At 45.2% G+C, this 143,000-nt stretch overlaps 2 protein-coding genes, 1 non-coding gene and 1 pseudogene across 12 annotated transcripts in view; 3 read left to right on the forward strand and 1 right to left on the reverse strand.

The window, feature by feature from the left end:
• Positions 1-17,243: 17,243 nt before the first annotated feature.
• On the forward strand, positions 17,244-17,316 carry TRNAR-CCU (transfer RNA arginine (anticodon CCU)). The gene has a single exon. It is a non-coding gene; the product is annotated as a tRNA-Arg (tRNA).
• A 6,333-nt stretch (positions 17,317-23,649) lies between these two features.
• Positions 23,650-24,109, reverse strand: LOC132488192 (large ribosomal subunit protein uL23-like; annotated as a pseudogene).
• Positions 24,110-31,137: 7,028 nt separating this feature from the next.
• On the forward strand, positions 31,138-92,373 carry ZNF592 (zinc finger protein 592). 10 transcript variants are annotated; one of them, XM_060097449.1, is made up of 13 exons: positions 31,138-31,222; positions 45,223-45,333; positions 49,631-49,714; positions 50,174-50,295; positions 59,413-59,536; positions 59,795-62,057; positions 78,361-78,539; positions 84,328-84,504; positions 84,785-84,944; positions 85,058-85,345; positions 85,573-85,685; positions 86,358-86,493; positions 87,715-92,373. In XM_060097449.1, the coding sequence occupies exons 4-13, from the start codon at positions 50,250-50,252 to the stop codon at positions 88,213-88,215; spliced, it is 3,987 nt and encodes a 1,328-aa protein (XP_059953432.1). In that variant the 5' UTR covers positions 31,138-31,222; positions 45,223-45,333; positions 49,631-49,714; positions 50,174-50,249; the 3' UTR covers positions 88,216-92,373. The 10 variants fall into 10 exon arrangements, with proteins under 10 accessions (XP_059953432.1, XP_059953436.1, XP_059953433.1 ...); XM_060097453.1 differs by lacking the exon at positions 59,413-59,536; XM_060097450.1 differs by lacking the exon at positions 50,174-50,295.
• Positions 92,374-101,760: 9,387 nt separating this feature from the next.
• ALPK3 (alpha kinase 3) overlaps positions 101,761-143,000 on the forward strand; it is a 46,983-nt gene continuing 5,743 nt past the window's right edge. The window contains exons 1-9 of the mRNA XM_060095333.1: positions 101,761-101,918; positions 107,066-107,104; positions 110,640-110,761; positions 121,288-121,405; positions 122,013-123,237; positions 137,384-139,475; positions 140,127-140,274; positions 140,650-140,777; positions 140,928-140,963. Coding sequence (XP_059951316.1) covers positions 101,776-101,918; positions 107,066-107,104; positions 110,640-110,761; positions 121,288-121,405; positions 122,013-123,237; positions 137,384-139,475; positions 140,127-140,274; positions 140,650-140,777; positions 140,928-140,963 — 4,051 coding nt within the window. The 5' untranslated portion in view covers positions 101,761-101,775. The remainder of the gene's footprint in view (positions 101,919-107,065; positions 107,105-110,639; positions 110,762-121,287; positions 121,406-122,012; positions 123,238-137,383; positions 139,476-140,126; positions 140,275-140,649; positions 140,778-140,927; positions 140,964-143,000) is intronic.

Raw genomic sequence — 143,000 nt, forward strand, 5'->3', positions numbered from 1 at the left:
ATGCAACCGTGTGATGAGACCACCAGTAGTGCGGGTTGTGAGGTAGTCCCTTCCTCCCCGAAATTGACCTTGCTAACAGGATCTGATTGTCTACTAGACGAAAACCTCCTGGTTTTGTTACCTCGGGCACCATAATGTGACCCTCTTATCGCTGACTTCTGTCTCTATACAGATCTTCCTTGACTTACCTCCCAATAAACCCATGGTAAATTGAAAATACCATAATTCAAAAATGCATTCAATACGCCTAATCTACTGAACATCGTAGCTTGGCCTAGCCTACCTTAAGCAAGCAGAGCACACACTAGCCTACGGTTGGGCAAAATCATCTGACGCAAACCGTTTTTTGTTTTTATTTTTTTGCCGCAGTGTTGGGCATGTGGAACTTCCCGGACCAGGGACCGAACCCATGGCCCCTGCAGTGGAAGTGTGGAGTCTTAACCACTGGACCACTGGGGAAGTCCTACACAAGTGTATTTTATAATAAAGTGTTTAATATCTCATGTAATTTATTGACTACTGTACTGAAAGTGAAAGACAATGGTTGTGTGGCTACAAAAGTGTGTAAGTATACTGGTTGTTTGCCATCTGTGCTCATGTGGCTGACTGGGAGCTGTGGCTTGCTGCTGCTGCCCACCATCAGAAGAGTATCATACTGGGAAAAGAAGTACAGTTTCTAGTGAATGCTTATCACCTTCACACCATGGTTAAAGTAATACAAAAATTGTAAGTCAAACCATTATAAGTCAGGCATGTCTGTATATAAATAGTCTTTGCTTTGACTGGCAGAAGCTCTTAACACACACCTAGGACAAGAAAAACCAGAACTGGTCTCTGGCTATTATTTCTATCTTTTTCAAAATATTGATTATCTCACACCAGGGGAAGCTGAGTGAGGAAATAGCACTGGAACTCTTTGTACTATCCTTGCAATTCTTTAAATTGAAAATTATGTCACAATAAAAAAGTATATTTAAGGATGGTTATAATAAAAAAGACAGTTTTTATTATGAGTTTGGTGGAGGATGGAACACTGGTGGTGGGTATGTAAAATGGTGCAGCCACTTTAGAAAATAGAGCAGTTCCTCAAAAGGTTAAACATATTAACTATATTACTGTAGTTACTATCTTGACCATATTAACCAGCAATTCCACTCCAAGGTATATATCTAAGAGGACTAAGAACATATGTCCACACAAAAACTTGCACATGAATGTTCATGACAGCATAATTCATAATAACCAAAAAGTGCAAATAACCCAAATATTCATCAACTGATGAAGGGATGAACAAAATATGGTATATCCATACAATGGAATATTATTTAGCAACAAAAAGAAATACTACAACACAGATGAACCTTTAAAACATTAGGTTCTTAAAACATTTCTTCTTAATGAGAGAAGCTAGTCACAAAAGACCATGAATTATATGATGCCATTTATGTAAGATGTCCAGAATAGGCAAATCCATAAAGACAGAAAGCAGTGGTTGCCTAGGGCTGGGAGCATTGGGAGAAATGGGAAGTGATATTAATGTATAGGGTTTCTTTTTTGGTGGGGTGTTGAAAATGTTCTAAAATTGATTGTGGTGATAACTGTACAACCCTATGAATATACTAAAAACCACTGAATGACACTTTAAATTGGTAAGCTGTATGGGATGTGAATTATATCACAATAAAGCTGTTACAAAAAAAGAAAAAGAAAAAAGAACCATTGATTTCTTGTTTGTTGTTAAATTCCCAGTGGCAAACGTACAACCTGACAAGTAGTATTGGGCACCCAACAAATATCTGCTGAATTTAAAATACATGTGTGTGTTGGGGGATGAGGTATCCCTAACTGTTGCCCATAGGTAACCCACACTTACTGAGTTGAAATATGAATTCCTGATTTCTCCAAATTAGGAAGGCCTGTGGAGGAAAATACACACAAACTCTGTGAGGGCAGGGACCTTTTCCACCCTTCTATCCCCAGCTTTCTTAACAGTACCTGACTCTTTTCTCCATATGTTTTAAATTATACAAATAATACATGAGTACATTCTCACCATAAAAGATTAAAACATGACAGGCAACCTAGCCACTCCACTGCTGGGTATATACCCAAAAGAATTGACAGCAGGGTCTTGAAGAGGTTTTTGTACACCCATGTTCATAGTAGCATTATTCACAATACCCAAAATGTGGAAGCAACCCAAGTGTCCCTCAATGGATGAATGAATAAACAAATGTGGTATAAACATCCTATGGAATATTATTCAGTCTTAAAAAGGAATGAAGTCCTGACATATGCTACCACATGGATGAACCTTGACGATGTTATGCTAATAGAAATAAGCCAGATACAAAGGGACAAATATTGTCTGATTCCACTTATATGAGGTACCAGGGTAGTCAGATTCATGGAGACAGAAAGAAGAACAGTGGTTAAGGGGTTAGGGAGATGAGATGGGGAGTTACTATTTAAGGGATGCAGAGTTTCAATTTTTCAAGATAGAAAAGTTCTGGAGATTGGTTGCACAGCAATGTGAATGCACTTAACACTGCTAAACTCTACACTTAAAAACAGGTAAGACAGGCTTCCCTGGTGGTGCAGTGATTGAGAGTCCGCCTGCCGATGCAGGGGACGTGGGTTTGTGCCCCGGTCCGGTAAGATCCCACATGTGGTGGAGCAGCTAGGCCCGTGAGCCATGGCCGCTTAGCCTGCGCGTCCGGAGCCTGTGCTCTGCAACGGGAGACGCCACAATAATGAGAGGCCCGCGTACGGCCAAACAAACAAACAAACAAAAAAAACAGGTAAGATGGTACATTTTTTGTTATGTGTATTTGACCACAATTTGAAATAAAAAAGATAAGCATAGGGACTTCCCTGGTGGTGCAGTGGTTAAGAATCCACCTGCCAGTGCAGGGGACACGGGTTTGAGCCCCGGTCCGGGAACATCCCACAGGCCACGGAGCAACTAAGCCCATGCGCCACAACTACTGAGCCTGCATTCTAGAGCGTGTGAGCCACAACTACTGAGCCTGCGTGCCACAACTACTGAAGCCTGCACTCCTAGAGTCCGTGCTCTGCAAAGAGAAGCCACCACAATGAGAAGCCCACGCAGCACAACGAAGAGTAGCCCCCACTCACCACAACTAAAGAAAGCCCATGCAGCAACGAGGACCCAACGCAGCCAACAAATAAATAAATAAATGTTCCTTAAAAAAAAAAAAAAAAAGATAAGCATATATAGAGTAGAATGTGATGGTTCCCTTTGCTCTCCTAGTCTTTCCCCTCTCTAGACTGATCACCACTACACACTTTTTCCTTCTAGTGCTTTTTTCCTATGTACTTAAAATTTACACTCACTTTTTAACATAAATGGGATCACACTGTACATTTCCTTTTAGTTTTTGCTCTCCTTTTTCTTTTCCCCTTCAATGAGTCCTCTAGTCATATGACTGCAATTTTCTCCCAATCTAACAGCACTTTTCCAACATTAGGTCCCTGAACCAGTGATCTATCAAGTTATCTACAGGATATTTGAGTGGGATGAGAAGCTTTTATTCACATCTACTTCATAAATTTTAAATGTCAGATTAATCATGATTTTCTCAAATCATGTAACATCTCAATAGTCGTTTCACTCTTAAAGTTTAGGTTGCTCTATAGTTTGTCTCAGCTAATAATGTTCTGTTGATATGATGCAGTTAATCTAAACTAATGTATTTTTTCATAATATGTGTTATTGTTTATGTGTTAAATTTTAAATTTCATTGTGTTGCATTTTATTTTCAATTCACAAAAGTGGATCATTAATTCAAATCAGTTAGTTGAAAGTTAACTCAGGACGCTGAATACTTTGAAACTGAGAAAAAAGTTGTAACTGAAACATTGCCCAGGAATACAGTGCAAATACATATACTGGGTGAATCTGACTGTGCAGGAGCTGGGTAATCCACAAGTGTAATGAATTATGATGAACAGCTGAAAAAGAAAAGTGCTAATTATGGGACTTCTCTGGTGGCGCAGTGGTTAAGAATCCACCTGCCAATGCAGGGTATGCGGGTTTGATCCCTGGTCTGGAAAGATCCCACATGAGCAGAGCAATTAAACCTGTGCGCCGCAACTGCTGAGCCTGTGCTCTAGAGCCCCTGAGCCACAATTACTGAGCCCTCGTGCCACAACTACTGAAGCCCGCACACCTAGAGCTGGTGCTCTACAACAAGAGAAGCCACCACAATGAGAAGCCCGTGCACCTAAATGAAGTATAGCCCCCATTTGCTGCAACTATAGAAAGCCTGTGTGTAGCAATGAAGACCCAACGCAGCCAAAAAAAAAAAAAAAAAAAAAAAAGACACTCTGTAATGACCTATATGGGAAAAGAATCTAAAAAAGAGTAGAGGGACTTCCTTGGTGGTCTAGTGGGTAAGACTCCATGCTCCCAGTGGAGGGAGCCCAGGTTCAATCCCTGGTAGGGGAACTAGATCCTGCATGCATGCCACAACTAAGAGTCTGCATGCTGCAACCCAGATCCTGCATGTCACAACTAAGACTCAATGCAGCCTAAATTAATTAATTAATTAATTAATATTTTTAAATGTATACATTAAAAAAAATTTTAAGTAAATAAATAAGAGTAGATATATGTATATGTATAACTGATTCACCTTGCTGTACACCTGAAACTAACACAGCATTGTAAATCAACTATACGTCAATAAAAAAAATTTTTTAATAAATAAAATAAACTGGTAGTCTATTTGCCCTTGGTTCCTAGTACACTACATATGTTTCATTACATAGGTTATGAAACTTGGTCAAATAGTGGCATAAAGTCAATGAAGTTTTAGTGCCATTTTTTAAAAAGCACAGTGGCCAATCTGATAATCAAAAATATTTTTTTTCTAGAGGAAGAAAAACCCACAAAGTAATGCTTCCTGGGCTTCCCTAGTGGTGCAGTGGTTGAGAGTCCGCCTGCCGATGCAGGGGACGTGGGTTCGTGCCCTAGTCTGGGAAGATCCCACATGCCACGGAGTGGCTAGGCCCGTGAGCCATGGCCACTGAGCCTGTGCGTCCGGAGCCTGTGCTCTGCAATTGGAGAGGCCACAACAGTGAGAGGCCCGCGTACAGCAAAAAAAATAAAAATAAAAAAATAAAAAATATATAAAGCTATCCTTTAAAGTTACACTTTTTGTAGCCAAAACAGTGACAGGTCACATTCCGGCCAAAAAACTTTTAAAGTCAGTCATAGTGTTAATGATTAATAGCTCAGTAAGAAAGCTAAATAAGATTTTGGCAAAATTCCTTTATCAAAAGATATTGTTGAGGGCTTCCCTGGTGGCACAGTGGTTGAGAGTCCACCTGCCGATGCAGGGGACACGGGTTTGTGCCCCGGTCCGGGAGGATCCCACATGCCACGGAGGGGCTGGGCCCGTGAGCCATGGTCACTGAGCCTGCACGTCTGGAGCGGGTGCTCCGCAACAAGAGAGGCCACAGCAGTGAGAGGCCCGTGTACCGCAAAAAAAAAAAAAACAACCCATATTGTGGAAAAAAAGATACTGTTGGACATTACATAATATCAGTGGCATATGAAGTAGACAAACACATGGTCTGGAGTTGTCTAGGGCTGCTGGAGAAGTCGTCCAACCATGCTAGGTCCTGGAAACCTATCACCCACTTTTCCCTCATTTTCATTGATCTGATGATTAGTTATCTATTTCTGTATAAGAAATTACACCAAAACATAGTGACTTAAAACAAGAAACATTATCTCACAGTTTTTGTGAGTCAGAAATTTGGAGCTCCCTCGTGGTTAAGGCTCAAGGTCTCTCATAAAGTTATAGTCAAGCTGTCCAGAGGGGCTGCAGTCTTATCTGAAGGCTTAACTGAGGGAGGATCTGCTTCCAAGCTCACTCGTGTAGTTGTTGGTAGGTCTTTGTTACTCCTGGGCTGTTGGACTGAAGCCTCAGTTCATACTTGGCTGTTGCTCATAGGTCTCCCTCAGTTTCATGTGCATCTCTCTTTTGGCAGCTTATAACATGGCAGCTAACTTCTATCAGAGTGAATGATCCAAGAGAGAAAAGAACAGGATGAAGCCTAGGATAACCAACTCATCCTGATTTTCCCATAACTGTCTGGGTTTTTGCACTGAAATTTCTGCATCTCAGAAAATCCCTCAGTTCCAGGTAAATCAGGATTGTTGGTTACCCTATCAAGACAAAAGTTGCAGTCTTTTTTATAGCCTAATCTCTGAAATGACATATCATCATTTCTTTCATAGTCTATTCATGAGAAATGAGTCTGGTACAGACTCAGAAGGAGGAGATTAAGTTTCACCTTTTGAAGGGAGGAGTATCAAAGAATTTGTAGGCATATTTCTAAAACCACCACATTTGGAGTCCAGTTTCATGGGAAAAGAAAGTATTAAAGAGAGACTCAACTTACTACCTTACTTCCTATCCAACTTATCCACTTCCATATACATTCCTTCTTCCTCATTTCTTCCTCTATCAGTGAAAGAGGAAGGCCTCTTTCTAAAGCTAATCCCTTGTCTAAAGCTAATCCTTCCACCTGCTCAAAGCTTCTCTCTTCCACCTCCTCAGGACCTTTTCCCCTTAATCATCCTTTCTCTCCCTTAATTTCTTTCCCTCAGTATGCTCTTCTCCCAGCATATTTTTTTTTTTTTTTTTTTTTTTTTGTGGTATGCGGGCCTCTCACTGTTGTGGCCTCTCCCGTTGCGGAGCACAGGCTCCGGACGCGCAGGCTCCGGATGCGCAGGCCCAGCGGTCATGGCTCACGGGCCCAGCCGCTCCGCGGCATATGGGATCCTCCCAGACCGGGGCACGAACCCGTATCCCCTGCATCGGCAGGCGGACTCTCAACCACTGCGCCACCAGGGAGGCCCTCCCAGCATATTTGATCACATTCAAATTTTCTTTCAAAATGTTTATGCTGAGTGCTTTATTGAGGTACAATTTACATACAATAAAATGTATAAATAATATGCATACAGCTTGATTAATTTCAACAAATATACATATCCATTTAACCATCATTTACATCATTCTTCAATTCACTGAAAGCTTGTTCTTGACCCCATCCTGTGGCTAAAAGTCATAAAATAATTGATTGAAACCTTGAGGTCCATTAGGTCCCCTTTTCCAACTTGCCTCCTATCTCTCTGGCTTGTCATTTTCAGCCTCCACCATGGACTCTTTCGCTCACTTCTTTTTTTTTGGCTGCACTGTGCAGTATGCGGGATCTTAGTTCCCTGACCAGGGATCGAATCCGTGCCCCCTGCATTGGGAGCGTGGAGTCTTAACCACTGGACCGCCAGGGAAGTCCCATAGCTCACTCCTTAAATGGTGGAATCCCGCACCATCTTCTCACCCTACACTGCCTCTGAGTGATCTTATCCGTTCTCATGACTTCAACTATCTTCTCTATGCATTCAACTCTCCAATATCTACAACTCTGATCTCCTCCTGGAGGTCAGGCCATTATATCAACTGCCTCTAGACAGCTCCACTTGGATGTCCAGCAGACACCTCAAATTCATTATGTCCAAAAGTCTCCATCCTCACTATTCTCCATAAAACAGCTATTCTCCATAAAAACCTTTCAGTAGATCCTCCTGACTTGTGGGATAAGGTTCTTCCTTTTATGTTCCAAATATCCACAGAGGCACCACCCAATCACAGAAACAAGAAGTCGGATAGTGGGACTTCCCTGGTGGTCCAGTGGCCAAGACTCCATGCTCCCAATGCAGGGGGCCCGTGTTTGATCCCTGCTCAGGGAACTAGATCCCACATGCCTCAACTAAGAGTTTGCATGCTGCAACTAAAGATCCCACATGCCACAACTAAAAGATCCTGCATGCCAATGAAGATCCCTCACCCGGTAACGAAGATCCCGGGTGCCGCAACTAAGACGTGGCGCAGCCAAATACATAAATAAATAAATATTTTTTAAAAAATAAAAAAGATCACAGTTTTCGTTAAAAAAAAAAGAAATTGGATTGTGATTCTTGATTCTTCCCTCTCCCTCAACTCCCAAATCCAATTAGTTACCAACTCTTATTATTCTACTTTCTTAATATCTCTCTTATCCGACCACTTTCTCTATTCCCACTGTCACTAGTTTGGTTCATGCTACTGTCACTTATCCTGATATTGCATTGAACTTCTAATCAGTCTTCCAGCTGCAGTCTTGCTCCATGTCTTGCCTCACTCCAGTCTACTCTCTATACTGCAGCCAGAGTGATTTATCCAAACCATTAATTTGATGATGTTACCTCCTTACGTAAAATCTTTCAGTAGATCCTCCTGACCTGTGGGATAAGGTCAAATTCCTTAGCATGCTACAAAAGGCACTTTGTGATCTGGCCCCTGCCTACCTCTCTGACTGGTTTCATTCCTCTCGCATTTAAGAGCGTGTAGTTCCCTGAACGCTGCATACTCTCACTTTTGTGTAAGTTGCTTCCTCTGCCTGAAAAGACCTCCATCTCACCCCAGCGCTTTTTATTCTTCCTTATCTTTCAAATTCAGCTCATGCATCACCTTCTCTGGGAAGCCTTCACTGCACGTCGCCTACCTGCATACTTACCATCATTTGTGTATTGTGTATTGTGTATTGTGTATCTGTTGCTCTCACCAGACTCTGAGTTTCCTGGGGGAAAGAGCCTTATTACTTATCTTTTTACTCCCCAAAACTTAAATGAAACAAACACATAAAAAAAGTTGTCAAATGAATGAATGAAGGTCTTAAAGCCGATGAGGCCCAGACCTTCCAGAGACAGATGGATCAAGAATAATTCTTTTTTTTAACTGTTAATTTTATATTGGAAATATAGTTGATTAACAATGTTGTGATAGTTTAGGTGTACAGCAAAGTGATTCAGTCATACATATACATGTATCTATTCTTTTTCAAATTCTTTTCCCATTTAGGTTGCTATATAATATTGAGCAGAGTTCCCTGTGCTATATACTAGGTCCTTGTTGGTTATCCATTTTCAATATAACAGTGTGTACATGTCAATCCCAAACTTCCAGTCTATCCCTCCGCCCACCCCCCGACCCAAGAATGATTCTAAGGATAGGATTATCCTCACTCAGATCCACAGAGATAGTGGCCCACAGTGTGTGCTCTAGGCTGAAAATGGATTTATCAAAGTAAAAAGCAGAAGATATAGCCCTAGTCCTTGAAGAGCTTTCAGTATCATTTGCAGCAGCAAAAAAAAAAAAAAAGGTATCTTTATGAAAGAAAACTAGTTAAGGTATAACTGCTAGTTTATACATGCTGTTGAAACTTAGAGAAGAAAAGAATCTTTCAGGCATGCCTTAGTCAAAGGAGATTCCTGAGGGAAGCTGGGCCACAACTGGGCCAGCTTTGCACTGTATTAGAGGAAGCATATACACAGATTAGAAATGGGGTTAGGTATGGGGAGATGGCTAACAACCAGGCTTCATTCCTTGGAGCTTACAATTTTGAAGAAAAGATAGGCTGAGTAAGAAATAATTGGGCTGAAAAGAATTTGTCAGGAAGGAATAGGACCTGGAGAGATTCATATAAACTGGGTGGATCTGGAAAGGCTTAAGGAGGTTTCCCTGCAGTGCTGGGGTGAAACAGTATCTCTTATGAAAATAATTCAGATATTTAGGACAGGTGATCCCACACTAGATAAAGATGTAAAGACTAAAGAATTAACTTTTCCGAATGTGGGACTCTAACATGCTATTTTCTCTGCTCACTGGACTGCCAGTCTTTCCAAACACATAAGTCTTTTGGACCCCATCAATCACAATGGCATGCCTAGTATTTTCCTTTATATCAATATGTAGGCCTGCCTGAAGGAAGCATCTTACAGAGTGTGTCAGGCCCAGCTGACTTGGAATTACAGATCAACCACTCACTAGCTGTGTGATCTTGGGCCAGTCAGTTAACTCTTTTTATCCTCAGTTTTGTTTTTTTTTTTAATCCTCAGTTTTTTGATGTGTAAAATGGGAATAAAAATCATTTTCATCATTCGAAGGTTAAACAAGATAGTACATGTTAGTAAAGCTGTTAGCACAATGGATGACAAATGGTAAGTGGACAATGAATGATAATAATTATTAAAAATAGGAAGTGGGTTCAAACTGATGTCCAAATCCTCAGGCCTGTCATTATATAACTGAGCCCCGGTTAGTCACTTCTATACACATCAAGGGTGTCTACAGCAGAAGCAAAGTTGACTCTATTTTTGAAAACCCTATTAAAAAAAACTATGATCTCACCAGTTTCTCCTTGACCTTCCCAATGAAGGAAGTGGTGGGTGGAAGAAGAAGGATTCTTTATGACCCTGACAGGAAAGGAAGTGGCCCAGGCATATCAGGGCAGGCCAGTGCATAGACCACACTGGAAGCCTAGCTCTTCCCTGGTGCCACCTCCCAAAAGGATCTATCTGGGTTTGCTGCGAGGACCCATCCACACAGCCTCCCCAAGGTCAGGTCAGGGGCTCAAGAGATGAGACTTTCTGCCCACCAACCCAGTGGCTATGGTCATCAGAGACCATGGTTTTAAAAGACGCTGTAGTTTGGGACTTCCCTGGTGGCACAGTGGTTAAGAATCCGCCTGCCAATGCAGGGGACACGGGTTTGAGCCCTGGTCCGGGAAGATCCCACATGCCGCGGAGCAACTAAGCCCGTGCACCACAGCTACTGAGCCTGCGTGCTACAACTACTGAAGCCCGTGTACTTAGAGCCCGTGCTCTGCAACAAGAGAAGCCACTGCAATGAGAAGCCTGCACACTGCAATGAAGAGTAGCCCCCGCTCACTGCAACTAGAGAAAGCCCGTGTGTAGCAACAAAGACCCAACACAGCCATAAATAAATAAATAAAAGATGCAGTAGCTCTGTATAACATGGGGCGTCAGGAAGAAATATCATTCCCCCAAATCAAAGGTGCCTTCTGTGCAGAGAGATTACTAGAGTCACTCAAGTTTCCCTGGAAGATTTTTGGAGTGCTCTCTTTAAGAAGTCCTGGACAGCTGCAAGGGCAGCTGGGAGAATGAAGCGCTGGCTTTCCGGGTTGGTATGTGTGTACAAGGGGTCGGCGGGGGGGCGGGTGTGGAGGGCACCAGTTTCCTGTTTGGCCATTCTACTTTGACTAAAAGGAGAAAGGGGCCTTCCTGTTTGTTTTTTGGTTTTTAGAGAGGAGAGAGCCGTGTTGTGAATGTGGAGGTCCTGTGGGTGAAGGGCCAAGAGTGGGGGCAACTGTAGCCTCTCCCCCTAACTGGGGCTTATACCTCCTCTGTCACTGATGAGTTGCCTTTTGAGCTTTTGCATCTTACAGCTAATGACAGGGGTTGGCTCTTCTTGATAGCTTAGGGATCCTGTGGGAATCTGTTGAGGCAATGAATCACCACTCGAAATGTGGTTTGTGTAAATCTGGATTTGAATATAATGTTCTCTTAATGTAATACATTCAAAGATATGATCATTAGCAATCATTTATACATGCACTGAAATAATAAAAAACATTAACCTAAAGGCTATTCTGAGCCTGTCTTCAAGGTGCTTTACCCTCTACAAACTGTGTGACTCTAGACAAGTTATTTTACTTCTTTGTACCTCAATTTCTTTATCTGTAAGCAAGGATTGTGGTATCTAAAGTTTTTATGAAGATAAAGTTAGCTAAGAATGTAAACCACTAGAACGGTACCTGATAGTTAGTAAATAATGGCTATTATCATTATCAGAATGTCCTTCCACATGGAGGCCTGAGAAACTCCTACTTCTTCCAGACCCTGTTTAAGTGTCATCTGCTGTGTGAAGCCTGCTCAGACCTCCCCTGGGCAGGATTAACACTGCTTCATTAGTTCCACTCCTGAATTTTATACGTACTTTTATTTGTCCTTTGGTACATGGAACATCAATCATGTTCAATTTTCTGAATCAGAAATACAGTATCAAGGCCTGACATAATCTGAAAAGAGAATAATCACTCTAGGAGTAATTCTTGCTTTTATAAAGAAGAGCTAGTTAACCCACTTGAGTCTGTAACTAGTAAAGTTGAACTGAACTGGTGAAGGAATACTTTTGGGGTGGAGTACTTCCTGTGCTGGGCCTGCCTATTCCAGATTTGTCAACATCCTGCCTTCCAGCTCCCACTGTTAAATAGGCTAACCAGAGAAAAATGCATGATACCAGCCTTACCTCTCACCCTGGGGGCCCCAGTCGCACCAAGCTTCTTTCAGTTCCACAAAAAGCTTCTGGGCCTTCCCTACCTCTGCTCTTTCTGCCTGGAGCATTTTCTAGCCCTCCCTTCTCCCTTTTCTTAGCCACTCTTTAGGCAATCTTCATTCCCTCCTCCACTCCAAAGGCCTTCTCTTATCTCTTCAAGATGGGTTAAATTATTCTCCTAAGTAGCCACTCAGCCCCTCATATCTCCCCTATCACAACACTTACTACATTTTATTTTACTTATTTGCCTGGCTTTTCTGCTAAATTGTAGGTTTCACAAGCCAGGGAATATGCCTGTAAAACTAGCCCTAGGTGCAACTGACCCATGGTTGGTGTTTAGTAACTGTTGTTAAGAGGAAAAAAATAAACGAACAAGTGAACAGAAGGAATGAACATTTGGTAGCAGGCACCTGCATCACATTCCCTGCCTTTTTAGCTTCCCAAGCAATTCTGTGCACCATGGAGCTAAAAACAAACAAACAAAAAAAGCCATTTCTCAGGGATAGAAAGAAAATCGACTGGGAGAGCTGTACCTGAAACATTTAAAATTTCAAACTGGAGGCTCTTAGAATATGAGAGTTTTCATCCACTTCTTCATAATTCAGTCCTACCCAATTCAACATGTTTTGAAAAAAAGAAAGAAAAAAAGAAAGAAGAGAAAAATATTTAGACAAAATAATTCAATTTTTTTTAAGCTTGGGCTGCTTGATACATGGTTCACTGAGCACTTGAAATGGGGCCAGTCTGAACTGAGTTGTGTGTTGCAAGTATAAAATACATCCTAGATCTGGAAGACGTAGGATGAAAAAAGAAATGTAAACTATTGGCAATGTTGGTTAGAAGTTATAATGATAATACTTTTGATATATTGAGTTAAATAAAATACATTAAATTTAATTTCACCTATTTCTTTTCACTCTTTTTAATATGGCTATTAGATAATTTAAAATTGCATTTGTGGGCAGGTAGAGGTTAATTTGCAAGCTGGGTCAGGTGGCTACCGCTTTTCTGCTCAGATCTGCTTTTTCAGTCCTTTCCTGGTCTACTAAATGCCCATGAACCCTGGCATTTTCTCCCCTGCCTTTGTTGTGACCTCTGGGGCTGGGACTTTGGTGTGGCAACAGGGTCTGCCCCCTGTGTCCTGACCTTAGGTCCTAGTTTCCCAGTTTGCTCACCAAAGCTCTGTTTCTATCCCTGGCCAGAGCCTGTGACCCGACCATAACACTACACAGTTCCCTTTGGACTATGGTTTGGTTTTGGTTTACTCTGTGTTCATTGCACGTGGGAGTATAGCAAAAAGAAATGAGATCTGTTCCTTAGGCAGATATTTTGAAGTCACCTATCAGAAAACATTCATAGATGAGAATATACCACAAAAGGTCTCAGGTTGATAATTGTAATAAACAATTTGTCAATATGTGCAAACTGTTTTCACCTCCATTCCCTTGAACTAGGAGATTGATGCTCCAATGAAGCAACCATTTGGGTAGAGGGTTGGGTGAATCAACTGACCACGCAATTGTCCTGAGTCTTCAGCTGTAACTTTTTGGACCATGTCAACAAATCCTCTTACTACAGAAAGGTCACCTCAGTTCTCTGGCTTGAATTTTCTCCTACGTAAAGCAAGGTTTTCTCAATAATGCCAACTTCAACAGTCCATACATTTACATATGTGAGTGGGAAGGAGAGTAATTCTAAATAAACACAAATCATTAGTACACACATCTCTCCCAACTCTTTCTTCCTTCCCTCAGTCCCTCCTCCTGAGTAGTGCCAGCTTTTCTGCTTATCTGTGGTATACGAGTAGACAAGCATTGGTGCTTTAGAGCCATAACACCTGGGTTCACATCCTGACTCTGCCCCATACTAGCAGTGTGATTTGGGGCAAGTGACTTCACTTTCTAAGCCTCAGTTTCTTCCTCTATAAATTGGTGATAACGTCGTCTTATGGAAAACATCTGGCTCAGAGGAGCTGTTTATTACCATGTTATGTTTGTATCATACCCCTGCTGACTTTGAGGAGCCCTAGTACAATTGCTGCCTTTGCCTTATTAAAAAATAATAATAATTAGGGAATTCCCCTGCAGTCCAGTGGCTAGGACTCCACGCTTCCACTGCAGGGGGCCCGGGTTCAGTCCCTGGTTGGGGAACTAAGATTCCTGCAAGCTGGGTGGCGTGGTGAATACATACATACATACATACATACATAAAATAATTATGTATACAAAGCTTTCCCGACCTTTAGAAAGAAAAATACACCTCACTGACTTAGTTACTTTCTTTGGTTAATGTCTTACTTTGCCCTTTCATTTCACACTCAGTATTCTTGGAGTGCATGTGCTTTACTGCCCTGCCGTTCTTTCTATCCTTTCTTCTCTGCTATGTGTCATCTGCTGTGACACTACAGTGACCCTCCAGACCCTACTTCAGTAATGACCAGTCAGCTGGCAAATCCAGCGGTCCCCTATCCGTCCCCATTCTCCCCAACTTCACCACCATGACATTTGGCACTCACCACCCCTTCTTTGGATGCTTCCCTCCTCCTGGAGTTCCCAGGACCACCGGAAGTTACCCAACCAGGCAGATCAGTACCCTTACAAAGTTACCAGCTCCTGGCAGTCTAGTCTGCTTCCTCTAGTAGTTTCTGACCATCCCATTTTTAAATGGTATAGCACAATTTTTTCTTCTCTCTCCTCAGACCTCCCACCAGCCGCCGCTCCTCGCCCCTCCCCCACTGGTGACATTCCTTCTCGCTTGCCCGGTGGTTACTTCCAAGCCCGCACCTGCAGCCAGGCAACGCTCAGCGCCACTCCTCCACCTCGCCAGCGGAAGTGGCTTCCTAGCTAAAGCCGGGCCATTCACCTTTGCCAGAAAGCCCTCCCCTCCTGCCATCTGGGTACCCTTAGTGGGAAGGAACAGATCATCAGTGATGTGTCTTTAGCCTCTCCCACTCTACTACATCCTCCCTGTGAGCATTTAGGATATCTTTCATCTTAAAAAACAACACAAACAAACAAAAAAACCTTCCTTGCCCTCACTTCCCCTTCTAGTCTTCTCTCTCCTCTATTTTAACAAAAGTTCTTGAAATCAAGCCCATGCCCTCTGCTTCCTCCTCTTGCTCTCCACTCTGGTTTCTGCCTTACAACTCTGCTGAGGGCTCCCTGCATGTTGTGAACTCTAAGTGCTTTATAAAGATGTAAGATCCCCTTAATCATGAGGGTGGTGATAGTACTGTCTCTGTAAAACAACTGTGGGGTGTGGATGACTTCAGTAAATTAGCCAAGGTCCCAAACCTCTGGCAGGGGTTTGCAGTCAGACCGTTGGGCTCAGTCTATGCTCTTGGCCACCATGCCATACCATACCCCACGCCTCAGACTGTTCTCAGCACTCAGCCCAGTGCCTTGCATGTAGCAGGAGATGGATAAACATGTCTGAATGAATGAACACATCCTGGCCCCATAGTTCAGGTTCTTATTCTCTCACTCTTAGAATAACCAACCCAAGAGCAAAGGGCTCTTAAAAAGTGCATGGGCTTGGGTTTATGCCTATTTTTCTGACAGAAACATAGTTCTCATGTTTTTCATGGGTGCCTATGTCCCCCCAGAAGTTAATAACTTCTTGATTCATTCATTTTTTCTGTCTTCAGTTTCATTTTCCCCAAGCTCCTCCGTTTTACATCCTGTACCTTGCCATTAGATGACTGGATTGTCAATGTTTTGTTCTAATTCTGTTGCTGGTAAAAACATAAGAACAAATAACCTCCCTCCACCTGAAAAGTCTTGAATGCCTCCCTGGCTGACTGCCTCCAAGATAAAAATCAGACACTTTGGCCTAACGGCCAAGACTTTTGGTAAAATCAAGCCCTAACACATTTTACCAGTGCTATCTCCCACTTTTACTTGAATCCTCTGTTCCAAACTGAAGTCTTCTTGTAACTTCAAAATTTCTGTTCTAACCCAGCTTTCAGCAATTCATTCAACAATAATGTATTGCGCTCCAGGTCTAAACCAGGCACTGTGCCTGGACCTGAGGATACAAAGATGAATACAACACAGTCCTTACCCTTGGGAAATTACCAGTCTAATCCGGAAGAGAGATGTGACAACAAAATCCTCAAAATATGGGATGGCAAACAATTCATGGGAATTATTCCTACTTGGAGGTGGGCTGGAGCTGACAGCAAGGAAGACTTTCTGAGTTAAACATGTCTGTACTCTTTCCATGTTTCTTTTACAACAAGCACGCATTAATTTTGTAACCAGGAAAAAGGTAATATTCAGTGAAGATTATGGTTAATTTGATTTTGAGCTTCTGAGTTTCAAAGGAGAATAACCATAACTGTAAAAGAATTCATAAAATTAATGAGGGAAAGACAGTCAAGCAATGGAAAAATGGGCAAAAGCTTTAAAGAGACATTTCCCAAAAGATGAAATATTTATGGTCAATAAATATATGAATACATGTTCAACCTCATTAATCACCAAGAAGTACAAATTGAGACCACAATGAGATTCTCTTCGATATCTATTTGAGAGGTGAAAATTAAGAAATCTGACAAAACCAAGTGTTGAAGAGGATTTGGATCAATAAGATCTTGTATACAATGTTGTTGAAACCATAAATTGGTAAAAATCACTTTGGTTAGCAGTTTGGAATTATCTTGTAAAGCTGAAAGTTCACTTAGTCTTTGACCCAACAAGTCTACTCCTGTATAAATATGCAAGAGAAATTCTTGCACTTGTGCACCAGTGGGTTTTATACGAATATTCTTAGTAGCACTTTTGCAGTAGCAAAAACCTGCAACAATCCAAATGCTCATTATCAGGAAACTGGTTGTATTAGTTTGAAGTCCCCAAAAGCGGAGACTGGGACGAGGGCTTGGGTGCAAGTTGTTCATTTGGGAAGTGATCTCAGGCAGCAGGGGTGAATAAGAGGGTGAGATTGAGGCAAAGTAGCAGGAAACACCAACATAAGGAGTGTGATTCCATGGAGACCTCTGAGAAATATACAAAATGCCTCCCAGGGACTTCCCTGGTGGTCCAGTGGATAAGACTCTGTGTTCCTAATGCAGGGGACCCGGGTTCGATCCCTGGTCAGGGAACTAGATCCCACATGCTGCAACTAAGAGTTCACATGCCGCAACTAAGAATTCACATGCCACAGCTAAAGATCCCGTGTGCCACAACTGAAGATCCTACGTGTCACAACTAAAAGCCCTCATGCAACAACTAAGAGCCCGCATGCTGCAACTAAGATCCCACGCACAGCAACAAAGATCCCGCGTGCTGCAACTAAGACCCAGCACAGTCAAATAAATAAATAAACAAATAAATAAATAAATATTTTTAAAAATCCCATATAAAAAAAAAATGCCTCCCAGAATTGTCCATCTGAAGAAAGGGAGCTTGGGGCATTTATCCCTTGGCTCACACCCCCCATTGGTTGAGGGTTAATGCTCTTTACTTTCAGTCTGTGTTTGGGAGAGGGCTGAGAAGGCTCTTGTGGCTTTTGAGAAGGCCTTAAAGCAGAAATTGGAGAGGCCCACGGCCTAGCACTTGCGGTGGGCATTGTCAGTAAATGGAAGGCCCCACAAAACTGGCTACCACATATTTGGCTAAAACCGGTTGTGGGCCAAAGGGAAGAACACAGGTCACCAAGAGCCTTTGCTGCCAGCAACAAAGTAATATTAGCATATTTACACATCGAAATAGTCGACAGCAGCAACCGTAAATAAACTCAGCTTCAGGCAACAAACCTGAGATAGATCTTAGCAATAAAACATGAAAAGTGAAAAAGAAGTCCCAGGACACACCACTATGTATAAAATATCAACATATAAAGAGCAAGGATTAACTGTGTAGCACAGGGAACTATATTCAATATCTTGTAATAACTTATAATGCAAAAGAATCTGAAGCTATACACCTGAAACTAACACAATATTATAAATCAACTGTAGTTAAATTAAAAAAAAAGTTCCCAGGTTATTATGTAGGGAATGATACTACTTTAATAAACAAAACAACTAAAATTAATAATATATGTTTTGGAAATATGTATGCATGTTCACACACACAAATATATACTTATGTATGTATGTAAATACATAGACATATACAAAATTTTAAAAAATTTATTTATCTTTGGCTGTGTTGGATCTTCGTTGCTGCACGCAGGCTTTCTCTAATTGCGGTGAGCAGGGACTACTCTTTGTTGCGGTGCGCAGGCTTCTCATTGTGGTGGCTTCTCTTGTTGCAGAGCACGGGCTCTAGGCGCACAGGCTTCAGCAGTTGCAGCAAGTGGGCTCAGTAGTTGTGGCACATGGGCTTAGTTGCTCCGCAGCACGTGGGATCTTCCCTGACCAGGGATCCATCCCGTGTCCCCCACATTGGCAAGTGGATTCTTAACCACTGCGCCACCAAGGAAGTCCCTCCACTCTTTTTTAGATTCTATTCCCACGTAGGTCATTATAGAGTATTGAGTTCCCTGTGCTATACAGTAGGTTCTTATTAGTTATATATTATATATATAGTGTTGTATATATGTCAATCCCAATCTCCCATTTTATCCCTCCCGCCTCCCCCCCTTTACCCCTTGGTAACCATAAGTTTGTTTTCTACATCTATGACTCTATTTCTCTTTTGTAAATAGGTTCATTTGTACCATTTTTTTAGAATCCACACACAAGCGATATCATATAATATTTGTCTTTGTCTGACTTACGTCACTCAGTATGACAGTCTCTAGGTCCATCCACGTTGCTGCAAATGGCATTATTTCATTCTTTTTAATAACTGAATAATATTCCATTGTTTATATGTACCACTTCTTCCTTATCCATTCCTCTGTCGATGGACATTTAGGTTGCTTCCATGTCCTGGCTATTGTAAATAGCACTGAAATGAATATTAGGGTAATGTATCTTTTCGAATTATGGTTTTCTCCAGATATATGCCCAGGAGTGGGATTGCTGGATCATACGGTAGCTCTATTTTTAGTTTTTTAAGGAACCTACATACTGTTCTCCATAGTGGCTGTACCAATTTACATTCCCACCAACAGTGTAGGAGGGTTCCCTAAAGAAGCAAGACTTTTTAACTTTACATTTTTATAAAGCTAGGACAATTTTTAAAAATAATTTTTTTGGGGGGGCTTCCCTGGTGGCGCAGTGGTTGGGAGTCTGCCTGCTGATGCAGGGGACGCGGGTTCGTGCCCCGGTCCGGGAGGATCCCGCGTGCCGCGGAGTGGCTGGGCCCGTGAGCCGTGGCCACTGGGCCTGTGCGTCCAGAGCCTGTGCTCCACAACAGGAGAGGCCACAGCGGTGAGAGGCCCGCGTACCGCAAAAAAAAAAAAAAAAAAAAAAAATAATAATTTTTTTGGAATTCCCTGGTGGTCCAGTGGTTAAGACTCCACAGCTATCACTGCTGAGGGCGTGGCTCCGATCCCTGGTTGGGGAACTAAGGTCCTGCAAGCCTCATGGTGCAGCAAAAAAAAAAAATTATTATTTTTAATAAAAAAATTTTTTTTTTGGCTGCATTTGGGTCTTCGTTGCTGTGTGCGGGCTTTCTCTGGTTGTGGCGAGTTGGGGCTACTCTTCGTTGCAGTGCGCAGGCTTCTCATTGTGGTGGCTTCTCTTGTTGCAGAGCACAGGCTCTAGGTGCGTGGGCTTCAGTAGTTGTGGCACGCGGGCTCAGTAGTTGTGGCTCGCAGGCTGTAGAGCGCAGGCTCAGTAGTTGTGGGCTTAGTTGCTCCACGGCATGTGCGATCTTCCCGGACCAGGGCTCGAACCCTTGTCCACTGCATTGGCAGGCGGATCCTTAACCACTGTGCCACCAGGGAAGCCCTAAAATGTTTATTTTTTACATAAAAATATTTTTAAGAGCAAGAAAATGATAAACACAAGATTAAGCAATGGGGTGGTGATCATTCTGTAATGTATAAAAATATCAAATCACTGTGTTGAACACCAGGAACTAACACAGTGCTGTAGGTCAGTTATACTTCAAAAAACCCCCAAAGAAACAAGCAAAAAACTCTAAGAAAAAGAGATCAGATTTATGGTTGCCAGAGGTAAAGGTATGGGGAGGGGGAGGGGGAGGGGAAGGGGGATTCGACGAAGGTGGTCAAAAGGTACAAACTTCCAGTTATAAGTACTAGGGATGTAATGTACAACATGAGTAATATAATGAACACTGCTGTATGTTATATATGAAAGTTGTTAAGAGAGTAATCCGAAGAATTTTCATCACAAGGAAAACAATTTTTTTCTTTTTCTTTTATAATGTATCTATAAGAGATGATAGATGTTCACTAATCTTATTGTGGTAATTACTTCATAATGTATGAAATTCAAATCATTATGCTGTATGCCTAAACTTACACAGTGCTTTATATCAGTTATATCTCAATAAAACAGAAAGAAAAAAAGATTAAGCACTGGATGGGGGGATATATGTAAGTTATCAATTCTAGTTTTTAGGTTGAATAAGTAACAAAAGATGGTCACACATGAACAAAAGAATATAGGGTCCCTGACCCATGGAACATATTTAACCCCATCATGTACACCTGAGCTCCAAGAAATAGAATTATATGGTATGATAAGTACATTTAGAGGTACCTATACAGTAAGATGTACTGATAACACAAAGGTGGGAACTGGAAGATACTCCCTCACACCAGGGAAGGTCACGGAGTCTTGACCAAAAAGGTGGCAGTTAATGAGCTTAAAAGAATAAGAAGATTGCCAACCTTGGGAGGAGGTGGGAAGGTTCTGGAGAACGTTCCAAATGGAAAGAGCAGTATGGACAATGGTACAGAAATGAGAGACAGTGCAGCATTCAATAGACTACAGACAATTAGGGTTGATAGAAAAGGAGAATGAAAGAGGTACATACAAGTGATGGATCCAGAAGATAAGGTCCATGATAAGGAGGTTAGGCCTTATTCCACATGGTAAGCAAATAAGAGCATTGGAGGGTACTTTTTATTTATTATTTAAACAATCTTTTAAAAAATAAAATTATTTATTTATTTTTGGCTGCATTGGGTCTTTGTTGCTGCATGCTGGCTTTCTCTAGTTGCAGGGAGCAGGGGCTACTCTTCGTTGTGGTGCATGGGCTTCTCACTGTGGTGGCTTCTCTTGTTGCGGAGCATGGGCTCTAGGCGCACGGGCTTCAGTAGTTGTGGCACACAGGCTCAGTAGTTGTGGCTAGCGGGATCTAGAGTGCAAGCTCAGTATAAACAATTTTTTTTTTTTTTTTTTTTTTTGTGGTACACGGGCCTCTCACTGTTGTGGCCTCTCCCGTTGCGGAGCACAGGCTCCGGATGTGCAGGCTCAGTGGCCATGGCTCAGGGACCTAGCCGCTCCAGGGCATTTGGGATCTTCCTGGACCGGGGCACGAACCCGTGTCCCCTGTATCGGCAGGCGGACTCTCAACCACTGCGCCACCAGGGAAGCCCCAATTTTTTAACACTAACATGCTTTATTTTAATTTAATTTAATTAATTTATTTTATTTTTGGCTGTGTCAGGTCTTAGTCGCAGAGTGCAGGCTTCTCTCTCTAGTTGTGGTACACAGGCTCCAGAGTGCATGGGCTCTACAGCTGAGGTGCGTGGGCTTGGGCTTAGTTGCCCCGCAGCATGTGGGTTCTTAGTTCCCCGACCAGGGATCGAACCTGTGTCCCCTACCTTGGAAGGCGATTCTTAACCACTGGACAACTAGGGAAGTTCCTGAAGTGTACTTTTTAAAGCAGGGTACCGACATGATTTGTTTCAGAAAGATCCTCACAGCAGAGTGGAGGACTGGTTGGAGTGTGCTGCAGGCAGGAAGATCAGTTAGGATAGTCTGATCTTAGGCCAGGTGAGAGATATCAAAGTCCTGATTTACTCAGGAGCTCTGCTGTTTGTAGGCACGTATGGGCTTTTTTTTAAGAGGTAGAATGGGCAGAATTTTATTTCCATTTTCTCCTGTGCTTTTCTTTATAGCACCTAACACCCTTGACTTATATTTACTTATCTGTTGTCTCTTTCCCCCCACCAGGATGTAAACTAAGTTAATTTTGTTCCTTCCTCAATCCCCAAGGCCTAACAGTTCCTGGAACATAATAGGTACTAAACAATTGCTTGTTGAAGGCATGAAGTTTAGCTGGGAAGGAGACATACAGGGTAATAGCCAATAGGGGAAGAATTTCTAATGCTACACTCTGATTTAGCTCTGTATCTCCTATTAATCTCTTCCAGAGCTCAGACTCTAGCTCAGTATTTGACCAAACAATAAATCATTCCTGAGTCTGGCTCTCATCCTTGTCTCAGCCTGAGTTAAATCTTTCCTGCCCCCTCTACCCATCCTACCTGTTCTCTAACTACCTCCACTTTTTATCCCTACAAACACTGATTTTCCGGGTTCCCTTAAGGCCAGGTTCCTCGGCCATATGTTTAGATGGTTCTCACATTGCTATATGATCACATACCTGCTAGATAATCTGCTTCCAGATCCACTCCTCTCCATCCTTCTCTAGAGGCTGACCTTGAAGGGCAGTGTCATCTGGGGTCACTTGCCCTTAGGCTTCCTCTTGGGTTCAGCCAGTGGGAGGTACCACAGGAAGAGAGAGAGAGAGAGAAAGAGAGAGAGAGAGAGAGAGAGAGAGAGCGAGAGCGCTGTATTCGTCAAAGTTCCTATTGGCCCTCCCTCTCCTTCAGCTGTTGCTCTAACTGAGCACTGGTTCCATCTCTTTGCCCCTTCAGGCCTATGGTTGATAATGGCTTCTCAGCATTAGCCCTGGGGTATTTCATTATCCCTTGTTGGTTTCCCTCAACCCTGCCAGCATCTTTATACACTGTCCCTTCATTAACTTTCTTCAGTTACACACATTGAGCAGGCCATCTGTTTTCTGCTGATCTTGGCTGACACAAAAGTAAAAATGGAGAATTTTATCTTTTTAAAAGAAATTGATATGATTCACAAAGTTCACCCTTTTATTTTTTAATATTTTTTTGGCCACACGGGGATCTGACCAGGGATTGAACTCAGGCCCTAGGCAGTGAAAGCGCAGAGTCCTAACCACTGGACCACCAGGGAATTCCCCAAAGTTCACCCTTTAAAAGTATATAATTCAGTGGTTCTCAGTATAGTTGAGCAAATTATATCTTTTTTCATTTAATATGTAATCAAATGTTTTCTGTTACATACTCAGTGGTAAGTTATACAATGTTGCATGCCATAAGTTACTTATTCATATGTTTCAAACTTTCACTATCACAAATAAGGTTGTAGTAAATATTAGGCATGTGGCCATTCTCTTTTGGGTAGAACTTTCTTTCTTTCTTTCTTTCTTTCTTTCTTTCTTTCTCTCTTTCTTTCTCTCTTCTTCTTCTTCTTTTTTTTTTTTTTAGTGAAAACTTTTGTATTTAGAATTAGCCAGCTGGACTCAGTTTAGGTGATCCCAATTTTGTTGGCAACAAAAGCATCATAGTCAGGAGCCAGGCAAACATATGCCTTCTTTTTTCCATCAAGCCTGGTCAAGTTGTTGACCTTGGCCACGTCAATGTCATAGAGCTTCTTCATAGCCTGTTTAATTTGATACTTATTGGCCTTGCCATCCACAAGGAACACAAGTGTGCTGTCTTCTGTCTTCTTCTTGGCTGACTTGGTGGTGAGGGGGAACTTGATGATGGCCTAGCGGTCAAGCTTGTTTATCCTAGGGTGCTCTTTGCAGGGTATTTGCCTCCTGAGCCTCAGTGCTTTGGGCTGTGGCAAGGTGGGTGACAGCCAAATCTTTTTTTTTTTTCTGGCCGTGGACACATTTCAACTCTGCTTTCTTGGTCTTCAAAGCCTTTGCTTTGGCTTCGGCTTTGGGAGGGGCAGGGGCTTCCTTCTTTGCCTTCGGTGTCATCTTTGTGAAAAGGAGGGAGGACTTTTTCTTAAGGAAAAGTTTCTAGGAGTGGTACTGATGAGTCAAAAGAGAGTCACATCTCTATTAAGGCTCTTTGGAAGTACTGTCAAATTGCTTTTTAAGAGAATTATACCAATTCCCATTGCCACAGCTTTCTCTGAATGGACCAATTGCATCATCTCATTAGCCCCGGAAAGTATATAAGGTATATATATATATATATATATATATATATATACTGTTAATGTAGTAGGTGGTATTACCATGGGGATTTCTGTGATAGCCATGCCAATCCTAAGATATTTAAAGCCATTTTTCAGCTAAGTGGGAATGGAGGGACAGTGATTTTGAGGGGATGGAGTAGAGAGAAGGTAAAGGGATTTACTCCTTAACATCCCTCCTTCTCCATCCTGCCTCTTCATCCTGTTTACATACCAGTTTCTTCCTTTTCAGTGAGCTGTGCTTCTTTAGGGCCTAGAATAGTGCCTGGCACTGTCCTGAATATCAATAAACATTTATAAAGTGGATACATAATGGAAGAAGAATGTTAAGATATATGCGCCCAGAGTTGGTTATACTAGTATATGAGCATTAACCGGTTTTGTTTTAATGAACTCTCTGGAATCAACACTTTCCATTCCCTCCATGTAAACATATTGACTAATGTCCATGCCTGCTAAATGCTTTGGATTAGTGAGTCCATCTCTGGAATATCTACATACTTCTTCCTACCAGTTTTGTTAGATGCCTAATAAGAATCTGTTGTGTTTGATCCCACAATTGCTTATGACAGCTGTTTGCCAGAGTATAATTAATTTAATTAAAATTACATAAACTGATGACACATAAGCATGAAAAAGAAAGAGTTGTTTCTATGAAATGTCAGTTGAATGCTTTGGAAATATTAGATAGAGACCAGTTGAAAATTACTGTCAAACTAGACGTTGGTGAGAGAATTAAGAAGGATTTTTTTTTTTTAAGAGGGAGCCTCTAGTTATATTGCTTTGCAAGAAGCTCTAAGTCCTCAGTCAACTTTATTTTTTTATTTTTTATTTTTGGCCGTGCTGCAGGGCATGTGGGATCTTAGGTCCTGGACCAGGGATCAAACCTGCGGCCCCTGCAGTGGAAGCGCGGAGTCTTAACCATTGGACCTCCAGGGAAGTCCCCCTCAGTCAACTTTTAAAAAACGAATTGGAAAGCATAGAAAATATATCATGGATATGAATTATGTAAGAAAGACAACTCAAGAATTCTAATTGCCACTGTTGCTCACATAAAAGGTTTGACCTCACATCAAAAGTTTCTCAAGTGGGTATTCTTTATAGGTTTGAAATGAAAATGAAATATTAAGGTTTGTATTTGTCACTTTTTATTATTCTCTGCTTTAATGTACTTTTCAAATTAACTGACCAACTACTGGGCGAGGTCCAATTTGTTTGGGCAGGGATAAATCCTTATTCCCCATTCTTTTTTTTTTTTTTCCCCCATAGGGGGTCAGGTAGGAGAATTTGTCCTGGTTCTTCCAGGTGACCTACCTAATTGGTGAATTTGGATCTGCCTGCCCTTATAGAGAGGGCAATCTTCTCTAATCATACATGGTTAAAGTTGCCAGACCTCTGCAAGTTGTAGGTTGCAGTTTTGAGGGAGAATATTTTAATTCAAAGAATAGTAAAAAGCCTATTGGTCATCAACCAGAACATTCTTCAGCTCAGCTTTATTGGTATTAAAGTTGATATTTTCAGCTTTTCACTAGTTCCAAACTTCTAAATAAGGGATAAATTTACTGTCCCTATAGTACTCCAACAGTGTTGGATCAGATGGCTTCTATGTACTGTCACAATCCAGACATATTATTTCCCTTTTATTTTAGTCTATGATTCTGTTCATTCAGATAAATAGTTGTCTCTGGTAGTCTGCAGGCAGTAGTCTAATCTTGTTTGAAGTTCAGTCTGTATCTCAAGCCAGACAAAGGAGAAAACATTTATGCCTCCTGAGAAATATTGAAATCAGGAAATATTTACTGAGAAGGGAAGAGGAACTCAAACATGGCTCCTGCCAATCCTTCTATTCTCTCCCCCACCACATCCTGAGAGAGTCTTGCCTGTCCTGAGGCTTTCTGGGACATGTAAACATGGCAAACTTAAGGTCACTGCCTGTATGGATATTTAAATGAGAACTGCAAACATAAGGAATAATAGTCTAGCCTTTTTTCAATGTCCTTTAAGGCATTTTGGAGCCCTATAATGGGTCATAAGATCAATGACCAGTATTTTAAAAGAAATAAAAATAAGAAAGTTGAAAATATCAGAATGCATTGCATAAAATGGTAATATTTCATGAAATGTTTTGTTTCAGAGGTGTGTGTGTCTGTGTGCACATGTGTATATATTCTGGGTTGAGAGGTGGAATATATTTCTTATGGAGGTTCACAGTCAGAAAAGAGTGCAAAGAATATTATTCAGCCATAAAAAAGAAGGAAATCATGCCATTTTTGAAAACATGGATGGATCTTGAGGACATTATGCTAAGTGAAATAAATCAGACAAAGACAAATACTGTGTGATTTCATTTATATATGCAATCTAAGAAAAAGCTGAACTCATAGCAAGTTGTAAAAAAACAAAAAAGTTTTTGCAAAGCATTGGTTTAAAATGCACATTTCTTTTTCCTTTCATTTTCACTCTTTGCTAATTTGCTCTCTGAAACTTCTGCCTTGTGAATAAAAATTGTAGTAATGAATAACCAGAGAAGCAAGGGCCAGTTCTCTCTCTGTGAAAGAGGAATGCAAAAACTGTTGCCCCTACCGCTTCACTCTGAGTCTATCAGATGCTCAGATATCATTAGGGTAGAAGGGCTAAGATTTAGAATCTCATTAAGGAAGAGGATACAGGAACATTTATTTTAAAATTTATCACCTGCACAGTTCAAGCTCCAGGGTTCTTCCAGCTGTCAAATTACAAAGGGTTCAACTTGGCATTCAGGACTATTGCCCTACTTGTCCAGACTGATTCACCTAGATTTCTTCCACATGAATCTGTGCTCCAACCAAACTGACCTCTTGGTGTTTGCTGAACTTCTCATTCTGTATCATTGTACTGTTCCTTCTGCATAGGGCAGTCTTCTCAATTAGCCCATCTCTGCTTGTCAAAGTCCCATCCATCCTTCAAATATCCATTTCCAATTTCCCTTCCTGATTCCTAATATCTTTCTTCTGAATTCCATAAATATCTTTAAAAAAATACCTTTCATAAAAGTACACTTTAAAATATCATTTTTCCTGATTTCAAGGTAAATATTAATGTACTACTGTAAAAATAAGAAGTCACAGAAGAAAATAAAAATACCATTTAAAAATCTATGTGTGATATTATTTTATATTACGTAGCTCAAAAAGTACTATTGCCTCCATTTTACTGAAGAGGAAAGGGATGATCAGAGAGATGAGGTGACCGGTCCAGGGCAGCACAGAGAGTTGGTAACAGAGGCTGGACTTGAAGCCAAGTCTCCTGATTCCCTCTGTGATTCTCTTTGATGGACACCATGCAGCCTCTGGGCACGGGAGGGGACTCTGGAAATAGCTAGGTCTGGGACTTCCCTGGTGGCGCAGTGGTTAAGAATCCACCTGCCAATGCAGGGGACACAGGTTCAAGCCCTGGTCTGGGAAGATCCCACATGTCACGGAGCAACTAAGCCCGTGCACCACAACTACTGAGCCTGTGCTCTAGAGCCTGTGAGCCACAACTACTGAGCCCGCGTGCCACAACTACTGAAGCCCGCGCGCTCTAGGGCCCGTGCTCCGCAACAAAGAGAAGCCACTGCAAAGAGAAGCCTGCGCACTGCAACAAAGAGTAGCCCCTGCTCGCCACAACTAGAGAAAGCCCGTGCGCAGCAGCAAAGACCCAACGCAGCCAAAAATAAGTAAATAAATAATAATAAAAAAAGAAGAAATAGCTAGGTCTGCTGTCCAGAGCCCTGCTTTATTTTCCTGTTTATACCTGGTAATCCAGAACACTACTAAAAAAGTATATGCGTTAAAAAAATTAAATTGTATTTATTTGTTCTTTATTGGTAAAGCACATGGTATAAAATCCAAAGGGCACAAAAGGGCATATGGTGATAAAAGGTCTCCCTCATGCTCCTGTCCCCCAGCCATCTAGTTTCCCTCCCCAGTCTCATTTGTGTCCATCAGATATGTGCTATGCCTGGATAAGCAAATATATATGTGTGTAAATATTAATTATGTATATAATTTTTATAAAAAATGGAATTATATTCTACCCTGCTCTCCACCTTGCATTTTAAAAAATTTGAAAGGGAGGGGCAATATGGGGGTAGGGGAGTAATAGGTAAAAGCTATTAGGTATAAAATAAGTGACAAGGATATATTGTACAGTATGGGGAATATAGCCAATATTTTATAATAACTATAAATGGAGTATAACCTTTAAAAATTGTGAATCACTATATTGTACACCTGTAACTTGTATAATATTGTACAGCAACTATATTTCAATTAAAAAAAGAATAAGAAGATTCTGGGATTAAAGATATTCAATATGGTGTTATCCAATAAACCCAATGCAAATAAATGTAAAAAAAAAAGTCTATGTGTGATACACATTTATGTATATTTATATATTACAAGCTGGTATCATATCTTTTAAAAAATATTTATTTATTATTTTTTTATTTTTGGCTGTGGCATGTGGACTCCTAGTTGTGGCATGCATGTGGGATCTAGTTCCCTGACCAGGGATTGAACTGGTGCCCCCTGCAGTGGGAGCACAGAGTCTTACCCACTGGACCACCAGGGAAGTCCCGGTATCACATCATCTTATGATGTGCTTTTTAATTACAAGTATATACCATGTCATTAATCTTTCTCTTCAACATGATTTAAAAATTTTTTAAATTTTATATCGGAGTATAGTTGATTTACAATGTTGTGTTCAACATGATTTTTAATGGTTACAAATGAACTATAATTTAACAATCATATAACACTGGGCATTTTGCTTGTTTTCACAGCATGGTACTGTATTTTGGGGGAATATACATGGAGTGGTATCCAGGGAATAGTGACAAATTTCCTAAAAGAGCACAGTGGAGTATATTTTTGGAAATAAGAAATTGGGGCCAGTGATAATTTGAAGAAATGTTAAGTTCTCCCGTGAATCTTTGGAAATGTTGGCAGGTATGCTGGGTTTCCCACTCTAAGTGGAATAGGGGTTTGAGCCAATTGCACTTAAATTGTAAAGGGCAGTGACCCCCCAGCAGAATTATGGTTGACTTTGGGGGTCATCCAGGCAGCTGACCCATGGAAACATGCAGGGCTGAGTATGCATGCCTCCTCACCTCAAAATATTTCTATCTTTGTGTATCCTTTAAATCTAGCAGGAAGAGGTGTGCCTCTTCTCTGATTTCTTCCTCTCCCTTCCTCAGCCCTATTTCCTTTTTCTTTTCTGAGATCACGCATCATTAATTATCCTATATCTTATCTTTTATTCTCCCCTCTCAGCTCCTTTGAGAGCTCTTCCTCAAATAGGATAAAGTAAAAACAGGGCTTCCCTTGTGGCGCAGTGGTTGAGAGTCCGCCTGCCGATGCAGGGGACATGGGTTCGTACCCCGGTCCGGGAGGAGGTCCGGGAGGATCCACATGCCGCGGAGCGTCTGGGCCCGTGAGCCATGGCCGCTGAGCCTGCGCGTCCGGAGCCTGTGCTCCGCAACGGGAGAGGCCACAACGATGAGAGGCCTGCGCACCGCAAATAAATAAATAAATAAAAATAAAAAATCACCTCTCTCCTTTACTCTTACTACCCCTGGAGCTATAGGCTTACTCTTTTCCCCCTCTTCCTGCCAAACTTCTGGAATCATCACCCTTTACTGCCTTCATTGCTTCACTACCCCACACCCCCTACCCAAGTGGTCAACTCAGCTTAGAGCCTGGCCCATAGTAGGCCCTGGCTGAAAATCAGTTGCACCCCTCGAGCAAATTGGCGTCTCTTTCCCGGTTCTTCAGAGGGCATTTCTCCGTGGTTAGCAGTGGGTGCTCACTGCCAGACACCAGGGCCTCATCTCCGTGCTCTCACACCCTCAACCTAGTTGCCACCTTAACGCCGCCAGTTTCCAGGTACTCTGGGTTCTTGTAAGGCCCTGCCCTGGCCACCTGCCCGCCTCTCCGAGTTCTCACCTCGCACAGTCATAGCTTCCCCTGTAACTCAGAGATGTTGCAGTCTACCCCTGGGAGGCACCCGTTGCCAGGCCTCCAACTCTGTTCGCCGCGGGTCTCACGGTCACCCCAGAAACAACATGTCAGAGCGCCCCGCACCTCCAGGCCTGCTTGCAAGTCCCTAGATCCAGCGATGACCGAACATTGGCGCACCTACTAAGTGCCAGGCCCACGCCACCTCTGCTACCTTTCACTTAACAGCCTACTAGGCCCCACTAGGTGCCAGATCTGAGGGAAGAGGACGCCGTGCCGGCTCCAGAGGCGCTCGCTGTCCGCTGGGGCGAGACAGCCGCGTAGGCAGATCGTGGCCCTCTAGTGGGGGACCTCAGCCCTGACCGAAGGCCCCTGCCCTGGAGGCCGTTCAGAGAACGAGAGGCCCAGGTTGCAGGGAGCGGGCGCCGGGCCGGAATCGCGCCGGGTGCACGGCGGGGCAGACGGGTCAGGCGAGGGCGGGGGTTCGGCCTAGGTCTGCGAGGTCTAGGGTCCAGCTCTGCCCGGCACCGCCCCCGCCCCGCCCCGCCCAGCCCAGCCCAGCCCAGCCCAGCCCGCCGCTGTCTCCACCGCCGGGTCGGTGCCGCGCAGCCCGCCTGGGGCGGGAGGCGGTAGGCGGTAGGCGAGAGGCGAGAAGCCGGGCCCAGGCCGGGGCAGCCCCTCAGCCGCACCGCCTTGGGCGGGTGCCCAGGTCCAAGCCGCCTTCCGCCTGCCCCCCCCAACCCCCGCCCGCGGCCCCAGCCAGGTCCCGCCGCCAGGCCGGCTCCCGCCCCCGCTCCGCCCCCGGAGCCGCAGCCCCGCCCGCCACCGCCGTCGCCATGTTGTGGCTCCCGCAGCCGGCGCTGGGGACGCGCGCGGCCGAGCCCGGGGCCTGCAGCCGCCGCCGCCGCCAGGTAAGCGCACCGCGCGGGCCGGGCCGGGCGGGGCTTGTGGGCCGGGGCCGCCGCCGAGGCCGCCCCAGCACGAGCTGGGGCTGAGCAGAGCCAGGGACGAGGCCGAGCCCGCGCCCGTACCGCGGCCCGGCCCTGCAGCCAGGCGGACCCTGCTCGCCGCCTGAGGCGGCAGCCACTTCCCCTGACCGCCGCCTGGCGGGCCCCGGCCGCCACCCCACCCCGCCCCCGGCGGACGGGCAGCCTGCCCCTTCCGCCACCCCGACCCGCCGCTACCCCGCCGGGCGGGCACGCTGCTGTCCTCCCGGCGCGGGACGGGCGGCCGCCCTCGGCGTCGGCCCGCGGCCCCCCGCCCAGGGACGGATAACGGTGCCACTTTCCCCCGCTGGGGCGCCCTGTCAGCCGGACCGTCCCGGTCGCCCGAAGAGCTGGCGTCGTCACGGGACAGACACTTGGGGGATCGACCTTTTTTGGCGCCCCTCAGTCCCTCCCCCCACCTCCGCCCAAGTTCTGACCCTGGGGGAGGTTTTTTCGGGAGCAGACGGGTATTCCTGCTCCAGAGTTGGGGGCCCAGGGGGTGACCAGGCCTGTTGATCAGGGTGGAGATTGTCTTTCTACAGGGGCTCTTCCTGCCAACTCGGGGGGGAAAGGCTCAATGTGACCCGAGGGAGGACGGGGAGCGTCTGCTGGACAGATGGCCTCCTGGCCTTGGATCAGCGCATGTGAGGGGGAGGGGTCCGTACGACCTTAGGTATGTCTGCTTCTGAGAACCCCAGGATTATTCGAGCTGCTCAGGGATTTTTAACTTTTTTATTTTCTTTTTTGAGTAGGCCAGAGGTGGCATTAAAAATCCAGGGTTGGAATGAATCCACGGGCCCACCCAGGGCAGCATGTCTGGCACCCAGGACTAGCCTAGAATAGGACTGGCAGTCAGAGAATGGGACTTGGGGGTAAGATGGTACTTGGCTTAGGGTTGGCCCACTTGCCTTCAGCTCTGTGTTCTGGAGGGCCTGTACAGTGCATCTGTTGGTGTGTACAGTGTGGCTGAGGATACAGGATGTGGACAGATAGATGCCTGGCAGGTGCTTGGTGGGATTTCAGGGGTCTGTTTCCTCAAACTCACAGGTACATTATACAGTGAAAGAGAAGAGGAAGCAAGGTGCTAACACATATTTTGACCATTTTCCAATTTTTCCACTGGTCATGGCTTTGATTCATTTAGTAAAATTTTACTGAGCACTTATTATGTGCTAGGCACTGGACTAGGTGTTGGGAGTACAGTGGGAAACCAGAAAGACATGTTTTAGCTTGAGCTCATAGACCAGTGAGAAGGCCCGATAATAAATAATCTTGAAATTTCATTCAACAACAAATATTTGTCAACCAATATGTGCCAGCCATTGTTAGATGTTGTGAAGAAAGCAAGCAAAAATAACTGCCCTTGTGGAGCTTTCATTCTAAGGGGCCAGACAATAAAATATATAATAAAAATATAGTCTGTTAATACGTGCTAATGAGAAAAAGAAGATAGGGAAGGAGGATATGAGTTATTGGGTAGGGACTGAGTTTATATTTGAGTGGTCTGGAAAGGCCTCCTGAGAAGGTGTCTTTCGAATAAAACTTTGAAGGAAGTGGTAAACTAATCATTTCAAACTGTGCTGAGTACAAGGAAAGAAAGGTGAAGAGAGTGGTAAGAGATATGGGCCTTGATTTGGGTTGGGGGCTCAGGGAAGGCTTCCCTTGAGGAAGTGACATTTAGGCTGAGACCTGAAGGAGGGTGAAGAGTTAACCATGTGTGGAGCAGCAGAGAGCTTGGCAAGTTGGAGGAAGTGAAAGAGGCCTGTATGGCTGGAGGGGGAAAAGGACAGGGGAGATAAGTTTATAGAGAGGTGTGTCAGATCACTGGGGGCCTTGGGGACTGAATGCCTTCCCTCCTTAGTTTGGATTGTATCCCCGGTGTAATTAGGAACCTTTGAAAGGTTTTAAGTGAGTGACACGATGATATTTACATTTTAAAAGGACTCTGGTATGGACAGAGATAAACAGGTAAGGCAAGGCTTTCTGTGTTGAGTGGCCACACTACTTGATCTGCTTCGAAAAGCCTCACGCAGTCTGGGGGAGGATCCTTTTCCTCAGAGAGACTATTTTGCCCAGCTTTTATGAAGGGAAAGGAAAATAGATGAACATTTCTGGAGTGCCTGTTAGGTGGGAGAATCCATTTTAGAGACTTTTGCAAACATTATCATATTTAACTTAATCCTCCCTGCACTCTAAGAGAAAGGGGTTGTCCTGCCCCCTTTACATATACAAGCTCGGAGGAGTTAGATGACTTATCCAAAGCCATATTTGTAACATAATCTGTATTAAAACCTAGATCTTCCTGATTCCAGAGCGCACTGGCTCTGGAGCCAGACTACCGAGTTTGTGTCTTGCTTTTGCCACTTACTAACTGAATGATTTTGAGTTATTTAACCCCTCTGGTGCCTCAGTTTCCTGTTTGGAAAAGCCTCAAGCTTTTCTCAGCTTAAATGCAGAAAAATGTATCTTACCTCCTAGGGTTGTTGTGCTGATCAAATTAACTTAGTACAAATGTTAGCTGTTATTATTACTTAAAATTTTTAAACACCCATGCTGCCTCCGTGCCCTTTTGTCATTTTGGATGAGATTAAGTATATAGACAATTTAATTCTTGAATATTGTGAGACTCTTTTCCTCCAAATAACTTAATGCCAGTGTTCCATGTGATCAGTCCTTCAAGGTTGATCTCTTATTTCAGTCTTGACACGGTGCTAGGGCTTATGGATACAGTGTGAGTTCCTTGCCTCAGGAAGCTCACGGTATCCAGAGGAGGTCAGATAATTAAAAGAATGAGCTACAATGTATTTAACAAATTCTCTAAAGCCTTTGTAGTTAGAGAACTACAGTTGAGGGCCGTAAGAACTAAATGCCTGGGGAAGTAGGGAAGGCTTTAGGGCGAGGTGACTTCTGAACTGGGCTTTAGAGGAAGAACAGAAGTTTTGCAGGCAAGCAAGACTGGGCAAAGGGCAGTCTATGAAGAGAGAGTCATGTGTGAAAGCATGGAGCCATGAGAGACTTGGTTTGTCCAGGGATGAGGCTGGTAAGCTGAGTTGGGCTTGTGAAAGGCAGGTCAAGTTTGGATTTAATTCTGTAAGTCACAGGGACATATCAGAGACTATTGGATGCATCAAATACGTATCACGTGATGGGTGTTGCTGTTAGAGACTGGAGAGAGATGTCATCCTGGGAGGTGACTTTAGTTTGGTGGGATCTCTGTGCTTCAGGATCTTGTTCTCAGTTTCATAAACCTGAAATTCAGTTTGTAGGGCACGCAGAGCTGATTGGATCCAGGGAGACTGATTAACCAAACTTGGAAGAGACTGATGCATAAACTCAGGGTATTAACTAGCCTTGAGAAATGAAACTGCAGAATGACAGATGTTTCCCTCCTCTGGCCATGGCCCTCCCCACCCCCACTCCCTGACTTCTGGCCAGGGCTGGGACAGACTAACAAACTCTTGCTCCTCAATTCCCGTTTGTTTTTCTCAGGCTCCATGAAAACTAACCCTTTTTGTGAACATAATCTTTCCTCAAGCTCTATACAGTATAGTTAACAATGATTAATTGATAGAATGAATGATTCTGTACCATTTGGGTGGGATCCTGTGTTTGTGAAACTTAAGGAAAAGGAGGAATAACTTTTTCAGAGATAAAGTATTGGAAAAGGGGATTACTGGAGAAGGTGTGCAGATACCAAGTGGTGTGGGTAATTTTGTGGCCAAGGGGTGGTTGTGGACAGATGCACTGGAAATTGTTCGGAGAGCAGAGGTCTGTGAACTCTTGGAAGAGGTGGGGCAGAGGTAGTTTCTTTTGGTTGCACTTGAAGGAGAGATTGGTTTAGGATTTTCATCTTCCCTACACATTGGAGACAGAAAAGAAGGTAATAATTCTTGCCCTCTACTCAGCGTGGTCATGGTGAGCTTTCCTGTTGGATTGCAATCTTCATGAGGTTTGAGCTTCGTCTTAACGCTTCCTTCTGCTTCCACAAAACTGGGAAGAGTGGTGGACCCTCTAGAGTTTTGAATCTGTATTTTTCTACAGCAAAAAATAAAATCCAAATAGACCAACCTAGGTTATGGATTAATTATTTTTCTTTTAAAACTCTAAAGAGCATTCATGTAGAAAATTTAGGCAATTCAGATAGGTATACAAATGAAATAAAACTGATAAATCTTATAACCTAGAGCTACTGTTTTAATATTTAGTGTTTTTATTAGACGTTTATCTCCAGCGCTATCTTTATATGCGTTTGTTTTAACTTTTTCTTTTCCTACAAAAATAGGAGCATCCTGAATAGGAGAGAGTTCCTACTGTTGATGCCTGTGAGGTGGAGCAGTTGCATATACCCACAGTCTGTGTATGTTTCCATTTGTGGGCATCTGGTCCATTGTTCTCCCCCTTCATGCTTTAGGAGTATAGGATGGGATATCCATTAGCTTATTAATTTGGGGAAATGTTTTTAGGGATAAAAGTGCTACTTCAACCAACCATTCATTTTTATTTGACAGTGGGAAGTGTTTATGTATGTGTTGAAATGGCACATTGGATCCTTTTTATGACTGAAAGAAAAGTTAATGAACACCTTTTGAGTTTGGTGTCACCACAGAGTCATTCCTCAAATCCATCAGCAGAGAACAGGTGTCCTCTGTTTGCTGTGTGACTTTGGGTAAAGTCACATTTACCCAAATACTCCATTTCAGATTCTAAAGGTATTGTATCAAGAGGTAATGGTGTCCCGCTTCCTCTCATTTACACGCTCCAGGAGATGAAAAGGATGATGATGTCTATTTACGTGATTGATTATAGAAAGACTTATGCTATGTTGAGTGAAGAAAAGGGGTATGTCTGCTGAACAGATGAACTCCTGGCCTCAAGTCAGTGTGTGGGGGGGCGCAGGGAGTCTGTATGACTTGGTTAATGTCCATTTGTGAGCTCCAGAAATATTGCAGACCCCTGACATTTTTTCGAGTAGTTCAGGGGCGGCATTAAGGGTCTTCTGAAAACTAAATCCACAGACTTATCCAGAAAAGCAAGGGCAACACCCTAGGTTTAACTCAGAATAGGTTCACTTCTTCTGCAGAACAGAGTTCATGTCAGATCTTACCTCTTAGTGGTGGGATTAGAGTGGTTTTTACTTTTTTCTTTATATTTTTGCCTGTCATTTGAATTTTCTATAAGTTTATATGTCATTCTTACAAAAACAATGGGTAAATCTGTTTTTAATTTTAGAGGCAAACATTGAATGCTCTAAAGCAAAAACTCAAACTGCCCAGAAATATGTCCCTCTAGAAGAGGTATGATGTTGGAACTAGCTATCCCTCCTCGGTAGGCAAGGAGGCTTGCCTTTGGTAGATGTGCAGTAAAGACAGCTCTCCCCAGCAGGTGAATTAGGCTAGAAACTCTGATCGGTATAGTTCCTGAATTCAGGGAGCCACGGCTGCACCCATCTGGGAGGAGCTGATGAGCACAATGACTAGGCTTCTAGCTTCATTTGTTGGGTGTTTTTTGGGGGCATGCTTCTAAAGAAGTCACTTCTTTTGGGCATGGCCCTGGGCCCTCTCCCACGGACCACAGGGCTCTTAGTCTCCTACACATTGACATGGGGGATGCTAAAGAGAGGGGTTCCTATGTATGAACCTCACATACATTCCTGGAATTTCCCTCCTACTGGAGGTTCAGTCCATCCTGGGAGTGAGGCAGGGAGCTACTTCATCCTTATATCCATCCAGTCATTGGGCATAGGAACGTTTACCCACACTGCCCTTAGCAAGCTGGAGCTGAATGTGAGCCAGTGGAGTGGGTTCTGGCTCCACTTTTATTCCCCTGGTTTGCTGCCGTTCACAGCATTCTACTCCCATCTGTCAATTCAGTTCTGAAGTTAAAGTTGTTCTTTAGCAAGCCAAGGGCAGAGTGAGACCAGAGAGAGAGGTCTTGAAGGTAGGTGACCTTCAAGGTGACCATTGTAACTGCAAGCCTCTCAAGGCTATTCCAGGGCCTGAAAACACCTCTGAGGCAGAGCTTTGGCATTTTTGGAGGAGAAGGGAGTCCAGGGGTGGGCAACAAGCAGCTGTTCAGATTCTTCTGGGGCTTGGCCCAGCCGAGGCTCGGGTGTGTGTGGACAAGGGCTGCTCTCTGCCTTTGCCTTGTTAGACTCTCCAGACCTGAACTGAACTGGCTGAGGTTGTAAAAACTGCTTCACTGTCTGAGACGTCATTAAGGCTATAAATCTTCAGGCCCTGAAAAATACTAGGTGTGTGATTAATACTACTGTTGTTCTTAGTTAGAATGCTTATGTGTATTTAAAATCCTTTGAAAAAAAAATCCTTTGGAGCCGTTTTACAACTGGGCCATCAATGATCAATTATCTACAGTTGTTTATGAAAGGCCCATGCTGGGCGCAACACAGAGCTGGATGCTCTGTGGAGCATAAAAGAATCATGTGAGATGAACTTTGCCCTCAAGGACTTCCCCCACCGAAAGCAGTTGGAGAACAATTTGCTTCCAGACCAGTAGTGTCTTAAGGGGGCTTTTCTTTCTGATGGTGGTGGTTACTTTCACACAAGTAACCCCTCTGAGATGGCTGGGGTTACCTCTGGGGAACATTCTCTGGTACTCAAAATGGATTGAATGACCATTTGGGAGGAGAGAGGTGGTGGCAATGATGTAATCTCATCCTTCATTACTTCACTTGTCTCCCTTTGACATTGCTTTTCTAAGCACCTGTACCCTTTAGGAGAAGGTAGCCACCTACCCACAAACTAGGCACCCCAGTGCCTATCGTTCCAACATTATAGCTGCATTCCTCTGAGTCTGAAGACGTTTGCCTTTCCACTTAGTGTCCCCTTTTAAAATATTTACACCTGGGACTTCCTTGGTGGCACAGTGGTTAAGAATCCGCCTGCAATGCGGGGGACACGGGTTCGAGCCCTGGCCCAGGAAGATCCCACATACTGTGGAACAACTAAGCCTGTGCACTACAACTACTGAGCCTGTGCTCTAGAGCCCACGAGCCACAGATACTGATCCCGAGTGCCACAACTACTGAAGCCCGTGTGCCTAGAGCCTGTGCTCTGCAACAAGAGAAGCCACCGCAATGAGAAGCCTGTGCACTGCAACAAAGAGCAGGCCCCCGCTCGCCGCAACTAGAGAAAGCCCACGCACAGCAACGAAGACTCAGTGCAGCAATAAACAAACAAACAAACAAACAAACAAATAAATAAAATTTTCAAAAACTGTGTAAAGAATTTAAAAAACTGTATAAAGAATAAAAAAATTATTTACACCCCTTGAGAGGTCAGTCTTTTATTTTTATTTTTTTGCAGTACGCGGGCCTCTCACTGTTGTGGCCTCTCCCGTTGCGGAGCACAGGCTCCGGACGCGCAGGCTCAGCGGCCATGGCTCGCGGGCCCAGCCGCTCCGTGGCATGTGGGATCTTCCCGGACCAGGGCACGAACCCATGTCCCCCGCATCGTCAGGCGGACTCTTAACCACTGCGCCACCAGTCATTTAGCAGTTCATCACTAAACTGTAACTTTAATTACCAGGAATTAATTAAGTTAATGGAGAGAAATACTGGGACCCAGGCAGGCACTTGGGGCAAGAGTGTCCGAAGGGACATGTTCCTGCATGACAGGAGAGAAGTGAGGGCAGCAGAAGAAACTTTCATGAATGTTAGTTGCTGCAGGCAGGTACTGCTAACACTGGGGCCACCCCAGTGGTCCTGATGACCAGGGTCTAGGGTACAGCATGGCCTAACGCTGGTACAGGGGGCTTTGAGTGGAGGTGGAATTTGGGCTCAGTCTTAAAGGATTAGGAAGATTGTTTTTCCTTCATTTAAAAAATATGGTATGGCTACCAGGGGGTAAGGGGGTGGGGGGGAGGGATAAACTGGGAGACTGAGATTGACATATACACACTATTATATATAAAATAGATAACTAATAAGGACCTACTGTATAGCACAGGGAACTCTACTCAGTACTCTGTAATGGACTATATGGGAAAAGAATGTAAAAAAGAATGGATATACGTATATGTATAACTCATTCACTTTGCTGTACACTTGAAACTAATGCAACATTGTAAATCCACTATATTCCAATAAAAATTAAAAAAAAAAATTTGGGCATTCCTTGGCCGTCCAGTGGTTAGGACTCCGAGCTTCCACTGCCAGGGCCCAGGTTTGATCCCTGGTCGGGGACCTAGATCCCACAAGCCGTGTGGTGCAGCCTTAAAAAAAAAAAAAAGAACATATACACAATGGAATATTACTCAGCCATAAAAAGAAACGAAATTGAGCTATTTGTAATGAGGGGATGGACCTAGAGTCTGTCATACAGAGTGAAGTAAGTCAGAAAGAGAAAGACAAATACCGTATGCTAACACATATATATGGAATTTAAGGGAAAAAAATGTCATGAAGAACCTAGGGGTAACACGGGAATAAAGACACAGACCTACGAGGGAGGGGGAAGGGTAAGATGTGACAAAGCGAGATAGCGGCATGGACATATATACATACCAAATGTAAAATAGATAGCTAGTGGGAAGCAGCCGAATAGCACAGGGAGATCAGCTCGGTGCTTTGTGACCACCTAGAGCGGTGGGATAGGGAGGGTGGGAGGGAGGGAGACGCAAGAGGGAAGAGATATGGGAACATATGTATATGTATAACTGATTCACTTTGTTATAAAGCAGAAACTAACACACCATTGTAAAGCAATTATACTCCAATAAAGATGTAAAAAAGAAAAAAATATATATATATTCAGTTTAGAAAATTTTGTAACATTCAAGAAGAAAATAAGTCCCTCATAATTTTACTACCTGATGATAGGCGGCAGAGAGGAGTAATCCTTTTACAGTGAAAGTCAGAGCATGTCGCTCCTTTACCCCAGGTCCTCCTATAGCCTTCAATCTAAGAGTGAAAGTCAGTCCTCACAGTGGCCCTCCATTATTTGCTTCCCACCCCCATCTCCTGTGACTGCCTCTGCTCTGGTTTGGGTTCCTTGAATGCCTCAAGCATTTCCCTGCTTCAGGGCTTTTCTACTTGCTCTTCCCTCTGCCTAAAACCTCTTCTCCCCTGTATTCACGTGGCTTGCACTCTCACTTGCTTCAGAATTGAGAATGTAGTCGTTCCATTTTATGATTTCCTATTGAGACAATAGGACAGTTGAACTCCTATTGAGAAAGGCTATATGACTACCTGACATATCATGAATTTGCTTGTTTGTGTCCATTTGTCTCCTAGTGGAATGTCAGCACTGCATGGGGAGGGACTTAGTCTGTTCTATTCACTGTGGTATCTGTAGTGACTAGGATAAGGCCTGGCACCTAGGAGGTGCTCAACTAATATTATCAGTTGAATGAATGAGCATGCATGTATGTGTGTAGTGTGTGTGTTGTGGAAGTCGAGTGGGAAAGGACAGTGTGGCTAGAAGCTGTTGTGGGGGATGGGTATGGATGGTGTGGAGAGTGAGGATGCTTTGGGCAGGAATGGAGGTTGGAGATGTGGTCCAGTCTGTTCCAGGCTGTACAGTCTCATTTCTTACTGGTGCTGTTGAAGGTGAAGGCAGTGATTTGGTGCTTCAAGGCGGGTGAAGAAGCAGCTGCTGAAATTTAAAGTCTAGGCCTAGACGACAGAGGTTCCCAAAAGTCTTGCGCGAGGGTTGGAGCTGATGTGATTGGCTGTAGGAAATTATTGTAAGTTTTTGAGCAGAGTGAACAACCCGTGAAAATGGTGATGGGGAAGATTGGTTTTAGACATATAGGATGACTGTGGGGAGAGACCAGAGGTGGCGAGAAAAGCGGTAACAAGGACAAGAATGGAGACATGGAGCAGAACAGATGACATCTGTGAGACTTAGTAATGGCAGAATTCTCCCCAGCTGCTGTGTGGCCTTGACAAAAGCTTCTAGTGCTCCCGACTTGGTAGAGCTTAAAGTACTGTCCGTGGTTTCAAATGAGTTTTGGAAGCAGGTGGGGAAAGCGGGCACAAGGGAAAGAGGAAGAGTCCTCTCCAGGTTCACTAGGTTGATGGATCTGGTGGGAAGCGGGCCGTCGTATCCTGCACTGGGCCTGCATCTCACCGACTGTAACCCTGGATGGGAGCCTGTCCTTTCTGATCCACTGGAAACTTTCCTGTCCGAGAGTAGCTGTAAGTGCTCTCAGGTTTTCTTCTGGACCTACACATACACCAGGATAGTATCTGAAATCCATTTGTTCGATTATCTTCTTTCAACTCCATTTTCTGTCTCCATAGTTTTATCTATTCCTCAGAACAAATTGTCTTTGACTCACAAATCCATTTGGATTGGATTAATTGACGGGAAATACTTATTTCTAAATGGTTTCTGTTTCATTAGGCCTCTAGCGTGTTTTTAAAAAGGCTTCTGCCAAGATAAGATCAGTGGAGAAGTGATTTTGGTATAATCAGCTTCTTTATTATCTTTTGGTACAAGTTATGTTTTGAGATTGGTGTTCCTGATGTATTAATTCCTAGAATAAATATTTCAGTGCCTGCTCTGTGCCAGGCACTATAGGCACTGGGACTATAACAGGGAACAAAATAAACAAAAATCTTACTTTCGTGGAGCTTGTAATCCAGTGTGTGAGGTCTTATAGATAATAAACAAGTAAAATATAAAGTATGAGAGGTGGTGAAAAGTATTACAGAGAAAAACAACAAAGCTGGGATGGAAGATAGAGAGGTTTGGTGGGGAGGCAGATTTTCTGCTTTAAATAAGGAAGTCTCACTGATAATGGACATTTGAACAGAGTTCTGAAGTAGTAAGAGAGGGAGCCATGCATTTATCTGAGGGAAGAACAGTCAGGGTGGAGAGAAAAACTGGAGTGAGGAGGAGGAAGGTATGGGAGAGGAGGCCAGGGTGGTCCCACTGGGCTTGTAAATCCTAGTGGGGGCCTGAGCCGAAGCTCTGAGTGAGATGGGAAGCCCCAGATGGCTGTGTAGAACCACGATGGACTCTAGCTCTCTTTTTGAAAGGTTTGCCACAGCTGCTGGTGATTGAAGCAGTGGGGCTTCTGCAGGGGCTCTTAGCTTAGAGTGGGCATCAGAGTCTGAATCATCTGGGAACCTTTCCCAGGCCAGCTACTGGGGCATCCAGGACTCCAGGGTCAGCTGGAGCACAGGTGTGACTTCTAAGACTCACTCAGTGCCAGCGCTGTTGTTCCCTAACCATTGGGTGACTGTCACAGCTTCAGATTCTTGAGACCCACTTTCTTTTTTTTTTTTTTTTTAATTTATTTAATTAATTTATTTTTGCTGCATTGGGTCTTTGTTGCTGCGCATGAGCTTTCTCTAGTTGCAGCAGGCAGGGGCTGCTCTTCGTTGCGGCACGTGTGCTTCTCATTGCCGTGGGTTCTCTTGTTGCAGAGCACGGGCTCTAGGCACGTGGGCTTCAGTAGTTGTGGCACGAGGGCTCAGTAGTTGTGGCTCGCGGGCTTAGTTGCTCCGCAGCATGCGGGATCTTCCCGGACCCAGGGCTCAAATCCGTGTCCCCGGCATTGGCAGGCGGATTCTTTACCACCGCGCCACCAGGGAAACCCACTTTATTTCTATTGAGTCAGTCTGCAGGTGGACTTAGAAGTCTGCATCATTAACAAGATTTTGGGCTGATTTTTGAGGCCAGTGGTCCCTGGACTATACTTTGGTCTAAAGACCATGGTTCCCAGCCCCAGACAACATCAGTCCTCTGGGTTGTTTTCTAAAAAATGCTCGGCCCCACCCCTAAAGATTCTGATTTAATTGGCCTGGGGTGGGGTTAGGTATTAGCACTGCTCCCCACGTGTTTCTAATGTGCTTCCAGGGCTAGAATCACTAGTCTGAGGGTTAATAAGCCTTATACTGGGTGTTTGATGGAGAGATTTGAATGGGTAACTGTGAGTAGGAGACTTCAGGCCCTCTGGGAAGCTAAGGCAGGGCCGGTCACGTTGCCAGGAATAACAGGAATCTTTCACAGTAATAAAAACTCTTCAGTTTATGTACTTTATCTCATTTGATTACCTCACCTCTCTGGGCCTTCATTTCCTTGCTTGTAGAGTTAGCAGCTTAAATTTAATCGTTTCCTAGAATCTCTTGGGCTCTTAATCTTTCTGGTGTTGGAAGAACCTCTAATCTAGAACAGTGTTCTAGTACAGTTTTCTAATCTCGGTCTTACAACACCCTAAGGTGTGTCATAATTGTGGCAAGGATTGTAGTGAATGTCTCAATACCAGTTGAAGGAAAATGTGTGCCATATACAGTAGCACCTTGGGAAGATGAGGATGTTGGGAAACTGAAATGATGTTGGGAAACTGAAATGTGAAGTCAGACCTCCTGGTTCAGAGTTCCTGAGTGGAAGGGCAGTCTGGTTGTTGGAGGCAAGCAGGAGCCTCAGCATTAGTCTTGGTTCTGGCGAGTTCCCTGTGAAGTGGCAATAGTGCTATATAAACTGTAAAGTTCCTATAAATCCACGTGTGTGTATGTGGTAGGGTGGCCTGAGAGAAGCAGCCAGCCTGGGTCAATGGAGCCTGATTCTCAGGTTTGCCAGCCCCTCTCTGCAGCCAAACTGTGTTATTGGGCACCAGAGATGGTCTGAATAACCCTAAAGAATCTAGTGTCTGCAGGAACTGAGGTTACCCTGGAATAAATAATCAGGCACACTCATTGGAGCACCTCAGAACTAACTTATTTTGGACATCAGATCTAAGACACTCCCTACCCCATCCCCTGGTTTCTGACTTTATCCTCATCTGGACAGCACAGTGTCTGCTTGTTAGTTTATGTTTTGAAATGTGAAGATCCAAATAAGAAAAGGAAAAAAAGTTTTCTGTATTTCCCTTCTATAGAATTGGAATAATGAGTTTCCTTCCATTCCCTTGTAAGTTTTTCCATTAATATTGTCTATATCTCTATTTAGAATCCAAACTAAATGCTGGTCTGTCAAAGTTAAGACAGAAATGAAGTCAAGCGAGGGAATGCAGAATTAGAGTGAGAGTGAGCGGAATTAGAAAAGAGACTTTTTATTCTGTCATTTGTGGGTACATGCACCTGATGGACTGTTAACTAGTTTCTCCACATGGGCCTATAAAATTGGAATCTTGGGAGATTGTGGCCAAGCATTAGTAGTTTCCAAAGTTCCCAAGGTGATTCTGATGTCCAGTTACAATTGAGGACCACTTAGATTTAAAAAGAAAAAAAAAAGGTCTGCCAGCTTTCCCCATGTCTTCTCTTATTCTCATCCCCTGCTTGGTGCTTGTCGCTTCCCTGCCTCTCCCCTACCTGTGACTTTCCCCCAGCCTACCTGCCCCCTGGTCCCCTTGCTCACTCCTTGATCCTCTGCTTCCTCAGCCCTCCTGAGCACTGGAGGATGAGCTGTGAGGAGGGGTAACCGACCTTCACTTGCCCTGTCTCTGTCCCCTGTGCATGCATCCAATCAGCCTGACGTTTAGGGATTCAGTGGTCTGCAGGGGCACTCTGAAAAATTATGAGGTAAAGCTTGCTGACCACTGAGGTTGGTGGCAGAATACTTAACAAACGTGTATTTGCTATGTTTAAGGCAGTGTTGTAAGAGCTTTACAAATATTAACTCATTTAACCCCTATAACCCCCATTTTACTTACGGGGAAACTGAGACACAGAGGTGAAGAAACCTGGCCAAGGTCACATGGCTAGTAAGTAGTAGAACTGGGCTTTGAACCCACATAGAGTCTGGGCTCTGAACCAGCACACTATGCTAGGCGAAAGGGAGAAGATCTGGGACTGGGGATAGTTCTATCTTTGACTACATTTGAGGCCCGCTTTGAATTAGGTTTGGAGATTCTTCTCGGGGTCTGACCTACACTTTATTATTATTATTATTAACTTACTTTAATTACATTTGCCTTCAGACCTATTAAAAAACATTTTATTTTTCTTCTTTCCTTAGGTGGTGTTTGGAAACTAGACCATGTGCCTATAGTTAGAAGTTATTCCTTTCTCCACAGCTCTACACTCCCAGCAATACTCACCACACCCTTGTTTTGAGAACCTCACTGAGGTATGATGTCTAGGCTGACCTGAGCTGGCCTTGAAGAGCTGAGAGTTTGGACACAAGTGATTTTTTCTTTTTTTGCAATGTTCCTTGGTAGTTATCATTATTTTAAAAAATTGTGGTAAAACATACATAAGAAAATTGACCATTTTAACCATATTTTAAGGGTATCCAAGAATTTTTTATTAGTGTTTTTGTTATTATTTTTATTGAAGTATAGTTGATTTACACCATTTTAACTATTTTCAAGTGTACTGTTCAGTGGCATTAAGGACATTCACATAACCATCACCACCGTCCATCTCTAGAACCTTTTCATCATCCCAAACTGAAACTCTTCACCCATTATATAGCAACCCCTTTTCCTTTCTCCCCTTTATCCCCTGGTAACCACTGTTCTACTTTTTGTCTCTATGAAATTGACTGCTCTAGGTACCTCATATAAGTGGAATCACACGATATTTGTCCTTTTGTATATGGCTTATTTCATTTAGCATAATGCCTTTAAGGTTCATCTATGTTTTAGCATGTATCAGAACTTCATTCCTTTTTAAAGGCTGAATAATATTCCCTTTTATATTTATGTCACATTTTGTTTATCCATTCATCCATTGATGAATACTTGGGTTGTTTTCACCTTTTGGATATTGTGAATAATGTTGCTATGAACATTGATGTACAAATACCTCTTTGAGACCCCTTTAAATTCTTTTGGGTATATACCTAGAAGTGGAAGTGTTATATCCACCATGTGTAATTTTTCTTAGGAACTGCCATGCTGTTTTCCATAGTGGCTATGGTACATTCCCACCAGCGATTCACAAGGATTCCGGTTTCTCCACCACATTCTCACCAGCACCTGCTATTTTCTGTTTTGTTTGATAATAGTCATCCTAATGGGTGTGATCTTGGTGGTTAGCTAGTTGCACCCATAGAGTCCACTATCCAAGAGTCTGGTTCCTAGTGTACTGAAATGTGCTTATGTAGAGAAAATAATATGATAAACTCCCATGTACTCCTCATGCAGTTCCAACAGTTATCATTTCATGGCCAATCTTGTCTCATTTATACATGCCCTCCCTGCTCTCTTCCTCCTGCCCTGTGTTATTTTGAGGCAGATCCCAGATATCACATCATTTTATCTGTGAACATTTCACAGATAATATCTTAAAAAGATAAGGACTTTTAATATTCCATTTTTTTCTGATGGTGGAAGGGCACATAGGGATGTCCTTTGAACACATTATTTTCTATCACTCCCTTGGATCACCAGGGACATATACAGTGGGCACACATGCAGACACCTGGATGTTGGGTCCATTGCCATGCTGGGTTGTTGGTGAAAAGCTGCCTTGGCTGGTGCCCTGCTTTCCTGCAGGAGGCTGGCTGCACTTGGGTCTGAGCAGCCATGGTGAAAGAGCCCACCCAGATCTCTTTTGAGAGGGGAAGGAGAGAAGAGAGAGGAAGAAGGGGATAAAGAAGAACATCTGTGAGGGAGAGAAGAGGGGGGAAGAGAGAAAAGGACGGAGGGGTGGAGAGGGGCATGGAGGAAGGAGTAGGGGGAGAGAGAGGAACGGGAAGGAGAAGAGTATACGTGTGTGTGTGTGTGTGTGTGGGTGTGGGTGTAGGTGTGGAGGTGTGAGAAAAAGAAAAGGGGAGTGAGAGTAGAGTACCTGGGAGAGGCATCCTTTACCAGGCCCTTGACTCACCAGCTCCTAAACTCCTTAGCGACCTAAGGGAACTGAAGAGACACCCCAATACTAATAGTGCATTTGCCCCCCACCCCAGCCTTTTAATTTCGGGATCTTTGGGACTGTGGTTTGCCTGTGGTAGATGAGATTGGTGGCACACCCAGAGCCACCAAACACAGGGGTACCAGAGCTGGGGAAGGAGTGATCTGCGGAATGGCCACTTTTTCTTTTCTGGGGCCCTTTTATTCAGGGAGTGGAGGCTTGGTTCCCAGCAGGTCTGAGGCTACTGGCTTCCTACCTAAATTTGGGGATCCCTACTACCAAGAGATGATGCTTTTACAAAGTTCAGTGGGGGGAAACTCCTCAAGGATGGCATGTGAACAAGAGGAGTCTTGTCTCTCTTTTTTCTGTCTCTGGGTCTTGTTCCCTTTTAACAAAGTGCAGTGTCCCTTAGTGCTGAGATCTGTTTCAAGTAGTGAAAGGAAAAGGGGGTACTGGTTACAAAGTATCAGTTTTTATCTCAGTTCTTAGCTCTGCTTCAACTTTGTTGCCTATACCTAGTTTCCACTTGTATCATCCCAGTCAGTTGTACAGTCTTATAATCCCAATTCCTTTCAGTTCTATCCTCTTTTCTTCCTTTTTATCTTTTCTAAAAATCTAACAGCTTTATTGAGATATAATTCACGTGCCATACAGTTTACCCATTTAAAGTGCGTAATTCAATAGTTTTTGGTATATTCCCAGAGTTGTATCCTCTTGTCTTAAGACTCAAGACCACCTTGTGTTCTCCTCTTCCCTGCGGTTCTCAGAGCTAGCCTTCCCCCTCCACTGGCGTCACACTGATCCAGTCCTCAAGACAGATGACCTTATTGTGGGGACAGTGGCCAGTAGGCACTTTCCACCAATAAAATATATTTAACTTAGTCCTGCAGGGGCCCAGCATTCATAGACAAGTGTGACTTCAGATAGACCCTTTCCCACTGGCAAGGCCCCATCACCACTCAAGGTCTCTGTATTTATAAAAATTTTTAAAAATCTAAATACAAACAATGTAGCAAATTTGCCAGCTGCTTGACTGGTAATAAACTTGCTTAGGAATCTGTGACTATCCTTGAACAATCTTCGTTCTGGACAGATGAGCCTGTCACATCATTCCCCCTTTCTAATGGTGGGTTACCGTCTAGTAAACATAGTGGAGCTTACACACAGAAAATAAATAAATGAGCATTTATATAATGTGTCAGATGCTATAAGGGCTGTGAAGAAAAACGAAGCAGACTAAAGGGACAGAGATTGATGGTGAGGGTGGGGATTGGTATCTTATACACAGTGGTCATAGAAGGCTCCTGACAAAGTGGTGTTTGAATAAAGACCTGAAGGAAGTGAGGAGTGGGCCCACAGAGATCTGAGGGGAAGAACATTCCAAGCAGAGGGGATAGTAAATGCAGAGGCTCTGAGCAGGAGTATGTCCTGCTTGGTTGAGGAGCAGTAAGGAGTCTGGAGCAGACTGGCAACAGAGAGAGGTATAGGAGAGAGAGGGCAGTTAGATCATCCTGGCCAGGTAGGCTGGGATGAAGACTGGATTTTACTCTGCGTGAGGTGGGACGGTGTTGAAGGGTTTTAAGTATAGGAGGAACATGATCTGGTGGATGTTTTAAAAGCAGCACTCTGGCTGCTGTGTTGCGAGTGAGTAGTAGAGGAAAAGAGGAGAGGCACGGAGACCAGTCATCAGGCTTTTGTGGGAATCCAGGAGAGAAAAGAAGATGGTTGGAGGTGGTGAGAAATGGTTGGATTTGGATACATTTTGAAGGTAGAGTTGACGGGATTTGCTTATGGATTGGATGAAGGGTATGAGGGAAAGAGAGGACTCAAAGATGCCAAGGTTTGGCCCAAGCAACTGGAAGGACTGAGGTGTCATTTACTGAAATGAGAAGGAATGTAGGAGGAACTCCAAGAGTTAGATTTTGGACATATTAGATTTGAGATGCCTATCCAAGTAGAAATCCAAGTCTAGAATCGAGGGATACCAATTAATTAATGATTCAGTGAGTGCCTGTCGAGGGGCTTATGAAATAGAAGAAGAGAGAACATTTTACTGGTAAACTACATTAAAGGTAGTTTAAAGGTACTACATTAAAGGTAGAAAATTATGAGGAGAAATAAGTCAAACAAAAGGGAGCACAAGGGAGGATGAGATGACTTCTGACAAGGGCAGTCAGAGAAAGTCCCTCTCCCTTCCTTGCCTGTAGGAAGCCTGTGTCCCCTTGATGAGCCTTTGGTGGCACTCACAGGTATGTGGTTGCGAGGTGTTTTCAGTGGGTTGTGGAGGGGAGGGCACTCAAAAACAGGGTCTGGGCCTTCCCTTTGTGTCCTCAGTGCCTGGCATAAGTCTTGGCATTTGGTAATTATTTGATGGAAGAACTTGCCCTTTCTGAGCCTCAGTTCTTCATGTATAAAATGAAGAGGTTGGACTAGACCAGTGCCCTGGAGTCAACTGGGAAGCTTTTTAAAAAAAATGCAGGGATCCATCCCAGGCCTACTGAATCAGAATTTCCACAGTGGAGCCTGGGATTCTGTGTTTTAAAGTCACTCCCCATGTTATTCTTTTGCAGTCAGTCCAGCAGCAGTCTGCAGACGGGCATTTGGAAGCCACTGGACCAGGTCATTTCTGAGGTCCACTTCAGCTCTAACGTCCTGTGAGTCTTGTTAGAATGCTTGCAATGCAATTCTGTTCTTGGGAAATGGAATTTTTGGTTGGGGTGGAAGGGCTTAGACGGGGAGAAGAGAAAGCTGCCTCTGGGTGACGGACATCTTGGGCAGGGCAGGCAGGGACAGGTGTATCAGCCAGGGTTTGGAGAGGCTTCAAGGAAAGGTTCTGGGGGTGGGTGGGAGCAGTGACAGCCCCCGTAACATTGGGAACCAGCTGTGTTAGGCCCTGGACATAGAGGTAAAGGATATGACCCCAATTTTCGGGAGACTCACAGACTGATGAGAAAACTCAGGATCCCAGCCTACTGTGGGAAGCGCTGCCATAGAGGAAGGGAGGAAGGGAAGGGCAGAGGACTGAGAGAAGGCATCCAGGAGGAGGGGCCCTGGAACAGGAGCTTGGGGATGAGGAGGAGTTCTCGGGCAGATTTATGTTTGGGGCCACTCAGGAGGAACAGCTCAAGCTCTGACACCAGTGACTGAAACGTACCCTGGGAAGTGGCTGGAGAGGTGGACACAGACCAGATGGGAATGGCTTCTGCACGCTGGAAGAAGAGTTTACTTACTGAAGGTGATGGGGATTTTGAACTGGGACGTCTCTGTGATCAGATAAGTGTTTTACAACAACCATTCTGCCAAAATATGCATTGGCAGGACTAAGACCAGATAGAGGAAAAGACAAGTGAAATGCTTTGTTGTTTTGCCTGGGTCTGTTGGGGCACCTGTTTTCTTGTATACTGCTGAGAATCTCTTTGGGCTGTTCTTTGCTAATGATTAGAATGCCAGGTGCCTCATGAAATGAAGCATTGGCCACTGATTGACTCAGAACGTCTGTGACTTGGGATCACTTAGACCTATAAGAAGGCATCAGATGTGTATTCAGGAGGGCAGTAGTATATATGTGGTAGAGAATCTGCTTGCCTACTTTAGGACTTAAGTTTTGTGTAGAAATCCAATAGTTCTAGATTAATTTGCCCAGCTGTTGTGGCCTAGCCTGTTCAAGGTCTCAGAGACCCTTCAAGTTAGTTTAATTTTACATATTAAATCAAGGCCTGCCTAAGATCCTTACATAGGTAATTGGTGACAGCATAGGGGTGAAAGCTAGTTCTCTGTGGTTCACAATTTCTTATTCTTTTAGCTCTACTATTCCCAGTCTGGGGCTTCATTCTGGGTCCAGGAACATGGAACTCTTTTTTTCTGTTTCCTTTGATCCAGCTAAAGTTTCACTGAGCTCCCTTCTCTACCACCCATAGAAGCAGTATCTCTTTCTGATCAATGTTCCAGCCAGAGTCCAGATTGAAGTTCCTGCAAGTCATGGGAGTAGCAGCTTTCTCTTGTGCTTGCTTGCTCATTCTCTCTTTCCCCTTGCCCAGTTTCCATTCCTGGTACAGAAGTTCTCCCACCTGGGAACCAACTCAAGTACTTCTTAGGATCTGCTAAATAATCTCTCTCTCTCTCTCTCTCTCTCTCTCTCTGTGTGTGTGTTTCATACAGTTTGAGTTATTTTTTGCTTTATTATCCCCTGGGATGTTCCTTCTGAAATAGAAAGCTGGGGGAAATTTTATTTATCCATTTTTATTTATTTATTTATTTTTATAAATTTATTTTATTTTTGGCTGCATTAAGTCTTTGTTGCTGCACTCAGGCTTTTCTCTGGTTGTGGCGAGTGGGGGCTACTCTTCGTTGTGGTGCACAGGCTTCTCATGGCGGTGGCTTCTCTTGTTGTGGAGCACAGGCCCTAGGTGTGCAGGCTTCAGTAGTTGTGGTACCTGGGCTCAGCAGTTGTGGCTCGCGGGCTCTAGAGCGCGGGCTCAGTAGTTGTGGCATGTGGGCTTAGTTGCTCTGCGGCATGTGGGATCTTCCTGGACCAGGGCTCGAACCCACGTCCCCTGCATTGGCAGGCAGATTCTTAACCACTGCGCCACCAGGGAAGCCCCTGTTCATCCATTTTTTTTTTTTTTTTTTTCCTTGCGGTATGCGGGCCTCTCACTGTTGTGGCCTCCCCCGTTGCGGAGCACAGGCTCCGGACGCGCAGGCCCAGCGGCCATGGCTCACGGGCCCAGCCGCTCCGCGGCATATGGGATCCTCCCAGACCGGGGCACGAACCCGTATCCCCTGCATCGGCAGGCGGACTCTCAACCACTTGCGCCACCAGGGAGGCCCATGTTCATCCATTTTTAAACTCTTAACTGTTATAACAATAATTGAACACAGTTTATGTCAATATCTACGCCATATGCAGTCATGTGGGGCAGTAGGGTAAAGAGTTCACCTACAGGTTGTAAAACATACATACTGATCCTTCCTTCTAGTCCTCATCCAACAAGATGGCAAATAAAAGGAAACAATTTCGTTGTCTCACAGCCCAGTGTTCCCTAAATCATGTGGTCTTTCATTTTCATCATATAAATCTGTGATGTTATTTGTTTTCTTGTTTCATTAGACAGAATATACTGAATAGAGATCAGACTTTTCTTAAATTTGGAGTGTCTCTGCCCCCTTGATGTCCTGTTATTGCTGAACTTAATATTAAGAAAAACAGGTGGGGCTTCCCTGGTGGCGCAGTTGTTGAGAGTCTGCCTGCCGATGCAGGGGACACGGGTTCGTGCCCCGGTCCGGGAAGGTCCCACGTGCCACGGAGCGGCTGGGCCCGTGAGCCATGGCCACTGAGCCTGCGCGTCCGGAGCCTGTGCTCCGCAACGGGAGAGGCCACAGCAGTGAGAGGCCCGCGTACCGCAAAAAAAAAAAAAAAAAAAAAAAGAAAAACAGGTGACCAAGTTTAACGTTATTTGAAATTCAAAGGCTTCAATGCTGAGGGAAAGAAAGCTCATGGATTTAGTGACAATTCCTTGTTTTTAGTTTCTCAGAGCCTTTTAAAAAAAATTCTGGATTTGAATAAGTGTGGATGTTACTACATTTATATATTTTACCTTTAACAATATCAGTATATTTTCTGACTAATGGATTAAGTTGTTGTTGTTGGTTTTGGTCTATATCTTTTATTTACTTCAAACTTCAAAAATGCTGCCCTCTGCTCTCTAGTGTTTGAGGTTTGATGAACAAACCTATACTTCAATTATGTTTCCCCTTTCCCCTAAATCTTCATCTCTCTAGAATAAAATAGAGTTCTGATTTTTAGGCTGTCATTAGAAAGCTCCTCCATCTGCTCAGTCTCATTTCTCAGGACCTTTTCCAACTCCGGTACATCTTTCTCTCTTTTTTTTTTTTTTTTTTTAAGAAGATGTTGGAGGTAGGAGTTTATTAATTTATTTATTTTTGCTGTGTTGGGTCTTCGTTTCTGTGCGAGGGCTTTCTCTAGTTGTGGCAAGCGGGGGCCACTCTTCATCGTGGTGTATGGACCTCTTACTATCACGGCCTCTCTTGTTGTGGAGCACAGGCTCCAGACGCGCAGGCTCAGTAGTTGTGGCTCACGGGCCTAGTTGCTCCGCGGCATGTGAGATCCTCCCAGACCAGGGCTCGAACCCGTGTCCCCTGCATTAGCAGACAGGTTCTCAACCACTGCGCCACCAGGGAAGCCCTGGTACATCTTTCTTAAAGTGTGGGGAGCCAAAACTGCTCAGCACATCTCTCTGTGGACCCTGAGTGGTCGTGAATAAAGGCAGGATCGCAAGTTTTATTTTGTTTCCAGTGTCCTTTCTGATAATGCCCAGTGTTTTCTGGGCCTTTTGTGATGCAACATGCAACATGGTGTCTTAAGGGAACAGTCTAAGCTGATGCTTCTTTATTGAACAGTTTAGCTTAGAACCCATTATTCTAATCATAACCATATACATTCTAGTATAATTGGAATTGCTTTTCCCTAAACGTTCCTTCACATTTGCTTTCACTAATGCTCCTTTGCCATAATTTCGCCTATTCATACGGCCTCCTTAGAACTTGTCTTTTAATTTCGCATTTTCATTTCTGGAACAGCTTTTAGGCCATTTGCAGTCTTGAAGGTTTCATTTTATTGCTTCAACAAATATTTATTGACTGCCTAATGGAGAATGCAGTGGTGAACGAGACAGATAAGTCTCTTCCCTCATGAATCTTACAGCCTAATGTTTTTCTGCTAGATTATTGGTTCCCAAAGCATTGAGACCTCCTTTTCAAATTAATTTTTTCATGGACTCTCATTCAGTAGTGTTGTTTTTAATGGCTGGTCATTGGGAACACATTTGTGGATATAAAGTTGGGTCCCCAGTGGGTTGGGCACTATCATTCTAGGCAATTTATGAAAGCATCGAGCTCCAGTCCAGAACTGGTCAATGGGTTAAAAAACACCGTCGTTCATGGTTTCCCATAAATGACAATCACATAAAGACAAACATACAAGCAACATGGAATTCAGTTTGTTGTTTTTTGGTGGAATTTTGGCATTCGAAATTCTGCCTACTAGTTCTGCCGTAATCATATTGTTTTTCTCCCCTGAAAGAATTTGAATAGGTTAATTAGGCCTGATGAGGCCCTTTTAAAATTAAGGTGTTCTCCCCTCCCTCTCACCTAGTTGATATGTTTACTTAACTGCTTGGCAAAATTTCCTGGGCAGCTAGTAGACCCTGTAATAAATACTGGGTATTTATATTCACTTTAACTTTTTTTTTAGTTTCCAGATCTTCCCTGAATAGAAACTTACCCTGAGAGGATACAGCATCAGTCTGCCAGTTCACCCCCAAGGGGGTTGTATGTATCATAGCATGGTTCCACCTTCTCACCTTTGAGTGAAATTTGCTCTTGGCCTAGGGCTCACAGGACCGAGGAGCCTGCCTTGCCTGTTGACTAGGCCATTCTAGATCACTGGGTGAGCTCACCGTGCGTGGATATAGCTTGTTCAGATGCTTCAGGGGAAACCCTGCTGAGTGCTCTGCAGGGTGAGCCATGGTTCCTAGGCTGGTATTTGTGGACATGGGGCAGGGGCCATCACCTCTGGGTCCTGAGGACTGCCCCCAGGCAAGGTAGGCAGGCAGCCGTCTGTGGTACGCTCTTTCCAACTTTGGCTGCTTGCAACAGGTTGCAGACACTCGTGTATGCTGAAGCTTTTTATTTTGACTACACCTTTAATTTTAATTAAGTTACTTCATGGATTTTCTAGCTGGCAGTCCCTTGCTGAGTCATGCCAGATGTGCTTAAAGAGTTTTATAGTTATGATTTTTAGAGTCCTCTGTAAGAAGCTCCTCAAATTTTTTTTAATATAAATTTATTTATTTTATTTTATTTATTTATCTTTGACTGTGTTGGGTCTTCGTTGCTGCATGCGGGCTTTCTCTAGTTGCGCGAGTGGGTGCTACTCTTCATTGCAGTGCGTGGGCTTCTCATTGCAGTGGCTTCTCTTGTTGTGGAGCTCAGGCGCTAGGCACGTGGGCTGTAGAGCACAGGCTTGGTAGTTGTGGCGCATGGGCTTAGGTGCTCCGCGGCATGTCGGATCTTCCCGGACCAGGGCTTGAACCCGTGTCCCCTGCATTGGCAGGTGGGTTCTTAACCGCTGTGCCACCAGGGAAGCCCCAAGTGCCTCAAATTTTTTTGGCCTGCCTAATTTCTTCTTTCCATAGGTTAAAAATATAATTTAATAAAATTACTTAAGCAATAAAATTTGAAATAAATCATTTGAATAAATAATTTGAAAATGTAGATAAAAAGGAAAGAAAATAATTTCATTATCTGTTGAGATATTTTTGACATTTTAGAGTATTCCTCTAGGCTTTTTCTTAAGAACTATGTATAGTAAAAAATTTTTTTTGTTTTAAATAGAGATTGTACTGTGTGTACACTTCAGTATCTTTTTTCCTCATTTTAGGAGCATTTCTCATAGTCTTAAATATTGATCTATAATGATGCCTAGTATTTAATTGTGTAAATAGACCATAATTTATTGAACCAACTTCCTATTGTTGGGACTTTAGGTTGTGTCTCATTTTTTGTTATAAATAATTCTGTAATGATTATTTTTGTCACATGCATCTCTATTTCCTTAAGATAAATATCTGGAAGTGGAATTATTATTATTATTATTATTTTTTTTTTTTTTTTTTTTTTCGGTATGCGGGCCCCTCACTGTTGTGGCCTCCCCCGCTGCGGAGCACAGGCTCCGGACGCGCAGGCTCCGGACGCGCAGGCTCAGCGGCCATGGCTCACGGACCCAGCCGCTCCGCGGCATATGGGATCCTCCCAGACCGGGGCACGAACCCGTATCCCCTGCATCGGCAGGCGGACTCTCAACCACTTGCGCCACCAGGGAGGCCCTGGAAGTGGAATTATTGAGCCTTATGTATGTACTGCTAAATTGCTCTTTAGGCAGGTTGTATCAATTTCTATTACTTTCAAAATGCTTATTTTGCCACATCTCTGCCAACACTGGGGATTATTAGTTTTTGAAAACTTTGGTCAGTTTAATAAGCCAAAAATGTTTCTCATTATTTTAATTTGTGTTTCTCTAATTTTTTGTGAGGTTGCAACTTTTGTTATGTATGTATGAATTGTCCATTTGTGGTTGTTCTTTTTTTAAGTGCCCGCTCATCACTTTTGCTTATTTTTCTAATATGTTGATTATCTTTTACTAACTACTTTTTAAGGGCCTTTTACATATTAATAAAGATATTAATGATAGTAATTATTATATGTTGCAAATATTCCTTTTGGTTGTTTGCTTTTTAACTATGTGTTGGCAGGTTTTTGATGAATAGAACTTTTTATTGGTAGTCTTTTTCTTTGCAGTTTCTCCTTTGCTTTTTTCTTCTACTTTTTTTTTTTTTTTTTGGCTGCGTTGGGTTTTCTTTGCTGTGCACTGGCTTTCTCTAGTTGCAGTGAGCAGGGGCTACTCTTTGGTGCGTGGGCTTCTCACTGCGGTGGCTTCTATTATTGCTGAGCATGGGCTCTAGGTGCACAGGCTTCAGTAGTTGTGGCACAAGGGCTTAGTTGCTCCGCGGCATGTGGGATTTTCCCGGACCAGGGATCGAACCTGTGTCCCCTGCATTGGCAGGCGGATTCTTTTTTTTTCTTTTTAACATCTTTATTGGAGTATAATTACTTTACATTGTTGTGTTAGTTTCTGCTGTATAACAAAGTGAGTCAGCTATACGTATACATATATCCCCATATCCCCTCCCTCTTGCATCTCCCTCCCACCCTCCCTATCCCACCCCTCTAGGTGGTCACAAAGCACCGAGCTGGTCTCCCTGTGCTATGTGGTTGCTTCCTGCTAGCTATCTATTTGACATTTGGTAGTGTATATATGTCAATGCCACTCTCTCACTTCGTTGGCAGGCGGATTCTTAATCACTGCGCCACCAAGGAAGTCCCTCTCCTTTGCTTTTATAACAGGGTACATTTTGATTAATTTTTACTTTCTACTTATAAACAATGTGATACTTACTTTAGAGCAGAGTTTAAAGAAATACAGACACTTGGGCACACTGTGAGTTTTTTTTTTTTTTTTTTAATATTTATTTATTTATTTATTTGGCTGCACCGGGTCTTAGTTGCAGCGTGCAGGATCTAGTTCCCTGATCAGGGATCGAACCTGGGCCCCCTGCATTGGGAGCGCAGAGTCTTAACCACTGGACCACCAGGAAAGTCCCCCACTGTAAGTCTTTTAACAGTTATCGATTGCTGCTGATTTTGGTTGTCCTACTAGGGCTAAATAGAAAACAGGATTTGATCTTTGGCTTTTAAAAGTATCAACCTTGGTATTTAAAATTCAAAGGTTATAAAAGTTTTTCCTGCTGCTGATGTTGAGCTGCCACACCATTTATTGGCTCTGATTTTCCTAGCAAAAGATACTTTTTGCTCTGACCTCTGACCATTCTCGGCCAATCCCTGAGATTTCTCTGTGTGGAGAACATCATTACTTTCATGTTGTATCTCTCTGCTTCAAGCCCCTGTGTCTTGGAGTTAAACAACAGTAGGCTTCTCGATAATCCTTGCACACACTGCCAACTACTACCCCTCCTCCCCCACAGGCTTTTCCCAGCACCTTAAGAAGACCAATCTATTCCATCCTTCTCCCTCAATCTATTTTTCCTAGACTGAAGGGGGGTGGGGGGGGAGTTGGAGATAAGTTTATAAAGCAAATACCACATAGGTGTTTCCTTATAGTTGGGATCAGCCTGCATAGTGGTTCACTTGGTATTGGGATGCTGATTGCTTCCACTGATATCCAGTATATTCCCCTCGCTTATGGGCTCCAACAGTTCTATTCCACCAGACAATCATTTGTTGTCCAGAAACTTTACATCTCGTTTCAGCAAGATATTCTGCCAACTCATATTTAGTTAACAGGTATTTCACTTTATTAGTATCTACCATAATTAGATATCTTCCCAATGGGGCGGTCTGTTTCATTTTCCGTGAGAACTCTTAAGAAGGCAGATGTGGTTTTTTGGGGCTTGGTGGGGTGGGACACGAAACCAAACCTGCAAGCCTGTTGATCCCATGGGATGGCAATAGATATATCTCTGCCAGCTGTTCCCCTGTGGTTCTAATTTTTGTTTCTTTTTTCTTTATTTTCCCTTTTTAAAATTATAAAGGCAGTCTACCAGCACACACACACAAAAGTTGTAAAAAAATCACACACCAGTAATCCCACCACCCTGCATAAATTACTTTTCTCTTTTAATCTTGGCTCAAATGCATACTTAGTTTTACATTGTCATAGTTTGACAACATTTTTGTATGTGTTTTTTATTTTAATCTTGACGCTGTAAGTAATTTTTCATGTTGCTACATAGATTTCATAATTGGGATTTTTAATAACTACATAATAGTCTATCAGTTACTTAACCATTCCCTGTCCTTGGACATTTAGATTCTTTGTGTGTATGTGGGTGTCTCCTTTTTGTGTTGTTTTAATAATGCTATACACTTTTGCATATAGCTTTTGGGAATTTTTGTTCTTAGGATAAATTTCTGGCAGTGGGGTTCCCGGACCCAAGGATTTGCCCCTCATCTGGTTCTGTGCAGCTACTGTACTGCTTTCTAAAAGAGTTATGTCAATTTGCATCCACAAAGGCTTTCACTACAAACATGGTGTAGGAAATACTTAAGCAAATAAGGCTCTGGGATGCTGAAGCAGATGCAGGATTTATGGGCTGAACAAGGGAGATAGTGGGGTTTTTTCTTCCTCTTTCCAGCAGGTTTGAGCCAGGCAGCTTCATGTCTTATCTAAGTGTGAGTATTTTAGTAACTTCCTAAGGGAAGGCCTCTTTCATAGGGCCTTGGGTTTCCTCCTTTGCAGTAGTTTTTGTAGCTCTGCTTCTACAGATCATGAAGGGAACGGGCGGATTTTCTTTCCTTTGTGTATTAAGTTAAAATAAAATTTAGGGCTTCTCTAAAACTATTCCCTGGCCAGTTTGGTAACTGTGTGCTTCTTTGAGAGTCACCCTGTCCCTCAGGTTTAGTGATCCATTCACCAACCAATAATAGATTTGGGGTGAAAATTAAGGAATCAAGCAGACACTGACTAGAGAAAAAAACACCTAGGGGATGACATAATCTGCTAGAGTTTGTTTAATCCTGGCAGTGATAAATCATTTTGGATTTGCTTGGATTCATGCAGCAAAAAACCAAGTTATACAAAGTTAATGATTAATTACTAAGAGTAAATTAGGAGAAGTTATAGCCAAGTCTCATATGAATCAGAAGTTTTCTAAAGAACGGAGGTACTGAGCCATGCTTTTTTTTTTTTTTTTTAAAGGGCTGAGTGATTGTTTTTTTGCTAATGCTTATGAACATGGAGTGATGATATTCCCTGAGAAATTGAGGGAGTGTGGTGTGAGTGTACCCTCTTTTTGGCTCTGCAACCAACCAGGAATTTCCAGGTATTAATGTTTAGAGCCTGCCAGGCAGGCTTGTCACTACATGCTAACTTTTCTTTCCACTCCTCCCCAATGTCCCCAGCATTTTGGAAACCTGTTGGGGTAAAACTCAGGTGTGTGACTTCCCATAGCGTGGGGATTTGTGCATGTGCGTGCTGGCTGCATGTGTGTTAGCGAGATGGGTTTGTGAAGAAGATGATGCTGGACAGAGCCCAGTGGGATCCTGGTGATCACTGATTCTGTTCTCTGTTTCTGTTACAGCCCTTGCCAGCATCCAGCCATGGGGGATATGAAAACTCCAGATTTTGATGACCTTCTGGCTGCCTTTGACATCCCAGACCCCACCAGCCTTGATGCCAAGGAGGCCATCCAGACCCCCAGTGAGGAGAATGAGAGTCCCCTCAAACCTCCAGGCATGTGTATGGATGAGAATGTGTCCTTGTCTCACTCAGGATCAGCCTCAGATGTGCCAGCCGTGAGTGTCATCGTCAAGAACACCAGCCGCCAGGAGTCATTTGAAGCGGAGAAAGACCACGTCGCTCCCAGCCTCCTACACAATGGATTCCGGGGCTCGGACCTGCCTCCAGATCCCCACAACCTAGGCCACAACTGTGGGAAGTTTGATTCCACTTTCATGAATGGAGATAGTACCAGGAGTTTCCCCGGCAAGCTAGAACCTTCCAAGTCAGAGCCCTTACCAACTTTTAACCAGTTCAGTCCAATCTCCAGCCCCGAACCCGAGGATGCCATCAAAGATAATGGGTTTGGGATAAAGCCCAAGCACTCTGACAGTTATTTCCCACCCCCTCCTGGGTGTGAGTCTGTGGGGGGCCCGGTCCTGGAGGCTCTGACTAAGTTTCCAGTCCCAGAGCTGCATATGTTTGATCACTTTTGTAAGAAAGAGCCCAAGCCAGAACCCCTGCCCCTGGGGAGTCAGCAGGAGCACGAGCAAGGTGGGCAGAAGGCAGTGGAACCTCACAAGGAGCTGGATACCAGTCGATTCTTTGGGGAAGCTTTGGAGTTCAACAGCCACCCCGGCCACAGTATCGGAGAGCCCAAGGGGCTTGCCTCGGAGCTAGGTACCTGCTCGTCAGTGCCCCCTAGGCAGCGTCTTAAGCCAGCTCATTCCAAGCTGTCCTCTTGTGTTGCAGCCTTGGTGGCCCTGCAGGCTAAACGAGTGGCCAGTGTCACCAAGGAGGATCAGCCTACCCACACAAAGGATCCCTCAGGGCCCACAAAAGAGGGCTCCAAAGGCAGCCCCAAAATGCCCAAGTCACCAAAGAGTCCCCGGAGCCCTCTGGAGGCCACTAGAAAAAGTATCAAGCCATCAGACAGCCCTCGGAGCATCTGCAGTGACAGCAGCAGCAGAGGCTCCCCTTCTGTGGCTGCCAGCTCCCCACCAGCAATTCCCAAAGTCAGAATCAAAACCATTAAGACATCATCAGGGGAAATCAAACGGACTGTCACAAGGATCCTGCCAGACCCTGACGATCCCAGTAAGTCCCCTGCTGGGTCACCTCTAGGAAGTGCCATTGCTGAGGCCCCGAGCGAGGTGCCAGAGGATGAGGTCACTGCCCTGTCTGGGGCGGAGCACTTTCTTGAGGTGGGCACAAATTCAGGGAGCCCCCAGGGTGACAGGAAGGGGGATGAGAGCATGACAAAAGCCAGTGAATCTTCAACTTCCTGCTGCGGCTCTGGGTCCCGGGGCCCAAAGGGGGCTGCCTCGGGCTCACAGATGGGCAAGAAGCAGCAGCAGAGCACAGCACTGCAGGCATCCACCCTGGCCCCTGCCAACCTCCTGCCCAAAGCCGTGCACCTGGCCAACCTGAATCTGGTCCCTCACAGTGTGGCCGCGTCCGTGACGGCCAAGTCCTCAGCACAGAGGCGGAGCCAGCCACAGCTCACGCAGATGTCGGTGCCCCTGGTCCACCAGGTGAAAAAGGCCGCCCCACTGGTTGTGGAGGTCTTCAACAAGGTCCTCCACAGCTCCAACCCCGTGCCCCTCTACGCGCCAAATCTTAGCCCACCTGCGGACAGCAGGATCCACGTGCCGGCCAGTGGGTACTGCTGCCTGGAGTGTGGGGATGCGTTTGCCTTAGAGAAGAGCCTGAGCCAGCACTACGGCCGGCGGAGTGTCCACATCGAGGTGCTGTGCACACTGTGCTCCCAGACGCTGCTCTTCTTCAACAAGTGCAGCCTGCTCCGGCACGCCCGTGACCACAAGAGCAAGGGGCTCGTCATGCAGTGCTCTCAGCTGCTAGTGAAGCCCATCTCTGCGGACCAAATGTTCGTGTCGGCCCCCGCGAACTCCATGGCACCAGCAACCCCGGCTCCCCCCTCCTCCCCCAAACATGGCCTCACTTCAAGCAGTGCCAGCCCCCCACTTCCAGCTTTGCCGCTCTACCCAGACCCTGTGAGGCTCATCCGGCACAGTATCAAGTGTCTCGAATGTCACAAGCAGATGCGAGACTACATGGCTATGGCCGCACATTTCCAGAGGATGACGGAGGAAACCGAGGGGCTGGTAAGCAGACCCTCTCTGTGATAGTTGTCAGGCCCCTGGTTCGCACTGTTCCATGACTGGGCATGGAGAGAGAAGCTCATTGATGTGGGGCAGTGTGGCATCTTAAGAGTCCTAGAAGAGGAATCTGGCTTGCTGGTTAGCAACCCACCTGGATATTTAGTGCTTGGTGTTTATTGGGAAAAGCATCCTGCCCACAACTGAGGGGAGACCCTGAAGATTTAACGAGTGTATTTATGGACACTCCGCTCCCACTCCAGTGGGCTCTCAGGGTCCATTGTTGGGCCGGGGCTAGGGCTCTGCTGGATGGTCCCCTGGTCTCTGGCAGCTGTCAGCACAGTCCTTGCACGTGCCCAAAGAACTTGGGGGCAGAGGTAGGTGCATCACTGCCCTGCGCGTCAGTCTGTACTTCTGAGAACCTTGTCTTTACCAAGTTGTTGTGCCCCACGGTGGACATAGCTGTTTTTGCAGAATCCCTTTGGGGAAGCTGTCGTAGGGCCAATAGCAGGGTTGATGTGGAAGGAGAGTAGACTGACATGTGGGCCCCGAGTCAAAGGCTTTGGGGCCTCTTCCCTTCATCTCTGTTCTCACTACTAAGAAAGCAGCTGCCCTTATCTCTTGTTCCGATTCTTGGTTATGCTTGATGAGAACTTGAGAGAGAGAGAGAGAGAGAGAGAGAGAGAGAGAGAGAGAGAGAGAGAGTGTGTGTGTGTGTGAGAGAGAGAGAGAGAAGAGAGAGAGAGAGAGAGAGAGAGACTTCAGGCATGTCCATGCTGAAAACACCCTTTGGCACCTTGTGTGTCGGTGGTTGTCTGTATTAGCAAGGTACTCTGAAGAAGCAGGCCTCCAGAAGGCTCTTCTCTTCCCTCTCCAAGTGGCTCCCTTAACAACTTAGCCAAGCCCAGCCCCTCACCAAGCCTCCCTAAGCCAGGGCCACAGAGGCCTGGAAGGAAAGCAGACCAGCTCTTTTTACTTCAGTTCACAGTGACCCACGCACCTGTTGGTGTCTTGATGAGCTCTGCCCTTGTTTATCGAGTGTCCCACGTGTGCACAGAGGCTCTGTGTCAAGAGCAGGGTTGCCCGTAGGAGGAAGTCGCACCATTCTTCCAGGAGCTCACGATGGCTCAGCAAGGGCAGGGCTCCCCACCTGAACTGCTAGAGTGTGTGGCAGGCTAAGGGCTGAAAACAGGCTTGTAACATAGTTGCATAGAGTTCCTCAGAGGGACTAATTCCTTGTGGTTCCAGGCATAGGGAGGGTGCCACGTGGACATGACATTTGAACTGGACCTGCAAGGATGAGTTTGGAGGAGGGGGAGGGGCAAGGGGTGTTCCAGGTATAGGGCAAAGGTATGGGAAAGTGCAAAGTGGTTTGAGGAACAGGGAGTTGTTGGGAGTGAGACCAGCCTTGGGAGTGCTGGGCTAGAGACAGGAGGTGGAATTCAGTAGGCAGCCCCTGAAAGGGGCCAGCAAGGTGCCATAAGTCCCTGTTGCCTCTCATCTTCACCTTCTCTGTTTCAGTTTGCATTTTCTTTCCAATGAGTCAGGTGGAGTGTGGGTCCCCCAGGCCCTTTCCTCTGGGGCTTCAGGTATTCCCGCTGTACCAGCATGGTTGACTTGGACAGGATCACCTCTTCTGGGTCATCTGATCAGAACCTTTGCCAGTGAAGGTCTGATACCTGTGCCTGTGGTTTTTTCCCCCCACACTTTTCTTCACTCGCCTTTTAACATCTGAGCAGGCTAAGGTCTGGGTGTAGGATCCCAGGCTGGCACGCTTCTCATCCTGCATCTTCTCTGTCATTCTCCTTCAGTGGGAGCTGGACAAGAGGGCCCCCCAGAGGGAAAGGGAGGGATTGCTGTCAGGCTTCTCTCAGTCCAGCTCTATTCTCTCACAAAATTTCCTGCCAATAAATGTGGCCTCAGAGTCTCAGGGAAGGGGGAAGGCTTGAGTCCTGGGATCAAAATCTAACCTTGATGGCTGTTGGCTTTGGGTTTCCCAAGATGGTACCCAAGCTTTAGGCCATATGAGGGGCAGGCAGTGGACCAGTGGGGTGGGATTGGGCTCCACTATGCTGGAGGGACTGTAGGACAGCGTGTTTGGGCCGTTGACTTCTTCCTGGGAGTCTGAACCACTTACGCCTCCCTCTGCAGTGGCTGGAGGGGTCCTTCCCCTTCCATTCCAAGCCACCTTGTTGGGCAGATGTCAGCACAGAGAGATTATTTCTTCTTGTTCTTAAGCTTTTGTTTAACTCTGTCATTATCACACCTAACAAAATTAATAACAGTTCCTTAACATTGTCTAATACAATTCATATTCAAATTTTCCCTTCATGTCAAAATTGTCTTTTTACAGTTGAGCTTGTTTTGAATCAGAATCCAAATGTGGACCAAGTGTTGTGTTTGTTTGTTATATCTTTGAAATTTCTCAATCTAGAGCAGTACCTATTCCTACTCCACCCAACAAGGGCCCCTCGCCCCCCCTTATTTTTCACATCATTGCTTTGTTGAAGAAACTGGTTTGTGTGTCCTGAGAACTTTCCAGGACAATTCTGGGTTTCACTGATTGCTTCCTGAGAATTTTTCAGGATAATTTTGAGTTTAATTGCTTCCTCATACAGTTAATTTGTTCTATACCCCATATTTTATCTGTAGACTAGAAATTAGCAGTGAAGGCTTGATCAGATTCGTCTTGAGGAATGGGAATACTGTGTTCTTCATAATTCATTACTTCAGGGAGGCACAATGTGCTTGATTGTCTCCGTTTTAATGATGCTAAACTTGATCAGTGAGTTTAGGTTGGTGATGTTCAGATCCCTTCCTTATAAAGTTTCCTATCTTTTTACCTAATGATTTTAGCAGCCGTTAATAATTGCTGTTTGAGTCAGTATTTATTAGGAATTGCAGGAGGTTGTTTTAAATTTTATTATTTCTTTCTCATTTATTAGCTGGAATTCTGTATAAAATCTTTTCCCCTTCCTTGAGGGCTATTAGGTTACCCTGAAGTACAGTTTATGTTGGAAAAGTGGATAAATTTGTTTCCCTCAATTAACAGTTTTCACAGTAGTGAATTGATGCCCCAACAATCTTAAATGGTGTTTTGAGAGTTCCTCCTCTATTATTTTTAAAAATTGTGGTAAAATACACGTAACATAAAGTTTACCATCTTAACCATTTTTTAAGTGTACAGTTTAGTAGTGTTAAGTACATTCACATTGTTGTGCAATCAGTTTCCAGAACTCTTTTCATCTTGCAGAACTGAAACTCTAAACCTATTAAATAACAACTCCCTATTCTCCCCTCCCCTTTCCCCCTGGCAACCACCATTCTACTTTCTGTTTCTGTGAATTTGACTATTCTAGGTACCTCACATAAATGGAATCATACAGTGTTTGTCTCTTTATGACTGGCTCATTTCACTTAGTATAATATCTTCAAGGTTCATACATGTTTTAGCATTTGACAGAATTTCCTTTCTTTTGAAGGCTGAATAATATTCTATTGTTGTATATACCACATTTTGTTTATCCATTCATTCACTGATGGACACTTGCGTTGCCTCCAGTTGTATTATGAATAATGCTGCTATCAACATGGTGTACAGATATCTTTTCAGGACCTTACTTTCAATTCTTTTTTTGTGTGATCAAATATTTTATTTTATTTTATTATAGTTGCTGTACAATATTATGTTAGTTAGAGGTGTACAATATAGTGATTCACAATTTTTAAAGGTTATACTCCAAGAATGCTCAACATCATTAATCATTAGAGAAATGCAAATCAAAACTACAATGAGATATCATCTCACACCAGTCGGAATGGCCATCGTCAAAAAATCTAGAAACAATAAATGCTGGAGAGGGTGTGGAGAAAAGGGAACACTCTTGCACTGCTGGTGGGAATGTGAATTGGTACAGCCACTATGGAGAACAGTATGGAGGTTCCTTAAAAAACTAAAAATAGAACTACCATATGACCCAGTAATCCCACTACTGGGCATATACCCTGAGAAAACCATAATTCAAAAAGAGACATGTACCAAAATGTTCATTGCAGCTCTTTTTACAATAGCCCAGAGATGGAAGCAACCTAAGTGTCCATCACCGGATGAATGGATAAAGAAGATATGGCACATATATACAATGGAATATTACTCAGCCATAAAAAGAAACGAAATTGAGCCCTTTGTAATGAGGTGGATAGACCTAGAGTCTGTCATACAAAGTGAAGTAAGTCAGAAAGCGAAAGACAAATACCATATGCTAACACATATATATGGAATTTAAGAAAAAAAATGTCATGAAGAACCTAGGGGTAAAACAGGAATAAAGGGGCCTCCCTGGTGGCGCAAGTGGTTGAGAGTCCGCCTGCCGATGCAGGGGATACGGGTTCGTGCCCCGGTCTGGGAGGATCCCATATGCCGCGGAGCGGCTGGGCCCGTGAGCCATGGCCGCTGAGCCTGTGCGTCCGGAGCCTGCGCGTCCGGAGCCTGTGCTCCGCAACGGGGGAGGCCACAACAGTGAGAGGCCCGCATACCGCAAAAAAAAAAAAAAAAAAAAAACAGGAATAAAGACACAGACCTACTAGAGAATGGACTTGAGGATATGGGGAGGGGGAAGGGTAAGCTGTGACAAAGCGCGAGAGAGGCATGGACATATATACACTACCAAACGTAAGGTAGATAGCTAGTGGGAAGCAGCCGCATAGCACAGGGAGATCAGCTCAGTGTTTTGTGACCGCCTGGAGGGGTGGGATAGGGAGTGTGGGAGGGAGGGAGACGCAAGAGGGAAGGGATATGGGAACATACGTATATGTATAACTGATTCACTTTGTTACAAAGCAGAAACTAATTTAAAAAAACGGTTATTGTGTTGTACAATATTAGTTCTTTGGGATATATATCCAGAAGTGGAATTGCTGGATCATATGGTAATTGTATTTTTAATTTTTCGGGGAGTCCCCATACTGTTTTTTACAGTGGCTGTACTATTTTACATTCCTACCAATAGTGCACATGGGTTCCAGTTTCTCCACATCCTCACCAGCATTTGTTATTTTCTGTTTTTTTCATAGTAGCCACCCTAATCGGTATGAGGTGACTTCCTCTATTATTTTTAGTGGTAGTGTTATAATGAAATTATTAGTTTCTATATATTCAGTATGTTTATGTATTCAGTCATTCTTTTTTTTTTCTTTTCCGTTATGGTTTATTACAGGATATTGAATATAGTTCCATGTGCTATACAGTAGGACCTTGTTGTTTATCCATTTTATATGTAATAGTTTGCATCTGCTAATCCCAAACTCAATCCATCCCTCCTTAATCCCCTCACCCCCTTGGCAACCACAAGTCTGTTCTCTATGTCTGTGAGTCTGTTTCTGTTTCATAATAAGTTCATTTGTGTCATATTTTGGATTCCACATATACGTGATATCATATGGTAGTTGTCTTTCTCTTTCTGACTTACTTCACTTAGTATGATAATCTCCAGGCCCATCCATGTTGCTGCAGATGGCATTATTTCATTCTTTTTTGTGGTTGAGTAGTATTCCAATGTGTGTGTTTGTGTGTGCATACATACATGCATACCACATCTTCTTTATCCATTCATCTGTCCAGAGACATTTAGGTTGCTTCCATGTCTTGGCCATTGTAAATAGTGCTGCTATGAACATAGGGGTGCATGTATCTTTTCGAATTGTAGTTTAGTCTGGGTATATGCCCAGGAGTGGGAATTGCTGGATGATATGGCAACTCTATTTTTAGTTTTTTTGTTGTTGTTGTTACGCAGGCCTCTCACTGTTGTGGCCTCTCCCGTTGCGGAGCACAGGCTCCGGACGCGTAGGCCCAGCGGCCATGGCTCATGGGCCCAGCCGCTGCGCGGCATATGGGATCCTCCCAGACCGGGGCACGAACCCGTGTCCCCTGCATCGGCAGGCGGACTCTCAACCACTGCGCCACCAGGGAAGCCCTATTTTTAGTTTTTTGAAGAACCTCCATACTGTTTTTCATAGTGGCTGCACCAATTTACATTTCCACCAACAGTATAGGAGGGTTCCCTTTTCTCCACACCCTCTCTACCATTTGCTATTTGTAGACTTTTTAATGGTGGCCATTCTGACTTGTGTGAGGTGGTACCTCTTTGTAGTTTTGATTTGCATTTTTCTAATAATTAGCGATGTTGAGCATCTTTTCATGTGCCTACTGGCCGTCTGTATGTCTTCTTTGGAGAAATGTCTGTTTAGGTCTTCTGCTCATTTTTTGATTGGGTTGTTTGTTTTTTTTGTTATTGAGTTGTATGAGCTATTTGTATATTTTGGAAATGGAGCCCTTGTTGGTTGCATTGTTTGCAAATATTTTCTCCCAGTCTGTAGGTTATCTTTTTGTTTTGTTTATGGTTTCCTTTGCTGTGCAAAAGCTTATAAGTTTGACTAGGTTCCATTTGTTTATTTTTGCTTTTATTTCTATTGCCTTGGGAGACTGACCTAAGAAAACATGGGTACAATTTATGTCAGAGAATGTTTTGCCTACGTTCTCTTCTAGGAGTTTTAAGGTGTCATGTCTTATATTTAAGTCTTGAAGCCATTTTGAGTTTATTTGTGTGTATGGTGTGAGGGTGTGTTCTAATTTCATTGATTTACATGTGGCTCTCCAGCTTTCACAACACGACTTGCTTGAAAGGACTGTCTTTTCTCCATTGTATAGTCTTGCCTCCTTTGTCAAAGATTAATTAACTGTAGGTTTGTGGGTTTATTTCTGGGCTCTCTATTCTGTTCCGTTGATTCATATGTCTGTTTTTGTGTCAGTACCATGGTATTTTGATTACTTTAGCTTTGTAATATTGTCTGAAGTCTGTGAGGGTTATGCCTTCTGCTTTGTTCTTTTTCCTCAGGATTGTTTTGGCAATTCTGAGGCCTTTATGGTTCCATATAAATTTTAGAATTATTTGCTATTTCTGTGGAAAATGTCCTGGTTAATTTGATAGGGATCGCATTAAATCTGTAGATTGCTTTAGGTAGTGTGGCCATTTTAACAATACTAATTCTTCCAATCCCAGAGCATGGGATATCTTTCCATTTCTTTGAAACATCTTTGGTTTCCTTTATCAGTGTTTTATAGTTCTCATGATATAAGTCTTTCACCTCCTTGGTCAGGTTTATTCTTAAGTTGTTTTGTTTTGGGGTTTTTTTGATGTGATTTTTTTTTAACATCTTTATTGGAGTATAATTGCTTTACAATGGTGTGTTAGTTTCTGCTTTATAACAAAGTGAATCAGTTATACATATACATATGTCCCCATATCGCTTCCCTCTTGCATCTCCCTCCCTCCCACCCTCCCTATCCCACACCTCTAGGTGGTCACAAACCACCTAGCTGATCTCCCTGTGTTATGGGGCTGCTTCCTACTAGCTATCTATTTTACGTTTGGTAGTGTATATATGTCCATGCCACTCTCTCGCTTTGTCACAGCTTACCCTTCCCCCTCCCTGTATCCTCAAGTCCATTCTCTAGTAGGTGTGCATCTGTATTCCCGTCTTGCCCCTAGGTTCTTCTGACCGTGTTTTTTTCTTTTTTCTTTTTTTTTAGGTTCCGTATATATGTGTTAGCATATGGTATTTGTTTTTCTCTTTCTGACTTACTTCACTCTGTATGACAGTCTCTAGGTCCATCCACCTCACTGCAAATAACTCAGTTTCGTTCCTTTTTATGGCTGAGTAATATTCCATTGTATATATGTGCTACATCTTCTTTATCCATTCATCTGTTGATGGACACTTATGTTGCTTCCATGTCCTGGCTATTGTAAATAGAGCTGCAATGAACATTGTGGTACATGACTCTTTTTGAAGTACGGTTTTCTCGGGGTATATGCCCAGTAGTGGGATGGCTGGGTCATATGGTAGTTCTATTTTTAGTTTTTTAAGGAACCTCCATACTGTTCTCCATAGTGGCTGTATCAATTTACATTCCCACCAACAGTGCAAGAGTGTTCCCTTTTCTCCACACCCTCTCCAGCATTTATTGTTTGTAGATTTTTTGAGGATGGCCATTCTGACTGGTGTGAGGTGATATCTCATTGTAGTTTTGGTTTGCATTTCTCTAATGATTAGTGATGTTGAGCATTCTTTCATGTGTTTGTTGACAATCTGTAAATCTTCTTTGGAAAAATGTCTAATTAGGTCTTCTGCCTATTTTTGGATTGGGTTGTTTGTTTTTTTGATATTGAGCTGCATGAGTTGCTTGTATGTTTTGGAGGTTAATCCTTTGTCAGTTGCTTCATTTGCAAATATTTTCTCCCATTCTGAGGGTTGTCTTTTGGTCTTGTTCATGGTTTCCTTTGCTGTGCAAAAGCTTTTAAGTTTCATTAGGTCCCATTTGTTTATTTTTGTTTTTATTTCCATTTCTCTAGAAGGTGGGTCAAAAAGGATCTTGCTGCGATTTATGTCATAGAGTGTCTGCCTATGTTTTCCTCTAAGAGTTTGATGGTGTCTGGCCTTACATTTAGGTCTTTAATCCATTTTGAGTTTATTTTTGTGTATGGTGTTAGGGAGTGTTCTAATTTCATTCTTTTACATGTAGCTGTCCAGTTTTCCTAGCACCACTTATTGAAAAGGCTGTCTTTTCTCCACTGTATATTCTTGCCTCCTTTATCAAAGATAAGGTGACCATATGTGCTCGGGTTTATCTCTGGGCTTTCTATCATGTTCCATTGATCTATATTTCTGTTTTTGTGCCAGTACCATACTGTCTTGATTACTGTAGCTTTGTAGTATAGTCAGGGAGCCTGATTCCTCCAGCTCTGTTTTTCTTTCTCGATTGCTTTGGCTATTTGGGGTCTTCTGTGTTTCCATACAAATTGTGAAATTTTTTGTTCTAGTTCTGTGAAAAATGCCATTGGTAGTTTGATAGGGATTGCATTGAATCTGTAGATTGCTTTGGGTAGTAGAGTCATTTTCACAATGTTGATTCTTCCAATCCAAGAACATGGTATATCTCTCCATCTATTTGTATCATCTTTAATTTCTTTCATCACTGTCTTATAATTTTCTGCATACAGGTCTTTTGTCTCCTTAGGTAGGTTTATTCCTAGATATTTTATTCTTTTTGTTGCAATGGTAAATGGGAGTGTTTTCTTAATTTCTCTTTCAGATTTTTCATCATTAGTGTATAGGAATGCAAGAAATTTCTGTGCATTAATTTTGTATCCTGCTACTTTATGAAATTCATTGATTAGCTCTAGTAGTTTTCTGGTGGCATCTTTAGGATTCTCTGTATAGTATCATGTCATCTGCAAACAGTGACAGTTTTACTTCTTCTTTTCCCATTTGGATTCCTTTTATTTCTTTTTCTTCTCTGATTGCTGTGGCTAAAACTTTCAAAACTATGTTGAATAATAGTGACGGTAGTGGGCAACCTTGTCTTGTTCCTGATCTTAGTGGAAATGGTTTCAGTTTTTCACCATTGAGAACGATGTTGGCTGTGGGTTTGTCATATATGGCCTTTATTATGTTGAGGAAAGTTCCCTCTATGCCTACTTTCTGCAGGGTTTTTATCATAAATGGGTGTTGAATTTTGTCGAAAGCTTTCTCTGCATCTATTGAGATGATCATATGGTTTTCCTCCATCAATTTGTTAATGTGGTGTATCACATTGATTGATTTGCGTATATTGAAGAATCCTTGCATTCCTGGGATAAACCCCACTTGATCATAGTGTATGATCCTTCTAATGTGCTGTTGGATTCTGTTTGCTAGTATTTTGTTGAGGATTTCTGCATCTATGTTCATCAGTGATATTGGCCTGTAGTTTTCTTTCTTTGTGACATCTTTGTCTGGTTTTGGTATCAGAGTCATGGTGATTTTGGAAGAGTTTGAGAAGGATAAGTGTTAACTCTTCTCTAAATGTTTGATAGAATTTGCCTGTGAAGCCATCTGGTCCTGGGCTTTTGTTTGTTGGAAGATTTTTAATCACAGTTTCAATTTCAGTGCTTGTGATTGGTCTGTTCATATTTTCTATTTCTTCCTGGTTCAGTCTCCGAAGGTTGTGCATTTCTAAGAATTCGTCCATTTCTTCCAGGTTGTCCATTTTATTGGCATATAGTTGCTTGTAGTAATCTCTCATGATCCTTTGTACTTCTGCAGTGTTAGTTGTTACTTCTCCTTTTTCATTTCTAATTCTATTGGTTTGAGTCTTCTCCCTTTTTTTCTTGATAAGTCTGGCTGATGGTTTATCAATTTTGTTTATCTTCTCAAGGAGCCAGCTTTTAGTTTTATTGATCTTTGCTGTCGTTTCCTTCGTTTCTTTTTCATTTATTTCTGATCTGATCTTTATGAGTTCTTTCCTTCTGCTAACTTTGGGGTTTTTTTGTTCTTCTTTCTCTAATTGCTTTAGGTGTAAGTTTCAGTTGTTTATTTCAGATATTTCTTGTTTCTTAAGGTAGGATTGTATTGCTATAAACGTCCCTCTTAGAACTGCTTTTGCTGCATCTTTTTTTTTGATGTGATTTTGAAAGGGATTTTTTTTTTTTTTACTTTCCCTTTCTGATATTTCATTGTTAGTGTAAAGAAGTGGAATTGATTTCTGTTTGTTAATCTTGTATCCTGCTATCTTGCTGAATTTGTTTATCAGTTGTAGTCGTTTTTGTGTGGAGTGTTTAGGGTTTTCTCTATATAGTATCATGTCATCTGCATATAATGCTAATTTTACCTTTGTTTTTAAAAATAAATTTATTTATTTTATTTATTTATTTTTGGCTGGGTTGGGTCTTTGTTGCTGTGCGTGTGTTTTCCTCTAGTTGGGGTGAGCGGGGGCTACTCTTCATTGCAGTGTGTGGGCTTCTCATTGCAGTGGCTTCTCTTGTTGAGGAGCTCTTGGCGTGCGGGCTTCAGTAGTTGTGGCACACAGGCTCAGTAGTTGTGGCTCTTGGGCTCTAGAGTGCAGGCTCAGTAGTTGTGGTGCACGGACTTAGTTGCTCCGTGGCATGTGGGATCTTCCCGGACCAGGGAATGAGCCTGTGTCCCCTGCATTGGGGGATTCATAACCACTGCACCACCAGGCAAGTCCCAATTTTACCTTTTTTAAAAACATTTTTATTTATTTTTAGTTTTTGGCTGTGCCCCATGGCTTGTGGGATCTTAGTTCCCCAACCAGGGATCAAACCCATGCCCCCTGCAGTGGAAGCACGGAGTCTTAACCACTGGACCACCAGGGAAGTCCCTATCTATTTCTTCTTGATTCAGTTTTGGTGAGCTGTATGTTTTTAGAAACTTGTTCATTTCTTCTATGTTGTCCAGTTTGTTGGCATATAGTTGTTCATAGTATTCTCATGGTTTTTTGTATTTCTACAGTGTCAGTTGTTATTTCCCCTCTTTCACTTTTTACTTTGTTTATTTGGGTCCTCTCTCTTTTCTTCTTGGTGACCTGGGCCAGAGATTTGTCAATTTTGTTTACCCTTTCAAAGAACCAGCTCTCGGTTTTATTGGGTTTTCCCTATTTTTTTTATCTCTATTTTATTTATTTCCCCTCTGAGCTTTATTATTTCTTCCCTCTGCTGACTTCAGGTTTTTTTTTTCTTTTTTTTTTTTTTTTTTTTTTTGCGGTATGCGGGCCTCTCACTGTTGTGGCCTCTCCCGTTGGGGAGCACAGGCTCTGGACGCGCAGGCTCAGCAGCCATGGCTCACGGGCCCAGCCACTCCGCGGCATGTGGGATCTTCCCAGACCGGGGCACGAACCCACGTCCCCTGCATCGGCAGGCGGACTCTCAACCACTGTGCCACCAGGGAAGCCCTTGTTCTTCTTTTTAAAATTCTTCTAGGTGGTAGGTTAGGTTGTTTGAGTTTATTCTTGTTTTTTGAGGAAGGCCTGTATCACTATGAACTTCCCTCTAAGAACTGCTTTTGCTGCATCCCATAGATTTTGTATGGTTGTGTTTTCATTGTCATTTGTCTCAGGGTATTTTAACTTTTCCTCTTTGATTTCATCATTGACCCATTGGTTTTTTAGTAGCATGTTGTTTAGTCTCCATGTAATCATTTTTTTCTCATTTCTCTTTCTGTGGTTGATTCTGTGGTTTCATGCCCTTATGGTCAGAAAAGATGCTTGAAATAATTTCTATCCTCTTAAATTTGTTGAGGCTTGTTTTGCATCCTAGTATGTGGTCAGTCCTAGAGAATGTTCCATGGGCACTTGAAGAGAATGTGTATCGTGTGTTTTTTGAATGTATTGTCCTGAAAATATCAATTGGTCTACCTGTTCTATTGTATGTCATTTAGGATCTCTGTTGCTTTATTGATTTTCTGTCTGGAAGATCTGTCCACTGATGTGAGTGGGATGTTAAAGTCTCCTAGTATTATTGTATTCCCATCAGTTTCTCTCTTTATGTCTGTTAGTATTTGTTTTATGCATTTGGGTGCTCCTGTATTGGCTGCATATATGTTAACGAGTGTAATATCCTCTTCTTGTATTGATCCTTTTATCATTATATACTGTCCTTCTTTATCTTTCATTTTGGCCTTTGTTTTAAAGTCTATTTTGTCTGATATGAGTATTGCTACCCCTGCTTTCTAATCATTTACTTTTAAATGAAATATCTTTTTCCATCCCCTTACTTTCAATCTTTGTATGTCCTTCACCCTAAAGTGGGTCTCTTGTAGGCAGCATATTATAGACTCTTGTTTTTTTTTTTTTTTTTTTTAATCAACAGTCTGCCACTTTGTGTCTTTTGATTGGAGCGTTTAGTCCATTGACATTTAAAGTAATTACTGACAGATATGTATTTATTGCCATTTTAAACCTGTTTTCCAGTTGAATTTGTATTTCTTCTTTGTTCCTTTCTTTTTCTTTTTCCTATTGTGGTTTGATGGTTTTCTTTTGTGTTATGCTTGTGTCCTCTTCTTTTTGTTTTTTTGTGAATCTGTTTTGTTTTTGATTTGTGAGTCATTCTTTTTAAAAAAATATCTCATGAGTATTTATTTTTTTATAAATTTATTTATTTTTGGTTGCATTGGGTATTTGTTGCTGCGCGCGGGCTTTCTCCAGTTGTGTGATGTGGGGGCTACTCTTTGTTGTGGTGGGCATGCTTCTCAGTGTGGTGGCTTCTCTTGTTGTGGCGCATGGGCTCTAGGTGCATGGGCTTCAGTAGTTGTGGCGCCTGGGCTCAGTAGTTGTGGCCTGTGGGCTCTAGAGCGCAGGCTCAGTAGTTGTGGCTCACGGGCTTAGTTGCTCCGTGGCATGTGGGAACTTCCTGGACCAGGGATCAAACCCGTGTCCCCTGCATTGGCAGTCAGATTCTTCTTTTTTTTAAAATTGTTGTACACATTTATTGTTTTTGCATTTGCTGCCAGGAATGTTTGCCACAAGTTCACAGCCAAGTTGTAGATAGTGATCTGTGACCCTCAAAGCATGACGGTGTCCACTCTTCCTGAGTCCATACCTGGACTCAGTCTCCACTTGGCTTGTTTGGGTTGGTTTAAGCTGTAAGCTGATTCAAACCTTTCTACACAAGCTGTATATACATTCCAAACACAGACCATCTATCACCCTGGTGGTGAAATCTGAGAGGAACAGCATAAAGTGGTTTATAGCACTTATTGATTTTAACTTGGCTAATGTCCCAAACTAGTTAGGAGATAAGGCAGTCCTCAGCAGGCAGGCAGATTCTTAACCACTGTGTGACCAGAGAAGTCCTGTGAGTCATTCTTTTTGATGCTCAATTATCCCATCTTTGATCAGTGGGAGCCCCTTCAAGGTGGCTCCTGTGTCCTTTGGATATGAACTCATTAAACCTTGAGAAGCTTTCTTACTTTGAGCCCCAACAAGATGTCCTGGGCACATTTCTTGTGCTAAACCTAGAGTCAGTTGTTTTTCCAAGAAGCCAGGGTTTTTTTTGTGTGTATGTGTGTGAGAAATGATATTTAGAGGCCACATTCTGGGCACCAGAGATGCTTATTCTGCTGGATATATCTGTTCCTAGGCCTTTTCAGTGGTCAGAGCTAAAAAATATATTTTTAAAAAGAGGAAAGGAAGATCATGAGTTTATGCTGGTATTAAAATGTAAGATTATCCTTTTTTTTTTTTTTTTTGCGGTACGCGGGCCTCTCACTGTTGTGGCCTCTCCCGTTGCGGAGCACAGGCTCCGGATGCACAGGCCCAGCGGCCATGGCTCACGGGCCCAGCTGCTCTGTGGCATGTGGGATCTTCCCGGACTGGGGCACAAACCCGTGTCCCCTGCATCGGCAGGTGGACTCTCAACCACTGCGCCACCAGGGAAGCCCAAGATTATCCTTTTTATGTAACTGATTTTATACTGAAAATCTTGGTTCCTAAGATTTTCTTACTACACACACACACACACACACACACACACACCAATTTTAAAATATCAAAATCAACATTATTTCTAATGTTAGGACAACTGCATAAAGTTGAGGGTGTATTTTCAGTTCTTTTTGTCCTTAGAATTTATCATATTGAGAATGTATAAGTCAAAATACTATGTTTTAAAAGTCACTGAGGATAATTTTTTTCTCTACATGGTTATGTCACCTACTTGATACATAGTTAGGTTGTTTCTGTGTTTCAATTTTTAGGGAATGCTTTTGTTTATTTAGTTTAATTTTGTATATGTATTTGAAATTATGTAAAACATTTATGTGATTCCAAAGTTACATAACAAGGTATATTCAGAAAAGTCTTGCTTCCATTCCTGTCCGTTTCACCCTGTTCTCTCCTTCCCCATAGGTAACCATTTTTTATTGACTTTTGGTTTACTGCTCCATTGCTCCTTTTTTGCAAATATGAACAAATGTGTGTGTGTATGTGTATGTGTGAGAGTGATTATTTCCTCCTTTTTTACACAAAAAATAGCATACTTGTTTACTGTTCTGCACCTAGAGCAATAGTGAAAAAACAACAACAACAAAACCTTTTATTATGGAATGTCCCGAACAAATATAAAAGTGGAAAGAACGGTATAATGAACCTTCTTTTAACAGTTACCAGCTCAGTGGCCCATCTTGTTTCATCTATGTTCTTACTCACCCCTCCCCCAGTGGATTGTTTTTAAACAAATCCCAGCGTTATAGCATCTATTTCAGTATATATATCTAAAAGATAAAGCTTTATCCTCAAAAAATACCAAAACATAGACATAATATCATCACGTTCAAAATTAATAATAATTCCTTATTATCAAATCTTAATATCAAGTGGCAGATGTCTCAGTATTGTCATCATTAAGTTAGGGTTAAAATATCTGATTGTCTCATTTCTTTTTACACTTGGCTTGCTTGAATCAGGATCCAAATAAGGGCTATACATTGCAGTTGTATACACTGAAAATGTCTTTTAAGTCTCTTTTAATCTGTAAATTCCTCTTCCCTTAATCTTTTTTTTTCCATTGAAATTTTTTTTGTTGAAAACGCTGGATTGTTTGTCCTGTAGAGGCCCTATATTCTGGATATTGCTGCTTAAAGCAGAGATCTTTTCCTGGCCTCCCTAACAACTTATCCCTCTGAGCACTCCTCTGACCCCAGGTCAGTGGCCCCCTCAGTGAGTAGTAGTTATCCCTTTTTTCCTAAGAAGGGCCTCTTCAGATGCAGACACCAGCTTAGTCTCTTGCTTTCCCCCTCTGGGCTGTCTGGGCTCTCCCCATTAGAGAGCTTCAATGAGTCTGCCTGTAGGACTTGTTAGCCTCTGGTTCTCTCCTGGGGCTGAGAACAAAGGAGCTGCTACCCATCCTGTGCTTTCCTGTGGGTGTATGTGGTCAATTGTGGCTCAGGGCACCCCCCCAGCGTGGGCTGAGGTTATGGAAGCTCAGTTAGTCTGCACTGGGGCTTCTGAGCATTAACCAGGGTAGGCTCAGGTCTACTTTGGAAGTCCCTGAGTCAGCTGACTAAAGCTGTTGAGTAGGAACCTGCTTGAGCTAGGGTAGAGGCCCTGGTGAGTCTGGCAGTGTAATGCGGTCTTAGAATTCAAGAAGTGCCTTGGGCCTCTGAAAAGGAAAACGTGATTCTCTGCTAAGCCAGAGGAGAGAAGTACTCACAGTCCTACATGTAGGACTAATCTTTGGGAAAATACAGTCAGGTCTGTTTTTGATTAATAAGGTGAGAGGCAAAGCTAGCTTGGGTGTCAGTGTCAACACTTCATGAGGCCTGGGGATTTCACTAGTGTCCTAGGAGAGCTGGAAGAGAGAATGGTTGGGGGAGGAGGTCATTGTGACCCATGTCCTAGGAAAGCCAGACAGCTCTGATTGGAGAGCTACAGGCCTGTGGCTCCTGCGTGAACTGCTTTCTTGCTGTTCTTTCCTAGACTTGCCAGGTGTGCCAGATGCTGCTGCCCAACCAGTGCAGTTTCTGTGCCCACCAGCGGATCCACGCCCACAAGTCCCCCTACTGTTGTCCGGAGTGTGGAGCCCTCTGTCGCTCTGCCTACTTCCAGACCCATGTAAAGGAGAATTGCCTGCACTATGCCCGCAAGGTGGGCTACAGGTGGGTGCTACCTGACTCACTGTCCTGGGCTTGCCCAGTGACTGGTTCTTTTTCTGGACCAGAACTCATTTAAGACTTGAGTTTTGGGAGTTCCCTGGTGGTCTAGTGGTTAGGATTTGGTGCTTTCACTGCTGTGGCCTGGGTTCAGTCCCTGGTTGGGAAACTGAGATCCTGCAAGCCACGAGGCACGGCCAAAAAAAAATGAGTTTTGATCTTAAGAGGCCTGGGCTCCAGCCTAATAAGAGAAGAACGTTGATTGGTATGTGGACAGACATTTTTATCTTGTAGGGAACCAGAATAGCAAGGGGAAGAAGAATAAGGAGTTAAAAAGTTAAACATTAAAAAAAAAAAAAAAGCTTTGGGACTTCCCTGGCTGTTCAGTAGTTAAGACTCTGTGTTTCCACTGTAGGGGACACGGGTTCGATCCCTGGTTGGAGAGCTAAGATCCCACATGCCATGTGCAGCACAGCCAAAAGATTAAAAAAAAAAAAAAAAAAAAAAAAGCTTTAAATGGGAAGATTTGGGGGAGATTAGAATATATATAAACATTCACTTTGTCAGTTTGTTTTTTAAAAGTATATAAATTTGTTCACAAAGTTATCATGTTTGGCATATTAATTTTAAAGTTCTATTTCAGTAATAAATTTACAACTGTCAGTACTTTCAAATGTTCTCAATTTTTGTTAACAGATGGCAAGATGCCAAACTCAAAGGACTGTAGTATCTTTGTGTTGATTAGTTTTTGTCAGTTTGTGAGAAGCAAAACCTGAGAATGGAAAAAATCATCAGCTTCATGGTAAAACCGAGAAAACTCTATTTTAATTAAACAATCTTCTCCATTGTGTCGAACAAATATAAGCAAGAAGTCATTTTCAGGAAAAAGATCAAAATGAGGGGGAACACTCCCTCCAACACTCATTGATCCATCATTTTACATTGAGGCAATCAGGTCTCCTTTACTGGTTTACTGGTTGCTTGGGAGTTTCTACATCTTCTTATGCTTTACTTGATCATTTTTACTTCAGAAATATAATTTTGCCCAAATTTATTAAGGTTTTCTTCTCTTTGGTATTAAATTTTTTTATTGATTTAGTTCATTTAATAAACATCTTTTGAGTACTTACTGTTGTCTTTAGCATTGTGCCAGACACTCAAGATACAAAGATGATTAAGACCCAGCTCCTGCCCTCAAGGGGCTTCAGTCTGATAGGTTACAGACATGCACACAAGTAGTTACGATTCAAAGTGGTAAGTCCCATAGTTGAGGAATGGTCAGGAAAGCTTCATAGAGGAGATATTAGGAGGTTTTAGGTAGAAGAAAGGGGGAGAGCATATCTGGCAAGAGCATAGGCAAGGGATACCAGCACACATAAAAGGGCTTACAGGAATGATGAGCATTTCAATAGATGTAGGTCAGGATGAACTGGAGGAAGGGTGAGAAATGAGACTAGGGAGTTGGTAGAGGCCAGGCCATGCAAGACCTTGTATTCCTTGGCAGACGTTTGGACTTTATCCAGTGGACAGTGATGAGCTACAGAAAGATTTGCAGCAGGGGAGTGATCCAACTGGATCTGTGTTTTAGAAAGATCATTCTGGAAAGCTGACATGTATATTAGAGGGGAGAGATTAGAGACTGGTTGTGTGACAATCCAGATGAGAGACCAAGGGATTCAGCTAAGGCATGGCTGTGGGGATGGAGAGAAGGTAAATTTGAGAGAGATTAGGAAGTAGAAACATTAGGGCCTGATGATAGTTTGTATACTGGGGTGAGGGATGGGGAGTGGTTAGTGATCACTTCCAGGTTTCTCTCTTGGTATAAGCATTTCCAAATGTAGACTGATTTCTTTTACATGTTATGGAGAATGGAGAAGCTAAAGTGTATGGGAAGAAAATAATCCAGAGATGGGGTTATACAAAGCCCTTGCCACCGTGTTGCAGAAGAGCATTGCTGGGCAGCACCCCAGGCTACATTTTAAAACCAAACACCTGAACCTATGTTTTTTGCAGTATTCATAAAGTTTGAAAATACCTTTCTAACTTTGACTTGAGTGTATGCTGCTTGTTTCAAGATCAAATCGAATCCAATAGCAATGCAATCAACACTTTAATTTTTGTATTTGAATCTTGAATCCAAGAAATTTTCAATAACACAGATGGATTAATAGCATTTTTTGTCTTTTAATTAAATATTTTACTTTCTTCTGTAAGAGTAGAAAGAAACCTAATGCCTCAAAAGGAATTTAGTTTATCAAGCCTTTGTAAGAAATGTCAGAGAAAAAAGTATTATGATTCAGGTAGAGGGATTACTGAAGATATTGACATTAAAATTTTCAATGATCTATGGTTGAACTCAGAAGATATACACACTAATACAGTATTCATTATACTTAAGATCTTCAGCTATTAATGTGTTTTTCTGGTAACAGCTTTATTCAGACAATTCATGTACCATCCTATTCACCCATTTAAAGTGTCCTATTTGGTGGTTTTTACTATATGCACAGAGTTGTACAATCAGTCACCACAATCAATTTTAGAATATTTTCATCACCCAAAAAGACACCCTATATTTGCAATCCTCCCATCCCCCCCAACCCTAAGCAACTACTTTCTGTCTCATAGATGTGTCTCCTTTGGACGTTTCATATAAATGGAATATGTGGTCTTAGCCTAATGTTTTCAAGATTCATCCATGTTGTAACATATATTAGTATTTCATTCCTTTTTTGTTTCTACCTGTTGGCTATTATGAATAATTCTGCTAATGAACATTCATGTACAAATTATTATGTAACACATGTTTTCAGTTCTTTTGGATATATACCTAGCAGTAAAATAAGGAACTACCAGATTGTTTTCCAAAGTGGCTATACCACATTTATATTCCTACCAGCAGTGTATGAGAGTTTTGATTTCTTCACATATTTGTTATTGTCTGACATTTGCATATAGCCATTGTTGTGGGTATAAAGTTGTATCTCATTATGATTTTGATTTGTATTTCTCTGATGGATAATGATGTTGAGCATATCTTCATAAATTTATTGGCCATTTGTATATTTTCTTTGGAGAAATATCTATTCAGATCCTTTGCCCATTTAAAAATTGTGTTATTTGTCTTTCTGTTGTTGAGTTGTAAGAGTTCTTCATATATTCTGGTTACAAGTCCCTTGTCAGATGTATGATTTGCTAATATTTTCTCCCATTCTCTGGGTATTAATATTTTTTAGGAAATTCTCAGAAGGTACCTATGTTCCATTTCACTGAGCTCTACTACAGAGTTTTACAATATTATATTTTTAGAATTCTATAAATTATTCTGCTCTTTCTTGAAAATTTGGAGAGTGACCAGTGTCGTAAGGGAGCAAGTTTAGACTGTTTAATAATGTGTTATTTTCTTATTATTTGTGGTTATTGGCAAAGCTAAATATTTTACTGCTCTTTATCTTTTCTAAAACTTTATATGTTTGACAGCATATGGTTCTATAATTGTCTGTTTTCTCTTTTTCTCTTAAACAGTTGGTAAAGAGCTGTGTCATAGGGTTGGATTTCTCTTCTGCAGAGTTTTTCATCAGTTTGTAAACCCTGCTTGATTCAGTCCTTCACTGAGGCTACTTGGCACATGTTCTTTTACCCCTTTATATTCTCACTTTCCGTGAGGTTTCTTCCAAGAATGTCTGCTGGGTAAATAGAATGGATTTTCAGTCGCATTTACATTGCTCCTGTAGGAGTTTGGTCAAACTGCACAAATAAAACCACTTAAGAGATTCTTTACACGCCAGGTGTATTTGCCACTTTGGATGAATTTGGAAACATGTGGATTTTTTTTCTCCTCATAATTGTGGTATGAATGTACTTCTGTGTGCTAGGAGTTGGTCACTATTTTGTTTAGCAGGAGAGAAAAGAAAATATAATTTAAGTGTAAGTAGTTTGTATAGTTGCTGTAACACATGTACACATTTAGTAACGAATGCTCATAGGCCTCAGCTGTGAACAGGCTTTGCGTTCTGTGCACTTCTCCTCATTGCTAATTAAGTTTGCAAAAGGTGATTCTGTCCCCCACCCCCACTCCCCAACACACACAAAAGGAAGAAAGACAAAAAGGACTGGTCAGGGTTCTGTGATGAGTTATGTGGATTGCAAAAATGGGTTAATGTATTGAAATGCAGGCTAATATTTGGGAATCAAAGAATTCTTAAGTGAAGGGATGTCCTTTCAGTAAAGCAACAGCCTCTCTTCTAGCCTCTCTATCTAGCCTACTGGGATGTCAAGGTTATAGGAGCAAGCAATATTGCAACAAACGGAAAATAATAGTTATCTCAAGAGGAATAGCTGGGAGCAGGGAAGGTGTTTTCTCATGTAGGGGAGACCTGTGTGTGTTTATAGGCAGGAAGAAAGACTGAACACATGAGAGGGTCTAGGAACCTGAATAGATGCAGGTTAGCCTGGAGGAAGGTCACATCATTTTCTGATACTGAAGGAAGGAAACACAGTATTTATAGAGAGATATTTTGAAGTTGAAAGAAGAGTCCAACAGACCTCAATTTCAGAAAAACGGTTTAAGACAGTTGATACTTTACAAAAATGATATATGCACTAAACAAAACTCAGAAAATACGAATTGGTAGGGAAAAAAAGAAAAATGTTATCCATAGTCCCTCCAAGGAGACACTAGAACACTTATGAGCTGCACGAACCAAAATGGCGTCGGGGGACTTGCCTCGTGGTGCAGTGGTTAAGAATCCGTCCCCCAATTCAGGGGACACGGGTTTGATCCTTGGTCTGGGAGGATCCCACATGCCGCAGAGCAACTAAGCCTGTGTGCCACAACTACTGAGCCCTTGCACCACAACTACTGAGCCCGTGCGCCACAACTACTGAGCCCGCGCGCCTAGAGCCTGTGCTCCGCAACAGGAGAAGCCACTGCAATGAGAAGCCCGCACACCACAACGAAGAGTAGCCCCCACTCACCGCAACTAGAGAAAGCCCGTGTGCAGCAACGAAGACCCAATGCAGCCAAACAGAAATAAACAAACAAAAAAAAATACATTTATTAAAAAAAAAACCCCAAAATAGTATCAGGCACATGTGACTACTGAGCACTTGAAGTGTAGCCAGTGCAACTGGCCATTTTATTTTATTAATTTAAATTTAAATAGTCACATGGACAGTGCAGTATAGAACATGTCCATCATCACAGCAAGTTCCATCAGACAGTGCTGCTCTAGAGCATTTCTTCTTGGGCTTTGAGGGCTGTTTATTTAATGTTGTTATGGCGAGTGTAGCATTCCGTAATTGTACATTTTATTCAGTAAACATCCCTGCCTGTTCGGCTCCAGCTTGCGGGAAGGCACAGGCTTTCTGCAGTCTTCTAAAATTCCTCTTGGACTCCTGCAGTTGTTATCACACTTAAATGGATACTGTTGATGTCATTTTTGAACCATTCTCCACCCTCTCCACTCCCACCAGATTCTCTTGGCTGGGTTCAAGTTTTTGGTTTGCAGAAGAATATTCTCTGGCCAGTGAGGGGAGGGGAGGCTCTCTTCCCCCTTCTCTACCAGGTTGGGTGTTGGGCTTGGGGGACCCTGGGTGACTGCATTATGCCAGGCGGCAGCAAGCAGGCTCTCAAGGTGTACATGTGGAGGATAGAAGACTGAGTGCATGAGGGAGGGGGAGAGGGAGGGTCCCTGAGATGGCCCTGTTCCTGTCTTCCATTCCTCCTTTTCCAACACTACTTCTCGGTCTGACATGCCTACTCCCCCCGCACCCCCCAATATCTGTTATCCAGGTGCATCCACTGTGGGGTAGTCCACTTGACCTTGGCCTTGTTGAAAAGCCACATCCAGGAGCGACACTGCCAGGTTTTCCACAAATGTGCATTCTGCCCCATGGCCTTCAAGACTGCCAGTAGCACCGCGGACCACAGCGCCACCCAGCATCCCACCCAGCCCCACAGACCCTCCCAGTGAGTGCAGCTCCAGGGCCAGCAGGCCTGTGGGAGCAGAGCTGATAGCTTGGGTGCTCTGTGGGGAGGTGTTGGGATGGACTGGGAAGCCTGGGCTAGTGGCAGAGATGCCCGGAGTCCTCTAAAGACATCCTGAGTCTGCAGAGTATCAACGTTGGCTCAGACTATTGATTTCCCAAACCTGACTCTGGTTCAGAGAGATCAGAGATGGGGTGGAGGGGCCTTGTGGTTCTGCCAGCGCAGCCTTGGGTACCTCACACGCTGGGGCTTGTCTCATCAGGCTCATTTATAAGTGCTCCTGTGAAATGGTCTTCAACAAGAAGAGGCACATTCAGCAGCATTTTTACCAGAATGCCAGTAAGGCGCAGGTGGGCGTCTTCAAGTGCCCTGAGTGCCCGCTCTTGTTCCTGCAGAAGCCAGAGTTGATGCAACATGTCAAGGTGGGACGCCTTGGGGAAGGAGGCTGGGGAGAAGGGCACATGCCTCAGGCCGGGGGTCTGACTCTGTGCATCTTTCCCCTTGCCCAGTCAGTAATCGCTCTCCCCATCCCCAGAGCACCCACGGTGTTCCCCGAAACGTGGACGAGCTGTCAAGCCTCCAGTCTTCAGCAGACACATCTTCAAGCCGCCCTGGCTCTCGAGTTCCCACTGAACCCCCAGCCACCAATGTGGCTGCTCGGGGCAGCTCCCTGCCCTCTAGCCGCTGGGGCAGGCCTGAAGCCCATCGCAGGGGTGAGGCCAGGCCCCGGCTGAGGAACACTGGCTGGACCTGCCAGGAGTGCCAGGAGTGGGTTCCTGATCGGGAGAGCTATGTGTCCCACATGAAAAAGAGCCATGGTCGGGTAAGTGTAGCCACACGGGCACAGTGCAGCCCCAGATTCTCTGGACTTCTGTCCTGTGGGGTCATAGCCCCCTTATGTGGACGACTTCCTGGTGCTTTGGGCATGGTGGGTACTACAGATCTTGAGGTCTTGGGGCATCCTCCTTTCTGCCTTCATCATCTGAGAAGAAAGATGCACCCAGAACTGTCTTACGGTTCTGATGCTTTGCATCCTGTCATCTCCCATAGACGTTGAAGCGGTACCCATGTCGGCAGTGTGAACAGTCCTTCCACACCCCCAACAGCCTGCGCAAACACATCCGCAACAACCATGACACAGTAAAGAAAGTCTACACTTGTGGGTGAGTCCCTGGGGGCGGGAGCCAGGGGGCCTGAATTTATCAAGACTGTCCATAGTACCACTGGGGCTTTTCTCTGTTGTGAGATTAGGGCTCAAAGGCAAGAGATAAGCAGGTTTCTAACGGGAATATGCTGTGGCTAGGTCAGAAATGAGGGCATTCCAGAAATAAGCTCCTAGAGCCTGGTGGCTCTGGAGCCCTCCCCGTTCCCAACTCCCTAATCCCAGGCTGGCCTGCCAGTCAGCGGTGGAGGGCCCTGAGGTTTGAGAGGAGCGGTGGCAGTGTGAGCATGTGCCCCGCTCGGCTGTGAGGCTTCAGCACCATCCATTCGAGCTTTAGGACAGGACAGGCCACTCTTTCAGGCTGACCACTAGCCCAGCACTTGGGTCCCTGGACCCTGATACCAGAGAGTGGAGAGTGCGGTCATAGCTCGGGGCCAGTACAGATACTCACTTGCTCTTGTTGTCTGCCACCTTGGCTGGCTTGCTGGCTAGATTTCTCTGGGGAGTACTCAGCACCACCCAGCCAGCCTGAGGGCCACTCTGCCTGCTCCAAACTCTCTCCCCGCTGGAGCCAGAAGCAGTTTTGCCTCTGCCTGCCTGCCAGACCTGCCTGGCCCCACTGGGCCCCGGAGCCTGTCATCTTACATGACCTCTTTCGACTGTACTTTTGCAGGTATTGCACAGAGGACAGCCCCAGCTTTCCTCGGCCCTCCCTCCTGGAGAGCCACATCAGCCTTATGCATGGTATCAGAAACCCTGATTTGAGCCAGACGTCCAAAGTCAGACCTTCGGGCGGACATTCCCCTCAGGTGAGCGTGGGACCCCTGCCCACTGGAGCAGCTTGCCCAGTGCGGCTGGAGCTGGAGGGGCACTAGGAAGGCTACAGGGAGCCCATTTGTCCTTGTGGCCATTGAGCAGCCAGCAGTGACAGCGTCCCTCAATGCCAGTCACTCTCTAGTCTTGTGTGACCTGCCTGGGGACTGCACACAAAGAAAGGACAGGAACAAAGACCCACGAGGCAGCCCATTGACCGTTTTTCTTTTTGTTTCCCTGTCACTGCAACCCCCTTCCTTGGGTGTATGCTGCATTCTCTGGCCATCGGAGTACTTTCACACATACCCTCCTGCTTCTGCCCCTCTGCAGTCCTGGGAGGCAGGGGTAGGCAGGGCTCACTGTTAGGTGAGGGTGGCCATGCTTGGCTGAGTCACCTCCCCACCCCCTCCCCCAGTTACAGAGGAGCCAGACCTAGACTCCTGCTATCCTGGACCTTCGTCCTATGGCCTCATCCCTATTTCATGCCCTAGTCCATTTCTGGTCAGCTTCTGGAGCAGCCTCTTCACAGTAGCGTCTTCCCGCTCCACGGCAAGGGGGCTGCTCCTCAGAGGGGCAGGCATGTCTGGGAAACTGCCTGGATTTTCAGGAGTTTCTTTAATGGCTATTCAGAGAAGGGCCCTGGTCTGCAAAGGCCCTTTCACACACAGCAGGAAGGGTGTCAATTGACATTTTGGCAACATCTGTCTATGATTAAAATGCATACCCTCCCTTCTCTGCCAAATGCATACATCCTCTGATCTAGCAATTCTGCTTCTAAGATTTATCTGTCAGATATCTTTGGCCTTGGGCATAAAGAAATGTCTCAATATATGTTTTTAAGTGAAAAAAGCAGGGTGAAGAAAAGTGTGCGTGTAATGCTATCATTTCGTAAAAGGCAGTAGTTTTACTTCTGTGTACGGATAGAATATCTTTTGGAGGAGCCACAGAACCCAGGTAATACGGTGTTCTCTGGAGAGCAGGGCTAGGGAGCCGGGTAGGAGGGACTTAACCTTTTCTATACCCTTCCCATATCTTTGGAATGTTGTGCCACATGTATGTGTTACATTAAACAAATAAACATAAGAAACAAACCAAACCTAAACCAGAATTTAGGGCTGCGGTGAGCCTGGCCTGGGTGGTGATTCTGTGAGTCCTTGGGCTGCGTTGATCATGTTTGGGGGCCTCATGTCTCGGGCTCACATCGTTTCCCCTTTCAGGTGAACCATCTGAAAAGACCAGTCAGCGGAGCAGGGGATGCTCCAGACACCAGCAGTGGGGCGACTGTCTCTTCCACCAAAAGGCACAAGTCCCTTTTCCAGTGTGCGAAATGTAGCTTTGCCACAGACTCAGGGCTCGAGTTTCAGAGCCACATACCTCAGCACCAGAAGGACAGCTCCACAGCCCAGTGTCTCCTCTGTGGCTTGTGCTACACCTCTGCCAGCTCCCTCAACCGCCACCTCTTCATCGTCCACAAGGTGAGAGACCAGGAGGAGGAAGAGGCAGAGGCGGCAGAGCCAGAGGAGGGCTCTGGGGAGGAGGTGTCCGTGGAGACCAGGGAGAACGGACTGGAAGAGTGTGCCGAGGAGCCTCTGTTGGGTGATTCAGAGGCCAGGAGGTCACTGGGCCTGGCCCCTGATGAGGATGGTGCCCAAGATGCTCAGAGTCAACCACAGGCCTCTCAGGACCGGGACAGCCACACACCGTCCCCGCAGGTGTGACTGGAAGCTTTGCAGTGTGCAGTCGGGTGGTGCCGTGGTGTCCTCCGCCTGCCACGCGGACAGTGGGAAAGAGAAGGCTCCACCCCGGTGTGAGTGTGGCTGGCTGGGCCCTGGAGCAGTGTCTGCCCTGAGCTGCTTGGGGCTGGGTGTCCCCCAGCCCCAGGAGATGGCGGGGTCGCCCAGGACCCTCACAGCTCTGAATTTGCTTCTGTTATTTATGGCTTTGTGCTGCTTCCTGGTACCCCAACTTTTGTCTGCGTCCTTCCAGCCCCCAGGCTGCTTAAGTGGCCCAACCCCGAAGCTGTCACCTCAGCTCGAAACCCCTCAGCGGCTGTGCTCCTCTGGGAGGCTCCCCGCTCGCTGCCTTCAGCCAGGGGCCTCCTGACAGCAGCTCTCTTTCTTGCCACTGGAGCCTGAGAAGGGGGATGAGGGTGCTGGCGCAGTCCCTCTCAGAGAGCTTGCCCAGCCTGGCTTGCAGAGGGCCCTTGGTTACCATTCCCTTCCTTTCTGTCTTCTCTGATTCGTTCCCCCAAAAAGAGTCCTGGAAAATTAATTATCACACTGGCTCATCCTGTCTGTGTCGGGGGGGAGAAACTTCTGCAGCACACCTCTGTCTGGAGCCCGGGAGAGCAGGAAACGCAGCCAAGGCAGGCAGGCACCGAGAGGCAGACCCCCTTCAGAAGGAGCTGCGCGTCCTTGTTCTGCTGCTGTTCTGCCTTTCCTGACGAGCGGGGTTTGGGGCACAGAGACATTGGGATATTTGTACTCTTGCTCCTGTGCCATTAGAGAGGCTACTGCCCCAGGCAGGCCAGCCCCTCCTCCTCTCGGCTGCACCCGTGTTGCTCAGACTATATTTCAAATAAAAAAATCTTCTTACCATGCAGGTAGGCTCTTGTATTCCTCTTCCAGTGAGCCTGGCCCTACCCTACTCCACCTAAGACTTCCCTCACTGTCCCATCTCTGAGGGAGAACAGTGTTTCCTGCTGCCCAAGGACAGTCCTCTCTAGATTTTGGAGCTGTGGTGTGGAAACCAGGAGCTCAGTACTTCTGAAGGGTGAGGGGAGGGTCTTCTGCTGGTCAAGAGTCACCTCCAAGTTCTCCCCTGAGCTAGCAGCCTTGGTGTTTGGGGCCTATTGAAAATTCCCTGGGCACCTCCATCTTTCCTACAAACGGGTTTTCGAACTAAGAGAACCCTTTACTGGTGGGAGGAGGGGGAGGAATAGAAGGGAGGAATTCTGTACTTTTCTTGCACTGTTCAAGAGGCCTTGATATCACCCCTGCCACAGGAAACTTGGGTGTGGCAGAATTGGGATTAGACATGGGAGGCTGGGCTGTCTTTTCTCTGATGGCAGAGTTAGGACCTGACCTAGTACAAGGAGCCGGCTGTGCAGAGGTGTCCTCTGACCTCTGCTCCGAGTAGCTGCTGCAGCCCTGCATGGGTGGGATGTGGGACTGGGCCCGGCAGGATCTAGTGCAGCAAAGGGAAGTGGGTGCTGACTGCATTCTTAGAGGCGATCCTTCAAGGAAGACATTGAATATCAATGATAAATTATTAAGTCAGGTAAATATGCCTGACCTTTTCACAATTGAAATAAAAATTTCTTTCTCTATCAAATGCCAGATTTTTAGTGGAAATGCTAATGGCATTGGGAAAGGTTAGTGCTTGTTTCAGTTTCAGAGAAACAGTGCTTTTTAATGATTGCCATACCTGGCAAGGCCACCATGTCCCTGCTTCCCAAGCAGGCAGCGAGGGCAAACCGGGCCGGATTGCGGCTGCATGCAGAGCCAGAGCTGGCCCCAACTCAGCTGTCATCCCTTCCTAATTCCAGTTGCAGGGTGCCCACCCTGCACCCGGGGCCATTCACAGGAACAGATTATAGAGGAGGTTGATAGAAGCGTTTGAAATGGATGGCCGAACCACTTCCTGCTCAGAGACAGTATAGCTGGAGCCGGTGGGGGGAGAGGAGGTGGTGAAATCACAGGTTTGACCTGTCCTGACCTCAGATCTATCTCCTTCCTGGGAATGGCATGGAGTGGAAAGAATGTCGAGCCACTCACCAAGAAACCTGGGTCACAGCCTGGGTTCTGCCCTCAACCAGCTCTTAACAAACCCTCTTAACTTCACCAGCCCCTCCCCTTCAAGATAGACCTAGTATTTGCCATCCAACTCGATTCACAGGCTTTTGTGAGGTGATAAGTATGGAAGCATTTTCTAGTTCGTGAAACACTATCCATGTCAGGGATTATTGACTTGACTATGAAACACTATCAATGTCAGGGTGGAGCGTACCTTACCGGCTTTTCAGACTTGGATGCTGATGGTCAGTTGTGATTGGTCTGGGACATCTCTCCACTGTTTAGTAAGAGTGATGATTAACAGCACTTAAGTCCTGCTTGTGGGCCCAGCATCTTTTAAAAACACTTTGCAGTGATCCTCACTTTGTCCTCACAGTGATCTCACAGTTAGCCTCCACTTTACAGAGAAGAAAACTGAGGCTCAGAGAGGTTAAATAAGTTGCTGGGTGACCTTGTAAGTCAAGCCCATCTGGTTCTAAAGTCCATGATGTCGACTGCTGTGTTGCCTTAGTGACCCGGCTACTTTGGCTGGCTGCCGGCTTATCAACAGTTTGCAGCCATCCAGACATCTGCTTTCCTACCTCCCCTGCAGTTGGGGTGCCCCACTGAGCACCAGGTTCTCTTTGGAGTCAGTCTGTGCCTTTTCACCCCAAGGAGGGCCCTGTGCATCACATTTGCTTGTGGCATTCCGAAACACATGCAGTGTCTCTATGACCTTTCATTCTCATTGGGATTTATCTTGCCATTTGAAGATCATCATTTTGGTGAAGCTGTTCCAGAAAAAGTGGCCCAACCCTCACAGGGAACATGGTTCCCTCAGGGTCCAATATCTTCTGATCTCTTTTTTAAAGATGTTTTAAAATAGTTGTGCTATCATTTGTTATCAGAAAATGCTTGCTGTAACAAGCACTTATCTGCTGGAGTGAATGCTCTACTGATCAAGTTAAACAGATAAGATCCCCACCCTTGTAGAAACTACAATTTAATACACTCTAAGGCTAGACAAATGACTAGTATTTATTTTCCAACTCCTTTATCTCTGTAAAATGATATGCCGAATCACTATAAGCTAATTGGTGTAGAAAGAGCTCTTCCCTTAACTTATGTAAACAGTCTGGCTTTTGAAAGCAGCTGTGGTTCAGCAAGTTCAACACACTTTGTCTTCCCAGAGACTGCAGAAAAACCCCTCTGCCTGCCCTGGTCATCACTGTGTATTCAGCTCTGGGCACACTTTCTTTTACTTGTTTTTGAATTATTTTTTTCATTTTTTGAAAAAGTTAATACACATACATGGTAAGACATCCAAACAATGCAAAAAGAGAATACAATGAAAAGTAAGCTTCCCAATGGAGGTCAGCCTTCAGTTCCACATCCCCCTCTCCAGAATTAATCACTGTTTCTATATCTTATGTATCCTTCCTGAGCAATTCTATGCATTTACAAGTTTTTAAATATGTATATTTATATATCTATTTTTAATACAAATGGTAGCATTCTATACACACAGTGTTCTGAAGCTTGCTTTTTTTTTCACTTATATAATGGAGATTGTTCTAAATTCATCCAGTGGGTCAGTCTAATTCATTAAAAGCTCCTACTACAGTTCCTTGTATACGCTAGTGGTTCAAAGAATGTTTGAATGACTGAATTAATGCATGCATGCGTGACTGAAAGAATCTGATTCAACCGGTAGCTACAAAGTTCTCTCAGGGTCTGATCTGAGACAGAATCTTCTGGATTCTGGAACATTTCTCCCTGTCTTTTCCAGGGGATTCAGGCTGTTGTCCAAAGCCTGACCTTTTCCACCAACAATTGCCACAGCAGTCTTAGAAACGGGGAGCCTTCAGTCCCTCTGGAGGAAAGAGCAGACAGACTCAAGTCCCAGTATGGGTTTGTATTTTTGTTTTAGGTCTCTATTTAAAATGCTTTTTTCTTGGGGAATTCCCTGGTTGTCCAGTGGTTAGGACTCCACACTTCCACTACAGGGGTCTTGGGTTTGATCCCTGGTTGGAGAACTAAGACCTGCAAGCCGCGCGGTATGGCTGAAAAAAAACAACAACAACACCTTTTTCTTATTGGAAAATGATATAGCATTATTAGAGAAATAAAAAACATGCATATTTATAATCCCATCTTTGCAGTTGTTTTCATTTTTGCATATCATTTTCCAGTCCTTGTTCTGTTCACAGCTGAGTTTATGGTATAATTATGATAATAACTGGTTAACCTCAAACATTTCTATATGACAGACATTATTGTCACATTCCTTCTCCTGTTTAGTCTCCTAACAGTCCTATGAGATAAATATCAATACTACTATTATTCTTTTGGAGGTTCAGAGTGGTTGACCCTAAGGCCATGGAACTAGTAAGGGGCAGATCTGAGATTACTCAGGTGTGACTAGCACTGCACTGCCTCTGATTTTGTACCCTACTTTTTTCTACTTAACATTATGTCTGGACATTTTCCCTGTTTCTACATAGCCTTGAGAATAAACTCACTGGCAGTGTAATAGAATGAAGAAATCCAGTGACTAGAAATCAAGAGCCCTAGGTTCCAGTCTGGATTCTGTAACTAAGTTATTTGATCTCTCTTGGCCTCAGTTCTTGCATTTGTCAAGTTTTGGAGGTGGGGGAGTTTTAAATTCCTGGGGATCTAGAATTGAACCTGGCTAGATTTTATCTTCTTGATCCTGTATGTATTTATGTAAAAATAGAGGGGACTTTCCTAAAGGCAAGATCTCCTATTGAATTTCTTCCTTTGTTTAATTGTTTTATTTAGTTATTGACTTTTGGCCTAGATACATACAAAAATGGAAGACCCCCTCCCCCTCCCCCTCCCCCTCCCCCTCCCCCTCCCCTCCCCCTCCCCCCTCCCCTCCCCCCTCCCCCTCCCCCTCCCCCTCCCCCTCCCCCAAGGCAATATCACTTTTTTTTTTTTTTTTTTTTTTTTTGTGGTACGCGGGCCTCTCACTGTTGTGGCCTCTCCCGTTGCGGAGCACAGGCTCCGGATGCGCAGGCTCAGCGGCCATGGCTCGCGGGCCCAGCCGCTCCGCGGCATGTGGGATCTTCCCAGACCGGGGCACGAACCCGTGTCCCCTGCATCGGCAGGCAGACTCTCAACCACTGCGCCACCAGGGAAGCCCGCAATATCACTTTTATTTGCATTTATTTATATTTAAATTTGCATCCCACTTCTGCTTTTTCAATTAGAATCCTAGTTCTTTTATGAGTAACTATTTCTTTTGGCTTTTGTCAAGCCTTTCCAAGTTTGAACTGTTTACTTTGTAATTCCAGAGCATCTTCAGATTCTTCTATTTCCCAGGTATCTATTCATTAGAGACCTAGGTACAGATGAATTCTTGAACTAGTTCATTGTGTCAAGTATTGGCCTTTTAACATGCTCTTATTTTTTATAATATTTACTATTATTTGCAAATTGAAATTGAGTTTTTAGTGCATGAATACTGAAAACTCAACAAATGTGTAATTGATTGTATGGAAAATGTGTCAAAAGGATACGATAAAGCCATTTAAGTCAATTCTAACTGGGAAAAGCCTCCACTGTCGTGAGTGCTCATGTGACAGTTGGGTCAGTAGCACCATCTCGTTTCATGGGTGGGCATGGTATTATTTATAGACAGATAGATATAGATAGACTAAAGTCTACTAGATATTACTTCTAAAACTTAATCCCATAGTCTTTGCCTGTATTTTCTGTGAAAACGGAGAAAGTTGATCATATCTTTGATGCTTGAAGTGAGTAATTTAGCTGCTCTTTGATATTTTAAACTAGGATGCTCCACTGTTTCCAGGCCTCCCTTTTCAGTTATAGCCCAGGGCACACTGTATACAATTCCTATTTTCCTCTGGGGTTTTCTAGTACTTAGACCAAGTTGCTTGAAATTTTGCCCTAAGACCCATTGTGCATATAGACAAGGTTGCATATTTTTGGTATCTGAGGAGGAAGGTGAGTTCTGCTTTCTAAAGAAGCTCTTTGCCTGAGAAGGAGGTGTTGCATTTCTACCCTCGGCTGGATCTGAGGAGGGTGTTGAATATGATTTTTAAATGGGGAGAAGGAGAACATGAGGTGAGGGGAGTGGGGAGGTGATGGTAAGGAAAGGCACAGAAAGTTGTGAAGGAGCAGGCAGGAGAGTTAGAACAGGCAGAGAGTTTAGAACCTGGAAATAACACTTGACTTTTAGGATGGGTGATGCTGGTGGTGGTGGGGTTAGAAAGTAGGAGTAGCTGATTAGGAGGCAGTGTGGCAGGTGCTAGCAAAAATGGAGGCAGTGGCTTGGTTTGTCAATGGCATCCCTTGGGTTGAGCAGTAATTGCAGCAACTGTTGACAGGAGGTATTGGCATGTTTTAAAGAATGAGAAGATATAGCTGTTGTGGAAAAGGAGGGCCGGCTGAGATACAGAAGGACCGTTAAAAAAAGACTTGAAAGAAAGGAAAAGGACCAGTTCACTCTGCAAGAAGACCCGGAGAGGCCTGGGCTGGGATGGTGTCTTTCTAAGAATGTGGAGTTTGTGTCCTGGGCCTGACCACCTAATTGCTGCCCCCTGACCACAGAGTCACCCTCTCATGTAATGGTAACTTTATTCTGGAAAGGACCTACATTTGAGGCAGAAATTCCTGGCCCCTCTAATCGGATGTTGAATCAGAATAGGTGGACTGGGGAGGGCACCTGGCTAGGGCAGCTCTACACTTGAGTCCCAGATTCCCTGTCCAATCAAACCAGAATCAGGAGTGGCTTCTTGTTGCCAGTAATCCTTTAATTGGTGTCCACTTACCCCAGCACAGCTGTGGCCACATCTGCAATCCCTGGAGTGCCAGAGTGGCCAGCTCATCCCAGAGCAGCAGGACCTAGAGTCTCCACCCTCCAGGATTAGGGACTCGGCTGCCTTGGGCTGGGAGCTGTGGGAGCTATCCGAGGGAGGTCAGACAAGCAGTCTAGAGCACTGCCGATTGGCTGACAGGAAGGGCAGACGTTTCCTATAGGAGGGCAGGGCCGGCAGAGATCTAGGGCTTTGTTGAACTCAGGGCTGAGACCTTTAAAACGAGTGGAATCAAGAGAAGGAAAAATAGAGCAAACTGGGGGGATGGACATGTGTTTGATTAACTTACTATGCTACTAATGACTTGCACTGAGATGGGCCATAGGTCTGGGGAGCTTTGATAACTGGTGTGGAAGCTGACAATGCTTCATAAGGAAGGTGTCATTGACCTCTGACTTCAATTCCTGTGCCAAAGCTTGTGAAAAAGGGTACTTCAGCCTGAGTCCACATAGGTGCCAGAAAAGCAAAATAAGATCTTGAAAGTCCACTGACCAGAGTGAGGTTGATGATAGTTGTACTTTCCCTTGAAGAGCTCACCTGTGAAGTGTGACATTCATGGCACAGTAGCTTAAGGTGGACATTGGCAAAGTGGACATGTTCAGAGAGGACCATCCAGCTTGGTGCGAGACCCTCAGCGCCATTTCACTCAAGGCGCTCTTGAAGGAACTTGAGGTTCCATCATGAAAAGAGATGCTTCATGATCACTTTTTTCATACCTTTGCAGGGCTATTATATCAAAAAGGAGTCTAGATTTCCTCTGTGTGGCCTCAGAAGGCAGAACAGAATTAGACTCCATAAAAGGAAGATCCTCCTAAAAATAAAATGGGCCACCTGGAGGAGTAGCATATTTCTAATCCCTGGAGATGTCCATACACAGTCTGGGGGGACCCCCAAGAGAAGTGTCCTAGAGAGTGCTGAGGCTTCACAGTGGCAGGACAAGGCTAGAGGTGGAGGCCAAGTTCTCTTCCTGCCAACCCTGAGTGGTCCCTGCCCCCATTTCCTCCCCTTCTCACAGCTGAGGCCACATGTGCTTCCACTCAGACTTCTTCCTACCCCCGGCCAGGGACCTCTTCTCACCCCTAGGAGCTCCATGGTGACACTCAGGCACTGGCATCTGGCCACTCTTGTTGGGCAGGCCTGGATCTGATGTCTGCTTCAGCTCTGGTCGTGGGGACGCTTCTGCTTTGTTCAGGAGGCCAAAGTTTGCACTTTATCACCCAATTCTGGTAACCCATTACTGCTTGAAAACGTGACTGGTTTCCTTTGATCTCTTTTGAGAAGTAAAGGTAGTAAAGGGAAGTGAAGATAAGGTAAATATTTCAGGGAAAACAAACATGTGATCATCCTCACAGGTTGTGAGGAAGGAGGCTGGGCAGGGGAGGACAGGAAGAGCTGATAGAGCAGAAGTTTGAGCGCCTTGGAAGGAACAGTATACATCCTGAAGCAGAGGTTAGTGCAACTCAGGAATGATATAGATAGCCTGTCCTCCTTCAAAGTGGAAGTTCTCACCAATGGTCTCACTTTTCCCTGTATTTTGAAGGAATAGTTGACCACTGCAAGCGAGGAAGGCAAGGGGAGGTTGGAATCTTGTTTGGAACAGTTGCTATAGGGAAAGGAAAAGGTCAGATTGGGGAAACGTAAAAGGATTGCCAAGCTGCCTGAGATCAGACTCTGGTTGGAAACCAGAAATGTTGGCCAGCCTCAGAGCAAGAAGCCCACAACCAGACTCCAGGTTATGAACCAGCAAGGTAAACTTAGTAGAAGGTCAAGGGGCAAGTGAAATGAGATCCCTGAGGAAAGTATAGTTGTAGTTAAAGTTATTGTCCACTCTACACTGTGTCTGTGTGTAGATGGGGATGGGATGGGCATCATAAAGAAGTCAGGAAGGAGCTCATGAGCGGAGAAGTTATGGGGGAGTTGGAGTCTGGAGTTGCCCTAAAGCTGAAGGCAGGCTTGGTACATGGAAGGCTAACAGGATGGCATTTTAGAGGTGGAGAAATTCCTCTGACGAGGTTCAAGTGGTGGACATTTGATGGGGTTGCTAAAGGGAGGGGTGGTGAAGGTCTCTGAGAGGATGAAGCCAATGGACCTGCTGCCAGGTTGTTGGCTGAGTTATTAGAGAGGCAGGGGACCAGATCCTGCTGCACGGTGGCACTCAGTGTGAGGTGGCCTGAATTCAATAAGTTCAGGTAGAAGATGATGAGAAATGTGGAATGGAGTCCTGATAGCTAATAAATATGAGGTAACGTATGCCCTTGGTCAGTGCTTCAAAGGAGGGTGGATTGTTCCCTTGGAATTTTGTTAGTATTAGAAGAGAGAGAGCTGAGTAGGAAGGGCAGGGATGGGACTAATTCAAAATAAAAGTCATGTTCAAACTCATCCAGACCTTGATGAGAGGAGCTAATGTAGTTGAGTCGGAATGTTCTGGGAGACCCTGTCGTAGTCTGAGAGTAGCTTTCCTTGTTACACTGAGCTAAGGATGTTAATTAACCGTAGCCCAAGATCTTCTTACCACGGGCACCCAGTTTACTCTGGGGCCCCAGGAAGTTCAAGACAATCGGGAGAGGGGATCCTGGCACCAGTAGCAAGTTCCTACAATGCTTCATCAGTACTCCTATTTAATAGCAAACACTGACTGCCTTGTATTATGGTTATTTCCAAACACAGAACCACAGCACGCGCTCCTCTGCGCTCTCATGTGCAAACCTCTATTAGAGGATTGATGGCGATTCTGTTTTAATTTTCTGTCTTTCTTTCAGGCTTGAGAGGTTCTCAAGGTTAGAGACTATAACATTCATTTCTGCACCCTCAGTACTGCCATAATGCCTGGCGTGTAGTAGTCAGCAGTGAGACTTAATGAATACTTGCTGAATCAACAGCTATGACCTTCAGGATCATAAAGGATCATGACCTCACTCCTGTTAACAAAGGAGAAAGATAAAGCTCAGGGATGGTGAGCCACTTGCCCAAGGTCACACAGCCACTCAGTGGAAGAGCAGGATTACAACCTGAGTCTCTGGATTTCTAGCCTAGTTCTTGTTAAACAACACTTTACATATCCTCTCTCTCCTGCTAGGCAGTAAATCCAGGAAAGAGACCGTGCCTTTTCCATCTCTCCATCCTTGAATGCCTTGATACTCCTTACTCAGCTGTGCCTGTATCATCATGAAAGTCTGCTTGTTAAGTTGGCATATAGCAAGAAGCTGGGAAGGACAGATGATACAATGGATGACAGGAGCAGAATTCAAAAAGAGTCAGATAAGAAGGAAAGGGAATGTGTGATGAAGAACATGAGATTTAACTTTAAAAAAAAAGGTGAAAGTTTGCACTTAGGATATAAAAAGACTTTACAAGCAGGAGTGGGAAAGACTTAGAGGAACAGTGGTTCATGTTGAAAATTTACAGGCTCTGGATCAGTGAAATAATTTGGCTGCCAAAAAGGTTGTTGCTGGGACTTCCCTGGTGGCGCAGTGGATAGAATCAGCCTGCCAATGCAGGGGACATGGGTTCGAGCCCTGGTCCGGGAAGATCCCACATGCTACGGAGCAACTAAGCCCGTGCACCACAACTACTGAGCCTGCTCCCTAGAGCCCGTGAGCTGCAACTACTGAGCCTGCAAGCCACAACTACTGAGCCCACGTGCCACAACTACTGAAGCCCACGCACCTAGAGCCCGTGCTCCACAACAAGAGAAGCCACCATAATGAGAAGGCGGTGCACCGCAACGAAGAGTAGCCCCCACTCACCACAACTAGAGAAAGCCCGCATGCAGCAATGAAGACCCAAGGCAGCCAAAGGAGAAAAAGAAAAGTTGTTGCTAATTGTGTGGAGCCCAGACCCAGAGAGGTGCTAATTCAATCGTGGGCTGCTCTGGTTTGACCTCTGTTGGGGTATGTGTGTAACATTTTCAAAAGGAAATTGATAAATTGGAGAGTCACTGGGGTAACTAGCAGCACCATATCCACTGTCATGAGAAATGGCCTGAAAGGGAATTCTAGGATCTTCATTGTACTAGGCAAGGCCTTCAGGATCTGGCCTCTGCCTAATTCACTTCCTCTCTGTTTGCTCAAGTCCTTTACACTTGAGTGACATGAATGCCAAGCTGCTTCACACCTCCATATCTTTGTGCATACTATTCCCTCATCTGGAATATTCTGTCCACCTGCCCCCACCCACAAGAGTCTATTTGTGAGTGCCTACACAATTATCAAAACCCTTCTTCAGCTTTAGTTTCTTCCTTGTAAACTGTCCTAACCAAATCCCCAGACAGAACTAACCACTCTTTCTTCTATACTTTATGCTCCCCTATGCATGGCTTTATAATTGTACATTTCACCTTGCATTGTATTTCACTTATATTCCTGTCTCCCCTATGAGACCATAAGATTCTTGAAGGCACAGATCCTGTGACCCTTGCCTCTAGCACATGTGCTCTAGCCTGATACATGGGTAATCACTTAAACAAATGAATCAAAACTCCAAGCAGGCTTTCAGATATGTGCAGGACTGTCCTGTAGACAACTGAAGAGATTTTAATATGCCCACCTCCAGAGAGCCAAGAACAAGGATGAATGGGGGCATGTGGTCAAATTTGGCAAATTCGGGCTCATTAGAAGACAAGCCTTTAGTATTGGTTAGGACTCTTAGATTCCACTAATAGAAGCCTAACTTGAATCGGCTTGAGCAAAGGGAGAACTTTTGGGGTATGGATTCCAGGAAATGGTTGAACTGCCAAACTGCAGGAAGGCCATGGACAAAGGCGGATCACAGGAACACTTGCAATAAGGCACCTGAAAGCCATCAGGACGCTGTACCCCTTGCCTTTGCTTCTCTCTGTGTCAGCTTCCTTCTTCCTCACTACAGACTGGCCTCCTCCACACAGCAAGAAACATGGCTGCTAAAAGCTGGGACCTTGCAGCTCACAGCTTTCCACCACAGAGGGACAGGTTTTCTTTCCCAATTCCAGGTGAAAACATTTTGGTGAAGAACCTTGATTGACACAGCTTGGGTCTGATGCTTGCTTCTGTAGTCAGGGAGATGGGTACCATGAATAGACTGGCTTGAGTCAGAAGGGAGGGTGCGGAGAGTGGGGGAAAGGGAACATGTAGGATCAAGGCAGTTGCTACTGGAACCACACAGTGAAAGTGAAGGAAGAGCCATTTCCAAAAGGAGTGGGGATGTGAGTGTAGCTTCTATAACAGAGGGGTTGTACTCCTTTGCTCCAACTTTCCTTCTTTCTGGTTGCATTGGGTCTTTGTTGCTGCGCGCGGGCTTTCTCTAGCTGCGGTGAGCAGGGGCTACTCTTTGTTGTAGTACACAGGCTTCTCATTGAGGTGGCTTCTCTTGTTGTGGAGCACAGGCTCTAGGTGCATGGGCTTCAGTAGCTGTGGCACTCGGGATCAGTATTTGTGGCTCATAGGCTCTAGGGCGCAGGCTCAGTAGTTGTGGCGCACGGGCTTAGTTGCTCTGCGGCATGTGGGATCTTCCCAGACCAGGGCTCGAACCCGTGTGCCCTGCATTGGCAGGCGGATTCTTAACCACTGTGCCACCAGGGAAGCCCTCCAACCTTCTAATAATTATAACCATCCAGCTCCAGGTACTTTCTGGATGCTCTCAAGGATGTAGGAGACGAAAGAATGGGTAAACAGACTGTGGTCATTCTCAATATTTACAACCAGGTTTACACAGTGCTTAGAATTTTGCTCTCAGAAATTGTTGAATGATTGTTTTTCTGGGCATTAGGACTCAGCCCATTTCCCCCTTGGGTGCTGGGAAATCGAGACTGAACAGGGTGGAGAAGGAGGTTCAATTATTCTAGAGGTGTTTACTGAACCCCTAATCTACTAGATAATGGAGAGGAACATTCTGAGGAGTACTGGCCTTCTCCGGAACTGAGGTCACTTATGCAGGTATGTGGGTTTGGGTTTGTCTAAGTGCTGGATCAACAGCCACTGGCAAGGCCAGGGTCAGTCAGGGCTGCTGCCAGCAAGAGGGGCGGGTCCCTGGCTCCCTGGTCTCCCACTGGATCCAGGCCCCCAGGTTCCGAGCAGCTTTTCCGCCCCCTCGCGCCCCCGGCCCCCCGGCTTCTTTGGCCTTCCAGGGCTTTGGGTCGCACACCCCACGCAGCTCCTTGGGAAACCCCTTGGCAAAGGCCGAAGAGCCCGAGCTTCCACACCTGTGAAACGGGGTGCGAGCAGGAAAGGAAGGTTGGCAGGAAGCCTGGGTCCTAGGGGCCTGGTGAGGGGCATATGCTTGGTCTCCTTTCAAGAACCGCGCCCACCTTTCCCCTCTAGCTCCGGGAGGCCTCCCCGGGCAGCTGGCCCCGACGCCAGGGCGGCTGCGGGGGCGGAGGGGGCGCTCCACACACGTCGGGCAGTGGGCTGAGGGAAAGAATAGACGGACCCTCGGGCAGGGCCTGGTGGGGCTGACGAGGCCCCCGCGGCCCGGCGCCCCCCGGCGCCTCGTAGGCCGCGCTGGCCGGGCCGGGGGAGGGACAGCAGCAGGTGACGACGGCCCAGCCCGCGGCTATAAATAGGGGCGCGCGTCTGCCGCGGGCGGGAGCGGCGGCCGGCGGCGCGGGCCTGGCGGGCGGGGGGCCTGGAGAAAGGGCAGAGGCCAGCGGCGGGCGCGGGCCGGCAGCAGCATGGGGTCGCGGAGGGCCCCCGGCCGCGGCTGGGGCTCGGGCGGACGGTCCGGGGCGGGGGGCGACGGCGAGGACGACGGGCCCATGTGGATCCCCAGCCCCGCCAGCCGCAGCTACCTGCTCAGCGTGCGGCCCGAGACCAGGTGAGTCGCGCCCTGGGGGCCTGGCCGGGCCGGGGCGGCGCGTGGGGAGGGCGAAGGCCTTCGGATGGGCCCCTGGAGCGCGGGCCCGAGGCCTGGGGACACAGTCAGGCCGGACCGGCCCTCACGGCCCCTCACGGCTCCCCTGACCTCTCATGGCCCGTGGGCCTCTAGCCTCCGGCAATGCGAGGCTCTGGGGACGAGGAAGGCCCTACTTTGGGGTGATTTCACAGGGGCCTGAAGGCTCTCCTTGTCTCCCCTACCTCACTCTCGCCCCTCGCTCAGCTACTCCCGGGCCTTGGATTCCACAGCTTGCGATAAGGAAAGCCAGAGAGGCTGACATTCCTGCCGGCTGGAAGGGAGGGGGAGAACATCCTCGGGGGTGGGCAGGGGAGAGGGGGAGGTGGGGGGCGCTAGGGGCACTGCCCTGAAGGGGGCTGCTTAGCCCCGGATTCAGCGGAAAAAATAAACTCTGCAGAGAAGGGTCTTCCTCTGGGCCCAGGACTTTGGTCTTCCCCGGGATCTCTGTGGGGGCTGGTGAGGTGAAGGGGTTGCTCGAGGTGCTGGTCAGCCCGGCCTGAGGATTCAGAGCTTGTGGCTCTGAGGAAGCCAGTTTCCCTGCCCAGTCTGGGGGACTGGGATGCCAAGGGAAGGGGCCGAAATGATGAGCCCTTTACTTCTCTTCCAAGAATTAAAGAGGTGTGGATGCTTTGTTTTGGGAGCTAGGCTACCCACCCGTGTAAAGACTTGCAGACAATAGAGGGGCATTTTGGCACTCAAAGACACCCAGACACACAGGGACACGTTCATTACCATGGAGACGGACACTTCCTGTCCCCTCTGGACAGCTTCGTTTCCCTCCAACTCTGGAGTCTATTCCAAAGGGAATTGTGATGGTTGGCTATTGGGTTAGTGGTTGTGTCCCAGCCCCAGAACTTGTCTTACCGTAGGTTACACAGAAAACAGCCAGTCCTTTGAGAAGCTGTCTGGAGACTTCTTGTCCTCCGTTCTTAAAACAGCACAAAAACAGACATCAAGGACATTCAGGAAAAGTCCCAGGCACTTCCTCGTGGATTGGCTGAGTTCTGTTGACCTTGGAGTTGGAAAAGTTCAAATGTAACCGGAACCGGTTTCTGCATAAAACTCGTCAAATGGTGTCACATGTCTGGGGCAGGGCTGAGGGCTGGTGTTAGTGATTGAGTCAGACTCGACAAGGTCCCTGGCTGCCAGAAAGAATGCCCCTTCCTCCTAGCCACTGGCTCTATGGAAAAACTGGAATGACATTTGTATATTTACTCCAGTCCATGGTGAAGCTGACTGCCTTCCAGGAGCCTCACGCTTGTCTCACACTTGTCACAGTGATTTGTCTGGGCTTTGCCTCCTGTGTCTGGCCTTTGTCAATACCAGTGGAACAAGGAGAAGCGGGAAGCAGGGCCCTTCTCAGAGACAGCATTGGGGTGGCTTGAAAACCAGGCAGAATTGGGAGGGCAGGGGATCTGGGCTGTTAGGAAAAAGGCTGGAGAGTGGACACATGTCCACTCTCCAGCTGCCACCTGAGAAGTTGTATGGTAGATACAATTGCACATGTGATGAACGCAAAGCAGTGTGTTAGCCTGAGAACTGCAAGTGGGTTAGAAATGTCTGGCTTAAGTCCCTTTGGACCTAAGTGAGAATGTTCTTAAATGGAGACTCTTTTCATCAAGTGTTTGGAGGGGCAGGGCTGGGGCCTAAAAGAGTTCTTAATGATACCTTCATTAAGAGAGAGGGTTTTCTAGCCCAGGACTGTGGGCTGTGGTTTTGCCTCTGCCAGCTGGCCACAGACCCCCGCCCCGCCCCCGGTCCTGAGGGACAAAGAAGGCTAGGTTTCTCTTACCTCTGGAAAAACCTCTGGCCAAAGAGGGGAGACTGCGAAAGTGAATGGGGCTGTGTTGGGTACTTGGGGCGGAGGCAGTTCACAGCTGTCTATCAAGGCCTGATTCCTGTGTTAGAGCAGGCAACCATAGAGTCTTCTGTCTCTCAGAGCAACCTGACTGCCTGTGGGTGTGGGAAGAGGGCCCAAGAGATGGAGGAGAAAGAGGGTCCCTTGAGGACTTTGCCAGTTAACCCTGGCTCCAGCCTAGATGAGCCCTGACTATCCAAGAATTCTGATCGAGAGGCAGGTTCTGTCCCACTCACTCTTGACTTCAGTGTTTTCAGGTCTACCTTGATCACAGAGCTGGTGAGTCATCATTCTCATGGGACCTTGGGAGGGTAAGCTGCCCCTGCGAGCCGATGGACAGCTGGGCTGTGAGCCAGGCCACCAGAAACCTTGGCCCATGTCTAGAACCTGTCTTCCTGTGCATACCTTTCCTTCCTCCAACCCTGGAGGGATTTCCAGTCCATAGTCAGCTCAAGGATATTTCCAGTACCCCTGGGATCAGAGGTCCAACATGCAAGTAATCCCCCCCAACTGTAGGCCCTCCCTCCTAGGGCATCCAGCCTCTAGGACCTCACCCCTATAGGAAGGTGGGGCATGGGTAAGCTAGAGTAGGTTAAGGAACCACAGTCGGGTGGATGCAGTTAGTACTAACTTGCTTCCGAGGGACACTTAGAAGTTCCAGAAATCTCTGACCCCTCATTTCTTGGACGCTCTGGTCCAAGTGGGCTCAGAGGAGCAGCAGAGCCCATGATATTTGCTATAGCTTTGTGACACCTCTTCTGTTCTGCTTGGGTCAGGCAGGTTGTCTAGGGCTTTCAGGGAAACTGAGGCAACAGGCCAGGACTTTCTGAGGGCCTTTTATGTCCCAGAATATATGAAAGCCAGGAAGAATGGGAGGCCCCAGCTACCAGGGCCAATCCTGGTCCCCCGCGCTGCCGCCCCCTCTCCCCGCAGGCCTACTTTTCTCCTTTATGAAGAGACCTTTCCTTCCTGGGCCCTGAATTTCCATTCTAAGAAATGAAGGTATCATTAAGAACTCTTTTAGCCTTTCTACCCCAACATTCGATGCCTCTAATTCTGACCCACTCACAGTCAGTAAATGGGGAGTTCCCTCCCTGGGTGAGAGCCCTGAACCTACCTCTGGCCCAGTCAGCAGCGCACAGGCACCTTCTGAAGACAAGGTGCCTCCACAGCCCAGGCCTCCTCCTGACACGGCTAATTATGTAAGGGTGAGGCCTAGAGAAAGCAGGATGATGGAGCCAGGAAGCAGAGCATCACCACCAGCCCTAGAGAGAGCCAGGGAGGGGCCCCTCTCCCAGTTCAGACCCTTGCCCACTTGCAGGTGGAACCTATCGTTTTCTGTCTGAATTAGAGAGCTGATTTTCTGCCTCTCCTTCCTAGGGAAGAAATCCAGACCCAACAAAGGGGAAACCTCTCCACTCTGAGGAGAAAAGCAAAGGAAGTTCATGGTCAGGAAAGAATGGAGTTGGGTAGTGCCTTGAAACCATGGGAGATGTGCCCTCTTGGCCTCCAGAGCAAAGGCAGCTGCATTCTGGAGCAGCAGCTCCCTCTGGGGGGCAGGACCCTTCCAGGTTGAAAGAAATACTTCCCTTCTCTCCCTCCCTCCTCTTCCCTCTTTCTCGCTCTTTCTTCCATAAAACAGAGGTTGAAGACCCACTGTATGCCTAGCACTGTGCCAAGAGCTACAGAAGCGACAAGAGCTAGGTTTGAAGGCCGGGTAGGCAGGATTTAGATGAGCAGAAAGAAAGAGGGAGGGCTTTCCAAGCAGAGAGGACAAAAGTGAAGTCTCAGAGACCAGGAATGGACCTGTCCATGCCAGTTAGGCGACAGGTCTGGTTACAGTGGAACCTGAGTATTGGGAAGTAGAGAACCGTGTGTGATGGGGTGTGAGTAGGTGAGGGAGGGCCTTAAGTGCCCAGTCAAGGAGTTGAAACTCAATATAATACACAGTGGGGGAATTGTAGCTTTTTTTTTTTTTTTTCCCAGAGAGGTGGTGTGATGAGGGGTGAAGGAGAAGGGTATGGTGTGCTCATCCAATATGGAGCCACGAGGGTCTAGATCAGAACACGGCAGCAGGAATAGAAAAGGAGAAAGAAGGGCCTAGAATTATGGACTAACTGCACTTGGGAGGGAGAAGGAGGAGTCCAAAATGGCGGATTTACAGCTTCAGGAGAGTGCTGGTAGTATCCACAAACCCAGGAGCACTGGAGTGGAAGCCATGTTTTGGGGTAGAGGTTGAGTTTGGTTTTTTTGGTTATAAAGATACAGGCTGTCAGTGGTCAGAGATGCACACAGAGTTCCATTGAGCAGACTGGACTGCTGATAACTAAGGGAGAGCTATTCTCATGGTGGGGACAGACTGAAGGGAGTGAGTGTGGTTGGGTGGCCCCTGAGATCTCCCAGAGAGCAGTGGAAGATCGTGGCCCTAGACTCCACTGGAGATATTTGTGTTAGGAAAAGTGGAGGCAGAGGCAAAAGTTGACTCATATCAAGTGGGCTGGATCTCCACTAAGGGGCAGCTCTGTGTGAGTCCTCACCCCTCAGTGGCCTACACAGCCCCTAGCTGGTGTCCGCTTTCAGCTGCCCCGGGGCAGGAGGGATGATCAGGGCCTCTGAGTGTAAAGGGCCTTGTGCTGGTCTGACCAAACTGGGTGCCTCCTGGCTCCTGTTGAATTAACTGCTTTGTTCTTCTCCTCTTCTTCACTCTCCCAGCTGGTTTGCCTTGTGTGGTCTCTTTAACCATACTTTAACATATTAATGGGTGTTCTCCAAGCCACCTGTCTCCTTCCCAGCCTGTGAGGGGATTTCCAGGAACGGAGGCTCTTCTCCCCATAAAGGCAGACGGTTGAAGCAGGAGCTGCCCCCAAGCTGGCGTGCTGCGGAGTGGGGAACGCTGCCAGGAAGCTATAAGTGATTCAAGGACCTGGGACACACCTTTCTCAAAGCTCGGCCCCTGGGGGCCTTCTTCCTGCCTAACCATTTCCCTGGACTCTGTTGCATTTAACGAGCTCTTGGTTTCAGATACATTGTGTCGGGTGGTGAGGCCACTTGCTAACTGGAGCAGGCCAACTAAGACAGCTGGTCCCTTTTAATAGAAAAGCCCTTGGGCCCCAGATGGTGGCCGATTAATACTTTGCCGACTGTTGTTGATTTCTCCTCCTCCTCTCCTTGCTTTTTTGACCTAATGATTCCATTTGCTGTTTTTGCTTAGCTTATCAAGCAACTGGTTGTCTCACCCCAGCTCTGGAAGGTAAACGCACCATTGCATTACATTTCTCTGACTGCTTTTTTTCTTGTGTCTGGGCATTGAGGGGCCTCTGGGTGACTGCTTTTGCACTAACCAGGCTGCATGGGGTGAGGGGAAGGTGGAGGGTGGTTGGGGAGGGTGTGAGAGGGCACTCACATGAGCATGGGTCTCACAGGGGCCAGAGTTGATGCCTGCATGCACCATCTGAAAGGGGTGCTGGGACCCAGAAATAAGCAAGGGTCCCTGAGATGCCTGCAACTGTATCTCTGTGCCCCTGGGAGAGGCACCATGGGACCAGAACAGAGAACCACCAGTCATGCGCCCCATTTCTCCCCCCATCCTAGGCTTTCATGGTTTTTGTAACCACGTATCTAGGTTTGACACCTTATTGTTTATCTTCTAACCATGGCTACTTCCTTAAAAAAAAATTTTTTTTTTCTCAGTCCCATAAGCTCTCCTTCTGTCATCTCTTTCTCCCAATTTCCCTCTCCTTTGGCTCCTCTCCACCTCTGCAGACTGTGAACCCTGTAAGGTCAGGGAATACCATGTTACTGTATTCTTGCATTAACTTGTTCTCTGAATCTGCTTCAGAGACAGATCGGGGCCTGAACAGGCCCACGGTCCGAGTTTGCCTGTTGAATGACTGTCCTCTTGCCTCCTTAGCTGGGGACAGCTCTCCACCCCTGGCTGAACTGACAATTATGATCAAAATGGGAACGTTTCCTGGCTACTTCCAACCGCTTGGGCCTCATCCCCGACCCTGGTAGATTTGGGGAGAGTTGGCTACAGTTTCTTTACACAGAGAAAGATTTCTGCATAGCTAACTGGTTTCGGAATAGCTAATAATTAGTGCCTACCATGTACGTTTCCTGCGATAGGCAAGAATACTGAGAGACCTTTGTTCTGGGTGGCTCACAGTCTGAAGGGGTAGAAGAGAGGGTATCACAACTAATTCAAAGCAGAGTGTGGTAAGTGCTCAAAGAGAGAGGGTCTTGGAAGTCTATTTAAAGCAAGGTAAATAACCAAACCTAAGGGCAAGGTTAGGTTCCTTTGAACGTGTTGAAAACCAGTGGTGATTCTGGTGTTCTATAGAGACACATGATTAGGCTGTGATATCCTTATGAAGTCACAGAATTAGAAGGACCTGGAGGTGTCAGGGTGGGACCAGACCATTTTCAGATGCATGGACTTCCTGGCTTTCCAGGGCACAGGAAGCAGCAGACTCAGAGTCCATCGCATGTCTGAGTGGTTTGGAAAATGGGAACAGAAAGTGGGTGACATTCAGTAGAATATGATAGTATATGCAGTGACTCTCCCTGTCCCCCCAAATGTACCCCAAATCCACTCTCCCAGAGGACATTCTTCTAGCTATACTTTTCAGCAGTTAATATAGTTAATAATATAGTTAGGACCTAGTCTGGAAAGTTTGAGAAGATAAGCATTCTTTCTTATTCAAAAAAAGTAATGAAATAACATAACCACCTGTTGTTGAATATCTAGTGTGAGCACTGCAAATTCTCTTAAAGCATAATTTTCCTGTTTTCTCACTTACCCAGTAGCTTATTTTCTTAGATGTGCCCAAGCAGCTTCATCCCTAAGAGTCTAAGCTGAATATGAGATCCAGGCTCATGTTCATGAGTAGGGTAGGATTCAAATTATGTAGGGAGGACATAATTAGGTATGTTTTGAATTAGTTGCAGAATCATAGAAGTCTGATTACTTTTGGCATGGACTTTCCTTTAGAAACTGTTGGTTGGGATTTGGTAATCCCCAAAGTCAGAAATTGCTGCTAGTATGAGAGCAGCAAGAAACATTTTCAGATGTAATTCCCGAGTGTCAGGGAGTTGATAGTCTAGGTCCTGAAGGACCCTCTATTTTGAATGGATTAAAAGGGAAAGGAAAGGTCAGTAAGTTGTAAGAAGACAGTTCTTACAACCATCTAATAGGTTACTTAGGTTCCAGGTGAGAGTGTGGCCAGGGAATGTTATGGCAGCCTTAACTGCAGTCCTGACTCAAGCGTTCAGGCACGTGAGAAGTTGGAATCCCCTTTCTGGGTAGTCTTTGTTGGGGAGGACTCCTGTCAACTGCTCAAAGGCCCAGGCATCTGCATTCCTGTACAGAAACCATGGCTGGACCCCCTCAGTCCAGAAGTCTTACTTGATTCCAGATACTCTTCCTGGGATGTGACCTTTCTCCTCAAACTCAAGTCCAGAATGATAACCACAGAAATGATAAATTGAATGTGGGGCCCTCCCCACAAAGTAGGGTATAGCTCCTATTTGCTTGTGTTCCCACAGACTCTTACCTGCCCCTGGTGGAGAGATTACAGGCAGACACACACTGCCCGCGGGCGACTACCCCCTCCTCTGAGGCTCAGAGAAAGGCAGCTCTGAATGATTTGTCTTCCCCCCAACACAGTTTCTCCTGCTCCCCTTCACGTTACCCCTTGCAGTCCTCCCTGCTGCTCACAAGAGGGCGTGTGAGTTGGGAGGGGGAGGAGGGCTGGGCACGGCTTGTGCACCACACAACCTGGCTATGTGGTTACACGTCACGCCTAGGGATGCACTGTGCCTCTGCTGGCCCATGGAAGGGTTTGGCATGGTGGTTTGCTCGTGTATGCAGGCAGGAGAGGACTGTAAATGCTGAGCAGTGCTGGTGAGTCTGTGCTGGGCTCAGTGAGCGCACAAATGCCCCTGAGTTCTGGAAGATGGACTATCATGAGGGAACTGGAAGCCCTGGCTTTTGCAGTGGTGGATCTGTTTGTGATTTGGCGGTCTTGGTGGTTGGTCCTGGAGCTGCCAGCCATGTATTCACTTGAGCATGTGGATCTAAGGGGGGAGCAAGGGAGCCATGACTGGCTTTCCACTGGAAGTCCATAGCCCTCTTTAGGCTGAGAATTCATTTGAGACTTTCTTTTCTGATACTTCTAGGAGCTAGAGGCCACCATTGGGTCTAGACCCCTGGCATTGACCAGCTTATTCTTTGTCTACTATGGGCCTATGCTCACAATTTCAGGGGCTTTTCTTCTGAGCCTAAGCTTTAGGAGAGGCCCCTGAGCTCCTAGGACCTATGTATACATGGGGTTGGCTGGCTTTTCCCTCTGTGGCATGAATGGAGGCTCTGCTTTGCTGGGGTCTGCATCTCTGAGGCTGGGCCTATCCATGTGTGTGTCTCCCCCATGCACGAGCTTCCCTAGATATGAAAGGTGGAGTGTGAAGCAAGACTCCACAATAAGGATGGAATGGGGGTGCCAGGACTGGTGGTCTGGCATGCTCAGGAGTCTGTTCCGTGGCCAGATGCTGCCTACTGTAATGGGTCTAGGTCAGGATCCCATTCAGCCCCTTGGTAACTTCCCTGCTCCCAACCTGGCCAAGAGGCCTAGGCTCTCTGGAGGAAAGACTTGCCCAGGTGCTGGAGCCATGGCCACGAGATGACGGATGGACATGGTAAGATTTAAGCTGCCTTGGACACCAGGGTGTGGCATAATGCGGTGGAGGTGGGAGAAAGGCTGCTCTGAATAGTTCTTTGCCTTTCCTAGGAGCACCTTCTGCTCCATCATTGCTCAGCTAACAGAGGAGACCCAGCCGCTATTTGAGACCACTCTCAAGTCCCGGGCTGTGTCTGAGGACAGCGACGTTAGATTCACCTGCATCGTCACAGGTAATGAGGCCATCTGTATGATCCATGCCAGGGCTGCTGCACAGGTCAGGGTCTAAGGGGGCTGTGGGGACAGGCATGGAGAGGGGTTGACTGTGTGCACAAAACTGTGCAAGTTGACATTTGTCTTCTTAGCTTTCTCTCCAGTTTCATCTCCTTGTGTGGGCTGGGGTCCCTTTCTCCTCCCATTCTGGAGCCTCATATACACCCTGCTCTTCTTCAAAACCTGTCTTCTGTAAAGGTTCCTCACCCTCAGGCATACATACACGACTGATGAATCTTATTCCAAGGAAAGAAGCTCTCCAGTCGAAAGAGGTGTTCAAGGCTACTCCTCAAATATCCCCATTTTACAGTTGAGTAGTTTGAAACTTGGGAGTCTCAAGCCTGAGAGACAATAATGTATAGTGATTCTGACTGCAGACCCTGGAGACAGACTGCCTGGCTTGGAATGCTGGCTTGTCCCCTTTCCAATTATGTGACGCCAAGCACCTCACCTGCAAAGTGGGGACGATAATAGTATGAATACGTGCAAAGCATTTGGAATAATACCTGGCATACAGTAAGTACCGTATAAGTGTTAGAAGTGAAGACTATCATGTGTGCATTTCACTGAACTCCGTGGTGGAATTTGAAGCAACAGTTTGGCAGAATAGGAAGCAGAGAGATACTCCTTGGAAGGGAAGGATAAAGGGGTGAGGGTACTGGGAAGCTGGCCCTGGGCATTGTATCCCTCCCCCAAACCTCCCAGCAGTGGCTCCATTGCACTAACCCGACCTGCTTCAGGGCCTGCAGGACTCACCAGTGGGTGCCTACCTCTCCCAGCTCTGCAGCCACCAGGTCAAGATTCCCTCCAAGAGCCCATTTTTTTTCAGTAAATCAAGGGCGTTGGTGGTTTCCAGCTATGACATGCCCTGATTCTGGGGAACCTGTCTGCCCCAGCCAGCTAAACATCTTCTCTGGGACTGGGTTCCCCTGGGCAGTTTTCACCTTGCCCAGAACCCTCTGTGCTAAAAGCTGAGAACACTTCCGAGGGATGCAGAGATGCACCTGCACCCCTTAACTTCGTACAGCATAACACCTTTTGCAATGTTTATCTGTTTCCACTGTTGTCAAATTCTTACAAAACCCTGTGAAGTCAATGCTATTATTAGTCAAATTTTACAAAGGAGGAAACTAGAATAGGTTAGGTGACTTGCCAAAGCCCACAAACCTGGTGAAGAGGAGAAGCTGCTTTTGCTCTCTGCAGCATCTGATGCTGCTTGCTTATGCCTGCTCTGCTATGTTACTGTGCTTCTCTGCTTCCCCTCACTTATCTCCTTTATTTATTTATTTATTTATTGGGTCTTCATCGCTGCACACGGGCTTTTTCTAGTTACGGTGAGCCGGGGATACTCTTGGTTGTGGTGTGTGGGCTTCTCATTGCAGTGGCTTCTCTTGTTGTGGGGCATGGGCTCTAGGCACACGGGCTTCAATAGTTGTGGCATGCGGGCTCAGTAGTTGTGGCTCGCGGGCTCTAGAGCGCAGGCTCAGTAGTGTGGCGCACGGGTTTAGTTACTCCGTGGCATGTGGGATCTTCCCAGACCAGGGCTTGAACCTGTGTCCCCTGCATTGGCAGGTGGATTCTTAACCACTGCGCCACCAGGGAAGTCCCTCTAATAGCCTTTTAAAATAACTTTCCACAAGATCATTGCCATCAGTACCCTGTCAGTTACTTTCCTTAGAGACATCCCTATTCTTCTATGTGAACTGGTGGCCTTTTAGGTCTAATACACAGCTGTTATACTGGGTCTTCCCTTTGCCTTTCTTCTGGGTTTGATTCAGTTTCCTGGATCTTATGTCTTCCTTTTTCTTGGCTTACTCTGGCTTTATTGAGCTGCATCCTCCAGTGGCTTCATCAGGTCCCAAAGATGGTACAATAGCAGGAGGCATTCTGATGACAAGCTCTCAACCTATCTCTCCTTTGAGTCCTTCTGCTCCAGTATGACTTAGTTATTCTCTGCGTCTGGTACACAGTCATCACCCTAGGATCTCCCTTCATCATCATCCTGTGGATTTCCTTTACCCCTCCTGTAATGGATTTCTTGTTTATTTGTATTCCACATTTGTCTCTTTCTTGATTTACATCCTTGTTTTGGTAGCTTCCTAGGAGGAGTACATGGTAAGTAAATGTTAGACAACTTGTGTCTGAAAATGTCTTTTTTTCCTGCTTTACTCTTGATGGAGAGTTTGGCTAGGTATAGAATTCTAAGTTGAAAATAATTTTCCTTCAGAATTTTGAAAACATTACTACACTGCCTGCTTCCAGTGTTTCTGTTCAGAGCAAGAAGACAGTTTGATTCCTGATTCTGTGCATGAGACCAGTTTTCTCTCTGGAAGCTTTTAAGAGTGTTTTGATATTTCATAATGATGTATCTTGTTACGGGTGTCTTCATCCAGGGGCATGCTTGGATGCTTTCAGTCTGGAAACTGATGGCCTTTAGTTCTGAGAAATTTGAGATTATTTTGATGTTGATTTCTTCCCCCTGTTTTATCTGTTCTTTCTTTCTGGAACTCCTGTTATGTGCATGTCTGCTCCCCTGGACTCATTCTCTTATTTTCTTATCTTTTCTTCCCTTTCATCTATTTGTCTTTTTGTTCTTTCTGAGATTTCCTCAGTGTTATATTTCAACTTTTCTTTTGGGTTTTTAATTTATAAGAGCTCTTTTTAAATCCTTTTCTAAAACATCCTGTTCTTTTCATGAATGTAGTATTTTCTTTTAACTCTCTGAGACTTGTAATGATAGTTTTCTAAACGTTTCCTGCATGGTTTGTGTTTCTTCGAGTTTGCCTTTTTTCCTCTTTAATTGTTTTGGTCCTTAATCTCCTGTTTATAGGCTTTCCTCAGATATCTAGGAATCTTTGGTTGTCAGATAATGAGTAAGAGCAGGAGAAGTTCTGATTGGAAGTTCTGAGCAAGTAGGAGGGGCCTGAAACCTTGGGTCTTCACTCTAGGGTGATCTGGCTACCACTAGAGTTGGGAACTGACAAAGTGAGTTTCTTTAGTTCCTTCCTCTTGGACTAGTCAGATTCCCTAGGGAGTATTCTTCTAGTCTCTTGCCTGAGTTTTCTGGAAGCTATGCAGATGAGAGGATTGGGTGAGCTCTCAGCATAAAGCATTTATTTATTTTTATTTTTTATTTTTAAAATAAATTTATTTATTATTTACTTTTGGCTGCATTGGGTCTTTGTTGCTGCGTGCGGCTTTCTCTAGTTGCGTCAAGCGGGAGCTACTCTTTGTTGCAGAGCTCAGGCTCTAGGCGCGTGGGCTTCAGTACTTGTGCCTTGTGGGCTCTAGAGTGCAGGCTCAGTAGTTGTGGCGCATGGGCTTAGTTGCTCCGTGGCATGTGGGATCTTCCTGGACCAGGGTTTGAACCCGTGTCCCCTGTATTGGCAGGCGGATTCTTAACCACTGCGCCACCAGGGAAGCCCAAACATTTATTTTATAGATTCATTTTTCCATAGAATATTCATGCCCTCCACCGAGCTGGCTTACCCTCAGGGCAAAGTTTTACCTTTCCAGTTACTAAACTGCATCTTTGGACATGGGGGGAAGGAGCAGTTAGTTACACAGTGGTATGGAGTGGGTGAGGGGATCCAGAGATCTGACTGTTTTCCACACCTCTTTTTACCTTTCCTTCTTTCCCTTTACCCCCAGTCCCAGAGATATCTGGTTGCCAGTTCCTATGCCCTTTGAGGATTTTCTGGTGTTCAAAGGGTAGTTCTCTGTTTCTCATTGGGTTAAGCTGTCTTGGGTCTGCTAAGTCAGTTTCTACTTGTCCATCTGCTTTCCAGCTTTCAAAATGTTGTTGCTTCTGTTGCTCTCCTTGCCCTTATTCTCCCATTTTTTAGTGGCTATATATATACTACATATATATACACACACACATATATACACACACTTTTTTTTTTAATAAAAAAATCTCATTAGTGTAGCTTAGTGGGTTTGGGTGAGAGAGTGAAAATAGGTGGTATGCTCATGCTGCCTTTTTACCTAGAAGCCTGGCAAGTTCCTTATCATCTTTCAAGGCCCAGCTCAAACAGCTCATCCTCCAGGAGGTCATCTCCAGCATTTCCACAGAGAGCTCTTGCTCTGTCTTTCACAGTACAGCTTCTTGGTCCATACATCTCTCTCCCCAGTGAGACTGTGAGATCTGGGGGATAGAGCACACACCTGACACATCGTGCCTCTGGAGCAGGCACGAAGAAGGCGCCCAGTACATATTTGCCAGTATGACCACAGTGACCCTGACTGTGTGGACAGCAAAATCAGTGTCTTTTCCACTTTCCGCATTGCCTGTTCATTGCAGCTGCAGCTTTGGTGCCTTGACAACAGCAGCTGCTGTGGGGGCCTCCCTCCTTTCCTTCTTCCGTTCTGTCCTTTGTAGCCATGGACTCTGAGAGCAACATGCTGAAGCTGACATGAGTCTGACTTACAGAGTCTTGGAGTATTTTACTGGATGCCCCCAAGGTCATCATGGGAGTAAGCTTTTCCTTGCCTCAAGCCCAACTCAAAGGAACAAACTTTTATCCCCTCAATTGCCATAATACCCATGTCTCATGATGACCAGCCAGGCCCGTGGTCTTCTGCTCAGGAGCACCTGCCATGATGAGATCTACGACTCTGCTGAGCAAGGCTGTAAGATTTCTAGGGCTCTAGCTATCTCTAACATCCACACCTTAGTCCACTGTCGTACCTAGTTCCCTCCTCCCCCCTCCTCATCCCCACGTATATAAAAAAAATCTCAGGTTACCTGAGTCTTTTGTAGCAGATTAAGAAAGAAGTCTGTGTGATCACCATAGTACACTGTAAATAAGCCTTTCCCAATTAACAAGGAGAAAAGGTAGACTGTAAGAGAGGGGCCGGGGGAGGGGAAAGCATTATGCAGAAAGATCAGAGAACAAAGGAAACAGGGCTAGAAACTGGGTCTCCCCTCCGCCCCCATCTGGAATGGAGGATGGTGGATGGGTGTATGGCCCAGACTGGCCTTTGTATGAGACTGGTGTGGTGATCCTGGCTCGTCCCATGGAGATAGAGTGACCTCACTTCCTCCCACCCTGCTGGTAGCACTCCTTGAATGAGGTTGTGATGAGTCAGTCTAAGCAGGGCCCTGCCAGGAGTAGGTGATGCTTTCGTGGTGGGTCAGGACCTAGTCCAGGTGAGGAAGAAGAGTCTGTGCCAGTGCCCCTGCTGGCTGAGCTCTGAGGGAAGCCCTTTGGGACTTGGAGAAGTGGTATATGACCCTGGGGTTCTCCCCTCTCAGAGTGGGCCTATGGGGGATAGCAGGCCTTGACTGGACCTTCTGGCTCCTGTCTCCCCCAGGGGCCCCTCTGGCCAGAGTGCAACTGTCCTCCTTGAGGCTGCCCATCTCTGTCCAGCATGGTGACCCCTTTCCCCCACTCTCCTCAACTCTGTTGTAGATTCTATGTTAGCCTGTGTGTGTGTGTGTGTGTGTGTGTGTGTGTGTGTGTGTGTGTGTGTGTGTCAGGCCAACTGGACAGAGGGACTTAGCCTTTAGACAGAACCAAGTTCTTGAAGAAACTCTTTTTAGAGAAATAAGGCTAAGATAATGACTGCTGGGGGCAGAAGCTTACATATTAGTCCCAGAGTCCCCAGTGGAAAGAGCAGTGGAATAAGGAAAAGGACACCAAGGGCTTTGTCATGTGCCAGTTGTATGACCCTGAGTAAGTTACTTGATTTCTCTGAGTCTCATCTTCCTTTTGTGTAAAAGGAAGGGATTGTGTAAAAGGCATTCAAACACCTGCCTTACCTGTTTTATAGAAGAGAGGGATTTGAATTTTGGCTCTTCTGTGTACCAGCTGGATGACTTTGGGCAGGAGCTTTAATTTCCTCTTCCTTAAATTGAGGATTAATAACAGTACATTCCTCATAGGATTTATGAGAGGATTAGATGAGATAATACATGAAAAATGTTCAGGTCAGCACCTGGCATATAGTAAGTCTTCAGTAAATGTTCACAATTGTTTTCACGGGTTTGTTATGAAGACCAAATGAAATTCTATATTTGAAAGCTCTTTGAAACCTCTAAATTTACATTCACCATTATTCTTCTCCTGAATCTGAGCTTCTCCCAAATGGGAATGGTGAGGATGAGGCTGTAAGTCTCCAAGCTGAGTTCTGGACTCAGGCCTGCTGGCCGTGGAGCAGAGGTGTCAGTGCAGGAAGGGGAAGAGGGAAGGCCTCAGGCTTCAGTGCTGCTGTGGGCTCCCCTGGTCAGGACCAAGTGTGTGTGTGTGTGCGTGTGTGCACGCGGGCACACGTGCGTGCCAGCCTGTGGGCACACACACGGGCACACTTGTGTGTGCAGCTGGGAGTGAAGGACCTCCCTTGCTTTTGTGTGTTTCAGAATACAGTTCGTATTACCCAGGGGACAAAGAAATGTTTTCTCCCCGAATAAAGTTGTTTCCAGAATCCATTGTTGCCGTGGAGCCCTAAGCTGTCAGGTTGGCCGCCACCTAGTGAAGAGGCACCAAAAGGTGGCATGGGGGCTGAAGCCCCAGCCTTGTGGCTGTGGGGTCCGTTCAGCGTTCCCTTCTTGCCCCATCCCTGCCCTGTCTCTACAGCCTGACTGGACTCGGATGCCCTGGAGGCTGAGGCCTGACTGGGCAGATCATGGGGCAGGGAGGCTCTGAGCTGGGCCCTTGTAGGGATGAGATCACCCCATGGGATGGTGAGGACACGCACGGTGATGTAACCAAGGGCCTTAGCTCACTGTGGAAACATGGAGCTCGCTTTACAGTCAGGGCTGCCCAGAGTTTATTCCTGGCTGACCCAGCTGCAACCTCACCTCCCTTGCTCCCTACTCCTGTACACAGTCCCCAGTGTGCCCTCTGCTTTCCACCCCACACTCTACTGTTGTGGTTCCTTTGTCAGGCATGCCCTTCCCACTCACCTCTTGTTTGCTCACTTATTTGCTTCCTCATTTACTCACTCATCCAGAAGATTTTTATTTTTATTAAGTAACTACCCTGTGCCAGGTGCCATCTTAGGTGGCAGGGATACGGAAGTGAAGGAGAGATGATGCTGACTCACATGGGACATAAGTCTAGGAGGGGAGACAGACAAGGGGATAGTCAGTTACAGGAAGTACAGGCACTGAACACACGTTTTCTGAAATTCTACCCACCCTCATAGCCATTTCAGATGCTGCTCATGCCATAAAGCCTTTCCTGATTCCCCAGCCAGAGGTGCTTGTTCCCTTCTCTGTACCCTGAGCCGTTAGTGCATTGCTTCATTCATTCACCTATAAATATTTAACGAGTGTTGATTCCATACCAGGCACTATTTTAAGAACTGGGGACATAGCAGAATGACACGGACAAGTCATGGAGCTGTTCTTTCCCCAGGGAGTTGGAGAAGATGGTTGTAAACCAACAACCCCATCAGGGTATAATATGTCAGGCAGCAATGCATTCTATGAAGAAAAAGAAACATAGTAAGAGGGCTAAGAATTTCCAGGGAGACAGAGTCGCTGTCTCACACAGGGTGGTAAGGAAGGCCTCTCCAAGGAGGTAACGTGTGAACAGAGGCGGGAGGAATCCAGATGTGATTCTCACCTGCTGTTAAAGGCCAGCCAGCAGAGCCGTGTGGCAGGGGTACCGCAGGCAAGGCAGAGAGCGGGAGGAGCTGAGGCCGGTGCGCTAGCGCGGCCCACGTCATGAGGGCCTTAATGACATGGGAGCTACTAGGGTGTTTTGAGCAGAGGAGTGCTATCACTTGACTTTATTTACTTCATTTTATTTGTTTTTGTTTTTGTTTGTTTGTTTGTTTTTGCGTTACGCGGGCCTCTCACTGTTGTGGCCTCTCCCGTTGCGGAGCACAGGCTCCGGATGCACAGGCTCAGCGGCCATGGCTCACAGGCCCAGCCGCTCCGCGGCATGTGGGATCTTCCTGGACCGGGGCATGAACCCGTGTCCCCTGCATCGGCAGGTGGACTCTCAACCACTGCGCCACCAGGGAGGCCCCTATTTACTTCATTTTAAAAGGCTCACTCTGGCTGTGCTGAGAATGGGCTGAAGAGAGGCCAGGATGGAAGTAGTGAGATCAGCAAGGACGTTCTTGCAGAAACTGAGGTGTCAGATGATGGTGATGGACCAGGTTGGTGGCGGGGAATGGCAAGAAGTGATCAGATTCTGGATACAGTCTGGAGGAAGGGCCCATAGAATCGTCTGATGGAGTGGACATGAGGAAAAGAAAAGAATAAGGGACTGCCTCCAGGTTTTTGGCCTGAGCCAAGTTAGAAGGATGAATTTGCCATTTACTGATATATGTGGGACTTGGCTTGGAGAGGGGAATAAGGAGCTTGGTTTGGAACTTGTTAAGTTTGATACCTATTAGACCTCCAAGTGGAGATGTCAGGTATGCGGTCAGAAATAAGAACCAGGAGTTCAGGGGAGGTCTGGGCTAGAGATACAAATTTGGGAGTCAGGAAGACACAGCTATTTAAAGGCTGAAGGACAGGATTAGATCCCCTAGGTTTTATGGCTAGAGAATGGAAAATGGTTCTGAGGCCTGAGCCCTGGTCTATCTAACACTTATAGTCTTAGGTGGTGATGGTGGGGGAGTGGTGGAAGAAAGAGATTAGGAAAAATGGCCAGTGGAGTAGGAAAGGCACCCAGAAGGAGTGGCGTCCAGGAGCAAGTGAGGAAAAGGTTTCAAGAAGGAACGGTAGAGGAAGCTTAAGAAATGCTAGTGGACTTGGCGATGTGTGACTCATGGGTGACCTTGCCAAGAGCAATTCTGGTGTAGCGGTGGGTACAAAAGCCTGATTGGAGGAGGCGGAGTGAAGACAGTGAATACAGACAACTCTTTCAAAGAATTTCTCTATAAAGGAGAGAATAGAGAGATGGGGACAGGAGCAAATGGGGGACGTGGGGTCAAAGAAAGTTCTTTTAAAAGAAGGGAGACAGTACAGAGGCTTGTATGCTGATGGGGATGATATAAGAGGAAAAGCTTGATGATGCAGGAGAGGAGGAATGATTGTTGGAGAGATGTCCTTGATGGGCAAGAGGAGATGGGATGCAGTGAGGGTGTCTTTAGACAGGCATGGGGGTAGTGTATCCATAGACAGTAGGGAAGACAGAGAATGTGTACCCAGATACAGGTGCATCCCTCCCTTGTGTGGAGACCTGTCTTATCTTTTCTATAGTACAGTCGGTTCCCTGAGAGCAGAGAGCTATCTGTCAAGCTCCTATATCTTCATAACCCTTGCTTGGCAGTCAGCACACATCTAATCTATATGTATTTAAGGGAATATATGTTAGGAGTCTTTAATTTCTAATAAACATTGCAAATTAATTGGAGTCAGCTTAAGAAATGAAGCAGAATTTTTTGGTAAGGCTTAGATTGGCTTCTTATGGAATTGACAAGTAGGAATGTAGCTGTGCCCAGGCAAGGAATGGAGCCAGTATTTGGAAGGATACTGGGACTCTCTCTGTCTTCTTTTTTTAATTTTGGCTGCACTGGGTCTTCGTTGCGGCGTGCAGGCTTCTCTCTAGTTGTGGTGTGCAGGCTCAGTTGCCCCGCGGCATGTGGGATCTTAGTTCCCTGAACAGGGATCGAACCCACGTCCCCTGCATTGGAAGGTGGATTCTTAACCACTGGACCACCAGAGAAGTCTCTCTCTCCTTTTTTCTTATTCTATCCTGAACATCAACTTCAGTTTCCATCTCACTGTCGACCAGCTTTGTCTGCTTCTCAGTCCATGTGACAGAATATAGCTGTACCCCTTCCAACTTATTTCCAGACACTAGGGTATACTGTCTCTAGGTTCCAATTCCCAAATACTAGGTCAAAGAATTGGATTAGATTAACTGATTATGTGTCCATTACTGGACAAATCACCCAAGTGTCCAGGGAGGAAGTGACATGTGATTTTTACAGTTGGAAGCTCTTTGTGAGTGGGGCTGGAAGTCCAGAGAGGAGGGGCTGGGAAGATACCTCAGTCAGTTTCACAATAGTGAATGGATGGGAAGGTAGGTGTGGATGGGTGGATGGATGGATGGATGTTTTAGCTGTGTCATCAAATAATACTAACAGCTCAGGAACCTGGAATGAGAGAAGGAGGGCTCTTGGCAGCGGTGGTGATGTTGGGTATTGGTGAGAGACCTCCGAGGATAGAGCCGTTACTACCGCTGAGGATGTAGAACAGGCCACTGAAGAAAGGAAGCTTATTAATACCAGCCAAAGCTTTCTGGAAACTCCTTGCTTCCCTTTTTACCAGAAGCTAGGAAGTTTCTCCTCTATATTTGCCTTCCAGCTGCTGAAGGGGAACAGTTTTAGGCTTTGACAGGGCCTAGCTTCTAAAAATAAGCTGAGCCATATGATAGCCCTCTTCTTCCTACAAGCCCCGGGGGCAGGTGGGCCAGTCCAGTCTCTTCAGGTGGTCTGGGGAAGCCATGGCATCCTGTTCTCTCCTCCCACTACTTTGGAACTGGTCTCCCTGCAACCCAATCTCCTGCTTCCCTCTTAGGATACCCAGAGCCACAGGTGACCTGGTACAAGGATGACACAGAGCTGGACCGCTACTGTGGCTTGCCAAAATACGAGATCACTCATCAGGGCAACTGCCACACACTGCAGCTCTACAGGTGAGGGAGAGGGGCCTGTTCTGCTCTCTCTGCCCTCCTGAAGGTCCTATGGCCCAAATCTGTCCTTAGAAATGGAGTCAGCTGGATGAAGACGCCCAGGCAGGATCTGGGGGTGGAGGCGGGGTTCTGCAGCTAAGCTGAGCCACCTGCTGAAGCGTGTCTGCCTGCCAGTGTCTGGGATCTCCTGAGGCCAGGGCGGGAGTATTTCTGACAGCCAGAGAGCTGAGCGTAACCAGAGGGGATCCTGACCCATAACAACATTTTCCATGAGGTCAGCTTCCCAAAAAAGCTCCTGTGTCATCCTTATTTCACAAGGGGCTGTGTGGGTCACCTGCTTCTGAAGGGAGCTCTCCTGGGCCCCAAGTCTAATCAGTCCTGGAACAGCATGACCTTGGCCAGCTCCCACCCTCTTGCCAGCCTCAGTTTCCTCAGCTCTAGTGGGGAATTTTGGAGGTGGTGCTGTCGGAGGTGGGGCGTGGCAGTCGGGGCAGGGCTGGCAGTGGTTGGGGCGGGGCTGGCAGTGGTTGGGGCGGGGCGCTCAATTCTGCGAGGCTCTGGCTGCGAGGATTGGGGGCGCTCACCTCCCATCTCATGCTCCTGCCTCTAGGTGTCAAGAAGAAGATGCCGCCATCTACCAGGCCTCTGCCCAGAATGCCAAGGGAATTGTGTCCTGCTCGGGGGTCTTGGAGGTGGGCACCATGACCGAGTACAAGATCCATCAGCGCTGGTTCGCCAAGCTGAAGCGCAAGGCTGCGGCAAAGATGCGTGAGATGGAGAAGAGCTGGAAGCACGGGAAGGAGGCCGTGGAAGAGGCCGACACCCTGCGCAAGCTTAGCCCCGACCGTTTCCAGCGGAAGCGGCGGCTGAGTGGGGCCGAGGTGCCAGTCCCCTCGGACCCCACCCGGGAGGTCGAGAATGGGACACCGGTGGCTTGGCAGGAGGGAGAGACGGAGCCTGGTCAGCACCCAGGTTTGGGCCTGATCAACACTTTTGCTTCTGGAGAGGTGACCACCAATGGGGAGGCTGCCCCTGAGAACGGGGAAGCTGGGGAGCATGGCCTGTTGACATACATCTGTAAGGCCATGGAGCTGGGGCCTCAGAGAGCCCCCCAAAAGGAGTCTGGGGCCAAGAAGAAAAAGAAAGATGAGGAACCTAAGCAAGGTGTGCGGAAGCCAGAAGTAGAGAGGGCAGCTCGAAGCCACCGTTCCTCTGAAAACTGTGTCCCCAATTCAGACAAGCCTGACTCCTGTGGGACACAGGGGCCCATGGACATGGAGCAGGTTCAGACCCAACCCAGGGGCAGGGCCGCACAAGGGCCTGTATCCTCTGGAGCAGATGGCACCAGGAAGCCAGCCTCTGCTGTGGGTACTCAAGACCAGGCCCAGAATGCCCCTGTCCCAGGCCCAGACCAGGAAGTGTATTTCTCCCTGAAGGACATGTATCAGGAGAGCACCCAGACAGACAAGCCTCAGGGGGAGGGGGCCCAGACCCCCAGTGTGAGGACACCTGGAGAGATGCCCTCAGGGAAGGTATCCAGCAAAGCCAGAGGTGAGAGGGAGCCTGCTGTCCCTGGCCAGCCCACGCCCTCAGCCCCCGAGCAGACTAGGCCCTTCAACAGGAAGAGATTTGCTCCTCCGAAGCCCAAAGGGGAGCCCACCACCAGCTGCAAGCCTGATTCTTCCCCAAGTCAAGATTCAGAACCTGGGGCTCAGAGCTCAGGGAAGGCCCCACCTCAGGCCTCTGCCCAAGTGCCCACACCCCCCGCCCGGCGGAGACACAGCACCCAGGATAGCCCCCTGCAGGGGCAAGCAGGCCACAGGACTCCAGGAAAGGTAAGTGTGGGTGTTGGGTGCCTGGAGGCCGCTCAGGAAAGATGACCTCATGGAAACTGTTGCTGCAACAGCTCGGCAGCCAGTGAGCAGTGGGATATTTATAGAAGGGAGTGGGGTGAGGTGGAGTGCTGGCCAGGAGCAGGGGACCACAGGCCTGGGCCTCACCCCAGGCAGTCCCCAGATGCCAGGCGTGTGGGCAGCACAGCCTGACTGTGACCATCTCCTCTGACAACATGGAAGTTCACTGCCAAGGGGACTATGTCGCAGAGCAGGGTGGAGGAAGAGGATGTTCTTTGGGGAAAGAGAATGGGGAGACTGAGGAGTGCTCTGTAGTGTGCAGTGAGCCTTGACCTGGATGCTGATTAGAAGACTGAAAAAATATCCACTGTCCAGAAAATTCTGACTTGATCTGGGGTTTTGTCTAAGCTTTCGGAGTCAGGTATATCTATGTGCAAATCTGACTATCCTTAACATTGTGTGATTTGGGGCAAGTCATAAAACCTTAATAAAAACAGTGCCTACTTCATAGGGCTGCTGTGAGAATCAGAGTGCTTGGCCCAGGGCTTGGTGCGTGCTAAGAACGAAATAAACGGCAATAGGTCTGAGACATTACAGTGGTGGGAGGTAGAGGCAAACTGTTTTCCCTGAGAACAGGAGCGCTGGCATTCTTCTAGGGATCAGGTAGCCAACAGAGGACAGAGGTTTTGTGTGGAGACGGGAGGGGAGGGCATCCAGGTGGCAGCATTAAGGAGTTTGATGGGGAGAGGGGGCAGGGGAAGAGGGAAGAGGGGAGCGGGATTGAGAGGATTAACAGAAGGGAAACAGTTGATCCCGTTTGGTCAGCATTTCATGTTTCAGGGGCAGAGGGCAGGCAGTATTTCACAGGAGTGTAGAGAGAAGGAGTGTTTTAGAGTGGGGCAGAAGGAAAAAGTGTATCAAGACTGGGGGTGGGTTGGATAAAATAGATGGGATGTACTTATACTAAGAAATGATTGGTTGTGGGCTTCCCTGGTGGCGCAGTGGTTGGGAGTCTGCCTGCCGATGCAGGGGACACGGGTTCGTGCCCCGGTCCGGGAAGATCCCACATGCCACGGAGCGGCTGGGCCTGTGAGCCGTGGCCGCTGAGCCTGTGCATCCGGAGCCTGTGCTCCGCAACAGGAGAGGCCACAGCAGCGAGAGGCCTGCGTACCGCCAAAAAAAAAAAAAAAAAAAAAGAAATGATTGGTTTTTTGTCTGAAATTCAAATTTAACTGGGTGTCCTGTATTTCTCTTTGCTAAATCTGGCAACCCCAAGTGGAGACAGCATTTTGGCGGGAACTAAGATGAAATTGTTTCTTGGGGCAGAGGAAGCAGGAGCATGGGTCCCAGGAGACAGGAGGAGCAGCTGAAAGCAGTGTTTCACAGGGGTCAAGGCAGAAGACAGACGGCTTCTTGGAACAGTGAAGGGAAACATGAGGGACAAGCTGCTGCAGTACCTCCTGGAGGGCAGCGGGAAAAGGATGCTTCCTGGAGAACAGGGAGGGGCTGCCTTTCCCACAGAGAGAGCTGTCATGGGGGCAGGAGGGAGAGACCAGTTTCAAGGGTGGCCAGGGGAGATGGTTTTATTTCAGTGTGTGCTGAGGGTACTGAGGTTAGTCTGTGGGGACGGTAGTTCAGAGGTCTTTGGAGTGGGGTGAACCTCAAACCAGACTCTCTGAATCTGTTCATGACTCTCAGCCCCTCATGCCTGGTCTCAGGAGATTTCAGCAGCTGCAGTGGTGAGTTCCTAGGAGCCCAGATGGGGCCACTCCACATGCGGACAGCAGGGCATATGGTAGGGATGGCCCTCCTGGGCCCCTAGGGAGCACATTTGGGAAGAGATCTGGCTGGCGGCCAAGTCTGTGAGTGAATCTGGCTTCTGTGCCCACAGCAGCAGGGAATACCACAGCCAGAATGGCTGCATCCTCCTGACAAGGCCCTCCTTGCCTCTCGCAGGTGGGACAAATGGGCTGGGGCCCTGCAGGCACAGGAGAGGCTGTCTGTAGAGGTTCTGCTGTTCCTGCAAAGAGCTTGTGTGGCCTTTTTTTTTTTTTTTTTAGTACTTAAAAAAATTGTGAAATGTATCATACATGTGAAAAATGCATTTAACAACTATATGTATTTTTGAAGCTGTTGCTTTTTAGTAGCTGAATTTGATTGGTTTTTCATATTCTCATTCTACCAAATCTTTTTTAAAAAATCTTATTTTTTGATTATGAAAGAAACACATGGCCATAGTAAAAAATATGGGGGAAAATTCTAAAAACTGAAAGGAAAAAGTAGAAATTCACCTATAATTCTACCATCCAAAGACATCTTGATATATCTACCAATTTTTCTGTATATGTATTTTATTATTTTAAAATTTGATTTACATTGTTATTCTGATTCAGTTTTATATTCTGCTTTCGTTACTTCTCATTATTTCATGAGCAGTTTTTCATGGTTCCTGAAAATTATCTGAAAAACTTCATTTTTAGTGGTTATGTAAGATGACACAATATGCATATTTTAACCATTTTTCTTCAATAGTGTTCATGCTTTTCTTCCTTATTCCAAGATTAGTTAAATATATATCTGTATTTTTATAATTTTTGTTTGAATTCCTTCATTTGACTTTTAAATTAATCTGGAATTGATTTGGGTATATAGCATAGTATCAATCTCTAGCTCAATTTTTGGTTAGTAAGTAATTTCCCCCAAATTCAACCTTTTCCTATTAGTTTGTGATTCTTTCTTTATACACTAATTTTATACCCACTAAAACCTATTTTAGTTCCCATATATACATCTATCATAATCCATTAATCTGTTTGTTGATTCTTACAACAAGATGATCTCATTTTAATTGTTGTAGCTTTCATTTCTGGCAGGGCAACCCTCTTATAATTCTTTTAAAACATGTTTCAGCTCTTCTCTCTTGTTTATTCCTCTAGGAAAACTTTAGAATCATTGTTTGAATTTTTCCAAACTCCCAGATAACATTGTTTTTTACCTTGTATCCTTATATTCACCATTTAAAAAAACTACATTTTCAAAAAAGTGATGAATTATTTTTACAAGATCAAAAGCATATTACGTCCTTTCATGGAAGACTAGTCAGATTTGAATTTTGAATGGTCTTTTAGTAAAATTTGTTAGGTTTATATTTTTAAATATAAATAGCTTGATCGAGGTATAGTTTATACACCAATAATAGTCACCTATTTAAAATGTACAATCCAATGTACACAATTCACAGTTGTACAGCCATTACCACAATCCGGTTTTAAAACATTTCCATCACCCTGAAAAGATCCTTGTTCCTTTTTTGCAGTTAATCCTTGTTCCCACCCCCACAACCAGGCAACCACTAATCTGCTTTCTGTCTCTATACCATTGGTATTTTGATTGAGACTGCATTAAGTATCTTTACATATAAGAATTAATTTGGAAATATCAATATCTTAATATTTAGCTTTCTTATCCAGGAGCATGATATTTTTTTCTATCATTCAAGCCTTCTTTCTTCTTTCTTTTTTTATTTTTAAATTTAAAAAAAAGTTTTGGCCGCACCACACAGCTTGCGGGATCTTAGTTCCCTGACCAGGGATTGAACCCAGGCCCTTGGCAATGACAGCGCAGAGTCCTAACCACTGGACATTCCCTCTTATTTTTTTTTAAGCTCTCTTATTTTCTCCATATGGGTCCAGCATGCCTCTTGTTAGCGTTAGATATTTTAAAGGCCTCTGCTTCTGGGATATGCTGCTGCTGCTTCCCTACGCTGTCTTGATTTCCTTTCCTGGAAATAAGGGGTATCTCTGACAGCTCAAGTTAGGCTTTCATCTTGGATATGGATGAGGAGCAGATGCTAAAACTGAGGCCTCTTGGGTTGTTAAGAATGTCCAGAGACCCTCTCCTTGAACCCAGCCATGCTATTCAGGGAGCTCTTTCCCTGGGCAGAAGCAGTCTTGCTTAAGGTACTTAGTGAATGGGAACTGGCCTTCAGTGTCCTCAAAGGCTACTTTTTAGTGCGCTAACCTGAGATCTTCTCTGAGACTGGCTTAGATCTCTGGAGCTGAGGTACAGGAGCATGGGGATATGGTGGAATGTCCCATCTGCCCAAATCCTCAGAGTGGGTGGTATAGACATGAGAGGGCTCTGCTGAACATCTTGAGACCTCACAGTACTTTACATCCTGTATGTCCTGAGGATGATCATCTCAATATGTGGAGAATCCCCTTGCATAGTTAGGGTGCTTTGGTTTTCAGAGACTACGTGAATATAAGTATTTTCTGAGAGCTGTTGAAGGGAGGGGGGCTTGAGGAGAGACATGATCGTTGCCTTAAGAAATTATCTAATGAATCCAGGGGATTAGACTTGCACCAAACCATAAGCGCCAAGAGGCTGTGGAGAATGTTATTGCAGTAGGTTTCTAGGGATGGAGAGTGGGGTGGTCTGCAGTCACGAGAGAAGGCATCTGGGAAGAGGCTGGTTGGCAGCATGTATAGGGTTTATTACTGGAAATACCATAGTAGAAAAACATCAAATATAATTTTTTTAATATAAAAGAATGCCCAGGGCTTCCCTGGTGGCGCAGTGGTTGAGAGTCCGCCTGCCGATGCAGGGGACACGGGTTCGTGCCCCAGTCTGGGAGGATCCCACATGCCGCGGAGCGGCTGGGCCCGTGAGCCATGGCCGCTGAGCCTGCGTGTCCGGAGCCTGTGCTCCACAACGGGAGAAGCCACAACAGTGAGAGGCCCGCGTATCGCAAAAAAAAAAAAAAAAAAGAAAAGAAAAAGAATGCCCATAATATCCCCAGATAAAAAGAAATTAGATAGTTTAAAGAGAGGAAGGAAGACATTCTGGGAAGGACAAATAGCATGAAGCAAGGGTAAGTGGTAGGTAGGAATGCATGCCTGCCTGTCCTAATCTTTTTTAAATTTTTAAAAAATTTTTCTTTAAAATTTTTTTTTTTTTTTTTAACCATACCACACAGCACATGGGATCTTAGTTCCCTGACCAGGGATCACACCCATGCCCCCTGCATTGGAAGCACAGAGTCTCAACCACTGGACCGCCAAGGAAGTCCCCTGCCTATCCTCACTCCCAGTCTTGGGAGTGAGACAGAAAGGGGAGAGAACTAACATTCTTTGAATATCAGCTTCCAGTAATGCTGGGTTAGATAATTCCAACCAACTTTCCTACTGAGGGCAACTAATAAAGCTGAGCAAAATATTAAAATGTCTGCTTGAAGGCACTGGAGAGCTAACAAAGTGAAAAATCACTTGCCCAGGATCTGGGAGGAGATGGAAATCCAGAATGGTGAGCTCAGCATTTGGCATAGCTTTTGTCCTGGGGTTGTTTGCCACACCAGAAGGGGAGAATGAGAGACTCAGCAGTATTGTAGACAGTCTCAAGGGACTTGGGGGACCAGAATTGGAGCCCATGGTCTCAAGAGTGGTAGCCCTGGTAAACCCCCTTGTCTTTGGGTTGGGAACCCTGAAGGTTTGTACCGTAGGATTAAGGGAACCAGAAGCAAATTACCCTCACAGGGATTGAAGCTTAACTCTGAGTTACCTGGGTGACCAAGAAATATCTCAATCCTTGAAATCAGATTAAGGTGGTTCAAGATACCTTGCTCCCAAGCATCTGGAGGATGATAACATCATCTTAAGCCACAAATTATTTTAGAAAAATGTTTCAAATATAATATTCAGCACCTAAATGAAGATAAGCAGGCACACAAAGAGAGGAAAACGTGAAAAAGGGGACTTCTCCAGCAGTCCAGTGGTTAGGGCTCAGCACTTTCACTGCTGTGGCCCTGGGTTCAATCCCTGGTTGGAGAACTCAGATCCTGCAAGCTGTGCATTATGGCAAAAAAAAAAAAAAAAAAAAAGAAACATGAAAAAGAACTAGCAAAAACAGCAGACAATATATTCCAACTTTTGGAATTATCAGACGTGAACTATAAAACGAAAACTATACATTCTATATTCAAGAAGATAAAAAGGCAAGATTGAAGATTTCAGCAGAGAACTAGAAACTATAAAAAGTGGCAAAGACTTTAAAATGAACCAACTAGAAATCCAGAGCTAGAAAATACAGTAATGAATGTTAAATTAGTTATCGTGGTTATGGTAGTTCCAGTTCTGGATAAGATGGAGTAAATACCATCCACCCTGTATCTCCCACTGAATGCAACTAAAAACTTGGGCCAAATGGATGGTGCAGCTACTTGATGACTTTTTTTTTAATATATTTATTTTATGTATTTATTTTTGGCTGCATTGGGTCCTTGTTGCTGTGTGGGTCTCCTTGTGGTGAGCGGGGGCTACTCTTCGTTGCGGTGTGTGGGCTCCTCATTGCGGTGGCTTCTCTTGTTGCAGAGCACGGGCTCTAGGTGCACGAGCTTCAGTAGTTGTGGCTTGCTGGCTCCAGAGCGCAGCCTCAGTAGTTGTGGCGCACGGGCTCTAGAGCGCAGGTTCAGTAGTTGTGGCCCAGGGGCTTAGTTGCTCCGCGGCATGTGGGATCTACCAGGGCTCGAACCCATGTCCCCTGCATTGGCAGGCGGATTCTTAACCACTGCACCACCAGGGAAGCCCTACTTGATGACTTTAATAAGCAAATAGTAGCAGACAGATTGAGGAATAAGACCAGAATTAAGTACCACTGATTCAGCAGTATTTACCCTTAAAAAAATCTAGTATTCCCTGGCCTGGTCTTAATGCAATCAGAAACTCAGAAATAAGCATCAGGATGAACAGAGAGAGCTTTAGGAGAAGCCCTTTTGAACGGGCTTGAGGAATAGGAGAGGAATCTCCTGGTAGTGACAGTAGCAGAGGCCACAGGGGTCTAAAACTTTGAGGGAGGACTGGAAAAGGGAATCCTAGGGACCCAGAAAGTAAAGGGTAGATCATGCACAGGAAGAAGTTTGGGAAAGTGACTTCATAAGCTGTTTATAAATTCCTGGGCTTATTCTCACGCTGTTCATGCATGGATCTTGTTCTGAACATTGTATCAGGAAGAACTAAGAGACCATCATCCAAGTCCCACACTGGCCACTGGGTGGCACACACACAGGACAGATCTGAATAGCACTGCAAAGACTTTGAAAATGGAACTGACATTGAAACTACAACCTCAGAATGTTGAATGGAACTTGCAGCCTGAACACAACCAAGTAGATTGTCTGCTAAGACAAAAATATTAATGTTCTCTATAGGATTTATATAAGAAACCAGAATCTCATAATATTCAAAATGTGCCGGATATAATAAGTATTATTTGGCATATGAGAAAATCAGGAAAATCTCAACTTGCATGGGAAAAGGCAGTTAAAGAATGCCAGTGCCAAGATGGCAGATATGTTGGAATTATCTGACTTTAAAGCAGTGACAAAAAGTAAGGTTGGACACTCTGGAAATAAGTGGAAAGATAGAAAGTCTTGGCAAAGAAAAACAAGATATAAAGAACAAATTGTTCATTTTAGAACTGAAAAATAAAATAACTGAAATAAAAAAGACTTGCTTGTTGGGCACAACAGCAGAATGAGGACAATAGGGAAAAACTCAGTGCACTTTGAAGATAGGTCAATCAAAAGTATTCAATCTGAATAACAGAGAGAAAAAGACATGAACAGAGCTTCAAGGATCTGTGGTGCAATATCAAAATGTCTAACATTCATGTCATTGGATACCCAGAAGGAGAGAAGAGAGTATGGTGCAGAGAAAATATATGAAGAAATAATGGCTGAAAACTTCCCAAATTTGGCAGCCCCCCCCCCAAACTTACGGATCAAGAAGTTCAGCAAACCCCAAATAAGAAACACCCACAGAATTCCATGCCAGGGAACAGCATAGTCAAATTGCTGAGAACTGAAGACAACAACAGCAATAAAATCTTGAAAGTAGAGAAAAAACGGTGCACTATTTATAGGGGAACAGTAACTTGAATGACTGCAGATTTCTCCTCAGAAACAATGGAGGTTAAAAAGGAAGTGAAATAATTTTTTTTAACTGCTGAAAGAAAATGCTTTTCAATCTATAATTCTACATTCAGCAACCATATCTTTTAGTATTGAAGGTGAAATAAAGACATTCCAAGATAAAGGGAAACTAAGAGAATACATTGCTAGCAGACCTGTTCTAAAAGAATTGCTAAAGTAAATTTTTCAGACAAAGGGAAATGATACAAGGAATCTTGTAAATACCTGGGTAAACATAATAGATTATTCTTCTCTTCTTGAATTCTTTTTTTAAAATTTATTTATTTATTTATTTGGCTGCGTTGGGTCTTCGTGGCTGCGTGCAGGCTTTCTCTAGTTGCGGCGAGCAGGGGCTACTCTTCGTTGTGGTGTGCGGTCTTCTTGAATTCTTTAAAAAATGTTTGAAGGTAAAAAGTACAGATTATAACATTGTCTGCTAAAGTTTTTAATGTATGTAAATGTAACATATAGAGAGGGAGAGGGCAAAGGGACCTATGTGGTGGTAAGATTACTACATTTCACGTGCAGTGGTAAGATGTTGACTCTAAGTAGACTGTGGGAAGTTAAGTGTATGTATTGTAAGTCCTAGAACAATAATTAAAATACAAAGAAATACAGTAAACATCACAATATGTAAATTAAAGTGGAATACTAAAAATTTTCAAATAATCTACAAGAAAACTGGAAAGAGGAAACAGGAAAAAATAACAGAGGGAACAAATAGAAAACAAATAATAAAATAATTGATGTAAATTCAAACGTATAAATAATTATATTAAATATAAGTGGTCTAAACACATGAAGTAAAAGACAGAGATTGTGAGACTGGATCAAAAAAAAATTCCCAGCTCTATGCTTTTTAAAAGAAATTGACTACAATTCCAATGATATAGGTAGGTTAAAAGTAAAATAATAGAAAATATATACAATGCAAACACTAATCAACTGAAAACTGGACTGGCCATATTAATATCAGACAAAGCAGACTTCAGAGCAAAGAAAATTACCAGGGAAAAATAGTGAAGTACATAATGATAAAAGAATCAATTCAAGAAAATGAAAATGAGTTTGCCCCTAACAACAGAGCTTCAAAATACATGAAGGAAAACTGGCAGAACTGAAAGGAGAAATAAACAAATCAACAATTATAGTTGGAGACTTTAACACGCCTCTCAATAACCAATTGAACTAGTAAACAGAAAATCAGTAAGAATAGAAAAGAACTGAATAGCTTTATCAACTAACTGGATCTAATAGACACATAGCATACTCCACATAACAACAACAGAATACTTATTCATTTCAAGTGCATATAAAACATTCACTAGAATAGATCATATCCTGGGTCATAAACAAACCTTAACAAATATAAAATATTTGAAATAATACAAAGTATGTTCTCTGACAAAAATGAAATTAAACTAGAAATCAGTGACAGAGGATAATAGGAAAGCCTCCAAACACTTTTAAACTAAATATCACACTTTTATGCGTCAGAGAGGAAGGTCTTAAGGTCAATTGGGAAATATTTTGAACTGAATGAAGGTGAAAGTACAACATATCAAAATTTTAGATGCTGCTAAATCAGTGTCTTGAGGAAAATTTATAGCATTAAATATTTATATTAGAAAAGAAGGTCTGAAATCAATACTCTAAGCTCTCATATTGAGAAACTAGAAAAGGAAGAACAAAATTAACCCAAAGCAAGCAGAAGGAAGGGGAAAATAATAAAAGAGAAAAAAATGAAATTGAAAACAGAAAAACTATGGAAAAAAATTAAACCAAAATCTTGTTATTTGAAAAGATCAATAATATTGATAAACCTCTAGCAAGACTCACAAAGAAAAAAAAAATAAGAGAAGATACAAATTACCTGTATTCAGAACGAAAGAGGAGCTTGATTGTGGTGATCATTTCACAGTATATAGATAAATCAAAATACAAGTTGTACACTTTAAATGTATACTGTTTTGTCAATTATACCTCAATAAAGCTCTTTAAAAAAATGAATGAAAGGAGATATCACTAGTGACCCTGCAAGCATTAAAAGGATAATAAAAGACCATTATGGAAAAAAATGCACTCACAAATTCAACAACTTAGATGAAATAGAACAATTCTTAAAAAAAAAAAAACTACCAAAACTCATGTAAAAATGAAACAAGATAATTTGAATAATGCTATGACTGTTAAGGAAATTGAATTTGTAATTTCAAATCTCCTCCCCAAAATCTTTAGGGCCACATGGTTTCACTGGCAAATTATACCAAACATTTAAAGATGATGAAGCCTCAGTATGAGCCCTGGGTCTGGGTTTCATCAAGGAAGTAGATTCCAGGTCCTTGACAATGCCCTGCTCCATCCCTGTTAAGCCCCTGGCTTTGTATCCTACTTCCCCAAACCAGCACTCTCTCCTCTTAGAGGGTTACAAGCCATAGTACTTGCCATTCAGTGGCTCATTCCTGTGAACCTCCTATGTGCCTCGGTCTGTGAAGGATGCAAAGGTGATTCAGACTGGTTCCTTAATCTCAAAAATTTTACAGAGAAGACAGAAAGACAGGATGGCAAATTAAAACTGCTGATGTTCTTTGTAATGAAATAGCCCACAGAGAACCAGATAGGTTCACCCCAGCTCACACAGTTTTTGATTTTTAAGAAATACATGACATTCCTCCTCACTTCTCCATACTATTCCAGATGCAGACACACACACACACCCGCCCCACATAGTGTTTAGAGAGGTCAGTCTTTATAGTTATTGCACACCAAGTCTAACCCTGGGCCTGTGCTGGGCCCTCTTTGAAAGGGAAGAGTTCACAGATTAGCAGGTGACATGTGCATAACTGCCGCAGAGAATGAGGGTATAATAATAGAATTAGGTACATTTGCCATGGATACATAGGATAAGAAGCCACGTACGTTTTTTGGGGTGGAGAAGGGAACTCAGAAGCCTTCTAAAACGAGAAGAAACTTGAGTGAGGTCTTCAGGGAAAAGAAGGAGTTCTCCAGGTGAGCAATGAGAAGGCTGAGAATGTCCAGCAGGGAAAAACAAAATGGTTATAAAATAGCACAGTAATCAGCATGGTACGTTAGTGTTGTTGGATGGAGGGACCCAAGAGATGAGCCTGGAGAGACAGACCTGGGTTCCCTGCTGAAGGACAGGCCTCACTGATCACACAAGGGTCTATTTTCTTATTCATTTTCATTCTTAATTGGATTTTGTTAAATATGTGTCATAGGCACATGATATAAAATCCAAAAAGTATTTAGAGAATATTAAATCTTCACCCTTTCCCTACCGCCACCACCCCATCCCTCTTCCTGAAATAAGTTGCCATAACTGGTATCTTGGGCATCCTTCCAGAGCTATCTTCTGTACATTTACAAATATGTGTCTCTGTACTTTCCACATAAAGGTGGCATATGATACTTTCTGTCCTATACCTTGCTTTTTTATTTGGGTATTTATTTTATTTATTTGGGGTGTGGATGTACCATAATTCATTAGATCAATCCTGTATTGATGTAATTTAGATATTTTCTAGTCTTTTGCTATTATAAACTATGATGCAACGAGTATCCTTGTATATATGTCAATTTGCACATGAAAGTATATCTATAGGGTAAGTTCCTAGGAGTGGAACTGTTGGGTCAAAGAGTATAAGTATTTTTAGTTTTACTAGATAATGCCAAATTACTATCCATAGAGGCTGTGCTGATGCCTGTTTCCCCATACCCTGCCAGGCAGGGAGTATTCTTAAACTTTTTGCTCTTTTAGGCTAGGGCTTTTAGGCTTTAGCCTGTAAGTGATGATAAGTTGCTGAGAGGCTTTTAAGGAGGGGAGTGTTACAATCACATTTATTTTTTATTTTTGTATTATTATTTTTAATTTATTTATTTTTGGCTGCGTTGGGTCTTTGTTGCTGCACACAGGCTTTCTCTAGTTGCAGCGAGCAGGCATTACTCTTTGTTGTGATGCATGGGCTTCTCTTGTGGAGCTGGGGCTCTAGGCACGCAGGCTTCAGTAGTTGTGGCGCACGGGCTTAGTTGCTCCGTGGCATGTGGGATCTTCCTGGACCAGGGCTCGAACCCATGTCCCCTGTATTGGCAGGTGGATTCTTAACCACTGCACCACCAGGGAAGCCCAGCTCCCAGGTGTTTTTGTCTGTTCGTGTCTTACTGGTTCTCAGAGAAGTTGGAGGAGCGTTTTTACTAACGTTCTTCGGTCAGTCAGACTTACATTTGATGGCTCCTGTTATTCACCAGACTCTTCTATTTTTTTCGTATTCATACCATTCATTCAGAATTCCATATGCAGTAAAGTAACTTTAAATTCTATACTTAATTTAAGTATAATTTAATTAAATACATATTAAGGTCTCATACGTTCTGTTTGCTTTGGTTTTGTGGTGGTTCTTCTGATACTTAGAAATATTTATATATAGTAATTTATAATTTAAATTTTATGTAATATCATCCATAATTTTATCTGTTTAGTCAGTGTGTTTTACTTTTTTATGATGAGCAGTGATCGTGCTTCCACTTCCTCCCTACCTTTTTTCCCTTTCATTTTCTATCTCCTGTTATCCCAAAGTTTTATTTCTAAGTGACTATCTTTGTATAGTTGAATATGCTGTATTTCTGTTACCTGGGTTTTCAGCTTTGAGTCATGCCTTTGATTCCTGGCGTGTATAAGTGATACAACTAAGGCAGTTAACTCCACTTGTCATCTTCTTCCCCTTTCCCCTTCTGTGCTAGTTGTATCGTTTCTGCATTGTCAGGGCATAAACAATGACATTCTGATCTGCCACTCTAAACTTTTTTGGTTTTAGTCTTGGTTCTATGGTTAAATATATGTTCAGCGTTCACCATCAATTCTTTTGCTGTGGTTTCCCCAGTCATCTTTTGGTTGACCAAAGTTTGTTCTCCAGTAGTTTCCTCCAGGGCCACGGAACACTATTCCTTAAGTTCTTATATGTTCAAAATCTATTTTCTTAGCAATTTTTGTGTATTTTTGCTCATGTTTTTTGAGAACTGCGTCCAGTAGGCTGCTCCACTGTTCTTTTCCTGACTGTTGGACGTCTCCCTTGTATGTCTTCTGCTTGATTTCCACCCAGTCCTCCATGATCCTACAGCTCTTGCAACCTCCCAGAGTTTCATCTATCTGCTTTTGGCAATCCTTACCCATTTTTTTTGAGACTGTAGGTTTTATTAGCCTCCATTTCCACTATCAATGGAATTTGCTTTGATTTTTCTTGTTTACTTAGTTGGTTTTGATTATATCCAACAGGAAAAGAGGCAATTTACTGTTTTATGCCAGGATGTTTAGATAGAAGGTCCTTTAATTATATTTAAATGTGTGACCATATAGTGTAACAACAAAGAACATGAGATTTGAAGCTAGACACACCTAGCTTCTAAATGAAACTCTACCGCTTACTATCTGATAATGGACAAACCATATTCCTTCTTTGACCATCAGTGTTCTTATCTCTAAAATAGAGATGATTCTTGCAACTATTTGGTATTGTTGTGAGGAGTGAGGTAATACATATGTGATAAATAGGGGCCTAGCATAGTGTTTTGCAAATAGTGGGTGTTCAGAAGGGTAACGTTATAATGTTTCATGGATCTCCTGGCATAGGTGTCACTCCTAATGACTTTAACCCTCTGTGGATGGCATTTTGTAATTACCACTCACTCAGCATTAATGATGATGCTGTCCATGATGCTGTCAAGGAGACCCTTTGGCACTCTCCCACTTCACCCATAATTCTATCCAGGGCAGTTAGTGCCACAAGAGAGGGACAGGTTGACTGCTCGGAGGCCCTGGGCAGAGGACACTCCCCTCCTAATGGCAGGGTTGAGGGGTGGGGTAGCACGTGATCAGGGGCTGTCAGGAGAGGCAAAATTTCTTCAGGGGGAGGTGGGGAGGGCCAGAGCTAGATCTGGATTCTGGATATTCCCTGGTCTAGATTCTGGGATCAGGGATTGGGTGGGTGGGCTTGGGACTCTGTCACCCCTAGCAGGCCTGAGAAACCAGGTGGCAGGATTCTCATCATGGCAGGTCTGGATGAGGTCAGAGGAGGCTGGGATGTTGGATTGGAAAGAGATTCTAAGGCACGTGTAGTTAAGTTCTTGCTTCTGTCCGTGTGTTCTCAGGTCCAGGAGTCCCAGGCAACCATGGCTCCTACCACATTGGCCAGCAGCAACTCTGAGACGGTCTCTGCTGGTTGCATCACCTCCAGAAGTCAGGACATCATTGAGCCTATGGACACAGAAACCCAGGAGGACAGGAGAGCATCTGCTGATCAGAACTCTGGAGGCAAGAAGAATACAGAGGTGGATAGGAAGATGCGGGTGGATGGCAGGACGCAGGGAGTCGGAACACAAACCACCCAGAGGACACAGGCAGTTAGGAAGACACAGGTGGATGTTGTGACACAAGAAAGTGAGAGGTCAGAGTCAGGCAGGAATTCCCAGGAGGACGTGATGGCACAGGGCAAGGTGGGGACCCAGGCAGATGAGAGGACACAGGCAGACAGAAGGGTGCAGGAAGACAAGGGGACATGGTCAGAGGGGAGCATTCCCACAGCCATGAAACGTTGGTCAGAGAAGGCGTCCATGACCGGTATCAGCCCACAGTCCAGGGCCCCCAAACGCCCACCTTCAGAGGATCCTAGGTCCCCTCAGATTATTGAGTGCTTTGAACAGACCCCAGAAGAGTTCTCCATCCCAGACAAACCTGATTTTATGCTCAGATCTGACGAGGCAGCAGGAGCAGCCTCCGGGAACCGTGAGGAAACTGGGCCGGGTCCCCTGGCGGGGGGCCTCACGCGCAAGGCACAGCTGCCTCCTGAGGGCAGTTTGGAGCAGGTGGGAGGAGAGGGATGTCGAGGGCCGGAGCAGTCGGGTCCAGTTAAGGACAAGCCCGAGGAGGGCCTGTCCCAGGGCCCCAAGCAGGAACAGCCGGGAGAAGTGCCGCCTGTGGATCTGGGTGGCTGTCCTCCAGCGGGCCTGAGCCCCCAGGTGCCCACTCTGCCCTCTCTTCCTGGGGCTAGCCTGACTGATAACTCACAGCAGCGGCTGCCCAGCACCCCGGCTTCTCAGCACATGAGCACAGCTGCCTTCCTACCCTCTGGGGACAAGGCCTCGCTGAGTTCTGCCCCCCAACTGCACCTGGGGCCGGGCACCCCCAGCCAGAGTCACCCGCCAGGAACCAGGGCAGCAGACGCTGAGGGGGCCAGTGCCAAGGTGCCCGGTGTGGAAGGGAGGACTTCAGGCCCCCAGACCTGTGACCCTGGCCTCATAGACTCCCTGAAGAGCTACTTGCTCCTGCTGCTGAAGCTATCCAGCTCAGAGACGAGTGGCGAGGGCCCAGGGGCCCAGGGGGAAGCTGCTGCTGGGGATCAGGCACCCTCACCCTCTCTGGCCCCCACCGTGGAAGTGGCCGGTCTGAGTCCCCGGACGTCACGGCGCATCCTGGAGCGTGTGGAGAACAACCGTCTGGTGCAGAGTGCGCAGACCCTGCTGCTGAGCCCCTGTACCTCCCGCCGCCTCACAGGCCTCCTGGACCGAGAGGTGCAGGTTGGTCGTCAGGCCCTGGCTGCTGCCCGGTGCGCTGGCCCCAGCCCCCTCTCTGTCCCTGCCATCGTGGTAGGTGAGGAGGAGGGCCCCAGGCTGGCCTCAGGAGGATCCAGTGAGGGTGAGGGAGAGGTTTCCCTTGAGGGGCCTGGCCTCCTGCAGACCTCCCAGGAGAGCGGCATGGGTGGGCCGCTGGGGGGCGTGGGTGGGCAGGCAGCCCCTGGGCAGGGACTGCTGTCAGCAGAGAGCAGAGCCCAGGAACCCTTCCGAGAGGAGGAGATCCCAGGGGAAGCTCTGACAGATCTCCCCGCAGCTACACCCGAGGAACTGGCTCTGGGGGCCCGGAGGAAGAGGTTTCTCCCTAAGGTCAGAGGAGCAGGAGACGGGGAGCCAACCAAGCCGGAAGAAAGGGAAAGCCCCTCGGCTTCCCCCCGGGGGCCCCGGAAGGGCCTTGCCCCTGGGCCCCTAGGGAGTCCAGGGCGGGAGAAACGCTCTCCTACTCAGGGCAGAAAGGCAGGCCTGCTGGAGGTGCCGCGGGCAGAGGAGGAGCCGGCAGCCGGGGCCCTGGGCTCCAGCCCCAGAGCCAGCGACCTGGAAGCAGAGCTGGCCCTGGAGGAAGGCAAGCAGGGCACTCCGGCCAAGCCAAGGAGAGCCAAAGACCTGCTAAAAGGTGAGCAATAGGTACGGCTTCCCAGGAGTGGGCTGCCCGGAGCAGGGCCCTGCTGGGGTAACCCTGCCTGCTAGAGGTTTAGCGTACCTCTGTAAAGGGTATTCTTACGTAATAATCCCGCAGGCTTTGGAATCGGAAAGGCCGCTTGGAGTTGGAAATAGTACCAACTTTGTAACATTGTGAGGGTTACATGGGATAGAATAAATCAAGTACTCAGCACAGGGCCTGGCTTCAATAGTATCCTAGCTCTATCATCATCATCACCACCGTAATCGCCTCTTTGCAGACTTGTCCCGCGAGTACAGAGTGGTATGGACAGGATTCAAACTCAGGGTCTTAGGTTTAGGAGCCTAGGCTGCAAACTGAAGTTCCTCTCTTGACTGCTGTCTGCGGCCTCAGCTGTGAGGCTCTCCCTGGCCTGGAGTGGAGGTGCCATACTATGTTCTTTCTAGCTAAGATGTGTGCTTTGAAGTCAGGGCAAAAGCCTCAGAGATACAGGTGGGACTCAAGTGGGGGCTGTGTGGAGGCTTGAATCCCGTTTTCTCTCAGCCTGTGCCACCAAGGACACCCAGGAAAGCAGGGGTAGGGCCAGAGAGGGCACACGATGGAGGGGAAGTGGCTTGTTCCTCTCAACTGTGCCCCTGCTCCCAGCCCCACAGGTGATCCGGAAGATTCGGGTGGAGCAGTTTCCTGATGCCTCGGGCAGCCTGAAGCTCTGGTGCCAGTTTTTCAACATTCTTAGTGACTCAGTCTTGACATGGGCCAAAGATCAGCGCCCAGTGGGCGAGGTGGGCAGGAGGTAAGCCAGCTGGGTACCACCTCCAGCTGACCTGGCTCCCTAATAAATTACAGCAACAATACTGCGGGGGGCATTGTCCCAGCACTTTGGATCTATCTCCTCACTTAATCCTCACAAGAACCCTATGAGGGAGATGCTAGTATTCCCATAGTGAAGGGGAGAACACTGAGGCTCAGGGGTATTAAGTCACTTGCCCAAAGTCACACAGCTAGTGCAGTCCTGACCTGTGTGATGCAGGCCCAGCTCTTCCCAGAGCTCTCAGAGGCAGGGCTCACAGCATCCTCTGAGAGTGGGATCTGCGAAGCCTCAGGACCGCAGGGTGGCCCTGGGCTGTGCCATGGTGATGGCCTCACGGAGAGGGTCTCCTCTCTGCAGTGCAGGGGATGAGGGGCCAGCGGCCCTGGCCATCGTGCAGGCGTCCCCCATAGACTGTGGCGTGTATCGATGCACCATCCACAACGAGCACGGCTCGGCCTCCACTGACTTCTGCCTCAGCCCCGAGGGTGAGTGTGAGCTCTGCCCTCCCCTCCCCGGGGTCTCTGCCTGGCCCCCACTGGGGGTGGGGCGGGAAACAGTCGTCTTTGCAGAGGTGGAGCTCTCTCTGGGCAGACCTGCCTGAGGATAGCGGCTTTCTCTTCTCTTTCTCCACACAGTGCTGTCAGGATTCATCTCCAGAGAAGAAGGTCAAGGTAGGTGCCCCTCAGGGGGAGGAATGGGTGGGCCTGTGTCCCTACCCTGCTATCTACAGGGGCTTCTTTAAAGACTTGGAATCTGTTCTAAATGCCATGTTTATCGCCACATACAGCTACCATTTGCCTCCTAGTTTAGGATATGGCTTGTGGAGGAGGATGGGGGAGGACAGCTGTTTCAGAAGATGAGGGGGGAGGAAGTGGCTAAGGGGACATCCTACGAGGAGTTCATTCAGCCTGTGCCCTTTGCCCATGTCAGAGCCCTTGATCAAGAGCAGGACTGGCCACTAGGGTACTTCTCACCCTGCCAGCTCCCTCCCCGGAGTTTCTCACAGTGGTTTGTGGACTCCTGCATTAGATTCACACAGGGAGCTCGCTGAAAAGGCAGTTACTTGAGCCCTACTGCGGATACTGTTAGTCACAATCTCTGGGGTAGGACCTAACACAATTGCATGTCAGTAGATGCCCTGGTGATTGTGATACACCCCAAAGTTTGATAAGCATTTTAAAGGCTCAAATATTAGGGGAAGAGATGCATTGCTCCTGCAAAAGACACTCTAAGGATTAGGACCGTGAAGGCGGCTGGTGATGGAAAGGTTTCTAGAGCTTCATTTGCCAACTAATACCTTAATTCCTTCCTTCATTCACTTATTTACTCATTCATTCAACTAGTGCCTTTTGTTCAGTTATCAAGTCAAATTTAATCAATATCAAATATAACCTCACCTAAAAACTAAAAAAGCCTAAAAACTTAGTAATAACACTTTATTATCATCAAATATCCAATCAGATTTTCCCAACTTTCTCATAAGTGCTGGTTTATTTTAATTAGGAACCACTCAGTGCTTTTGGCTAACATAATCTCTTAAATCTATCAAATGTATAATAGTTCCTCCTCCCTCATTTGTTTTCCCTCCTTGCCATTTATTTGTTGAAGAATTTCTTACATTTTGGATTTTATTGATTATATCACCATTTAACTTGTTGCTTCATTGATGTGCTTCCTCTAAGCTGGTAATTAGCTTGAGATGCTTGCTCCAATTCAGGTGCAAATTTTGGGGGGTGTGAACATTTCACAAGTGTGCTGTGTATTTCCTTTTGCATCCTATCTGGAGGCATGTGATGTCTGACTGTTTTAGTAATGTTAGGAATGATCACTGGGTTCATTCAGGTGTTTTCTGCCTGATCTATCCCTTTTAAACTTTAAAAAACTGTATCTGATACAACCCCTGTCATCATCTAGGGGTTTTAGTAGTCACTGATTATCACCTAAGTCCTTTATTTCATTAAGGTTTGCAACATGGAGTATTTTAATTCTGTCATTTCTTCTTTATTCATTAGCTGAAATTTTTTGGAAAAGAAGAAATGGTTATTTGGTAATCCTGATACATATAGGTCCAACAGAAAATGAAGGAAAAAATACTTTCTTTTCCTCCTTGCTTTTATTAGATTTCAGAATAATGAGTTGGTGCCCTAACATCCTCCAAAGGTCATGAATGAGGGGGGTTTTTTCCAGAGGGAAGGTTTTTTTTTTTAACTTATAATTATGAAAGTATGGATTTTTTTTTTTTTTTTTTTTTTTTTCTTTTTGCGGTATGCGGGCCTCTCACTGTTGTGGCCTCTCCCGTTGCGGAGCACAGGCTCCGGATGCGCAGGCCCAGCGGCCATGGCTCACGGGCCCAGCCGCTCTGCGGCATATGGGATCCTCCCAGACCGGGGCACGAACCCGTATCCCCTGCATCGGCAGGCGGACTCTTAACCACTGCGCCACCAGGGAGGCCCTGAAAGTATGGATTTTTAACACATTTGAATGTTCAATACTTTGCAATTATTTTGCTGTTGTTGTTGTTGGTAAGATTGTCTTGTTTTTTGCCAGTAGAAGCCTCTTCAGGTTGGCTCTTGTGTCCTTTTGACAAGTTGCCAGTTGTTTATGATACCTTACTTGCTTTCTGGTCCAGAGATGTTTCAGGTCAGTCTAGGACACTTCCTGCCCTAGACCTGGAATCAACCATTTCTTTAGGGAGTTCTGGTTCCTTT

The sequence above is a fragment of the Mesoplodon densirostris genome, chromosome 4, assembly GCF_025265405.1.
Source record: "Mesoplodon densirostris isolate mMesDen1 chromosome 4, mMesDen1 primary haplotype, whole genome shotgun sequence".
Classification (NCBI taxonomy): Eukaryota; Metazoa; Chordata; class Mammalia; order Artiodactyla; family Ziphiidae; genus Mesoplodon; species Mesoplodon densirostris.

Bases quoted from the DNA above. Each gene is read 5' to 3' on its own strand.
- ZNF592 (XM_060097449.1), top strand. From the start codon at position 50,250: ATGGGAATGGCTTCTGCACGCTGGAAGAAGAGTTTACTTACTGAAG. The intron at 59,537-59,794 runs GTATTAATGTTT...TTTCTGTTACAG, and splicing joins AACCAACCAGGAATTTCCAG to CCCTTGCCAGCATCCAGCCA. The intron at 78,540-84,327 runs GTGGGTGCTACC...TCTGTTATCCAG, and splicing joins GCCCGCAAGGTGGGCTACAG to GTGCATCCACTGTGGGGTAG.